The sequence below is a fragment of the Canis lupus genome, chromosome 17 (genome assembly GCF_048164855.1).
Source record: "Canis lupus baileyi chromosome 17, mCanLup2.hap1, whole genome shotgun sequence".
Classification (NCBI taxonomy): domain Eukaryota; kingdom Metazoa; phylum Chordata; class Mammalia; order Carnivora; family Canidae; genus Canis; species Canis lupus.
The window spans coordinates 43113356-43257534 of record NC_132854.1 but is presented as its reverse complement, the minus strand read 5'-3'; the positions used below and the strand labels follow the sequence as shown (position 1 = coordinate 43257534).

At 34.6% G+C, this 144179-nt stretch overlaps 1 long non-coding RNA gene across 1 annotated transcript; it reads left to right on the top strand.

The window, feature by feature from the left end:
• Positions 1–26977: 26977 nt before the first annotated feature.
• On the top strand, positions 26978–87843 carry LOC140608405 (uncharacterized). The gene is made up of 4 exons (XR_012010425.1): positions 26978–27141; positions 35278–35362; positions 37707–37791; positions 87428–87843. It is a non-coding gene; the product is annotated as an uncharacterized lncRNA (long non-coding RNA).
• The last annotated feature ends 56336 nt before the right edge of the window (positions 87844–144179 follow it).

Here is a 144179-nt window from a genome sequence, read left to right as displayed (position 1 = left end):
TACCTTGGGTACAAATTAAAGGATGGACAAAGATGGTTGATGGATGCATGGAAGGAAACCGTCTTAAGGATCCCACAGCCGGAAACTCTCTGCCGGGATGGACAGAGGCATTTCCCACCAAACATGCAGCACTGACCGTGACCAAGAAACTGCTGGAAGACATCTTACCGAGGTATGGCTTTCCTGTTAAGACTGGATCAGACAGGGCAGCCCCGGTGGTGCAGTGGTTTAGTGCCACCTGCGGACCAGGGCATTATCTTGGAGACCCTGGATCAAGTTCCACGTCGGGCTTTCTGCGTGGAGCCTGCTTCTCCCTCTGCCTGTGTCTCTGCCTCTCTCTGTGTGTCTCTATGAATAAATAAATAAAATCTTTAAAAAAAAAGAATAGACTGGGTCAGACAACGGCCCAGGATTCTTCTCTAAGGTAACACGGGGAGTGGCCCTAGTACTTGGGGCAGATTGGAAATTACATTGTGCATATAGGCCCCAGAGCTCAGGACAGGTAGAGAGGATGAACAGCACGTTAAAGGAGACCTTAACTGAATTAGCCCTGGAGACTGGCGGGGACTGGGTGACTCTCCCCCCCTTCGCCCTATATAGGGTGAGGAACTCCCCATATAAGATGGGACTGACTCCCTACGAGGCCACGTTCGGTCTTCCTCCGCCTGTTATCCCCATTTAGCAGCAGGTCTCCAAGGTGAACAGCCTCTGGCATGTTGGAGCGTGGAGAAGGGTTCCATGTGAACAGCATTTGAACATGGGTCAGTCAGTCCTGAGAGATGGGCGAGCGCCATTTGAAGGGACGGGCGATGGCCTCCATTGCCCTCAGTGGATCGAGAGGAAGTGGGGCTCAGATCCCCGAATCCGGAGTGGCGGAGATGGGCACCACAAGGCGGCCAGTGCAATAACGCAACCAATCCCAGAGAAGCTGGCGGGAGCCCCGGGGAGAAGGGCAGGGCGCCCTGGCTCACCCGGAGAGAGGGCCGGACCTTGGAAGTGTCCGGGGAGCTCTCGCTGGCCCTTGAGAATCCCGGGGAGAGGGTGTAAATCTTGCCCCCCGCCATACCCATATCCAAACCTGAGGTGCTTGCTGAGTTTGGTCACCAACTCCTTTTCTCCCTCCAAATGTTACAACGAACCCATGAGCAGGTGTGGCCTAGGCTGAGGGCCCTCTATGAGACTGGGCCACCCCCGGGTCCCCCTCGATACCGGCCGGGTGACTGGGTGTGCATGTGGAGATACAACACCAGACACTTCAACCCCGCTGGAAGGGACCCTACATTGTGATCCTGACCACTCCCACTGCTCTCAAGGTCGGCGGGATTACTCCCTGGGTCCACTACCCACGTCAGGCCAGCTGACCCACACGCTGTTCCCAAGGACTTTGTTCCAGAATGGAAAGGCCAACCGGACAAAGACAATCCCCTAAAGCTAAGACTGTGCCGTTCTCACTTACCCCACTAATGTTGCTTCCCCATTAGCCATTTAAAAATGTGCACCCAATTCAGCCTTGCTTTTAAAGTATTTTAAGAGTTAAAGAGATGGGAGCATCTTAACTGTAGAGAGGCTTTTGCAAGCAAGGGGGGGCGGGGTTATGTGTTGCCCCAAATGAGGAGTGTTGCTTCTTTACTGACCACTCAGGAGTAGTCTGGGAATCTATGGCAAAAGTCAGAAAATGTTTGGCTAGACGTAAACGGGAGCGAGAACAGCAACAAGGTTGGTTAGAATCATGATTTAATCATTCCCACTGGCTCACTCTGAGACCAACCTGGACCCATGGTTGGGTCCCTCCTTAGGTTCCTCTGAGAGGGGGGAAATGTGGAGGCAAAGAAAATCAAGGCCATTCCACCTCAAGTTTAGCGTTAGCACAAGTACAGCCATCCCAGGCCCCTGTGAATAAGAGCTGAAATTGACATTACTTCAGTTACAGGAAGAAAACAGTTTACAGCTTAATGTCCTAGAAAGCCCCATATTAGAATAAGAATAGAGCTCAATGCCCTTAAGCCCCAAATCAAAATGTAAACAGAACTTGAGAAATTCCTCCACCCCTTCTGAAAATCCCCTAGACTAGACTATAAAAAACCCAGCCTATACAAACCCAAATTTGTATTATTTACCTATTCCTTAACCCACTTCCGGGGTCCAAGTCCTTGCTCCGCTGTGTCGGGTCCCCTGGACCCAAGCTCGAGCTTGTAAATAAACCCTCGTGCGCTTGCATCAGTGCCGGCTCCTTGGTGGTTTCTCGGATTCGCAATCTTGGGCACAACAGGATCAGGCCCTGAGCAGAAGGCATATGCTCAACCACTGAGCCACCCAGGCGTCCCTCTATCTAATGCTTTTTTAAAAAGAAATTTACTTGTAGTTTAGAACTATGTTTAAAGTTTGTATTAGTTTATTTGATGGTAATTCTACAATATTAAAACTTCAAATCTGAGCATTTGGATACTGATTTTTTTTATCTGATTCTCCTGCTAATACTTATTTTTTCTTGTAAACTTTACTTTCTTTCATATCTTAATTACCACAAGGTCAAGCTTATAGGGGAAGTTTTGAGACAACAGATTGATAACTAACATGGAAGAAGAAGCAATGGAATTCATTTAATCTACCATAATCTGAGGTTTAATGAGCTTAAAATAAAGATACAAATGTGGGTTCCAGTCCCACCTGTACCCTTTCTACTGTTGTCTGCCGCACTCTTGAAGAAAACACTCATTCAAATACACACCTTCCATTTGACCAAGAACTTCTGTTTAGAAGTTTATTAAATAAATAGCTAAGTGTAACAAGAAGTAGAAGTAACTGAATGAATTCACCATTAAATGAAAAGGCTAGAAAGCAGGTCCATATGTGTATTGACTGAATTACAGTGCAAATCTGTTTTTTAGTACTCTATATTAATTCTGACACTATTGTACCAGCATTTGAACTGGTATACTTTATATTGAACTATTCTTGCAATATCCTATCAGAAAACATTCTCCTTCAGTTCAGGTAAGGAAAGACAGATAAGGCATATAACTTTTTATTTTTCTTTCTTGGTATTATCACTTTAATGTAGGGGAAAAATTATATTATTTACCTATTCCTTAAAATACTATTGCAATATCTTTTTCTACATTTAACATTTTTATTTTATTTTTATAAAAAGTCGTGTCTACTAAAAAAAAAAAAAAAAAACTCTAGATACACCAACTCTTATTTTTGATCTTTTGAAAGTCTGACATCATGTTTAAAAGGAATTATTTAGTAGGAGTATCAAACCTTTGCCTTGAAAGTTCAAGCTCACTTTGATATGTGTATGGATCTAAAATGTACATAAAAATCAAATACTGCAAATGATTCAGCTTGTAATGTTTAGATGAAGATGTGCATATATTTTAAACTAAACTGAAACATAAATAAAATATTCAATGACTCCATCAACTTAAACGTTATAGGGCATACATAAATAGTTGTTTGTAGAATAGGTAATAAAGTGAAAAGGTAGGTATGAGCATGACTATAAAATGAGCATGGTGTTATATCTTCATTGTATGTGTTGAGTTGAGTCATATGGGGAGATAGGATTAGGAAGTAACAAAAGTATCAATATGTATTAAAAATTCTTTTTTTGTACTTGACTTCCTATGATAGTACCAGGCACTAGAAACAACCTAAAAAAAATTACTTCAAAATCTTCAGAAACTTGAAAATTTTCTCCACTAAATCTGACCTTCATGATAATATAGATATCCATAAAGTAAAATATTTAAACACATCTACATAGAAAACTCTTCTTCTTTCCTATATTGATAATTTGGAAATGAAGCAAATTTTTACAAACAACATGGTATTTTGAAAATTGACTAAAATAATCAACATATATTTATATTTTCACAGGAACAAATGTAGACTAAGCCTATTTTTTTAAGATTTTATTTATTCATGAGACACAGAGAGAGTGAGTGAGAGAGAGAGAAAGAGAGAGAGGCAGAGACACAGGCAGAGGGAGAAGCAGGCTCCATGCAGGGAGCCCGACGTGGGACTCGATCCCGGGTTTCCAGGATCACGCCCTGGGCTGAAGGTGGCGCTAAACCGCCGAGCCACCCGGGCTGCCCTAAGCCTGTTTTTATCTTCTAAATTTATTCTGATGTGTAACTTTTATTCTTACCATACATGTAAGAAGAGGCTAGTCAAATTTCATTCTGTATTTTTTCATTTATGTTAATTTAGAATCATTAATCAGTTTAATTTTATACTCAAATATAAAATCATTATTACCTTCATTTATCACATTTATTATTGAAATTAATAGGTTCAAGAAATATTTTCAAATTCGAATTGAAAAAGAAACATATTTCCCCTAAATCTCAGTTTGCTGGAAAATGTATCCCTTTTATAAACATCATCATTAATAGCCTTTTTAAAAACTTATTGATCTACTTTTTTTTTTCTTTATGATTGCTAGTTTTTTCTGCGTAACTGTCATTAAAGAATGCTTCTAAAATGTAATCTTTTCTGTTTTGCAATGACTTGGTTAAATGTCTTCAAATTATAGAATTCCTTTAATATTACAAAAGTTGATGAAGGAGCCTCTGTTGACAAGATTTGACCCCTCAATATTAATAAATGAAAAAGTCGAAATTTATTCTCAACTTTAAACTCACACAAAAATGAACCCTAATAATAACTAAAAAGCAAGAAGATTACTTATTTAAAAAGTGTTTGGAAACATGACTTTGCATTTTTGTTATTTCCCCCAACATCTATAACGGTGCCTGGCATATAGTACTAACTTGATAAATATTTTACATAAATTTTATTTAACCATAACAGTATTAAAACAAGTTATCATTATTACTGATAGTCTCTGCCTATTAAATAATCTGGTAAACTATTTTAAAAAGTATAGTGCATTGTCTTGGAGTGACACAGAGGATGTAGAGGAAATATAACATTACATAAAGTCATATATTATAATCCAAAAATACTGGTTTAAAATCAAATACAATAAGAAATTTCTCTTTTGTGTTAAGTTCTCAGATTCCTATATATGTTTTTACTCCATTGGCTTTTATGTGTACAAAGAATGAAAGTTTAAAGAAGCACTAAAAATGCCTGATAACCTCAGGTGTTATGTAAATGTATGAGCCATTTTGCTAAGGTTTGTAAAAATAGCTACCATTTAATAAACATACTGAACCATAGCAATATAGTAAGCACTTACTAATATATTTTCCTATATAGTTCTCACGATAATATTTTAAGTAATATATTATTAATTCTATTTTATAGATCAGCAAATCCAGGGAGAGATTAACTAACTTTCCCAAGGTGTCATAGCTAGTAATATCAGGAATATCATAAATACAGTGTTTAGCTCTAAAATTCATGCTCTTAATCATTTTGGCAAATTGCCTGCTTTTATCACCCTTGACAGCAACTGGACACAGAAATATAACATAGCCCTCAGGCCAATGTTTTCTTCTTAACATCTTGGGGCTATTAATAAAATGCATATTTTCATAATGTGACTAAATAGATTTCTTTTAGTGGAAAAAATACTTTCTCTGTTTTCTCATATTTATGCTATTTAATTGGTTCCATTTTTCTTTTCAGTTTGAGATATTGGTACTTTCTTTTTCCCTTTTTTTCCCTTTTCCTTTTTAATAGAGACTCATCCAATTGTCTGTGATCATTTATTTCATTATTCAGTGCTTTGGAACTATTATGTAAAAATATATGAAAGCAGATTTATATTGCTCTAATTGAGAGTTTGCCACAGTTATTTTCCACAAGGCCTTTTTCAGTTTGCATTCATTAGAAGTGACCAGTGATTACTCTTTCCCACTTAAAAGAGAAACAAACAACAGCAAGAATAGCTTAATATTAACAATTTTTTTCTTAGCAAATATATTTCACATTGGTGAGAGCACACAGTTTCATTCTTTCTAAATTTGCTTAGTAGTACATAACAATCTAAAGAAATGTAAAGTAGACAAATAGATTACATTAAAAGAAACAAGATTTTAAAATATAATAACTTTAAAGGTTTGTAATTATATACTTTTTTTCATTAGAACTACAAACTTTGTAATGTAATTAAAATACTCTGATTTCTAATACATAAAATGTCTCAAGGAGAAAACTAGTACTGCTTAAAAGTTGAAAATAATCTAGTTTATGATTCAAATACTAGCCATTGTTATTTAAAAGAGTATATCATTAATGGTTTGTATGGTTTGTGCTTTTTTTTTTTGTTCTTTTGGATTTTCTATTCATACTAGAATCTAGGTGTGGTCTAGGACTAAACCCTTTATCAAGTACAGTTTTTATCTAATCAGTCTGTTTATCTCCATTTTGATTCTCTGTCAAAAAATAACCACCAAAGTTGAAATAGACTAGCCATTAAAAGAATTTTTCCAGGGATCCCTGGGTGGCACAGCGGTTTGGCGCCTGCCTTTGGCCCAGGGCCCGATCCTGAGGACCCAGGATCGAATCCCACGTCGGGCTCCTGGTGCATGGAGCCTGCTTCTCCCTCTGCCTGTGTCTCTGCCTCTCTCCCTCTCTCTGTGTGACTATCATAAATAAATAAAAAAAATTTAAAAAAAAAAAAAGAATTTTTCCATTTTTTGATGAGAAGCTATCAACTTTTTTTCTGTAAAAGGCTAGATAGGAAATAATCTAGGCTTTGTAGCCCATATAGGCTGGTGTGACTACTTCTGCCATTGTTATGTGAGAACAGCCATAGAAAATACATAAATGAATGAGCAAGGCCCTGTTCCCATAAAACTTTATTTTTGGACTATGAAATTTGAATTTCATAGAAATTCCATGTGTCAAGAAATATTATTCATATGATTTTTTTAAGAAATGAAAAAAAAATCTGTTCTTAGGACATACAGACTCAGGCACTGGTTTTAATTCGGCCAGGGGCCATAGTTTCCTGGCTCCCGAGGTAAATAGAAAAAAACAAATAAGGTTTTTATCCAAATAAGGAAAGCGTATTTCCTGAGAGGTCAGTACATTAGAACAATCATGATATCTTTGAACCAATGACACTTAAACTAAGGAATAAGTAAGTATTCAGGTCATTGGACACACTTTATCCCGATTTTGGATGTTAGTATACTAAGTAGAAAGCATTTTAAATTAAAAATCTCCATTTCACAATAGTACTAAACTTTTTTCTTAAAAGAAGCCAAACTATTCTCAGTAAATTCTCTGATGAAATAGCCTTCAACTTAATCTGACCCATTTTTTCCCTTTAAGAAAAAGCTTTCACCATTTATGGCTAATTGCCATTTGATGTTCGGATCTTTTATACTGTGTGTCTTAGAATCCGTTTCTATTTTAAATGTTAGAAGACATCAGAATATCTTATTATATAAGTCTCATGTAAGTCAGCTTTGAAGGATAATGGCAGTTTCATATTTGGCTCTTACTTTAATATTTCCTTTTAGTATATTATATTTGCTCTCTCAAAGTTAGGCTTAATTCTAACACCAGTGCCTTTTTGTTTAGTTTTGAATTTCAGCTAATAAAAGGGATATTTTACCTTTTAAAATTTCCCTTAATAGCTTAACTACCTTGAGAATCAGAAGAGAATATATTTGTTTAAGAAACAACACAAGACATATGGAATAGATGTCATTTTGACTTCATAAGTTGTCCATTTATTCATAAAGGATGCCACTATCGGCCTTATTAGCTCACTGCAAATTAGACAAATTGCAGGGTGTTCTAGTGCCCTTCCAGATATCCTACTTTGAATTACATTGCCTTGGGGAATTTCAAGTTCATAACAACTTAAACTTCATCTCCTCAGAACTAGTTATATCTAATTATAATAAAGTATGTTCAATTCCCTATCTGAAGTTGCCATCAATACTGTTAATACATCCGTTACTTCCTACTTCACTAAGTGGGGGGTTTCTAATATACAAAGGATGAATGAACTTAATGATTCCTTCCACGCAGTGCCTTAAATTTGCCTTTTCTTAAAAAAAGTGCTCTATAGAATCAGTCAGTAAAATTCCTTTTGCTTTAGTTTAGCAGAAAAGAAAAATTATATGTCAAAAAATTCTAAAATCTTTTAAAAACATGAATGCAAAAATAAGACTTTTTTTTCCTTTTTTTTGTGGTGGCTAGTATTCAAAAGTTTCAATAGTTTCTTATTTTATTCAAAAGAATTTTATATAATCTAGTAATAAGAAATACTCCACAGGCAGAAGGAGAAGCAGGCTCCCTGGAAGAAGCCTGATGCGGGACTTGATCCCAGACCTCAGGATCACATCCTGAGCCAAACGCTCAACCGCTGAGCCACACAGGCATCCCTACTCTGATTATAGAAAGGAAGAAAAATGCATGGAGTGAATGTCCTAAATGTTTAAAAGTCAATATTTATTTTTAAAAAAGTAAACCCTATTTTTACTACTGTATTTATTATTCTATCTTAAGACATTATAGTATCAGGTTTATCATACCTTTGAGCACTATTTTTATTATTCTCTGTATGTGCATTTAAGAAAAGTTTATTTTTTCAAAAATAAAACATGTTCAGAGAAATAATTCACAGACTAATGCAGTTTCAGTATCTAGTCTTACTTCTGAAGTTTCATCATTTAAATACATATCCATAGGAACATTAATGATAGGATCTTAGTGGATGTAAGGCAAACACAGGCTTTTCCAACAGAACAGAATGAAGGAGTTGGCTTTGTAATTTTTTTAAAGATTATTTATTTATCTATGTTAGAGAGTGTGTGCTCCTGAGCAGGGGGTGGAGCAGCCAGGGAGGAAGAGGGAGGGAGAAAGAATGTCAAGCAGACTCCATGCAAAGCTGGGAGCCTGACACATGGCTGAATGCATGGCTGGATCTCACAATCCTGATAGCATGACCTGAGCTGAAGCCAAGAGTCAGAGGCTTAACTAACTTAGCCACCCAGGTTTCCCAGGTTTGTAATTTCTTGCAGAGTACAAGATACAGTAAGCATAACAATTGTGGAGTGATATCAAAGAATGTCAAAAAGCCAGTTTATTTCAAATAATAATTATGTGTTTCCACTTGGCTGGAACAATCCACAATCTCTAACCACTCTGGAGTATTCCTTAGCTCATTCTTTAGTTTGGAGTGCCCCAAACTCAGGCTGAGGACCTCTTCAATTTATTTCCTCCTGATATTATCCAGTCTCTATGCCATCTGTATGCCGGATATTCCCATCATATTCCCAGACTCAAATGTTCTCCTTAACATAGCCTTGAAGTTATAAGAAAGTTACTTCTTGAAATCATCACTTGAATTAATAATAGAGTTCTCAAATTTAAATTGTGCAACATGAACTCCTGGTCCCCCCTTCCCTAAACACATTCCAGCCACTGTCTTTTCTATCTCAGATGATGACATCACCATCTTTTCAAATTCTCAGGCCAAAAATGTTGAAACCATCCTTTTTCTTTTTTTTTTTTAACACACTTCATATTCAGTTCATTAAGATATTCAGCTGGCATTAAATATTAAATATATTCAGAATTAGAGCACACCCTCACCCTCCATGTCTATCATCCGCATCCTGGTTTAAGAAACCATCATCTTTTGCCTGGTTTAGAGCAAAGCTTCTTAATTTATCTCTGCTAGCCCACTTGCCGTTTTACAATCTTTTATTGTTTTGTTTTCCGACATAGATAATAGGGGTATTCCTTTAAAATACAGATGATATTATTTTTCTTCTCAAAATAGTTCATTGGTTTCCAGTTTACCCAGTGTAAAGCCAAAATTCTAATAAAGTCCTATAAAAATCAACTTAATGTGACCCTCTGCTACATGTCTGATCTTTCTAATCATGCTTCCCACCTTTGCTTTGTTACATTATGGTCTTTTTTGTTCCTCAAATAGCCACATAGTCAATTCTTTTGGCCTTCACATTTTGTTTCCATGGTCTAGAATGGTCTTCTTCCATAAGCATGTAGCTACTTCCTTTAGCTCCATTATATCCTTGTTAAAATGTCACTGGCCTGCCCTATCTAACCTATTTAAAATTAATACCCACACTCTTGTTGCCCTGAACTTATCTTGCTTTTTTAAAATTTCATAACACACCTTCTAATAAAATATATACTGTGCTCACTTTATATGTATCATTTATTGTCTCAACTAACTAGAAAACAACTGCACCTTACACACTGTAGCCTGCAATAAATGAATGGAAGTTGTAGCAATTCTAATAGTAGGCACATCCGGAAAGTGAAGGGAGGAGCCACAAAATAACAGAGAGACTTCAAAAAACTGCATCCAACTTCAATGTACTGTAAACCATGCCCAACATGCAGTTGAAAATACAGAAGGATTGCTGACCAGTGTTTCAAGGATGTTGTCACAGAACCGTGAGGATTTAGTGAAAAATTATGTGAAACTCCATCAAATGATGACTACTGAAACTGCAGAGGTGACAGAAAAGGAATTATGATGTTCTTCAAAAATAATGCCAAAGAATACATACTTATTCTTAAAAAAAAAAAAAAAAAAAGGTGAGAGCCATGTGTGTGTTTAGAGATCTGATTATATTTAGTTTTATGTTTTATATATTTCTAGTGGCTGGACAAACATTAAACTGATGAGAGCTAAACTATAACTAAACTGTTGCAAAAATCCAGATAAGAGATGATGAGACTTGAGCTGAAGTTGTAGTATAAAGTTGAAATGAACTTTAAATAATTGCCTTGGCTAAAGTATTGCTAACTATTTGCATCAGATACACCCAGAATTCACAGTGGCTTAGGGTACATAGTGAAATGTAGTCCTTGGCTGAACAGCCACTTTTAAGTAAGAACTATTCCCTATTGACTTAAGAATCCTTGGTGGTTGGCTAACTATTTTGGCAGCAATGACAAATACAAGAAAAAAAAAATCTATGGTACATAAGATTAGCTAGACTTGGCAGTAAAAATGGGAGACATGGAGGAAAGTAGGGAGATGCCTAATATCTTTGGTGTGTGCTAACAACTAGTCACTGATGCCTTACATAAAATGCAAATCTACATAGATAATTTGTTTTAGAGGGACAAGATGATGCAGTTGAGGATTTGAAGAGCAAACAAAAGGAAACCTACAATGTAAATTGCACAGATAATTTCAAAGTAATGGGTATATTTTGAACTAGCAAAATGAAGAATCAGGAGCTCACAAAACACAGATAATAGATAAGATTGTTTAGAGGCATGAAGGGTGAAAAGAATTCAAGGCTAGCTCAAAATTATGGAATATAAATACTCAAATATAGACAAAGGGAAAAATAAAAAAATAAGTACTCATTGCTCATCTATTGAATAATTAAACACACTAATGAGAACAAAGAAACATTAATGCCTATTTTACATTCCATCTCATTTAACACGAGCCTCATATTCAACATATTTAACTGAGCCTAGTAGGTAGCATATGTTTATAAACTGACAAATGCAGAAAAAGGATGTGCCATGTTTTCAATTTATAGTAGTAACAGAAAGAGAATATTTTTTGCTTTTTTTCACATTTAAAATGTTCTCCTAAAAATAATGATGAAAGCTCCCACTTAAAAAACAAGATGTCATGGCTTGAGAAGTAGGATATTATTAAGATGAAGAGGATCAAGAACGCATAGGTGTTTCAGTCGGTTGAGTGAACCACTCAGGTCATGGAATTGAGGCCCATCCCAGCCCTGCACACTGAACCCCATGCACCCCACAAGCAGAGTCTGCCTGAGGTTCTTTCCCCATCCCTCTCCCTCCCCCCTTTCCCACTGCTCCTCCCCCTCTATATCTCCACTGCTTCTCCTTCCCTCACTGAGTGTGCTTGCTCTCTTTTAAATAAATAAATAAATAAATAAATAAATAAATAAATAAATAAATAAAATTTTTAAAGAAAAAAAAAAAAAAAGATTAGCAGGGTCAACATATCCGGTACAGCCAATATGTCTAGAATTATAAGACAGAAAAGAAAAATACCTCTTGGTTTTTGAGAAGCCAGGAAGAGTGCTTTTAGTGCCTATCTCAAATTATTTTTCTACTCCAATTATTAAAATTTTTAACATTAGATTCCTCCCTCAGATCAAATTGCTTTCTCAGATCTACAGAGAAAATTTAGTTGTATGGAGCTGAGGTTTGGAGGCTTTTGTTCTATCCATTAAAACATTATATTGATTATGACTTTTTATTATTTAACATGTAGAAAGCTATGTTAAACCAATTAGGATGGTGTTAAAATATAACAAACAGAAGATTAGGGCAATAAGTTTTAACTGTAGCTTGCTGTATAGTAGTGGTGGGACTCAAAAAAGACGTCTTACTGTCTCTAAGGTTAAGTTTTATATTCTTTTAGAACTCAGTTCAAATGTCATTTCAGGCTAGACGTCAACTTTTAACCCCATAGGCTGAGATTATTTCCTTATGCATTGCACTCTGCACAGCTTTCTATGCATTCTTCTATTATTATATTTAGCACACTACATTAAAATTCCAATTTTTGAGACTTTCACAAGATTCTAAAATCAAAGGACAGGCTTAGGATTTAGTCATATTTATACCTAGTCTGCAACAGTGTTTAGCATATAGGATACTCCCTTCAATGACTATGGAACTGAAATAAGCTGTAAATATGAGTCACTGATGTGTGTTTATGTCACAAAATTGTTATTTACTCCTTTACATCCTAACATCTTTCACAGAGGACTTAGAAGCCTCAGGGAAAAACAAAAGATTAGAAACATAGCAAAGCCAGAATAAATTCATGTTAGAACAGAAGGATAAGATTGGGAGGCTTTTAGCTTGGAAAGTTCCTGATAAAGGCTTTCATGATTAGGGTGTTGCAATGTATCCAGTTTCCCCAAAGTGAGAATATTTAAGACTGAGATATAATGTTTCTGAAGAGAGAAGCCACACAATAAAGTAATGGAAAATGCTATTGATTAGTTCCCAAACCTGCCCAGAGCAGCACTACTTAGCCAGAGGGCTGCCTTTCCTTCCTGACCCAAATACAACATCATTCTTCCCCAAAGGTTTTAGGGCAAACAACCAATGAGCATCAACAATTTAGCACAGGCAAGCATCAAACTGTAGCAGCTGCAAGGAAGAGAGAGCCATCAAAAATACGGCATGGCCCAGATTCCTTAGGGGGAGAATCTATCAATTACTTTAAAAAGACCAGAGAATTCTGTGTTGCTCTGAGTGTCAAGGAAGATGGGGGTGGCGATTTAGGAGAATCAGAGGATGGGCTGCTAGGGCAGCTTTGTCAAAACATATGAAATCTTTAAAAGTCACATGCAGAGAACTAACTGGTAGTTGTGAAAGGGAAGGTGGGTGGGGAAATGGATCAAATGGATAAAGGGAATCAAGAGGCACAGACTTCCACTTATAAAATGAATAAGTCACAGAGGTAAAAAACATCACATAGGAAACATAGTAATACTGTAATAACATTGTATGGTGACAGATGGTGACGTCATTTATCATGGTGAACATTGAATAATGTATGAAATTGTTGAATCAATTCACAACATACCTGAAACTAATATAACATTGTGTGTATGTTAATGATACTTCAATAAAAATAAATATATATTTTTTAATTTTTTTTAAATTTTTATTTATTTATGATAGTCACACAGAGAGAGAGAGAGACAGAGGCAGAGACACAGGCAGAGGGAGAAGCAGGCTCCATGCACTGGGAGCCCGATGTGGGACTCGATCCCGGGTCTCCAGGATCACGCCCTGGGCCAAAGGCAGGTGCCACACCGCTGTGCCACCCAGGGATCCCAAAAATAAATGTTTTTAAAATAAGATAAATCAAGTATATGTATGAACAATTGTAAACAATCATTGCTCAAGGTCCCAAACTGGTATCCAGGGTTTTTGGGAAATTACAATTTCATATTGAAGATATAACCTGTAAATTGTGCATTAATAGTATTATGATAGGAAAGAAGATCAAAAAGTTCTATATACAATTGTGGTATTTGCAGGGGGAATGGTTCCATATGATTTTTATAAAATATGTATTAGTAAAAGAAGTAAGACTTAGAAAGTTTTGTTGGGACACCACAATGAAGGATACAGAATATTAAGATGTACAGCTTGCTTTCTGCCCTATTGGCAAATAGGATTGTAAGACAAATAGTCACAAATGTGCAAAATGAATCAAGGAAGGAAAATTGGAGACATGTCAAAGGCAATGTAATTATAACATCATGCTTACAGTTCCAAACTGAAAGATTATGTGCATATGTATGTTTGTGTACCAGTTGTAAAGTAAATTTGAAATAATTATTAATAAAATATAAGTTAATAGCACTTTCAAATAATCTGCTTTCATTTTATAAAGCTGAATAAACTTGTTGTAATCTCTGGAACATTACAATTTCTAAAATTATGATGCAGCACAAACTGTTCTAAGAGGGAGCTGTATAGCCATTCAGGTTGACCTCAGGAAGCAAGAAAAACCTCAAATAAACAACTTAACCTTACACCGAAAGGAGTTAAAGAAAAGATGAAAAACAACAACAAAATACCGAAAACTAGTAGAAGAAAAAATAATAAATATTAGCACAGAAATAAACAAATTAGAAACTAAAAAACAATGAAATAGAACAATGAATTTAGGAGCTAGTTCTTTGAAAAGATCAAGCAAATTGATAAACATTTAGCCAGACTTGTAAGAAAAGAGAGAAGGGCTTGAAATTAAAGAGGGGAAAAAATAATAATAGAAATAAATAAAAATAAATAAAGAGAAAATAACAACACCACAGAAATACAAAGGACTGTAAGAGAATATTATGAAAAACTATATGCCAACCAATTGGACAACTTAGAAGAAATAGAAAAACTCCTAAAAACATATAACCTCCCCAAACTGAATAGCAACAAAGTAGAAAATTTAAACAGACTGATTGTCAGCGAGGAAATTGAATCAGTAATCAAAAAACTCCACAAAATAGAAGTCCAGGACCACAGGGCTTCCCAGGTGGAGTCTACCAAACATTTGTTTTTTGTTTTTGTTTTTGCTTTTTAAAGATTTTATTTATTTATTCATGAGAGACACAGAGAGAGAGAGAGAGGCAGAGACACAGGCAGAGGGAAAGCAGGCTCCATGCAGGGAGCCTAATGTGGGACTCGATCCTGGGTCTCCAAGATCAGGCCCTGGACTGAAAGCACACTAAACCACTGAGCCACCAGAGCTGCCCTCTACCAAACATTTGAAGAGTTAATACGTATTCTTCTGAAATTATTAAAAAAAAAATGGGACAGAAAGGAAACTTCAAATCCATTCTATGAGGCTAACTTACCTTGAAACCAATACCAGATAAAGGTACTACCAAAAAAGAGAACTGTAGGACAAAGTCTCTGATGAACATAGAGACTGCACCAAACCCACCCCCAATTCTGCACTCCCCCCAATAATCCCATTTAAAAATGGGACCTGAATAGACTTTTCTCCAAAGAAGACATGGATGGCCAACATAAAAATTGAGACATAAAGAGACATAAAAATTGCTCAGTATCACTCATTATCAGAAAAATGTAAATGGAAACCACAATGAGATATCACTTCACACCTGTCAGAATGGCTAAAATTGACATTAAAAAAAAAAACACACAAGAAACAAGTGTTGCCAAGGATGTAGATAAAAAGGAACCCTAATACACTATTGATGGGAATGCAAACTGGTGCAGCTTCTGTGGAAAACTGTATGGAGTTTCCTTAAAAATTAAAAATAGAAATACCCTAGGATCCAGTAATTCCACTGCTGGATATTCACTCAAAGGATACCAGAAAACTAGTTTAAAAAGATAGAAGCACCCCTGTGTCTATTGTAGCTTCAATTACAAAAATATGGAAGCAGCCCATGTGTCCATGGATAGATGAATGCTAAAGAAGAAGTAGTATATTTATACAATGGAATATTACTCAGTCATAAAAAAGAATGAAATCTTGCTATTTGTAATAACTTGGATGGATCTAGAGACTACAATACTAAGAGAAGTCAGTCAGAGAAAGATAAATACCATATGATTTCATATGTGGGATTTAGGAACAAAACAAATGAACAAAGAAAAAAAGAAACAAAAAAATCAAACTCCTAAATATAGAAAACAGTTACAGGAGGAGGGATGGGTGAAATCGATGAAGGGTTAACAGTACACTTCTCATGATAAGCACTGAGTAATGTATAGAGTTGTTGAATCACTGTATCATACACCTGAAAGTAATATAACTGTGTGCATTAATTATACTGGAATTAAAAAATAAATTAAAAACTCAATATGTTGTATAACCAAAATACATAACATTTTTGTCAATCATTTGTTAACAAAGCTAGAAGTAAAAGAATCTTCATAAGATGTAAGTTAAAATATTAAATATCAAAAAAGGAGCATATGTATATAGAGAGAGAGCAAGAGAGTATAAACACACATATATACAGTTATACTTAATGTATACATGCAAATAAAACATATATGGTTATATATAATGTATATACACCATATACTATATATAACATATACAGATACATATATATGTGCACACATATATATTTACTAATCATTAACAATGATGATACATGATGATATAGACCAGTGCATGAAACAGCAAACTTTTCCTTTAAAGAGAAGCATAATAAAATTTTACACTTTGTAATTCTCTGGTATTTGGTTGGGTTTGGTTTGGTTTGGCTAATCTTAAAAATCCTTTAAAAATGTAAAAGCTATTTTAGCTCACAGATTGTAGTTTGTCAACTCTGGTATAAACCTCTATTAATAAATATTTAGAAAATAGCCAAGTAAAAACATTATAATATGTTATGTATAAAATGACACTGTTTTTAAAAAGAGCCTATAGTGTTAATTTGTTTCCTGGAAGATTAAAACTAAGTGTTGTTAAAAGAGTAAGTGACTTTTTAATTGACATTTAACCTTTTTCTGTTTTTCCCAAATTTCTGTTTCCACAAACAGAAAAGGGGCGTTGCTGGGATTTCTGCGGTGCTGTCTGCAATTAATCCAAACCAAAACATGTGCAATGAATCCAGACCAAATTGAGTTCTTCATGGCTATATCTCCAGTATGCAACATAATATCTAGCCCATATTGGTTTAACTTAGGTATACATTAAATATCTCTTCTTAGGTCAATGTAGGGCAAATTATCATATTATACCTTCTAAAATTTTCTTGAAACACATCATTTTTTGTTTATCTAACAGGTAAACAAAATTACTTCTAAAAAATCCTTTTTACAGTGGAAAGTACAATTTTAAACTTATACACATATTTTTATATTAGATGAGTTTTGCCTAAGACTAATTTAGAGATAATTTTTCATAATACTATTTTATGTTTTGCAATAAGCATTATCTCTATGAAAATAACATTTTTATTTCTATTATTTTTAGTTTTAATTAAGTGTAAAGTAAAAATTTAATAATTCCTTTAAATTCATTAATCAGTTATGGTTGATAAATAGTTCTTGGACAATCATATAAATCACCAAGGCAATGTAAAAAGTTTTCATGCTAGTGTTCTTTAAACCACAGAATCTTATGTTTACATACTACACAAGCAACAAACAAACAGTAAAACTACCACCACAAAGAAACTTTGGACATATATTTTGATAATATATCAAAGAAAGAAGAAAGAAAGAGAGAGGGAGAGAAAGAAAGAAACAAACAAGCAAATGAAGATCTATGTAAAAATGACCAATTCATATAAAAAATTTGAACAAACAATGGAGTCCCAACATGAGTTTATTTCTATTAAATTAACACCAGTTCAAATCGTTCTGATTACTTTAAAATAGCTATTCAAAATGTGTATTTATGAATTATCTAGTGTTAAAAATTATGGATTTCGTTTTCTCTTTACATAAAAGCAATACCTAGTGAGACAGTATGATTGCATGCACATAACTTGTTTCCTGGTTTCAAAATATTTACATAATTTTAGCCCCAGTTGGAATTATAGTATTCCCTTTTAAATATATTTAAAATATTATGACTAAGAAATCTACTTATAAATATTTTTAATGTTATATAAAAGATATTTTTGATGATGTATTAATATATCTAAGTTTTAAAATAAGATGATAGAAACAGTTATGAAAATACATTCTCTTAAATATGTAAGTTAGGAATCTCAGGTTATTAGAGAAAAATGTGATTTGAAGAGATTTCTTCGAAGATATGTTAAACATACCAAACTTCTTTCTTTTGGCTATACATAATACAATGCCCATACATTTCTTTTCTAATATTCTCTTCCTTTGCAACATATTTAAATCTTCAGGGGCTCTTTAGTGAATAATCCACAACATTGACTAGGTATGAAGGAAACAGGATCTATAGATTATCATACTATTTTTAAGAGATATTTCATGGTTTAATTTCTTCAGTCCCAGGTGAAATAAGCACTCAGTGTATAGATTAATAAACCTTGATCTGTCAATGCAAGTATGATGGTCATTAAATGATTAAATTAAAATAATTGAGGCTACAACACTCCCTACTTTTAAAGCCATTTTTCAAAGAATGAGTGAGATAGGAGATACTCTCAAAATCAATCTTTGAAGATAAAAATATAATTATGGTGTTACTATTGCTCTATAGACTATTTTCAGAAGGCTTGAATCATTAAACATGTGGATTTGTGATGCTCAAAGTGTACACTGACGTCTGCACCAATAAATCAGTAATGACCACTGCTTTAGACAGATGGCATCTCTAATTACACATATAGATAATCAATAGAATAATTGAAAAAAATGAGTGCAAAAATCATTAAAATCTAGTGCGATTAGGAATTCAGAATTCTAATATAAAGTCACTTCTTAGGTTATAGTAAAAATGTAACCGTGTAAATTTGGATAGTAAGTTAGTTTCTGTATTTCAGAGATTGAAACAGTGTCACCTAATATTGAAAACCAGGAGTCTGGAAAGAGACATCCTTGAGTTTACAGCCTAGCTTCAATATTTACTATTGACTGTGTCAGTTACTCAATATAGCCAAGCCAAAATTTTAAAACCTATATAATGGAATAAAACTATTATCTACCTGATAGAGTAGTTTTGAGAGTCAAATGAGATACCGTGCCTAAAAAATAAAAGCAAAAACTTATCATACTTCCTGGAACATATTAAGTACTACAAAATGAGTTGCCTTTATTATATTCAGCAATTGAAGGTAATCAGTCTATCTACATCCCAAGATTTCTGGGGATGTAGATAGACATTCACACAACAAGAGAATGAAAATCACCTTTAGAAAGTTAAAATAGTTATCCCTAAATTTTAGAAAACTGACCTATTTTTCTTTCTCTTGCTTTTTGCAAGTAGAAGTACCTTGCCAGGTACTTTCTAATCCAAGTTTATCTCCTCCATGTTGATTTCCATTTTCCTGTTCTTGTTGATCCCCCCACCCCCACCTTACTTCAGATCTCAATTTCACTCTTAGGCTAGTTAAGCCCGGACATTCCTGCAAAGCAAAACTCCAGTAATCAGGCCGCTAGTAAAATTTCAAATACAACTTTTATTTCTTCATATATTTTCTTCCTTCCTCCTTTGTATATTTTACAAACTCCCAAAAACTTAACTGTCTTTGATGCTATTACAGCTCTAAGATCTAAGATCTTTAAGTATGGTACTTTATCATTTAAACTTGTAAACTCCGTCTCCTCCCATAGCTGGCATCTTCTGAATATCTACTCTTTCACATTTTCAGAAGACTATATACAGTATCACAGCTTTTATAGACAGGGTAAAAGGGCCATATTTATGTAATTCCTATGATTTCCCTAATATTCATAGTAACTTTAAAAATATTTGTTATGCTTCTCTCCAAAAGGTGTTTGTTAGTGTTGGTCCTTCCTTGTTCACAGAATCCAAAGCATAACAATCTCATCTGGTGAGAAAAAAACAAAAACAAAAAAACAAAAAAACAGAATCAATGTTCATGTAGTCCTGAATTACATCTTTGCCTCTTGCAGTCCAGTAGAAAGGAAACCACATCCTTCTAGAGATACCAAAAATGAAATTCACTGTAATATATGTATTAAATGTTGGCACTGATTGTTTTAATTACTTTATTTTTTTATTTTCATTTGTTTTTGGCACGAAAATTGCCTTTGCTCTACAAGCTCAGGTTGTAGGTTATTAATACAGGTTATTCATACTCCAGAGCCCTAAATCTGGACAACAAGGAGTCTCAAAGAAGAGTAACTTGATGACAGACATTAGAAAGTCTCTGAAAATATAGAAAGTCTAGAGTGCAGCTCAGGAAAATAGTTTCTGGATATCAGATATATGTCAATGCTTCCAGTTATTATCTGGATGTACAGAAAGAGTTTGAGTATTAGAACTTTTATACCAGGAAGAATCTGTGAAGATCTATCTGTGTAGCACTCAGTTTCTGAGAACTAGAGTTAACTGGATGGATAATAAAGAGAGGTAATGAGTACTACAGCCTAGTGCTCTCATAGGTGTTCAAAACCACTTGTTATTCACTAGCTGCCATAGCGATTCAGTTGGCAAAAGTACATATCTTAGGCAGAAAGAAAGTTCTGACTAGTATTAGTTAATGACTTTTTTTTTAATTTTTATTTATTTATGATAGTCACAGAGAGAGAAAGAGAGAGAGGCAGAGACATAGGCAGAGGGAGAAGCAGGCTCCATGCACCGGGAGCCCGATGTGGGATTCGATCCTGGGTCTCCAGGATCGCGCCCTGGGCCAAAGGCAGGCGCCAAACCGCTGCGCCACCCAGGGATCCCTTAAGTGTTATTCTGAGGAGCACACACTACTGACCACATACCTGAAATCACGAAAAACAAACAAACCAACAATAACCACAAAACAGATGTCTTTATGAACTTTATTGTTAATGTTGTTTTCTAGTACACTGTGCCATCCAGCACATATACCTTGGAATTAAAAGAATTGTGCCCAACTTCTGATTTAGCTCAATGCTGTCTGTTCTACCCTGTGCAAATTACTTATTCTCTAAATGTTTCCTCATCTATGATTCAGAATAAATAATACAATCTTATAGATTTTTTTGAGCACTAAATAGAATAATGGAGAGAATGTGCCTAGAATAATGCTTGGTACATAAAATATACTTGTGTTGGGGATGCAAAAGACCACCCTGAACATTAGGATTCACAGGACTCAGAATATAATTGTACTCATGGCTAAGATTTATTTAGAGATAACTAACCGCAAGTTTCCAAGAGTGCTTTCCTTGTAGAACCACAAAGGAAATGCTCACTTCCTCCAGCAACAAGTTATGACAATGTGTGAGAATTGTTGTCTACCCAGGAAGCTCATTAGAAATAGAACTAAGAATTTTACTGAAAGCTAGTCACGTAATTACCTTCTGCCTACAGAAATTCCAGAGTCCCAGAAGGAAAGCAGGTGTTCAATTGTTTGTACAAGCAACTTAGGACCATCAAGCTACTCTTCTCAGGGTCCCCGATGCCAGCCAAGTGCAATCCTGGCAGCCAGGCCTTTTCAAGATTAGCATTTTCAGGACTGCTATGTTAACTCTTTTCTGCAAAGTATTCAATAATATCATTACTGTCAAAAACATTATTACATCCTAAATAATAAAAGTAATATGTAAACAGATATTAGCTGAAAAATCTATCTTCCATTGCAACATTAGGAAATCTTGAAGACTATTATTAGCAAGAAATAACTTCTGGATATTTAGGACATTTATTCTCATTTAAAAATTTACAACATTGTGTTATCAATGATAGCCTACAAAACATGAAAATGTCCTTAAGCATTGGATTAAAGACTACTGCATGCTTTGCATTCTCTCATACAGGTAATAATGGCAACATTGGAGGGACATAAATCACCTGACAATTATTCTATAAATATAAAAGCATAACCAAACTATCATATGGTATAATGTTTTCATTTCTCCCTATTGACATACTGTGACTATACTAAGCTATGCTCATTCTATAAACAGATGTGAAATATTGTACTGAATGTTTAAGAGAATATTTGGTTTTCTTTAGGTATACATAGTATGTTATGACCTAACATTCACTTGCTATTTTATAAAAAATTTCCATGCATATACAAAACTCCATACTATACAAAAACACTGTACAATAAAATTTTCAGTTTAGACATGGTCATTGCATAATAATGGTTTTCATTCTTTATGAGAATATTCTTGACTCTTCCATATGCCCTAGTTACTCCAGTTCCCAAGCAAGACTTCAATGGAAGCATCATTAATTCTTTTATGATCTTCATATTATTAGATAGTATCTCTAGATAACCAGAAAAGTTCCCAAAGATGCTGTATTTAGAAACTGTAACTTTATCAACCTAGGAAGTAGTCTTAAAGATTAAAAAGTTCTATGCAGGCCACTAACATACAAATTTTTTCCTGCTCAACAATAATTTTCATAATGAAAATTTACCACTGTATTTAAAGATATTGTCAGTGTTATTTTCCTCTTTCTTCTTTCTTTCTTTCTTTCTTTCTTTCTTTCTTTCTTTCTTTCTTTCTTTCTTTCTTTTCTTCTCCTTCTTCTCCTTCTCCTTCTTCTCCTTCTTCTTCTAGCTGGAGTTGGTTTTTATTTGAGCCACATAAGCCAAAGCTTGCAGAAAGCAAAGCTCACTGATCCCTACATCTATAGGCCTCATTTTTAATCCTAATTTTGCAAGGCTTTTGGAAGTTTACTAAATCTTAAAGATTTATTTATTTTTTTTTAAACTTTCATTTAAATTCTAGTTAGTTAACATATAAGGTAGTATTAGTTTCAGGAGTAGAATTTAGTGATTCATCATTTACATATAACACCCAGTGCTCATCATAAGTGCCCTTCTTAATACCCATTATCCAGGGGCACCTAGGTGGCTCAGTCAGTTAAATTTCTGACTCTTGATTTTGGCTCAGATCCTGATCTCAGGATCCTCCACTCAGTGCAGAGTCTGCTTGTGACCCTCTTTCCTTCTCCCTCCATCCTTTCCCATTCTCTCTTTCTCTTTCTCTGAAATAAATAAATAAATCTTAAAGAAAAAATACCTCTCATCCATTTAGGCCATGACCCTGCCCACCTCCTCTATCAACCCTGTTTGTTCTTCATAGTTACAAATTTCTTATGGTTTGCTTCCCTCTTTTTTTATTCTTTTTCCTTCCCCAATGTTCATCTATTTTGCTACTTAAATTCCGCATATGAGTGAAATCATATGGTATTTTTCTTTCTCTGACAGATATATATATACACCATATATTTATATATGCCATATATATGCCACATCTTCTTTATCCGTTCATCAGTTGCTGGACATTTGAGCTCTTTCCATAGTTTAGCTATTGTCGGTAATGCTGCTATTAAACATTGGGGTGCATGTGCCCTTTCAAATCTGTATTTTTGTATCCTTTAGGTAAATATCTAGTAGTTCAATTGCTGGGTCATGGGGTAGTTCTATTTTTAATTTTTTGAGGAACCTCTGTACTGTTTTCCAGTGGCTGCACCAGTTCACATTCCCATCAACAGTGTAACATGGTTCCACTTTCTCCTCATCCTAGCCAACATCTGTTGTTTCCTGTGTTGTTAATTTCAGCCATTCTGACAAGTGTGAAGTGGTAAAGAAATTGAATCAGTAATCAAAAATTCCCCAACAAACAATAGTCCAGGGCCAGATGGCTTACCAGGTGAATTCTAGAAGACATTTAAAAAGAGTTAATATCTATTCTTCTCAAACTGTTATAAAAAATAGAAATGGAAGAAAACTTATGAAGTCATTCTACAAGGCCAGCATTACCTTGATTCCAAAACCAGACAAAGACTCCACTAAAAAGAAAATTACAGGTCAATATCCCTGGTGAACATGGATGCAAAAACTCTCAACAAGATACTAGCAAATAGAATCCAACGGTACATTAAAAGAATTATTCACCATAATCAAGTGGGATTTATTCCTTGGCTGTCAGGGTGGTTCAGTATTCACAAATAAATCATGATACACCATGATAATTAAAGAAAGGATAAGAACCATATGATCCTCTCAATAGATGCAGAAAACGCATCTAACAAAATACAGTATCCATTCTTGATAAAAATCCTCAATAAAGTAGGGATAGAGGAACATAACCTCAATATCATAAAGGCCATGTATGAAAGACCCACAGGTAATACCATCCTCAATGAGAAAAAGCTGAGTTTCTTCTCTATGGTCAGAAATAAGACAGGAATGTCAACTCTTATTATTATTACTATTTAACATAGCATTGAAGACCTAGCCTCAGCAATCAGACAGCAAAAAGAAATAAAAGGCATCCATATTGTCAGAGAAGAAGTCAAACTTTCACTATTTGCAGATGACATGACACTCAATGTAGAAAACCCCCAAAATTCCACCCAAAAAATGCCAGAACTGATACACAAATTCAACAAAATCACAGGATATAAAATCAGTGTACAGAAATCTGTTGCATTTCTATGTACCAATAATGAAGCAGCAGAAAGAGAAATCAAGGAATGAATCTCATTTTACAATTACATCAAAAACCGTAAGATACATAGGAGTAAACCTAACCAAAGAGGTAACAGTACAGTTTTCTTGAATACTTGCTGTATGTAAAATACCATGTTTAATATAATGTCTGAACTCAATTATGACACCATTGTTTGTAAGACACACTATATGTTACAAATATATATGTATGTGTATGTGTGTGTTCATGTGATCTTAATACTATAGGATTTTAATTTATTTTTTATTGTGGTAAGTACACTCACCATGAGAGTATATAGGCACAATGTTGTACAGCAGATCTCTAGAACTTATCTCATTAAGAAAGAAAACAGTAAAGGTAGCCTTTTACCAAGTTACCACCTATTACCGTCAAAAGCCTTCAATAGAAAGCAAAGCTCCAGGTTCATTCTGTTTCTGCTCGTTATCAGACAGATAACATCACCCTCCAAGACTCTGGGTTCCAAAAGAAAAAACTGGCCCAGGATGCTAACTTCTGCTTCAAGTGAATCTGGGCCGTGTAGGGCAACATGCACTTGTTTGCAGTCTATATTTCCCACCATCTGGACTCACTAGCATCCCGCGGTAAAGACAAGGCTAGGGTAGTAGGTAAAGCACAATGTTTTACAATTAAAGGGTGCTTCACTGGTCAGCGCAGGATATAAGTACAGGAGCCTGTGGCATTTCTTTTGGCTGTCTGTCATGGGTGAGTGGAATTGACCTCTGACCTCTGCGCACATTTTCCATGGCGGCCACTTCAGCCAGCGCAGCGGAAAAACCATTCAGAAACTAGTTGAAATTATCAATATTTATGCTTTTAACTTTAATTTCTGGATTCAAACCTGTATATAAATCTTTTGAAAAAAAAAAAAAAAAGAAAGAAAACAGAACTCCCAAATAAGCCAATACATAATGTCCTCTTTGCACACTGCATTTTTATTCTATATTTATGAAACAGCTATTCTCAGGTATATTTAGTCAGGTATGTTTATCTTATTTTACTGCTGTACAAACATAAAAGTAATATATAAGTAAAATTCTTTGGACAAAGCATACTTGATATTTCTCTAAAATCTGACTCAGCTGAATTATTCTTTGACTCAGATTCATTGAGGTCTATGGTTTCTATTTTTTTTTTTTAAAGATTTTATCTGTTTATTCATGAGAGACACAGAGAGAGGCAGAGACATAGGCAGAGAGAGAAGCAGGCTCCATGTAGGGAACTCAATGTGGGACTCAATTCTGGGACTCCAGGATCATGCCCTGGACCGAAGGCAGATGCTCAACCGCTGAGCCACCCAGGCATCCCCATGGTTTCTAAATGATACTTTCTTCCTTAGCTTATTGATGCAACACTTGAGAAAGTAGTAATCTACTGTTGATTCTGCATATATTTGGCAAATCTTTGACATTCATTATTTTAGTCTTAATAGTTTTTCAGAAGACGCCCATGGAAGCTTTTGGAAAAAATCTAGATTAATATATATATATGTTAATACAATATATATAATATATATATATCCCACATTTATGTAAGCTATATAAACACATATTTTTAAATTAGGTAGATAGATTGATTAATCACTTTTGGAAAGATCATTTGTAAACTAATCATATATATGCCCTCAAACGCATTAAGAAGTACCACAGAGGGTGGCTAGTTAGAGCTCCTAGACTTCTATGACCAAAGAACTTTAATCTATGCACCATCAGTTCACCCATCATCTGTCTACTTTTTTGGGTTTTTTGGTCATTTCACAATAAGATTGTAGGGCTATGATTTAATTCTGTGGTTTAAAATTAAATCTGGTGGCAATTTATTTTTGGAAATTATTATTAAGCATAGCCTCTCAGTAATGTGCTTTTTCTGTAATCCTTATAATCTCAATCTTTCAAGTACTTATAACATTAATACTACATGTTTGGCATGTTGAATGAATACTGAGTATTCATTAACATTTCCTAGTTGACTAAACTAATGCTATCACTTTTCTCTAATTAAATTACTTATCACTGTAAGTTAAGAATATTCTACTCAAATCAGCATGAAATATCTGGAAAACCTATTTTTGAGGCTTTAAATATAGCTCTGTGAAATGCATGAATATGTCACAACAACCTTTCTTCCTTTGAAATTTCAAGAATTTTTCAAGGCATTTCAAAACATCTCTGGCCTCCGTCACATTGCTTGGTTACGATATTATTCTCTGATACTGTTTTATGGGAAAATATGAAATTGCAGTCATTATTCCAAAGAAAAATATTTGCTTCACTAATATCTTATTTGTGCTTCACTACTGTTTTCATACCTATTTCTTTCTGAAGAAAATGGTTCAAGAATAATCATGGTGTATGCTTTTAAATGATACCTCACTCATGTGTCATAGCTAAAATACATGTAACTCAACTGCCATGACAACCATATGAATAGGTGTGACTAAGTACACCCAAGCACAGGCAATGAGAACTACATTCCTACTGCCACCTGGTCAATGGCTATTATAAGACGCCACTACATATGAGATAAATTCTAATTCCAGAATGTTAAATTATGAATACATATGTATATTAGCCAAACCCAAGGATAGAGACCAAGAAAGCAGCTGAGCCTCATGAGGAAGAAAAACCCAAAGTGGTATTTATATATATTCAGTTTCTAGTCTCTATCTCTTTGTGTCAGCTTCATTTTTCTCTTTCACCAGACCAAGAGCTGTTTCTCAGGGCTCATGTTCCTCTGTTGTTCCTGTGTTTTCATGTCCTGCCACAGTTGAGTCACCTAGATTGACTATAATTCTACTTTCTAGCTCTAATATCTCAGGACTAATGAGCTGGCTCTGTGGTGTCAACTCACCATTCCTAAGCCAGTCACTTGTGTGAAGAGGGTGGGGTCACTAGTAGCCAGATACACTGATGTGTAGTTTGGAAATGCCTTTTTTTCTGTTTGAATCTTCAGCTAGATACAGTGTCCTGGAAAATAAGTCTACATCCTGTTCACTCTGTTTATCATGTCCTTTCTATAGTTCAGGGTAAAAAATAGTCACTGAATTGGTAAATATATTAATTGATTCACTGAAAGACTGGTGATATAAAATTATTCAAGGAATCTTTTTCTTACTCTTTAAGTATGATTTTCTACTTTCAAGCAGTGAATTTTCTAAGGTATATTATGGTCATTTGTCAACTGGAAATACAACATTTTTAAATGAAAGTAGTTACTAGGTAGTACTAATCAAGTATTAACTTTAGAGTTATGTGTTTGATTGCCAAGGTCAAATAAATGTCTATCGACAATCAATCATTCCTCCATAAATGTGATGAGAATCAAGGAAAGATCTATTATTGATAAAATGTATATAAGAGAGTTGTAATTAATGTGTATGAGAGAGGACACAATTCTATATGTTGAGAGCAAAGATATTAGTGTGCTACTCTCAATTCTACAAATAATCCAGAAAAGAACCTAGCCAGAACCATCTCTTAGCTTTCACACAAATAAAGGCAAATACTTATGCTAAATGGAGTAATTAGAGCCATTGTGACAGGGGGGCTTCTCACCCCAGAAAACATCTGTTAGGAACAAAACTGCATTTTGCTGTCACACACCTGCAGTGCCCATCTATTTACAAATTCAGAAGCAGTCCAGAATAGTCTTTTGTTTGCTCATCAGTAGAATTCTTGAAACTATGCTGTTGAATTTGAAGAAAGATTCTGTCTCTGGAAAAACTAGTAGGATGGGTGAGGAGTCCATCCCTGGTAGCTCAGCTCTTTCCAGTCCAACCCCTGACAAACTGGTACAGCAAGCTGGGGGGTCCATCAAGATCAAGCACACACACACATACACAAAAAAGATCAAGCACACTGCTATTTTGGAGGAGAAAGCCTGTAGATCCCATATGGCACTTTGGTGCTGGCGGATTCGATGGGAGCACTACCAGGGATGCTGGTGGAAACTGCAAGAGTCTGAGGGTCCTTTGAGCACTCTCCCAGTTAGTGAGTCTTTGGAAGTGCTAGCAAGGGCACAATCATGGATTGTTTCTATAAGCTTTTCAGTTCTGAAGAGGGACCATTGATCCTTCTCTTTAGTCCCTGACTCACTGGCTGAGCTCATCTAATGATCCAACAATGAGGTACCCAGGAAGCTATGGGAACTTACACCATTTGTTTGATACAGCTCTGTCCCCTTCCTTCAATTGTATTATCTTACTTTATAGCTATTGACACCTTAGGCACTGTGGAGGAACACTTAATTGGCCTTCCATCCTTTATGATCCCTTTTCTGGAGACTCAAATAGATGGGAGGCCAGCATGGTTCTTCAGCAGCAAAGGTGGGAGATGATGTAAACTCATTATGAAATCTTTTAAAAATTCAGGATTTTGTGCTAATTCTTTCCGATGTGTCTTTCCAGTTAAATTATATAAACACATTTTTCTGTAAAATGCTTTTGTCCTTTTTGCATAGGACCATTTTAAATGAAAACCCTAGATGAGAGTAGGAAATGACTGAAAAAATATCAAATGTTGATTATTAAATGGAATACACTAATAGCATCTACCACCAGAAGTAAAACCAAAACCCTAGCACCTGGCCAGGTATGGGAGATGGGGGAAAGGGCATTAATATCTTTATTTATCAGAACTGTTCTCAAAAGCTTTACCTCCTCCTGAAGAAAAACTCCCCAGGCTGTTTTTCTAAGCTGTTGTGACTGATCTGAGAACAAATGAAATTCTGAGCCTACACTCACACATGGCAATGCAGTGACACAACAGAAAATGGCCTCACTTCCTGCATTCTCCAATAGAACATCTTCATATGTCATATACACTCATGAGGCTCACAACTTTTGCCACGGACAAACTCAGATCTTTGAACCCGAATGCCTCAAGCAGTCCCTCTAAGACCAATGACTGAACTAAATTATTTGGTCTGGGACCTTAGGGTGGAGAAGCCACCTTGATGGCAGGCTACACTGGGGGTCCAGTTAACCTGACTGCATAATTAATGTATGTCCTGCCTGGAGTGCCCTCACTCTATAAACTCTTCATTTCCAGGATACCACATGTACCCTCTGGGATTATATTTATTGTGTGTGTACCCCGATGAGCATGACATCACCTCAACTCTGGGAGGCATTCAAGTCAGCTTCAGGAACACCTGGGTGGCCCAGAGGTTGAGCATCTGCCTTCGGCTCAGGGCATGATCCCGGAGTCCAGGGATCGAATCCCACATCAGGCTTCCTGCCCGGAGCCTGCTTCTCCCTCTTCCTATGTCTCTGCCTCTCTCTCTCTCTCTCTCTCTCTCTCTCTCTATCTCTATCTCTCATGAATAAATAAATGAATTTTTTTTAAACAGTCAGCTTCAACTTAACCAGCCGGAGCTGTACTGTGCCTCAGTTGATGCCTCAAGCCAGGTAAAAAATAAATTTATCCAGAAGTGTAAGGAAAAACTTCCTGGCTTTCTAAAGTGGACCCTAATCCCTAATGGACTATGGGACATGTTTACCCAGCTGGATTAGAGTTGGTATTCATGACTGTGCTTACTCCACCAGCAAGCCTGATCATCCTTCTTGGAGTAATCTTGATTATGACCATGGTCTCTGTGGCCTAAGATTACTTACAAGGTTCTTAGTATGGCACTCAAAATCTGACTTATTTGAGACCACAAAGGGTAGCCTATGTTTCTCACTCAGGCATAGAAAATCCAAATGATGGAGTTGAGGAGTCCAGCGATTGGCAAAAAGATTATGACTGATCTTTGAGGCTCAACCAGAGGCAATGACAAAGTCTCTTCCTGTCAAACTTCATAACAGAAAGCTGCCTTTCCCACACCCGTTTGTGCATTTCAACCTTTGAAGGGAGTTGCATTGAAGGACTCAGGCTCCTATTGCTGGACATGCTATTACCTGTATCTGCATTCCAAGTCTTTGTCCCACTAATCACAGGCCTCTGTATTAGGCCTTGGGCTGAGGTCTTCATCAGGTGCATTTGCAGGGGTGTCTTTAAAGACATTTTGTCCACTTAGACTCAGACTTCAAACTTTTGTCCTCCTAGCCATTCTCCCTCTCCTTCCACATAGCCCCAGGGTCCATAGAATGCCAGAAACTTCTTGTTTGGGGGCTTGCTCAGCAGTGAGACAGTTCTCTCATCTGTGCTGATGTATCTGAATCTTGACTGGTGTCATTCACAGGATACATAACCCTCTTTGTGGCCTCTTGTTTGTACTACTGCTTCAAATGAATAAAGGCTTGACTGATACTTTCACTTTTGCTTGTTGTCTTAATCAACCACCCTGACATCTAGAGCGTTCCTTTCCCTCCAGCTCAGCTTTTAACAGTGAAAAGTGGTAGAAGAATCTCTTTATCATCTCTCCTTCTTGACTGTATATCCTAATGCAAGGATCAGTGTTTTAGGGCTTATATATCAAGAACACTTAATTTGATTGCTTTTGCTCAGTTAAGAAAAGAACTCAAGATTAGATAACAAAACAGTCTTTTACAAGAAAGAGGGAAAAAAGGAAGGAAGGAAAGAGGAAAGGAAGGAAAGGAGAGAAGGAAGGAAGGGAAGTTAGACTGTGGGCCTTATAATAAATAATATTTCTAAATAAATAATATTTTTAATTTTCATTTAGAAATATTGAAATGTTCTGTTGATATCAATAACAGAAAGAATACTATACATTTTGATCAGAATGGATAAATAAGGTTGTTCTACTATAGTAATCAATATAATACTCATTGAAAAGGTATAGTGTTCTAAAAAGGAAGCAAACATAAGGATTATAAATATTGTAGTTACCCCTTAACCAACTTACAACCGAGTTTGCTGATTATTTTAAAACATATTTACCCCAAAATATAAGGAGGGTAAGCTCCCATACAATGCTGTTCTGTCATCTATGCAGCATATTGCATTAAACCTAAATCAGGGGGGTGGGAGTGAATGGGTGACGGGCACTGGGGGTTATTCTGTATGTTAGTAAATTGAACACCAATAAAAAAAAAAATAAATGAGAAATTGCTCAAAAAAAAAAAAAAAACCTAAATCATACTCACAAAATATTCAATAGGCCTTTGGATGACTAGATAAATCTATAATGTTAATATGGTCTGGAAGAGGGGTTAAAATAAATAAAAGTTTCCAGAATAGATGTTACTTCAAACATCAAACTTCTCAGTAATCTGCAACTATAGTTATGGGTTTATGTCTACTTCACATGCATCTCATGTTGACTTTAATTCCGTATATCAACTAACTATTCTCTTCCAGACCATTTTTCAGTAGAGTGCAAGGTCCAATCTCTAACCAAGATTAACTTTCTGTTACACAAGTAACACTAGTTCCTAAGTGTGTGCCCACCTTAAGCATGGTGTCCATGATTCTGATATAGACAACATATAAAAGAAGAAAGAAAAAAAGTTTATTTTGTCACTTAACCTATTTGTTGCATCCTGAAGAATTTGAAGATGACTCCTCATAGCACGACATAACAGTAAAACAGATGATTTAGGAAAGAATAAGTACAATGACTCCACTAATTAGACTCTGGTGAACAATCAAACATCAAAGCAAATCATTAATGAACAGAAGCAAAGAAGAAAGAAGATACACAGACCTGACAGCTTTTGCAATAGAATATTCTGTCTGAAGTCCTTTCCCTAGCAACCAGACAGAGGGTGGCTAAAGAGATGAGACTTACTGTCTTGCAGACTTTAGATAACATGGTCATGGAAACTTTTGCAGTTGTTACTCTTGTCAGAAAGTCACTAGCATTGACTGGAGTTGGGAAGGGGAAGACAGATATGAGAGCTAGGCATCTTTTTGAAAATTAGTATATAGCATATTTCTATGTATATCTACTTTTGAAATATTTTTGATTAAATACCCTTACATTCATATTCCAGAAATGTTCAACATACATACTTCCAAAGACGTATTAATTGATATTTCTACTAAATCTTCTTTTTAAGGGCATCCAGAATCTTCACCATTAAAAACAATACAATATTGGTAAAGGTTAGGTATACAACCTAAATATATATTAAAACTGAGATCCTTAAATTAGATCATCTTCCTAGTATATTTTCCCCACTGAATCTCATTTAACTAGCTTTAATGTTTACTCTATAATCAGCCTTTAGCTTATAAATCTAGACTAAAATTAATGTTGTTCCAAATGGGAGCAAATCAATTTAATTCAATATCTGGGAGGATTCAAATGATGCATCTTTCTTTTGCTGCTTCATACAGTACAGATATTGATTTGTGCAGCCTAAACCATCATAAATAATTGATTTGAATCCATAGTTGCACACTTGGAATTTTATTTCTCTTTTAATGTTCTGTATCTTGAATGGGCCATGCTTAACTTTTTTACATAAAAGTTGTACATTTTTTTAAACCCTCACATTCTCTGAGTTGTCTTTCTTATTCCTTATACTAGAATATATGTTCTCATCTAGTTTCTTCCTCAGGTTTAGTACTGGGCTTGCAGTCATTCCTGAAAGTCTGAGCAGTTGCCATGATCTGTGATTTAAAATAATGAAGAAAATTTCTCCATCGAAATGATTACCATATAAATTCTCCCCAGATTTCTTGGACTTAGGACTGCATTTTGTATTTTTATGCTAATGTAATATTCTTCATTACAGAGGATTCTATCCTTTATGAGGTGTCCTGTGCCACATTTTTAAAAATTAATAAACAGGAAAAAAATGTACCTTACTGAGTGTTAACATATCACTTTAATAGAGTTAGAAATGTTTTTACATGGAATAACTATAAGACGCTTTTATATACATTCTTATCTTCCTGTATCCTTTCAGCAAGTAAGAATTCACTCTGTCCTAGTTACCATGTTAGAAACAGGAGGGAGATACAAACATGAACAAAACATAGTTCTTGTCCTTCAAATACTCAAAGTCTAGTGAGAGGAAATAGGAAAGCATGAACAAAAAGGGAAATTATAATACAATCTACTTTGTGCTGCAATAAAATATGAATAGTGGTTATAATTGTAAAACACATCTATTGAGGTTACAAAATTACTTGTATATATTTTTTGAAGAGCAATCACTGAAAGAAGATATTTCCTATAAGAAATAACTAAAACACTCTTGAATTCTAAATCATAACATCATTTCCTGAAATGGTTTTGATTGATTTAAAGTTTATTCACAACTGGCAATACTCATAACTAAAAAACATTATTAAACTGACTATGCAGTATGTTAAATCCTTCACATGAGCTTTTCCACTTCATCCCCATTATAACCTTGAGATAGTCATATTTAATTTGACATTGGTGATTAACACATAATATTCAAAGTGTTGCAAACCATAGATGTTTGAGAAAAGACCTTGAAAACACTTTATCACAAGAAATTTGCATCACAAATATGAACACTGATGACTTATGTGCTGTAATTAAAATTACAATGAATGCTTAGATAAAAAGTAAAATATATTACTTATAGCATAGGAGAGAATAACTGAATTTAACCTAAATTTGAGTAATCACATTAATAAAAATTATGTGTAAAAGAAGTAAGTATAAAGTGTCTATCTTCAGAAGGGAAAAATACCCCAATATTACTGAATGTTAACATAGTATATGGAGAGTTGTCTAAACAACTGTGGAGATACCTGGGTGGCTCAGCAGTTGAGTGTGTCTGCCTTTGGCTCAGGTCATCCTGGGGTCCTGGGATCGAGTCCCATATTGGGCTCCTACAGAGGGTCTGGTTTTCCCTCTGCCTATGTCTCTGCTTCTCTCTCTCTCTGTCTCTCATGAATAAATAAATAAAGTCTTTAAAAAAATAAACATCTGTAAAGAGTCTGAGATTTGGGCCTACTTGCAAGCTCACAGGTAAACAGGGTGCCACTGGAGCTGATCTGCTGAGTTCTCAAATATACATACCCCTTGCATTTGATAAGGGAGGCCTTGAAGGTCTTCTCCCACCTGATCCGTGGTTGTATTTGGAACTGACATACACCCAAATAGGAATATCAGTCTACAGAGTCAAAAATCTTCCATCGGCAGGTGTTTATTTTCAGCGAGAGCACAGCAGCAAGCTGATAGCTGCTTTTCCAAAGGTGTATCCAGTGATCTCTCAGGAAGGATACAAGGAGAAAAGTAGAAGGAGATTCTCTAGATGGAAGCTGCTTTCCTTTGCCAGAGACTCCAATCAAAACCACCAGTTACAGACGCTTGTATTATCTCTAATACCCAGTGTGCAATAAGGTGCTGGGACTCCAATTTAGTAGTAGGGGGCTGGAAGAGACAGTAGTTTTTCTTTAAGAAGGTATTAGGAATCTACCCACATAATTTTAAGACAGTTTACTTGCCAGTTGGACCCTAGAATTTTGTCAGGGTTTACCAGTCACGCTTTCTGAAGGAAAAGTGCTATCACCACAATCAGGCCATTGAAACAGATTTACTTGCCAGTCAAGAGAGCATCATTTATGTTGTGAAAGCTCTTGACATCAGAGGGCAGAGACACACACACTAAATTCTCATCCACTCGCTAGTGGCAAATATTAGGAGAAGGTGTCCCATTGGCATTTCCCTACCTATAGCTCTTTACAGTTTAGGATAATGTCCTCTGGCACTTATAGGACAGGATGTACAATCACAAAACACATCTATTCCTACTAAACATTCAGATATACAAGCAGTAAGAATTGAATTGGCCGAAGGGGTTCCTTCTATGAGGGAACATTAGTTCCTCCTCCATGTTTTATTATTTAATATGCCTTTTTTTTTTTTTTTTAATCCTAGAGACAAAGGCTTCTATTACTCATAGCACAACAGGCAAATGAACTTCACATTCTCATCCCTGGAGTCCCATAGCAGAGATACAGAGGTGAGTTCAAGTGGATGTTGGACAAATAACGGGTGTGTGTCCCAGCTGAAAAACCATAAGTTTAGAAAACTCAATCTTTTAGAGAGAGCTGCTAGAAAACTTATTTGGCCTTTATCTGGGAGAAGGATAGTATTTTTGATTCTGGTCAGGAAACAAATTTGCTCTCCACCATGGAGGGAAACACTTTTCTATCTTCCAAGACTGTTTGCTATCCTAACATCCATGAAAAAAATTATATCTAGAGCTGATACAAGACATGCAGAAATATGTTAGACCCATGGGGATCCATAATGGGAAACATATTGTAATTCTGGATTTCTCATGAACTCTAGCTTTGCTAATGCAAGAACCAAATCTCTTATGCCCATTGTTTTAATCACGGTTTTCAATTTCTTTGGAAACATAACAAGGACTTAATATTTGTCAGTAAATGAATGAAATGAAGGGTAATAGAATCGAATCTGTATTTATTGTAGAGGATGACATACCTTAGGAACTAGAATGGCAACAGTAGTCTGAGATTTATTAAAAGCTTCATAGTTAAAAGCTATCAGTATTAGGCATAATCTATTAAGTTTTATCTTTGATTGCCACATGGTTAAAATTGAGGCAAATGGAAAAAAAATGTCATATAAAGTGGAAAAAATCCGTGGCAAATGCTGAGGAAAATGCACTTCTCAGCCTGGATAGGAAAGCACAAAGAGGAAATAGTAATCCCTTTCTATATACTATAAACACAGTATTTATAAAATTATAAAATATATAAGTATCCAAATTAGAAGAAATAAAATTAAACCCAGAGGACTTATTGGTTAAAATGGAAGGCATTATTTATAATAACAATAGTGAGATACTGTGAAAATCTATGTCTGAAGACCAGGAAGATATATTCAACACTATTTATGTTACCTATGAAATTGTGACTAAACCCCTCAACTTGACCTTTAAAAATTCTTTCCAGACTTATTTCTCCATGTTTGGCTATATATTGTATATTCTAGTGACTATGACCAAGGCTTCCAAATGTGTTCCTAAGCTCTTGCTCTACCTTCCATCTACAATATACTGCCGTTCCAACTCTGTCTGTTAAAATCTTAACATTTCAAGGCAATTCCAAATGCTAGGTTCTTAATAAAACATATCTGGTCCCATAGTGTTCCTCTCTGGATTCCATGGAGTATATGTTTAGCTTTTCTTCCTTCTTTCTTTCCGTGGCCCCTTTCTCCCTCCCTCCCTTCCTCCTTTCTTCCTTCTCTCTTTCTATTTTTATTTTCTCTTTTGTCCTTTTTTAAACACAGAAGTAGTTCTTTCTTTTAGTTTTACACTAGCAACTGTTACATTACATCACTAGATTATTTATAAAAACAATGTTAAAAATCTATGTGAGTTTTAAAGGGCAAGGTCTAGCTTCTATGGTAGATGTAAATAGAAACAAGAATCAGGGGTGACTGGGTAGTTCAGTCAGTTAAGCGTCTGCGTTTGGCCTAAGTCATGATTCAAGGTCCTGGGATCGAGCCCCATTGCAGGGACCCTACTTCTCCCTGTCCCTCTGCCTGCCACTCTGCCTGCTTGTGCTCTCTCTGTCAAATAAATAAATCAAATCTTTTTTAAAAAATAGAAGCAAGAATCAAAAAGTATTTTCCTTCTTTTTATTTTAGAATTTTAATTCACCCTGTCTTCAGATGATTAAGATAGCATTTAGCACTAAACTTCAACATGTATAAATTTACTTTCAATATTAAAAATCAGTAAGTAGAGAATCAAGCCTTTGATATAATTTAGAGCTAATATTAATTTATAAAAAGAAGCAACTAATTAAATGATAATTATGAGTAGCACATCCTTTCAGACAGTTGGCAAATAATATAGCATCAATAGAAAGCATACAGAAAATTATTCTGTTAAATCTCATAAAAATACAAAACTAATTGTTGTTACATTGTATAATCATTCTTTTCAGCACATCTGAAGGATTGCTAAATGTTTTTCAACTTTGAGCTTAGTAAGTCCCATAAACGTGTGAAACTAAAAATGCATTTCTGAAGGCTATAAGAATATTACATTTCTTCATAGAACTAACCTAAGACAAGGACATTGCTTATATTCTGAGGAAAACTTGCAACAATATTTGCATAATTATCTAGAAGATACACATGTGAAAATTTCATTGGCAGATGAGAATTAAGGAGCCCTCAGTGTATACACAACTCTGAATACTTTATCCTTGTTGGAAATTTCATTTTTCCTCAGTCCCTTATGACATAATTTAGGTGATTTTCATTAGATTGGACCCTATGTTTATACAATAACAAATAAAATAAGACAGTTTTTCTTAAACTTCTAGGCAAACATGGAAAAGATGGCAGCCTTAATTCAAAGAAATATCCCTCTTTTCATTACCTATTTACAAGAGTTCGCCAGAGAAAAAGGTGAGATGTTTTATAGCTTTTCTTGTCAACAATGATTAATGCAACTGGAAGAAATAATTTATGGCTATAAGGAACATTTCTGACATATAGAAACAATGATTAAATTTTAGAGTAATGGAATAATCTATTACTTATTGAATATTATTGGAAAAATAAACACTGCTTTTTAAAAATGGGGTGAAAACTAAGGAAACACTAAGAATCTACTCCCTTATGAATGTGTGGAAGATTTCAATTGAAAAATTTGTACAGGGTACCTGGGTGGCTCAGTTGGTTAAGCGTCAACTCTTGATTTTGGCTCAGGTCATGATCTCAGGAATCCTGAGGATTCTGAGATGGAATCCTGTGTTGGGATTTGTGCTGGATGTGGAGCCTGCTCAAGAGTCTCACTCTCTTTCTCGCTCTGTTCTTTCCCCCTCAACATCCCCCCTCACAAGCACATGCTCTCTCTATATACAAAAAAATAAATTTAAATTAAAAAAATTAAAATAAAAAATTAAAAATCTATACAAACATCTGAATTCAAAGCATTATCACCACAATCCATTCACTATAATTTATGAGATACTTTAATTGATTTTAGAAAAATTATACATGTAATAATAAAGTGTGCAATACCTAAAGTAAAAAAAATAAATTGAAAATTATTCCAGATATGAACATTGGCATTAAGCCAATAGTATTCGAGATATAAATATATAGATAGATAGAAATTTTTAAAAATAGAAATACAAATATTGAAGAATATCTTATAATCCTCAGATTAGTTATTAGTTATTAGTTATTATTATCTTATTAATCCTAAGATAGTTTTATTATTAACATGGGATAAATTTCATCTGATAATGGCCATAAGGGACAGACTGTAGTCCAACAAAGGTGGATTTATTAAGTTGCCATAGCAAAGGGGGATATCTGAGAGGGACAACTGCATTTTTAACACCAAACAAAATAAGAGGCAGTATTGATATAGGATTGAGGAAAAGAATTTGTGTTTTTTAGGTCAAATTTAAATAAAACAGTGGTTTGACAGTGTCAGCAAAGACAGCTGTTTTTAAAATGTTTAATGTCAGTTCTTAGTGGCTGAACCAGGAACCAGAGTTTTGCTTTTCTTAGCAAGTAGAAAGTTAAGATAAAGTGGAATACTGGGTTTGGAAACCCCTTAGCTGAAGTCCCATTCCTGAATTGGAGAGGGAGGCTGCTTCTGCTTGTCAATTGACCAAGATCCTTTAAACCATAGCGTGATGTTCCATTCCATGCTTCTGATGGCCTACGCTTTCAGAGAATGTTCCCCTAGCATCATGTCTTTTTGTGAATTGACATAAGCAGAATTTGCAAGTTCACAATGGAATCAGGCAGTACACACATTTTGGCAAACATATTTGATTTATTCTTCCTCTAACAAAAGAGAAGGACTATCACATGGCAACATGGCTAAGAGTGATATTATTTAGCTACAATCTCTCTCTCAGAATAAGACAATCCTCACTCTATTGTCTTGTAGCATTGAATCTTACTGTGGAAAAATTAGGCCAGCCTGATATTTTTGACATTTTTCACTGATGCACTGGATATTTTTTTAACTTTAATTTTTGGTGTCTCTGTGGTGTTTCCTGTGGTGTTTCCTAAAAAAAAAATCATTTTTATATTCAGTTTTTTTAACTTTAATTTTTGGTGTCTCTGTAGTGTTTCCATAAACACAAATTTTAGTGTTTACTCCACTTAGCCATGTATTTCATAGTCCTGTACAAATAAAACTTCTGGCATCATATTGGGCTGGCAATTAAGCAGGGGATTAGAAATTTATACTTCGTCTGAACCTCAGCTCTACTTTATTTAACTGTCTCTCCAGAAGCCCACACCACTTGACTCCAAAGATGGATGAGGTAACAGTACTTGTATTTTTATATCCTATTTGTAATAGTTTACATTGGAGAAGGATCTTTCCCTGGAAATCTCCGTTTATCTTCCTCCTTTCCAGAGGATCGATCATGTGCTGTTTATTGTGTCTTTGTTTTCAGTTCTGCAAAACCCCAGCTTATTGTTGGGTATTGACTAGCTCTGTGAATATATAGCATTCAGCCTTTCTTCACTACTTACCTGCTATTACAGCAGCCAGATGATGAGTTCAGGGCCTGACTCATTCTCCTGAGATCTTGGTGGGGAAGTAGGCATGTTTATACTCACCGGCTTCCTCAACACTTTTATTTTTTCTATCTACCTGCTTATCTTCTCCTTTCAATTATCTTGAATTAGGGTATGTTAAAGCAGTTCCAGGATTTGGCCAATGTGTCTTCTTTTTCAAACTTTATTTCTGCAGGGTTGGTGTAGAGATCTAAGCCAGAGAACTCCACCAAACTCTCTTTCCTTGGCCTCTTATTGCAAGAGATTTTGGTAGCTTTGCTTTTTTGATGTAGACAATAACTTTCACTATCTTCTTGCTGTTTACAAAAAACATTTTTGGGTGCAGACGTGGGAAGATTTTCTTTGATAGAAAATGTGAAATTTGCAATCATTCTTGCATCCTTGCCCAGATCTTAATTTATGAAATTTAAAGTGTTAGAGGTTTAAGACCAGTTGACAAGTGGAGTATAAATTAAGGGAAATTTTAGTTTTCTTATCAAGGCTGCTAGTATGTTTTACATATTTAACTGCATCTTTTGTATTGTGTTCTTATTTTTCAAGGTTTTAATTAAAGCACATAGAATTTTAAATCTGGTAAATAAAATATATAATTGTAATCAGTTTCTCAACATTGTTTGATGTTAGTAGTCTTTGTAATGACTATCACTCTACTTTCACTGTTCCTTGAAAGCAATTATTTTTAAACTGTTTAAAATATTTTGAGTCATTTTGAAGAATTATGATTATAATGTCATTTAAATATTGTAGATAGCAGATGTGAAGTGAGAATCTGATGAAATATTAAAGTATCTAAATGTTCAAGCATAATTGTTGCCATTTTCCACATAATAGGAAATATATTCCACATTAATATTAACCACAATTATCAAGAGGTATTCACCTTTTCTAAATAGTGCCCACAGTATTGACTATGCAATTAGTACTCACACATGTCTCTCCTTCATTATATTCAATAGTATATTTCTGAAAGCTGGCAAAGCTTTTTATCATGCTATCATATCCCACCATTTTTTTTCTAAATGAATTTGCTTTATCCTTTACCAAAGTATTTCAAAACACTCTTTTTCTTACAAACACTCTTGATAATTCTTGAACCAAATCACATATGTAAAAAAGTTCATACTGTTTAGCAAAACTATGTGTTCTAATTTCATTTGTCCTTTTTTAAAAAAATATTCTTGAAATTTCATTGTTTCCTGCCTCTCTTGTAACTTATCTCCCTTTTACAAGCTCTCTCTCTCCCCCTCCCTTCCCCTTTCTCTCTCTCCCTATATGTATATACATATATATTTTCCTTATTTAAAAACATTTGTAGAAACAATCTCTATATTACATAATATTTTCTTTCAATTTTGTTTTTTTTACCTTAAATATGTATGAAAGGGAATAAATACTATTTTAGAACTTATGATTTGACCTACCTCTGAGATTAAAAATCCCTGACATGAATTGTCAGAAGCTACAAAAGATTTTAATCACTTTATTTTCATAAGTTTGTATAGTTTGTATAAATTTGATCTTTTTTCAAATATGCAATTATATGCCTCAAATATTTGTTTCAGACCACAGATAGCCTCTGCTTTCCCATCTCCATTCCCATTCCTAGACTGAAATTCCTTTCGTCCTTTTTTCCCTACATATAATCTTAACTGTGGGGACTCAAATATTCCAATCTTGGGTTTCCAATTTGTTTTTTCTTCTTTAATCTACAACTTCTCTCTGTTGGTATCTCCTCATTTCTAATTTCTAATTCTCTAATTCTCCTCATTTTTGTATCTCTTAATTCTTCTTCAGAGAGTTCACACCTCTCCTGGAAGCTCCTCTCCCATCAACTATTCTTGCTAAAAAGTTTGCAGTGAGTTCGGCTAGTTATTATTTATTTGATAATAATTTTCCCTATCAATATACATATACATACACTTGTTAATATTAAATAACTTGCAGACTAATAATATACCAAATTACACTTTTACAATTTTATGTAAAACCCGTATTAGATACTTGCTTTCGGTATTATCAGAAATTGATGTTTTTAATTTCATTACATCTATTTTTATTCTATGGAAATTTCTATATATGACTTATTTTTATTATTTAGCATTACTTCCTCCAGTTGAGTTAATAAGTTTAGGTTTAAGTGCAAGAATAACAAAAGCCAATGAAAAAGAAACTAGAAAGCTGAATATACTAGTGCTGGTCTTTTTATTTATTTTTTTAATTTTATTTACTTATTCATGAGAGACATGGAGAGAGAGGCAGAGACATAGGCAGAAGGAGAAGCAGGCTCCCTGTGGGGAGCCTGATGTGGGACTCAGCCTGAACCCTGGGATCATGACCTGAGCCAAAGGCAGATGCTCAACCCTGAGATACCCAGGTGCCCCTGCTCCTGTCCTTTTTATAGGATATTGTCTCAAATTATCATATTTGAACCTGCAGATGTTTACCAAGCAGACTTCTTTTAGAAATTGCAAATATTCAACATACATTTTTAATAATATTGAAAAATAGGAAGTGATAAAAATTCTATAGTCAATGTACTATAATGATAGAGCTATTTCTGTCACAAAGTAATGTACTTAGAAAAAGCTATTCCTTTATGTTTGCATGTATTATGGATAACATTTTTATGAGATTAAGAAGGTCAATGTCTTGTTTTCATAAATACTAGGACTTATGTGAGAACAGTGGTAGTGGGAGGTATAGCAAAATTTAAGTCAAACAGAAAAAGAAACCTCACGTAAACCATAAGTCTTATATTATCTAAGTATTATTGTCATAGGTAATTAGTAAACTATTATTTATATTCATTCCTAGATTAGTGAACCATACAACGAAATGAATTCAATTAGGGCACATTATAAAAACTTGAGTAATAAATAAAATATTTAGCTTTATCTTGGGTATGAAAAAGCCAATGACTCTATTTTTATTCTTAAATTTTCAAAACCTTAAGCTAAATAAATGATTATTTTTAGCATATAAAGTACATTAACAGTCTAAACAAAAAAAAAGTTAAATGCTAACTAGGAAAATTTAAAATATTAATGTATTTTTCCTTTTATATCCTTCAGTATAATTTTATTTCACACCCACTTTTTTTCAAAAATATGTGCTAATATAAAACTGCATGATTTTTTTTTCCTCTGAGTTAATAGACTATGGCTTTTTTTAAAGATTTTATTTATTTATTCACGAGAGACACAGAGAGAGAGAGAGAGGCAGAGACACAGGCAGAGGGAGAAGCAGGCTCCAAGCAGGGAGCCCAACATGGGACTCGATTCCGGGTCTCCAGGATCATGCCCTGGGTTGAAGGCGGCACTAAACTACTGAGCCACCCGGGCTGCCCGACTATGGCTTTTTTTTATTAAGTTTTTTATTTTAATTCCAATATAGCTAACATACAGTGTGATGTTAGTTTCAGGTGTACAATATAGTGATTCAACAATTCTATACATTACTCAGCACTCAACATTATCAAGTATACTCTTAATACCCTTCATCTATTTTACCCACCTACCACCTACCTCCCCTCTGGTAACCCTGTTTTTTTCTCTCAGAGAGTTTTATGTGATAGTCATAATAAAGAGCCAGCTTAGAACATGCAATGACATCGACCAATTTAAAGTGATGAATAAGCAAGATCAAAGAACCTAGGCCCTGAATGACGCCGTGGAACCAAGTTGACTGCACATAGTTTGAGACTATTTGCTAACAAATACAACAGTGTATTTGTTCACAATTAAGCAAAGATGCTTTGACATATTGTGGAAATGTTTGTAGATCAAATATTGTGACTAAAACTGTTCATTTTTTTCTTATAATTTACCATTTATATTCATCCCCCCCAAATGCTTTTCACCAGATTATTAACTATTATTAGCTAGCTTTTTTGAAAGCTGAAGATATGTACCTTTCTTTTAATCTACCAATATAAAGATTTGAGAAGTCATGTTTTAGCAAGAAATGAAGAGAATATATACACTCACTATATTTCCAGGGCTTTATGCTTCCACTATTGTGAGAGAGGGAGGAAGAGAAGGAGAATTTGAAAAAATTGGGAAAAGATAAAATCATGAGAAATAGTTTCTTAAAAATATGGAATGGGTTGGGGTGCCTCGGTGGCTCAGTCAGTTACGTGTTTACCTTCAGCTCCCGTCATGATCCCACTCTTCTGGGATCGAGCCCCCACATCAAGCTCCGCATTCCCCCCAATCCCGCTTCCTGCTGAGCAAGGAGTCTGCTTCTCCCTCTCCCTTTGCACCTCCCCCAAAAAACCTCCACTCCTGCTCTCTCTTGCTATTTCCCTCCTTCTCTCAAATGAATAAATAAAAAAAAATCATTAAAAAATGATATGGGCTAATCATTCATCAGTCCAAACTGAAGTAATATTGCTGATACTGATATTGTTAGCCTTCAGTTTATCTTAAAACTCAATAGCCATAATTTGAATGATTTTACATCATATTATTCATCAATACTATTCTATAGCAGACACTTATAACAGGGTTAAAATAAAAGAATTTGTGAGAATAATGTCAAAAAAATGTACCCTGGTGATTTAAAGAATGCTATATATATATAATATGTTTAATGATTAACTCAAACTTTAGATTAACTCAAACTTTAGCGTTCTAATTTGATACATAATTACTAAACAATACAAAGGTGACTTGCTTCTGCTATATAATGAATTTCATTGAAGGTGTGAGTATAGCTACAAAACAGGGTGAAAGCTATTTTCATTTAATATATTTATGTATGACATCACAAAAGACTTTCAATACATTTAATTGCCAATTTCAAATGAAAGATAATATCTTATATGGAAAATGAAATTAGTCCTCACATAAATCTGTTTTTATATTCTAGATGGACTGGTATCTTAGTCTGTACAGTTTGCTTTAACAAAATCCTATAGATTTAGCACCTTATAAAAAACCAGAAATGTATTTCTCACAGTTCTGGAAGCTGGGAAGTCCATGATCATGTGGCTAACATGATTGCGTTCTGGTGAGAGCCCTACTCCTGGCTCCTGGCTGGCAGATTTTTGCTGTGTCCTCACACAGCAGAAGAGACTGGGAAGTTCTGTGGAGTCTTTTTATAAGAGTGTTATTCTTATTCATGGGGCTCTACCTCATGATCTAAGCACCTCACCTCCTAAAATCATCTCATCAGGCATTCAGATTTCAACCTACGAATGGGGCGGGGTTGGGGGGGACACAAGCATTCAGACTATAACAACTGGAATTAAATAAACTATCTAGCAGTATTCAACCAAATAAGTTCAAACATGAGATATTAAATTTAATCAAATGTCCAAGCTCTGCAAATATAAGAAGCATCGTTATCTTACATGACCATTTTTAACATGGCATATTATTAAAAAGTAGAATTAAAATGTTGTTAAAAAGTGAATTTGTGGAGCACCAGGGTGACTCAGTCCGTTAGATGTCTGCCTTCAGCTCAGGCATGATCCCAGGGTCCTGGATGGAGCCCCATGTCAGGTTACCTGCTTGGTGGGGAGCCTACTTCTTCTTCTCCCTCTGCCCCTCTAACCTTGTTCATGCTCTCTCTTTCTCTCAAATAAATAAAAAAAATCTTAAAAAAACTGTGGTATATATTAATATATATTATATAATATTATATATTATATAATATTATATGGAAAATTATTTAATATTGTTATAATATATTATTATACTATATATGGAATATATATTTTATATATATTTTATATATATTATGAAATATTATTCAGCCATAAAAAAGGAATGAAATTTTGCCATTTGCAACAATGTAGATGGAGTGAGAGAGTATCATGCTAAGTGAAATAAGTCAATCAGAGAAAGACAACCATCATATGACTTCATTCATATGTGGAATTTATGAAACAAAACAGATGAACAAAGGAGGAAAAAAATGAGAGAGGCAAGCCATAAAGAGACTAAACTATAGAGAACAAACTGAGGTTTGCTGTAGGGGAGTTGGGTTTGGGAATGGATTCAATAGGTGATGGGTATTAAGGGCAATTGTTGTGATGAGCACTGGGTGCTGTATGAGACTAATGAATCACTAAATTCTATATTCGAAAAAAAAATTTTTAAGTGCAATTTAAAAAAAAAGAATAAAATGTGCATTTGTTAATTCATTAATTGACTTGTATCCTTTTTAAGCATCATAATAAAGAACTAAAACTGCTAACTATAATTTATTCCAATAATAGGCAATAATTTTAAATGTTTTTCTGGATCTAGAAATCATGATTAGTGTTATTAAAAAAAACTATGAGAAATCTCTTATCATACATTTTTAAGGGCTATTTGTAAGTACAATTGATTCTCTTTATTCACATTTGTAAATACAATTGATCTTTGTTATTTACAAATTCCACATTTGAGAATTCTACTCACTCAAGTTAGTTTGGCATGAGTCAATACTCAAAACAAAAAACAATCTTAGTTGCCAGATGCATATGTTCCCAGCTGAGGGAGAACATTGCCGCTCTGCCTTCTTGTCTCAAGCCTTCATAGTGTAAACAAGTGTCCTTTTTGCTGTCTCTCTAGTGCCATGTTTTCACATTTTTTTGAGGTTTTTGTGAGTGTTTTCACGGTTTAAAATAGCCCCAATCATCTTACTGATGTGCTGTGTAGTGTTCGTAGGCATGAGTAGGCTGTGGTGTACTTTTCGGACAAAATATTTTTGTCAATAAGCTTTGTTCAGGCACAAGTCATAGTACTGTTAGCCATGAGTTCAATATTAATGAATCAATTGTATATTAAATTAGATATCATTGAACAAAAACACACTAAAACACACAGTGAACAAAAATGTAGTGACTAAAGGTTTGCAGGAATCTAACTTCCCATTTCCTGTGGGGGCAATGGATCAGCATCATTAGTTAATTCAGTGTTCTTTTTTTTTTTTTTTTTTTAAGATTTTTTTTTAAATTTATTTATTTATGATAGTCACAGAGAGAGAGAGAGAAAGAGGCAGAGACACAGGCAGAGGGAGAAGCAGGCTCCATGCACCGGGAGCCCGATGTGGGATTGGATCCCGGGTCTCCAGGATCGTGCCCTGGGCCAAAGGCAGGCGCCAAACCGCTGCGCCACCCAGGGATCCCAGTTAATTCAGTGTTCATAGCAACTTTATGGAACATAAGTACTGCGAGGAATGAAAATCAATTGTATATTTGTAATAATTTCATGGAAATGAAAGCAAATGGGATTCACTGTGTAATTTTTAATAAGATTAGAATATGTGATAGATGCAACATTACTTGTGCTGGGCCCTCCTCCCCTTTCTTTCTCCTTTGTTTCTCTTAACTATGGATATTGATGGTTTCTTTTCCCCCTCTACTTCTTTGTCTTCCTTACCAAGTTCTTAAATACACAATACTCACAAACACCCTACTTTTAATACCCTTTCTTAAGGATTAGACCTCTAATTAGTTTGCTCATAGAAGTATTAAACCATCATCTATTTATCATTTTTCTACCTTAAGTTGTGTCTTAGTTGATTATACCCTGAAAGAAAATGGATTCGTACATTTATTCATTACTTACTTACCTGCCAACTACTTTTGAATTAAAGTGACTATTCAAATACCTTGTCCATTTTAACAGGGTCGTGTGCTTTCTTATTATTTAACTGTAAACGTTATTTTTATATTATTACCTAGATATCAATCTCTTATTAGACATATATTTCTCTAACATTTTATCCTGGTCTGTGCATTTTATTTTCACTTTCTTAGTGTCTTTTGAATAGCTGAAGTTTTATACTTTGATGAAGTCTCATTTATCAATTTTCAAATCTTACACTTTTTATTCTCTAAGCAATCTAGGCTAGCCCATCACAATGCTATTCCTCTACATTTTCTTCTACAATCATTAGAAGTATAGATTTTACATTTAAGTCTGTGATTCATTTGAGTTAATTTTTAAATGTATTGTGAGAAATGGGTGGAGGCCTATTAATTTTTGGAAATGAATGTCTAATCATTCCATTGTCATTTGGTTAAAATTCCATCATTTTTCCATTGAATTGGCTTTTGTCAATATTCAAATGTTCTTATACATGGGTCTCTTTTCAGAGTTCCATTAAGCCATGGACCTCTCCTTTTGCTCATATGATACTGTTGAACAATGTTTACAGCAAGTATTAAAATCCCAATGCCATCCTAAACTTTTTGTTTTTAATTTTAATTTTACTTTAACTATTCTATCAGCTCATTTTTCAAATGACTGCACTTTCATATGTCTTGTGTCATATATTTTAATTTCTCTGCCAGTCCTGCATAGTTAGGCTTTGTGTAGTTTTCTCATATAGTGAGATAATTTTAATAATATTAATAACAAAATAATAATGATAATATTTTCAAAAATCAGTTCTAATTTAAAACAAAGGTTAAACATTATATGCAAGATTCATTCTAGAGTGTATGTTTGTGCATGTATATATATGTATTATATATATAGTATGTGCATATAGTGTATATATTATATATATTGTGTATATATATAGTTTATATATATAAAGAGAGATTGATTTTTTTTAAGATCTTATTTATTTATTCATGAGAGACACAGAAAGAGAGAGAGAAAGGGGCAGAGACACAGGCAGAGAGAGAAGAAGTCTCCATGCAGGGAGCCCGATGTGGAACTCGATCCCAGGTCTTCAGGATCACACCCTTGGCTGAAGGCAGGTGCTAAAGCGCTCAGCCACTCAGGCATCCCTAAAGAGAGATTGATTTACCCAGAGATAACTATATAAAGACAATAATGATAATATATTAAATTTCCTTCAAAGTTCCTCAATCTAATGATTTCTATGGAGTATGTCTGCATGTTCTCTGAATGAGGTTGTTGACAATGTCGTTACTATAGACAGAACTCTACAATGGATGCTCTAGAACATATTGAGAACACAAAGTTTATTACATACAAAATTTCATATCAATACTTCCCTTTTTAAACAATTGTATTACCGTGATCATTATTTCTAACTTACCATATTTCATCAAAAAAGTCATTTTTTATCTCATAATCTACATATTTATTTTATGTCTGTGATTATATCTAACTAGATGTATATGTTTGCATATGTGTATAAAATAAAGAGTTGCCTTAAATACCATGAATATCTATATCTTCAGTCTTTCTTACCTTTACAAACATGGTTTAAAAATGTAATTATGCCCAAAATTCATACTGCTATAGCTTCAGTAGGAACTAAGGGCATGAGATAAAAAATAGATTTAGGAATTGGAAGAAAAGAAAATTCATAGTTTTAGCTTAGATCAGAAGAGAGAATCAGTAGGAGTTATATGTGAGATGGGTCACTTGAGATTTGAGTACACTATTATTAGCAAAACTTCTGAAAGGTACCCTCGTTGAAAAAAATGAATTATGAACTATCAGCCTTTGTCACAAACTACATTTGATACCCACTGAATCTTGGGATAGAGATTTTGCTTTGTAGAGTAAAGGATATCTTTCCATAAAAGGATAATTTTACTGTTAAAGAAAAAACAAGATTCAACTGAGTAAATATTAAAGATCTTATTGGTGCAATTCAATGTTTCATGAATTGGGCAGCTTCTCATTTAGCAAATAAAGAGGAGCTGCGAGGAGCTGTACAAAATGGAAGACTTTTATATGCAGAAACGGGTGAGAAAAGGAAGTTACTCACATGGAGTAGATTGTTTCACAAAAGGTCACCTTCTGTTAGGGGAAGGCAGAGGGTCTATAAGGCAAATTACCTCCCTTGTGCTGACCATGTAATTGCAGATTGATTGGTTATAATACATTGCTACGGGAAGCTGAAACTGCAGTTAAGTTAGTATCAAGTCTTTGTTTAATGACATGAGCTTGGCACAATCACTCCATTTGGGGACCATTGTCTGCTATTAACAACAATTTGCTCAGCCTCAACTTGAACGAGAAAAGAAGGCCAAAAAAAAGATGAAGAAAAGAAAAGAAGAGAATACCTGAAAACAGATCAAATTAAGTACTTGACTTAGAAACCCTGGGTGGCGCAGCGGTTTAGCGCCTGCCTTTGGCCCGGGGCGCGATCCTGGAGACCCGGGATCGAATCCCACATCGGGCTCCCGGTGCATGGAGCCTGCTTCTCCCTCTGCCTGTGAATCTGCCTCTCTCTCTCTCTGTGACTATCATAAATAAATAAAAAAAAATTAAAAAAAAAAAAAAAAAACCTATAAAAAAAAAAAAAAAAAAAAAAAGAAACCATGTGCCTATGGTGTGATAGATAATGGCTATTCTGCATAAACTATGACTCATAAACCTGTCCTTAAATTAAAAACACATTGATTTTTATAATATTTCTCTTCATAATTAACACAATTATCATTTCTAAAGATTAATGTTTATTTTTCATGTCTCCAAAATAGAATTTATATTATTTTCTACATTGATGACTTCTTTTTTGTCAAATTTATTCTCAAAGTTATAAATCCCAAGTGCATGATTATTGCTATGGCTACTTTCTAGCTTAATCAAAAGCTCCCATTGAGTGGTTTGAGCTTCTCATGTTTCACCAGCATTAAATATTGGTAGCAAAAAGCTTCTAGGTCTAGATGCCATATGTGTGAAGTTAGAAGAATGCAATCAGATAATATTAATATATATTGTGGTTATTAATTATAGCATACTTAACAGTTGATTTTCTTCTGTATTTTAGATATGTACAGGTATTAGAAGAGTATGGGGTTAAGATCAAAATCTAGTTCAACTATTTATGAGTTATGTGTTCCTGAGCAAGGCCCTCTAAGTTTATACCTTGACTTTCCCTTCTGTAAACAGAAATAATATTATGATCCATAGCAGAGATCTGTTGCAGGGACTAACTTCATTTCTTCTTGAATGCCTCTTATCCAGTGAGCACTTGATAAAGAAAACCTGCTATCGTTATTATTATTAATTATTTAATTCTCATATAAATACAATTTTTTTTTAAATTTTTTATTTATTCATGATAGTCACACAGAGAGAGAGAGAGAGAGAGGCAGAGACACAGGCAGAGGGAGAAGCAGGCTCCATGCACTGGGAACCCGACGCGGGACTCGATCCCGGGTCTCCAGTATCGCACCCTGGGCCAAAGGCAGGCGGTAAACCGCTGCGCCACCCAGGGTTCCCATATAAATACAATTATGGAGTTAGTTGTATTTATGCCACTTTACAGAAGCTTATTAGTTTGGAGTGGTTAAGTAACTTGTTCAATAGTACAAAGGGTTTTGTTGTTATTGTTGTTGTTGTTGTTGTTTTCTTTTGAACTCTCCATTCCCAGCATGGTGCCCAACTCGGGACTTGAATTCAGGACTGTGAGATCAAGACCCAAGCTGAGATCAAGAGTTGGCTGCCTAACTGACTGAGCCATTCAGGAACCCTCAACACTACAAAGCTTTTAAGAGTTTGAGTTTGGAACGCCTGTGTGGTTCAGCGGTTGAGCGTCTACCTTTGGCTCAGGGCCTGATCCTCAAGTCCCAGGATGGAGTCCCACATCGGGCTCCCTGCATAAAGCCTGCTTCTCTCTCTCTCTCTCTCTCTCTTTCTGTATCTCTCATAAATAAATAAAATATTTGTAAAAAAAAGTTAGAGTGAATTTAACTGGGTTTGGAATTAACTGAATTTCCTGTTTGGGAAAGCCATGGCCTTATTTTTTTAATAATTTTTTTAAAAATGTGATTGTAATGAAACTCAAATGCTACTCAATCCTTGGCTATCATTTGTATCTTTTAGGAGGTGCTATCAGACTTTACTATGTACTTAAATTGTTTTGGGCATTCCTTAATACATATATATTTCATTTATATATCATACATATATTATAAACCATTGCATATATGTAAATAAATGCATATATGCTGAATATATTTGAATAAATATTATTTAAGTATATACTATGCATAAGTGCTATACACTGAATATATATTTGTATGTATGTTATTCTACATGAAAGCTCCTAAATTAAGAGTCATCTTTCCTAGTTGGATATACTATAGGAAGTTAGCAAATGGGCCATGTTACCCATCATTTGTAAGACAAGAAATTATTTCAGACTTAGAAATCCCATCTGGCACAGAACAACTTGTTCAAACAATGACCAAATACTTCCTTTATTTCAGTCCATACATCCCGGTCAACCATGAACCATCAATAACTCCTTTTGAGTACCACACTCCAACAACTTTTACATCAAGCCAACAACTACATGACCTAACCCATATTTTCCTAGCTTGTTGATGAGTATGCCATGTGGGACAGAGTTAAAAGGCTTCCTGAGGTCAAGCTCCATTTCACTTATTGTAGATTGAAGGAATCAAGTCCATTATTCTGTCATAGTAGGAAATATGTTTGGTTTGACAATGATTTGTAACTCAAGTCATGCTATTTATAACCCAGCACTTTGTGATCCTCAAAGGGTTTGCAAATTGCCCTTTGGATGATAACATACAGTACATTTCCCCATTTAAGTTAAAGTAGCTAGAGAATCCAGTACTATTTTTCTCCTTTTGAAAGGTAGTTTCTCTTTGCTTTTAAAGATTGTGAAAATGGTAATCAGACTGTGAACTTACATGGTACTCTAACTATAAAAGCATTTTGTATAATAAAGAATTTTAGCACATATAAACTTGCTATATATATGTACATATATATTAATTTAATTAAACAGATTGTGAATATAATTTGTCACCTTCTGAGATGATTCCACTAAGTATTTAAATCAGGCATTTTTGTAAACTCTCAGCTGATTGTTTTGTAATAGCTAGCAGAACACAAGATCCTAATTTTCAAATCTGTCCTTGCAAGTTTGAAGGTTACCTACCAACTGATTAGAACTGTCAGACCTCATGACATTTATTATATAGTGTTCCTGTTAAGGTTGCTTATGAAACTATTAGCCTTTTCCTTCGACATTTGCTGTTCTGCATGAATGAGTGTATTTATATTCCTGTAAACCTTTGTATTGCTTTAAAGGTAGTTGTAAGCAGAGCTCAGGTTAAATGAGTTGCTAACAAGTCATCTTCATTGAATTGCTTTTGTTTACAACTAAAATCCATTGTCTTCCCTAATGTTTTTTTTTTCTTATATTAACTTAAAATAACTAATACAGGCAATTGAAATTTTATCTGTGAGGATTCGAATAATAATAATTTAAATGGCCATTAGAGAACATAAGTACAATGTATATATTTTTTTATTTGCTTTAAAATTATAAAAGTTTAAAAAAAATTATAAAAGTTTTACTCTTTCTCAGATGGCTGAGTGGATAAACCAAAATATTTGTAAAGCATGTGTAATTTATGCCCCAAATAAGAACTGACATCTTTTTCTTTTATATTTCAATAACAATATATACCTATATATCACATATCAAATGTCTGCTTTATGGGCAAGTAGGTACACATTTACTTAACTTGATTGACTGTGAAGGTAGGGTAATAGTGATATATTTACCTTCTCAGTTCCGAACACTGTGTTTTTACTTATTCATCCTTAAATTTAACTAAAGTTAATTAAAAGGGAAATGATATATTTTTTATTATTTGCAAACCTGAAATAATTCACTAATATTTTCTTTTTGAGTGACTTTAAAAATAGAGGTTAGTTCATAATTGGAAATTATTTTAAGAACTGCAATAGATTATAAGCCTGATATATATTTATGCTTCTATGAATGAAAAATCTGATTTCAAAAATTAAAGGAAACTGTTTTCTGAGGCTAAAGATTTAATTTAGGAATCTGCTTTAGTGAAATATTTAGTAAAACAACAATATGTGCCTAATGTCATCCAGAAGAGATTTGAAAATTAGAACAATATTTCCATGTATATACAGACCGATTCCCTAAATCTCATTTAATACTCTCTGAGGACTAAATACAACATAAATTTTAAAAAATAAAAGTGGACCACAGATTTTCATAGTAATTAAAATAAAAGTAAAAAGAAAAAGTGTTGAAACAGAGGGCAGGAGCTTTGGGGTATTATTATTAATTTAAATCAAATATATTCAAGTACATTCTACTTTAAGCTTTTCTCAGCCTAGAGGAGAGAGACTTCCCAAAGGGTCATTTCCCCTATCTGCTAAACCTACATAATTAGAAACAACAGCCAAGATACGGAAAGGTACATTTCATTCAATGATTGGACCAACAAATGAGTTCAAGCAAATAATGAAAATGAAAAAGAGAAATTTAACTAGGTAAGACCAGGAACAGAAGAAAAACAGTTTGGAAGTTGAGCTCAGAGCAATTATTTTGGGTTTGAATAATCCATTTTGAATCAATTTTGAATCCTTGGATTGGATCCAAAGGTCATAGTTTTAGAATAATCAAAATAAATCTTTCTTGTTTGATGTGGAAACAGAGAAATAGAGAACACTAGAGAAGGTGTGAATTTCATATGATAATTATATTAAAATGAAAAGCAAAAATTGTCAGTGAACCAAGCAGACAAAGGACTATGCCAGAAAAAGTAGGAATTCTGTAACTATCTTTGGCTCTTTATTTGGAATTCTATTACATAGTTTGTTCATGGTCTTTCAGATTGTATGTATTGTTTATTTTTGTAGACTCTACACTGTTGGATAAATTTGCTCTTTTCTAAGATTTACTGAACCAACTCACCACTTTATCCTCCAAGCTGTAGTTTTACATGATGACAGTACAAGTGAACAATTGTTAAATTAAGAATCCTGCATGATGCAGAGGGAGTTTTATTGATTTGTACAAACTCTGTCCTGGCTGCCCCATTTAGATGTCTTGTATCACTTCTGAAAACAATGTTTTAAGATTTCTTTATTGTTGAGTAAAACTACTATGGGATAGATTGCTATTTATAAGGAACAAAGCATTTCTTATTTCATTCTTTGTATTGACTCATATTAGTGACATCCATAAACAGAAGCCTATTACTTACAATTAAAATTCCCATACAATGTGGTGTAAGTATTAAGGGAAAAGGGATTATTGCCTATATTGCCCAAAGCTCATTAGCTACCTGATGTTCAGAGGTATACAATTCTCAAAGGGTAGATGAACGAATCTCAAAGCTTGAGATAATTTCAGGATGGCAGATTCTAGAAGCTGAATATGCTTTTTTTTAAGATAAAAGATTAGATAAAAGTAATGCATATGAATGTTAAATTTTATTTTGAAGATTCATATCTATATCATTACCTATTGAAATCTGAATAACTAACTTGTAGATTTAGTGGTGTCGACAAAGAAAGGCCAGCTGGCCATTTACTAGGAAGACCATGTAGTATGGCTTTACCTAAATATCTCATAAAGGTCTCTTGTCTTGTTTTCAGGTTTATAAGTCCAGAAAAAAATATATATACATGTACATACAACACACACACACATGCACTTTTTTCCAAGTTGATCAGATTCAGATTGGTTAACTCACAATATCCAAATATCTAAGAGATGCAAAGACTTTTGCTGAGACACTCAGACACTGAGATGTTCTGATAATAGTAATTCATAACAAAATGCAGAATGCTCCATGAACCAGAATTCTGGGGGAAGAATACATTGACTTCATAGCTACTTGGCTTCTAAAATAATTTTTTTATATATCAGAATAAATGTGCTGGCTTGTGGTATAGAGCCAGGACTTTTTAATAAGTCTGCCTTGGTTTAGGATCTTGGTTTTGACACATGCTAGTGATATGACTTTGGACAAGTTGCTTAACATCTCTTTAACTCAATTTTGTTTTCTGTAAAGTGGGACTACTTATACTCATCCTCAGCATGATTGTTATATGTTTAAATGCCAGCCTTTGGTAACTCACATATGAGTGTCTAATGTGATATAAGCATATAACCATGTCCTGGGTAAAGAGAGATGAATGAAAGAGGCAAGGTGCTTCTCCTCAGGAGCAAATAGAATGGAAGGGGAAGAAACAATGAACTGGTAGTCATGGTAATAAATGTATAATTATAAATTATAGAACAGGAGCACCTGGGTGGCACAGTTAGTTGAGCATCTAACTCTGGGTTTCGGCTCATGTCATGATCTTGGGGTCCTGAAATGGAGCCCCATGTCAGGCTCTGAACTCAGCAGGGAGTCTGCTTGAGATTTTCTCTCCCTCTCCCTTTGCTCCTCCCCCTGGCTCTTACTCTATCTCTCTTTCTCTCTCAAAAAAAATAAATCTTTAAAAATGAATAACTAAATTATAATATATTCTATAATGAAACAAATGGGGCCCAATGAATAGCAGGAATGCAAACGGTCTTCATTGAATCATGTGGTTAAAGATTGCCTCTATGAAGCAATGATATTCAAGCCATAAGAGAAGAGACAGGACAGAGCCAGCTTCCCAGAAGTGGTAAGAAAAGTGGGATCTGCATATAATTCAGTATATGTCAAGCACTGGGGCAGTCAAGGACTTTGAATTTTTGAGAATCTAAAAGAAGTTTGCCTAGTCTGGGTTGAGGGAGGGCAGAAAGAAAGAAATGAGAGAAGGGGAGAGAGTAAATTTTAAGTAGGGATGTCTCTTGATCTGACTTAGTGTAGCCATGTAGAAATGGATAAGAGAGAGGCAAGAATGGAAGTGACACATCAATTAGACTAAATGCAAAGGACATGCAAAACCTCCCCCATACCTATCAGTAAATGATAGCTATTATTGTTGCTAAAACAGTATTTTATATATAATTAGGAATTCAGCCTCACTGTGACTTAGCTAATAAGATTAAAGGTCTTTGACAAAAAGGTCAAATTATATGTCATTTTGTCTCCTGCTTCTAGAATGCTCAACAGTTCTGGAAAATTTCATATAACTCTGATATTGGCCATATTAAATTTTACTAAACCACATTCAGATTTTTTCTCAGCCCTGCTTCCTCATTCATTTATTCACCCCTACAAGAGTCCTTTATCATTCTTCATAGCCACACACGGAAGCCACATAGCTTGTCTTACTGAGTTACCACTTTCTGCAGAGGACCCTATCCCTCTCCTTCATTGAAAAAAACCTGTGATTTTTAAAATTAAAATAGACTCAGAACAGTACTATGTTTTAAAGTAAAATTTTCATCCTTTGTTATTTTTGGAGAAATCTTTTTCCTCCTCCTTCATAAGGCTAAAACTCATCTAATACTTCTGGGAACTATTATCTCCACTTATCTGCAATATTTACTATTAGGTTGAATCTGATAAGAGTACTGTTTTTGTATGACAAGAATCAAGTATCATCCATTTCCTGTGATCCAGCTTAATATATTTAGCTGTAGTCTTTTGTCTCCCTCTCTCTACCCCAACTCTTATGGGGTATCATAGTTTAAATAAACACCATGCTTTCTGTATAAATAATCTTTCCATACTAAAATAAGACAACATACTATTTTTGGCATATTTTCTGTACAAGATAATGCCTTTTCTATTTTCTTTTCTTTTCTTTTTTTAAAGATTTTATTTATTTATTCATGAGCGACACAGAGACAGAGGCAGAGACATAAGCGGAGGGAGAAGCAGCCTCCCCATGGGGAGCCCAATGTGGGACTCAATCCCAGAACCCTAGGATCATGCCTTGAGGAGAAGGTAGATGCTCAATTACTGAGCTATCCGGGCATTCCTTTCCTATATTCTTCCATCATCCTGAGGTTCTAGAAAATGTAATCTATATTCTGCCTCTAATTCCTCTATTTGGTACAATCTGATTCTTTTTCACCATCTGCTCTCATGAAGGTCATTAGTAATAAGCCTTATTGCAAAACACAAATGTGTCCTATTACTTCCACTTTCTTCTGTTTTATTATAATATTTTGTCTGTGCCAAAATGTCTTGCATTTAAAAGATAAGAGCCAGTGGTGGGTAGAGGAATATTCCAAAGAAGATTATCTGGGTTCAAATTCTGGCTTCACAAATTACTTGTTATACTATTAGCAGTTATTACAAGAATGCGAATTGTAGATTACTCAAGTTCTAGAATTTTAAATGCATATATGAGATAATATTTGTACCTATTCATTAACTTCTGGGGATTAATTTAATTAATTTAATAAAGTTAATAGCCTAGAAGAGTGTGTGCTGCATTGTAATTCCTCAATGTGTGTGAACTATTGCTTTTATTGATGAAACTGTTATTGACAGTTTTTCCTTTAAAAAAAAAAAAGGATTTTATTCATTTATTCATGAGAGACACAGAGAGGCAGAAACATAGGCAGATGGAGAAGCAGGGGCCCCACAGGGAGCCTGGTGTGGGACTCGATCCCAGGACCCCAGGATCATGACCTGAGTCAAAGGCAGACACTCAATCTCTGAGTCCCCAGTTTTTCCTTTTTTGGCACTGCTCCATGACAGAGTTCCTTCCTTCAGGTTGGTAAATCTTCCTGGTGATCTTAGTATCTCTGCCACTTGTGAGTGATTTGCCAGCATTGAAAATGTTTCCAGGCTTTTCAAGTATAATAAAACTTTGTGAAAACAGAGGCTTCATCTGTATGTTTGCTATTGGATGCGCTATATACAACACAGTGCCTGGCAAATGGTGGGTACATAGTCAATACTATTACATGAATGAAAGAATGAACTCAGTTCAGAATGCTTAGCTCAGAAAACTCTGATGCAATTGATATAGGGGCTGAGGGGGCTAGGCAGGGAAAGATAAGGAAAAGGCCTAGAGTCAGGCTCCCAGGAATCTTTGGGCTCCCATATATCCCAAGGACACCGAAAGGCCCAGAGACAGGCTCCTACCCAACCCAAGGAAACAGAGATGAGGCAGAAATAAATAAATAAATAAATAAATAAATAAATAAATAAATAAGCAAGCAAGCAAGCAAGCAAACAAACCTGGCTCCCCAGCTCCAAAAAGTTAGGGAATATCTGTTTTTGATGGTTACTAAGTAATCACAGAAACTCACCAGACCACAAGAAATATGTCATTAAGGTGTTATCAATAGTCCCTGCTCAAACCAAGACTGCACAAGAAGTCAAGGCGTGGGCTCCCTGGCTAGGTGCTCAATAAAAGACTGACACTGAAAGCCCTCAGTGGCAACCTTGTCGGGACCCCTCTCACTTCGGAGAGCTTTCTCTGTATCTCTGCTTAATAAACTTCTATTGCTTTGCTCACTCTCTGTTGTCCAAGAGATCCATTCTTCCACTCCGTAAGACAAGAACCAAGTTTTCCCATATCACAAACTCAAATATTCTTTTTTAAAAAAATATTTTATTTATTTATTCATGAGAGAAACACAGAGAGAGAGAGAGAGAGAGGCAGAGACACAGGCAGAGGGAGACGCAGGCTCCATGCAGGGAGCCCAACGTGGGACTCGATCTCTGGACTCCAGGATCACGCCCTGGGCTGAAGGCGGTGCTAAACCGCTGAGCCACCCGGGCTGCCCAAACTCAAATAGTCTTAGAAATGATTAATCATCATTAATTTATGTAAAAAAGGTACATGAGCCATAGATGCTAAAATAATTGCTTTATCTCATTTCCTTCCTTGGTGATAGAAAGCCCCATTTCTATGGCATAAATTACCACATAGTTTTATTTTCTCTTATTATTTCTGAACATTTAGTATCACAAAAACTGTTTAAATATACTTTTCAAGGACGCTTGGGTGGCTCAGTGCTTGAGCTTCTGCCTTTGGCTCAGGTCATGATCCTGGGGTTCTGGGATAGAGTCCCTGGATCGAGTTTCCTGTAGGGGACCTGCTTCTCCCTCTGTCTATGTCTCTGCCTCTCTCTGTCTCTGTCTCTGTCTCTCATGAATAAATAAATAAATAGAATCTTTAAAGTAAATAAATATACTTCTCAGTTAATTTGGTACATATGCCATGCTAATTTTTATGATACATGGGAGTTCACAAACGCATAAATATAGTTTCCTATTCTCAGAATATTCTAGCTTTTGCTAGTTATTATGAAAGGTACTTTTGTGAAATTAAAAAACAGTGACAACAAAAATAGCAAACAAAATAATGTTACCACTTGCCATTAACTGTGTAACAGGTAAGGTGGAAACTAACATCTGGTTTATTCACAGACTACTACCCTCCCTCTGACTTTTACCAACATGTCCCTTAGTGAATTTTTAGATCAAGATGACGAAGTAGAGACAGTGAAAGTGGTTAAGTCAAAACTGATGTACTGAAGAAAGAAAGTCGAGGTACTATGTAAGTAAAGTAAATAGATGATCCTGTATCTGAGAAGGAACAAGTTGGGGGTCGAGGAAAGAAAGGAGGCTGGTTGGGGTAGAAATGGGAAAAAATGCAATCTGAATTTTGGAGAGTTTGGAGGAGTATTGAAATAGAGAGCAGAGAGATTTAAGGCTGACTCTACCTTCCACATGTATGAGATATATACACACAGGAGGGACAGAGAAGAAAGAGACATTGATAACAACTGCTTAAAAAATATTGTATTTGTGTTATAAATGGAATCCTCCCTCTGCATTTCTGAGAGCCTTTGATAAAGTTAAATCCTTTTGCAATTACTTTATGTTATTGAACTGGGGTGTTTTTTAATGTGATTCTATGCCAAAGTCAGCTTCAAAGCAAAGGCAGATCTTCCTCATGTAGATTATATCCTTATTTATGATGTTGAAATAAATTTCTAGGTCCAAATGGAGCCTCTCCTGCACAGGGTGCCATGTCAGCAAACTGACTTTCGTGTTCTTATAAATGCTGAGCTTGACCAGAAATGCAGTATATCCAGTCAGCCAATCCCAAATGCCAAACCAACTCAGGGACTCTAGACTTATTTTCCTGTCCCTTGATTGTTCTCTATAAGGTCAGATTACCAAACCTCAACCAATCACACCCTGTCTCTGCATTGCTGCTTCCAACACTATATAAACTTGCCCAAAATCCTTCCAAAAGGAGTGCTTCACTGCTTCTGAGGCACTGTACTCTCACAATCCATATATTGCTTTCCCTTGAATAAAGACATTAAACTCAATACTAAATTGTTTTACTTTTTGATTTCACAATGATAACAATAGTCTCAGAAAAAATAATGACAGTCTTAAGATTTAAAAGGAATAGAATATACACAGACAGATGTGATAAATAAAAGTAACGATTAAAAGAGAAACTTTGTGTAAGTATGGTTAATTTCTCACAATTAATGATAGATATTTTTCTTCTCTCACACATAAATGAAGTGGAATACATCCAAGTGAGGTGATTGCCTTAGCAATCATTATATGGAAAGCTCCAGGTAAAGATTATGAAACTTAGAAAAAAATTTGAACTAAATTTTAAAATAAACAAATGAGTAACTAAGCAAATGTATGTTATTAACATAACAAAAGGGGTTGTATTTCAGCAGATGATTTTTAAATTAAAAGATTTTTAGATTCATTATAATGTTTTCCATTTCCACTCCATTAGGAATGAATTTGAATTAAGAATAGAAATGTTTTTCTTAATTTTACTATTACTCATTGCATGCATTAGAATAGTAAAAATTTATAAATCTCTATGAATAACTCAGTATCAAGAATATGATACCTATTTTTCTCTCAGATCATTTTTTCCTAGTTACCAAAACCATTAATTTCCACCTCAGAATGGTTAATTAGGTGATGACTTTCTCTCATTTTTGATTCTTTAGTGGGATCACACACTGTCATCTTCCTTCTCATTATGAAACTGCAATGGCAGTCTTGAATTTTCCACTAATAATTGCTAGTATCTGGATAGATATCATTTTAAGTTTGCATGGAAACCAGCTTCTCTAGGCTGCATCACAAAGAGTGACTCAATTCCTTACCCTCGGATTGACAGTGGGGCTTGTGTCTTTCACAGTTTTAGTAGGAGGAGAGGCAGAAGGGGGAAAAAGATCATTAGAAGTTGTTCATAGGCATTCTCTGTACCTGAACTTGGTAGTGAACAAGAAGACAAAGCTTATCTTCTGGGATATTATTTTTAATGGTCCCATAATGTCACTGGAAAAATTGGCAAAGCATCAGAGTGGGAGAAAGTGTACCTTCGGAAACAGCAGAGTCTGACTTTGCCAGAATCATTCAGTTACATCTGGCACTTTGAAACTATTTTTCTTTCTTGTTTTTGCTTTTATAAATTGTTAGTATATGTGAGCAGATAGGAAAACATGGGCTCTACATACAAACAGAAACATTCAAAAAATTTTTTTAATTTAAAAAAATAGAAATTTTCACTGAAAGCCAACAATCAAGCAATAGATTAATATTACTTTCTTTCACAATCCCCTTCCATTGTGGACTTTTTCCCTAAACCAAAGTGAAATTGGGATAAATCGACCTTCATTCTTTTTTTTTTTAAGATTTTATTTATTTATTTTATATATAGAGAGAGCACAAGCAGGGAGAGGGGAAGAAGGAGAGAGAGAGAGGCAGAAGCAGACTGACTCCCTCCTGAGCATAGAGCCTGACATGGGGCTCAATCCCAGAACCCTGAGATCATGACCTGAGCTAAAGTCAGATGCTTAACTGACTGAGCCATCCAGATGCCCTAATTCTTTTTTTTTTTTTTTAAGATTTATTATTTATCTTAGAGGGAGAGAGTGTGCTAGCAGGAGTAGGGAGACAAGCAGACTCCCTGCTAAGTGGGGAGGCCAGACAAGGGACTCAATTCCAGGACCCTGAGATCATGACCTGAGCCGAAACCAAGAGTCAGTCACTCATCCGACTGAGCCATCCAGATGCCCCTAAACTGACCTTAATTCTTCACTCTCTATTATGTTGCCTACTTCCTATCCCAAATCAAGATTTTATCTGCTACAAGGCACAGCTCAATTCTATTGCCTTTTCTATGAAATCATCAGCAGATAAAATCTCATGGTTTTTAACTTTATAATTTATAAACTATAATGGTTATATAGAACGCTAAAGAAAAAAAAACAGTGATAAAGAATAATGTAAAATAATAACATATATAATACTCAGAACAATTTCAATTAAATAATATAGTATTAATGGGGGGTCTGCACCATTAAGTAAAACAGGTGTTTGATTTTTTAAAAATTAAAGTATATGGTATGGTGTTATAGATCATGGAAAAAGGGTCCTAATGAACTTTCATAGAAGAAAAATTGGGTCCCTTTCAGAATTCTTTGATAAACCTATCGTATATCAGCTTTTCCTCATCTTTTCTAATTTTTATTTTTTCCTCTCTCTTTTTTACATTATATCAATCTGTCAGTCAACAAATATTTCTTGTGTCTGCTCTTTGCCACTCATTGTGTGAGGACAGGGTGAGGGAAGTAAATGAGATAGAAAAGAGAAAATGCGTACATACCAAAATGAATGACATTATGAAAAATCATGAAAGCTCTGAGATACTGGCTTACACACAAACTAATAAGTTACCCTGCTACTATTTCCTGAATCCTCACAGGAGGCGTGAGGCTCCTGGGTTAGAGGAAGAACTATTCATAGGAAAGCAGGCAGCATGAGCTTTCTGTTTACAACACTTACTCCCACCCTTCAAGTCTAACCTAACGGGGTCAATATGAATGTGGGACCCCATGGATACAATGTGCACAGTAAGTTTGTACCACAGCTGAGGAACCTTGAGTCAAAAAACCCTGGATATTTTTATTTCCTGACCTTTATTCAGATCATAAATGTATTAAAAAAAGTTTTGAGATATAATTTATATACCGAACAATTCACCTATTAAAAGGGAAATTTAGGGTTTTTTTTTGTTTGTTTGTTTTGGGTTTGGGTTTTTTATGGTATATTCAATTTTATGAAATCAATGCCACAATCAATTTTAGAATACTTTCATCACCCCCAAAATTAATTCATACCCATCATTAAGTGTTCTCCATTTCCCAACCCCTTCCCACCAACCTAGGTAACCACTAATCTATTTTCTATCTCTATAGATTTTCCTATTCCTGACATTCCATGAGTGAAATTATACTATATGTAGCTTTTGTGCCTCTTCTTTCTCTTAACAGAAAGTTTTTAATATATATCCATGCCGAAGAGGCTTCAGTCTTATATTAGAGGTAGCTAGTAAACCTGCCCCCTCTTAGCTGTAAGATGAAAAGAGATATTTATCTTAATTATATTGGTAAGGAAACCTATCTGTCCTCTGGTCTAGTGAGAGACACAATTTATCTTTGAAGGCTGTTTGATATGCAAACATCCTTGAAAAGATAGTCCAGGACAAAAACAGATACAAAATGTAAAAAAAACTCCATGGAGAATTGTTCCCCAACAATCACAACTAGACGAAATGCTGAAAAAGGAAAGGCAATGCTGCTATGGGAACACATAAGAAGGATGTAAAACCAATCTGAGGGTTCCCCAGAGGCTTCCTCAAGAAGTTGCTGTTTAAGCTGGAAACTGAGAAAAGATGATTAAGTGAAGAAAAGCAGGAGAAAAATAGCGTTAGGCAGCAGCCTGGGACATTCTTATTTACCTATACCCAGGTTACAAACACATTTGTAAAAATAACAGCTTTATTTATATAAAGATCACGTACAAAGGTGAAGAGACAAAAGATAAAAGGCACATGGGTCAGGTATGGATGGAAAGTAAAGCAAGAATGGAAGAATGTCATGAGACGAGACCATCATTGTAAGTAGGTGTCAGGTCATGTAGGACCTTGTGGGTCTGGTTGGACTTGCCAATTCATTCCACAGTAATGAGACACACTTGAAAGAATTTAAGCTATGAAATTATCCGTTTTCTTTTCTGAGGAAATATTAAGAAAGATAGGTAGTGTACAAACTCTCGAGGAAAGAAATCTTGATTTTTTTTTTTTTTATAGAGATGAGAAATGAATTCAGTTTGTGTGGAAGTTTTGTTTAGTTTCTTGAATTGTGTTATTGTGAAAATGACAACTGATCCTGGACTGAAATTTTGGTTATAGTGTTTTTAAATGTCACCTGTAAATCGTAATATAATTATTGAAATATATCATGTAGGAAAAGACTACAGAGTGAAAGTAGAAGGCTAGGACTACAGTCTGAGAAATGAAAAAAAAAAAAAAGAGGTAAATAAATATGTGGCAGAAGAGGAAAAGCCTTAGGAGTCTAAGAAAGTACATTGAGGAGGAAAAAAAAAAAGGAAAACCAGGGGACTGTGTTATAATGGAAGGTAATTCAAAAAAGCGGTTCTGGGATCCCTGGGTGGCGCAGCGGATTAGCATCTGCCTTTGGCCCAGAGCGCGATCCTGGAGACCTGGGATCGAATCCCATATCGGGCTCCTGGTGCATGGAGCCTGCTTCTCCCTCTGCCTATGTCTCCGCCTCTCTCTCTCTCTGTGTGACTATCATAAATAAATAAAAATTAAAAAAAAAAGCGGTTCCAATTTTCATCTTCAAGTTTCAATTAATAAATCAAATCTTTTCTTACGTTTTCTTATGCCATCTTTTTTGTCTTCTGATCCACCCAATCCTTCATTTATGAGAAATTAACTTTATTCTCCATTTTCCAAACATATCAGTTCAATATCCTTTGCCACGTTTCTCTCCAGTATCATATTTTTACAGTCACATTTCACATAGTCACAATTTCAACTTTTTAAACAGCTGAACCTTTCTTGTCAAAATATGCCCATGTTCCTGAGTGTCTGCCAGAAATGCTAAGAACCCCTATCAGGTTTAGGATGCAATCATGTCCTGGAAGATTCATGAGACCAAGAGGCAGAGGGGCACATTGTTAAACTCCAAGTCTGCCACTTAACCTATTACATGGCCTCAGGCATAAACTATGCACCTTGATTTCCTTATATGAAAAATAGGATAATTATACCTTTACCCAGACTGTTAATAAGTCTTCGAGGGGCAATATTTAACAGGCAATGGCACATATTTTAGAAGAGCAAATCAAAGAGAGTGGAGTTTGGCATTTATTGGATGCCTTTTAAATGCCAGGTAACCTGGAAAATACTTTATGGAAAATTGGTTCGGAGTCTAAATGAATTACGTCACTTGTGTGGATTTTCACTTCATACATTTTGAAATCAAGGATTATATATATTAAATGTATAGTACATACAACTTGAATATATCTATATTTTATATATCTATACCTACATCTATCTGTATCTATCTAATATGGTCATGTAATAGATAAACAATCATATATAAAATATGCTTTTTGTGCCCTACTCTGCAAATACACAAATAGCACTTTCAGGTATGTTGATTCAAAGCTATTCTGTATTATTTCTGCCGTAGTTCATTGAAAACCATTAAAGAGAAAGGATGGTTGGAGAATAGAAACAACCATGCTTAACAGTATGTTTTCAATTTTGCTCAGAACAAAAAATAGCCTCAATATATTTGCAGGTTGTAATTATGACTGGATAGACCTAATAGTTTACTTTGTCCATAAAGCCTTCAAAATGAGTAGTTCTAGTACTTTTTGAGTCAATTTGTCCCACTCCACTGGAGAACAGAAATACCAAAACACTAAATAAACTAAGAGAACAGGACATACGCCAAATTAGATAGCACCTAAGTGCTTTCTTCTGTGTGGAAGAAATCACAGTGAAAATCACAACTGCTTGTCTGTCCAGAAATGTTTCCATTGCCATCTACAAATAGACCTCTGCAAACTTTCCCAAGGGGAAAATAAGTCACTCTGTTTGATCGGCTAAATCTTCCTCAATGCTTAAAATAAAGTAGCCAGGCTATGTACCAATCTGTTTGGCTTATTTCCATCCATACCCAGTCCAGAAAGCAATGCACCCATTTGTTTCAATATGCCAGCAATTACCAACCAGAGAATGTCTGTAATGAGACCATTAGTAACAAAAAAGGCCATGGCCTGTTTTCTCTTCCTCTGCTGCGTCTAATGCAAGAGAACATTTCAAATATCAGGTCCAAGAACTGTTCGAAGCCAACAAACATTCAAAGACGTGCAGCAGGTGGGAGTACCACCTGTTCATGTCTTATTCCAGAAAAAAACAATTGCCTCTCAGAATCCCCAGCTGTGGTGAATTCAAGAGTGACTTTGAATGCAAGCGAACACCGAAAACAGCTTTCTTTGAAAGACTGAGCCTGTTAGGGAAAGTGATAATTCATGTATTATAGGTAAAATGAAGGGTTAAAAACCACAACTCAGAGCAGTAGGCAAAGGCTAAAGCCACTACAGGTGTGAATCTTAATGGATGTTAATTAGGTAGAGGATCAACACAAAAAAAAAAGAAAAGGAAAAGCAGCAGGTGTGAGGTGTGTTTTTGCTGATATAGGGAGCAGTGTAAATATCCAACTCTGTATCAGAAAAACAAGTTCATTTTTATTTTCTGTATAGTATAGACTTTGTTTCAATTAGTGACAGATGATTACTTCCTTTTATGATTCAACAAGAGTAGAAAATTCTTTCTCTGCTAAATATTACCAACTAGAAAATACCAAGTGGCACATCTGTGTGTACTTCATTTTGATTCACTTTGAGGAGAGGGCAGTTTTGCCCGGATAGTTTAAAGAAAAGAGAAGGAAATTGTAACCTGAAGCATTAATAAGGGTTTAAGAGATAGTCTTGTAATTTTTTCTGGATGATGAATTAAACTTCTTTATTGAGCTATCCTAACCTATAGGATTCTTTGCATCTCTAACCAACTCAAAGTTGACGCAAGATAGTGTCTCCTAAGAAATATCTACGGCAGCTGTCTTCACAGTTTCCTATTTAATATAAATTGCAGACTCTTTTAGAATATTTTTAAAATCACTTTCTTAGCTAGAAAAGAACTCTTAATGTTAACACAAATTTCATCATCAAATCTTCTTGTCCATTCCTAAGTATTTACTTGGTTATGTGTAGACATATTTGTTTCTGATGGTGTGAGATTGTTGTTGTGTTTACTCTGTCATTATAGTAATCAATTCAAACTCTAGTATTAAAGACTCAGAATGAGTTAACTCTGATTACTGAAAAAAATATTGAAAAAGCATTGATCTATATAAGGTCATTACATCTACACAACAAACCAAAAATGCATATATGGACTTGATATTAGAAACATGTTTTTAGATTATTATGTTTCCTTCTTTCATTTTATCCAGTGTCAACATTTACAAAGCAGATCTATATTCAAATAAGGGATGCTGATGAATTAGGATGTACAGTCACATATGTGTCATCTACTTTAGCTCAAACCAACTCTGTAAATTGGGTATTACTATCACCGTTGTCCAGACAACAAAATAACATGAGATATGAGATATTCAAAATATATTTGCACAACAAATAGCTGGGTGGATTAATGAATGATTTATTCCAAATCCCCTTAATGCTTATATCAAGACATGCAGTCAGATTTGTCACTTTTATCAATGTTCTTTCCACAAGTTAATCACATTTTTTATTGCAGCTATACAAGAGGAGTCATTTGCCAATATGGAAGACAAATGTCAAAAAATTTTTCAAGGAGTTGCTTCACACTCTACTCTCCAAAATGGATAAATAATTGTAACCTTTTTCACTTCCATGTTTAATTGGGCTAAAAGGCTGGTAAATATGATACTTGGTTAGGATTATATGAAACAATGTAACTAGACAAAGACTTTTAGTAAGTGGAGACAGGAGCAGATGTGGAGTGTCTACAAGTTAAAAAAAAATGCCTCCACTTTTGCAAAGTAGTTCAGTTATAACATCTACTTGACCTGTTAATATTGGATGCAGCTAAATATTATTCCAAAAATAATGGCATTTTGAAACAATTTCATATACAATTAATAATTTAAAACATTTAAATTTATGCCCAGAAGATCTCCAAAACTCCTTTTGTAGTCTTTTATGATGATGTGTCTCTTTTACCTAGAAGAAGCTTACTGAGTATCATCTGTTTTCAAACATGGATTTTATGTCTCTGTATTTTCACATTTGTATGCCATAATGAAAACATTCTACCAATGACAAACTGTTCTTTTTAATTAACAGCCTACTAAAGTTCAGAATTTGTAATCTTAGAAGAGTGTGATTAACCTTTAAGAATTCTGTGCTCATTGTGTAGGCCAGTTTTGATGTAATATTGAAGAACTCACTATAGTTATGTTCATTTCACTGGCTTTACTATTGGCCTATAAATTAATAGATGAAAAATAAAATTTTATGGTGAAATAACATGAACATAATTAAACCACCTAACCTTTTCTATTTTGGGAATGACATTTTGATAAATTGAAACTCTAATTACTTTAACTTTTAGCAGGAAATGATATTGGACAGAAACCTTTATTCCTTTTTCATGGAAAAATGTATTCAAACTTTTTAAATTTAACTTTAAAATGATTTGAAAGGGAAGATTGTTCAATCTGAGAAGACTAAATTTTATGATAAAAGGTAACAGCACAAGTTTAGTCATTTGATTCATTAAGAAACAGTAAGGGTTCCTTATAATGGCTATAAACACATTAGTGTCATTTGGGAATTTCATTTCAGATTGTTAAAAATTTTTGACTTATGTAGCAATTTATTAGACAAGATACAATCAATGAAACTACCCTATTACTTATAATTGCATGCCATTTTTCATAGTTCACTTGTGTCTTAATGAAAATATTAAATAGTGTTAATACCTTCAATATTTTGAATAAAAATAATTTTAACATAATCACATTAATAACAAATACTTTTAAAATCCTTATTGAAAGTAATGGATATATCCCAATAATAAAATATAGTGAATCACTTGGTTTTGTTACTTTGTGTTGGCCTCAGTATTTTCCTTAAAATTGTAAAGCTAAAATCAATTATCTAAAGATATCTTCATTTTGTTCCAAAATGAACAATAAATGAATAAATTATAATGAATTGAACTCCAAAAATTATTATTTGTTTTACTACTTTCATAATCTCCACAAGATCTCTCAGATTTAAGTATTACTATAAATCACATTATACAGATAAATGAACTCAGATAGCTTAGGATGTTCTTATTTTAACCCAGGTTTTTCTGTACTACATCTCCTTTAATGCTACTTTGCTTTATCATTTAATGTTCCTGGACTTTGAGAATGATATTCAAGCCCTAATTTAAATTCTGAATTGCCAACAAGAGTTGTGAGACTGTGTTCTGCTCTTTCAACCCTGGACATTTATTTCTCTTGAAATGAATATTCAATAGGACATTCTCTTTCCAAAAAGGACTATTTTATTAATATTGAAATGCCTTCATTTTTTCTTTTATCCTTCATTGGCCTGACACTAGAATAGTACTTATCTATTCTATGCTTTCAATCTTTTCCTCACATTCACACATCCATCACAGAGAAGGGTCTCAAAAGGAATTGTCCACGCTTCTGTAACATAAGCATGATAAGTTAGGGAAAGGCTGGAAAATGAGATATGCATAGTTCTTTCTGCATAGATTTCTAGGAAACTGATATTTATATCACCAATTCCCCAGCATTGGAACTATGTACTCTCTGATCAACATCCTTACTAAAAATGACTTTAAAGATTCTTGTTATTAATTGTATGTGCTTTTCTGGTTTCAATACACTAGTGTAGACAATATTAAAAATAAAAGATAATAAATTATACACTGATACTAAATGGAAAAGCTTTTTTATATATAACAAATTATAAGGTAAAATCCAAATGTTTAGAATGTGCTAATATAATCATACTACAAAATAGTAAACATGATATTAATTACAGTCGAGTATTATTTTAGAATTCTTTTTTGTTCTCATTAAATCTTCATTAGCTTGACATTCAAAATTAGTTCCATTGATTAGAAATTGTACACTGCTTGGGCTTAATAAAAATTTTAGTCATCATATGAAACTACCTTTAATTAGACTCACACTGTTTTTACTCTTGTATTAGAAATAAAAGTACAAAAGTGACCTAAAATGGATGTGTGAAAGGTTTTGTTACTGTTGCTACCTCTTTGTTTTAACTTAGCTTTTGAGGGATTTTTTAAATACTAGTGAATAGTGCAATCAGGGGTTGCAATCGAGTGAATCAGGTTTCAATCCGTGAACACTACAGAATGTGTTACCTCCTCCTCTTAAGAAGAATAGGCTCAAAGCTAGACAGGAGACAAGCAATAAACACTGAGTAGGCATGTAATGCCTTTATTACTATACTATGGTTATTTACAAAGTAAAATTAAAATATTAGCATGCATATGCATATTCATTTAACAGCCCTGTAAAGGGTGCTACTTCTTTGATTTATTATAAAGTCTAACTGAATGAGGAATCAGCATGTTAGACGTAAGTGCTATTTAGATTCTTGATTCAATGTTTTCTAAGAAATGATGAGGGGTTTTTTTTTTTTGCCTTAATATGGGAATTCTGGAATATAATTAAAATATTAATTATAAATGACAGAATTCATCTTGTGAAATTAACTGTTCATCACTTTTTAGTTAACATAGATAAATATATATTTGACAGAAATCTCCCAGACTTTACCAGCTTGTTTGATCACGTTTCTTTCATTTCTTGCCTCTGACAGACTATCTTCTTATAATATACTTGCATTACTTTTGGGGGCCTATCTTTTGATTTTCTAAACAATATGGTAAGCTTCTGCAGAGGTAAATCCAAGCCTTTCCTTCTGAGGAGGTAAAGAAATGCCTGTAACTTTACAATGACATTTTTTTCCAGGCTCTCTTTATGATTATTATTTTTAAAAAACGCTAACACCTTATAACATGTAGAGTCATTTTCTTGTATAAATATGCAATCCTCAAGTACTAAAATGGCAATTTTTTTTAAGATTTTATATATTTATTCATGAGAGACAGAGAGAGAGAGAGACAGAGACACAGGCAGAGGGAGAAGCAGGCTCCATGCAGGGATCCCTACGTGGGACTCGATCCCGGGTCTCCAGGATCACCCCCTGGGCTGAAGGCAGCGCTAAACCGCTGAGCCACCCGGCCTGCCCTAAAATGACAATCTTTTATCTGTTTTAAAATTTTACTTTTTCTTAGTAAGTTATGGATAAAACCCTAAGCCAGAACTGGTTGTTCAAGTTTCTAGGTGTCCTATCTTATCTGGTACTGTCTGGTTCCTCTTTAAATTCTTTGTAAGCTGCCTCAAATTCTTTTAAACAGCCCTTACCAATCTAACAATTTCTTTGAATTAAAGATTAGGTTTTCACTGATCAATATTATGCCTCACCTATGCCACATTCTCACTTTTTGCCACTTCAATATATCTTTATATTCTTTTAACTTTATTATTTTTTTAAAGATTTTATTTATTTATTCATGAGACAGAGAGAGAGAGACAGAGAGAGAGAGAGAGAGGCAGAGACACAGGCAGAGGGAGAAGCAGGTTCCATGCAGGGAGCCCAATGTGGGACTCCATCCCAGGTCTCCAGGATCACGCCCTGGGCAGAAGGCTGCGCTAAACCACTGAGGCACCCGGGCTGCCCTAACGTTAGGATATATAGTTTATTTTAAAACATTTTAAAGTTCTCATATTATTAGTTTTCTCAATATCGATGTACTCTCGCCATAGCTTTGTTCTCATCATATTATACCCTCATATATAAAACTAATGCCATTCGAGATGAAATAAAATGTAAACTTCTACTTCTTATTCCCTATTAATTAGAATTCTTTCATTTCTGACTTATTTGCCCCATGGCAAAAGACTCCAATTTCTTCATCCTGGTGATATTTTATTAGCAAGCATCCCTGATGGTATAATACGAAGAGCACTAGGTTATGTAGCAAAATTAACAAAGAAGAAGAGCAATAATAATACCTAATCTATAAACTCTGTAGCTTAATGTAAGAAGACGGCTGCCTATCTCTTTAATGCCTTGTTCCTGTCTTGACAATGGAAATCATAATAGTTCCTTGGGGACTGTTAGAATTCTAGCAATGATTCAATGACGGTAGTTATTTTGTCATTAAAAATCCATAGACACTGGGACACCTGGGTGGCTGCATGGTTGAACATCTGCCTTTGGCTCAGGTCATGATCCAGGGGTCCTGGGATAGAGTCCCTCATCGGGGTCCCCATGGGGAGCCTGCTTCTTCTTCTTCTGCCTCTGTCTCTGCCTCTCTGTGTCTCTCATGAATAAATAAATAAAATCTTTTTAAAAAAATCCATAGATACTTCTTAAAGATTTTACTTATTTATTCATGAGAGATACACAGAGAGAGGTAGAGACACAGGATCCCCAAAATCCATAGATACTTCATAAATGTCAGTTTTTTTCCCTTTCCCATTGGCAACACTTACGCAATATTGAGTTTCTGATACCTGCTATATGTCCAGCCAAAATTACCTTGAATACTAAAGAACCTAAACAAGACAGTCTCTGGGTTAAGATTGCCATACTGAAGGTTGTTATTCACTGGAGGAAATTATCAGAAGTAGTTCAAAGGGGTGGCACAAAAGAGGTGATAAAGCAAAATGATGGAGTGATATTTCTTTTCATCTCAACATCTAGGTACAGAGAAATCAGCAGAAGAGTGAAAGGGATGAGGAGGATAATATTCTATCATGCTCTCTGTTCCTCCTTTTTGATCCTATTCTTTTCAGTCATGAAGACCACTAATACATGTGATGTAGCATTTGGAGCAAGCATTGTTATAAACTATTAAAGACAGTAATTGCAGCCTAGAACATAGGCAAAAAGCGTGTTAGGTACTTCATGAATAGTATTTTTTGTTTGTTTATTTATTTGTTTTTGTTTTTGATTTTTAGAGAGAGTGAGAGAGCACAAGCAGGAGGTGCAGCAGAGGGAGAGGGAGCTGGACTCGGGCTCAATCCCAGGAGCCTCGCTGGCATTATGACCCGAGCCTAAAGGCAGATGCTTAACTGACTGAGCCACCCAAGCACCCCATAAATAGTTGTTAAGAATAAGAAAACGTAGGTTCCATTCTCTACCCTAATACTTCCTAAATGTGTGGTCTTGAGCATTTCATCTCTCCTCTGTGTTTGGTTGGTCATAAAACACCCACTTAAAATAAAGGCATTTCCATTACAGGTAACCCCTAAATTCTAATTCTATATTTTATTAGTTTTGAACCATTTTTATGCCCAGCATAATGTCAGAGACAAATTAAGCCAATACATAAAATGCAGGTTTAAACCACCAATTCATCAACAATCTTTTTTAATTTAGAATTTAAACTATATGCTTCATAATAAAAACACATGATTTAGTAAGTCTTTTTTTTTTAAGATTTTATTTATTCATGACAAAGAGAGAGAGAGAGAGAGGCAGAGACACAGGCAGAGAGCAGGCTCCATGCAGGGAGCCTGATGCAGGACTCAATATTGGATCTCCAGGATCAGGCCCTGGGCTGAAGGTGGTGCTAAACTGCTGAGCCACCAGGGCTGCCCTAGTAAGTCTTTTGATTATAATTATTTCACTTGACTTATACAAAAGATTTTTTTTGTTTATTTTGAAATAGTAGAGAAAAGGGATGAGGAAACAAGGAAGTCATGGAGTTTATCTGTGGAGAAAAGAGTTCAGTAGCTGCTGGGTATACAATGATTAGCTTTCCAAACATTGAAATGCTAACTTTTCATAAAACTAGCCATACAGTTTTTGTTCCTGAACATGAACAATATAAACATCCAGAAGTAGAAAATGACAGCTTGAGTGAGCAGATAACAGTTGGATAAAGTTGAAACTAACAATGATACATATGTTTTCATTGAGCCCTGTAATTTCCTGCTTTATCTGTTTTTTAATCTTATTGTTCTTGAGTACTTTCCTGTTTTCTGTGTCCTTTTATTTAAAAGATTTATTTATTTATTTTAGAGAGTGAGCGGAGGGGCAGAAGGAGAGGGAGAGAGAGAGAATATCAAGCCGACTTGGGCTTGGAGCCCAGATGCAGGGCTTGGTCTCACAATCTATAGATCAGGACCATAGCTGAAATCAAGAGTTGGATGCTTAACTAACTGAGCCATCCAGGTGCCCCTTTTCTGTTTCCTTTTATCATCAATTTTCTTTTTTTTTTACCTTATAATTTGGCAATATTTTTTATTATTTCAATCTCCTCAGTTAACTCAAATAAAATAATTTTTAATATACTTTTTAATTTGAAAGGTCCTTTTCGAAATTAAGAGCCATTTTAGGGCTTCTTTGGGACAGAGTGATTTCAAATTAGTGGCTTTAATGGGATTAAAACATAAAGGAGAATACGCAAAATATGAAAATAGGCACATATCAAAAACCCTATTTTCAAATTGCAGTATCAGAAGAAAATATCTTAGTAAATGTATTTGAAAACTCACCTAAGAGTTATTTTAAGTATTTTTCAAATGTATTAGATACTTTATTTACTTGCTTAAATGCTATATTTATAGCATCATAAAGAAACAACTGCAACATATGCAAAAATGTCTTCATAGTATAGACTTTATTTTTTTTTTTAATTTTTATTTATTTGTGATAGTCACAGAGAGAGAGAGAATGAGGCAGAGACACAGGCAGAGGGAGAAGCAGGATCCATGCACCAGGAGCCCGATGTGGTATTCGATCCCCGGTCTCCAGGATCACGCCCTGGGCCAAAGGCAGGCACCAAACCGCTGCACCACCCAGGGATCCCTAGTATAGACTTTAAATGTATCCTTTTATTCCTTAATGTTCTCCAGAAAACCTAATTTAAGTAATGTAATGGCTGATTTCATGCACTTTTTCTGACACGGCTGAAAGATCCAGATAGAAACAGACCAAAGATCAACTAAAAGTAAATTTGCATCTCTCTACCACTTTAACCTAAAATTTCAAGATTTGACAAATGCTTTTATTTAATTATATAAAAATAGATATGTGACCTCTCTGTGTCCATTTGAAGAGAAAACATTTCTTATCCCTTTAACAATGTTTGGACTAAAGTTTTAGAAAACATGCTTTCTATATAAATATAAATATTTTATTCTTATATCTGTAACTGATTTTCTGCTTCTGTATCAAGTATTATCATTTCTCTTTCATTGGTAACAAGACTATTTTTTGAGGTTAATAGCATAAGACAGTGCATAAACTCAAGTGCAAAGGAGAAAACATCTTTTTGTTATATTATTATTTTCCATAAAATTTAATTTCATAGTTGAAAATAAATGTGATGAATTGATGCCATCTCTTCTATGTGTTTAGAAAATAGCTTTAAAATCATGTAATTATAATATAGGCATATTACAGTTTTGCATTTATATAATAAAATCTTATATATTGGACTAAGTAAATAGGGCTATTCTAATGAACAATTGCCTAAATTAGTGGATATCATTAGGATAATGATATTTATTTTTCATGTGTTTAGTACACATAAGTATTGTAAGCTAGAGATTCAATTCATGTTGATAATTAAATTAGTCATTAGGCAGTGATTTTACATTATACTGTTTTAAATATTTATGTTGCCTTATAGCATTAAAAATGGTAAAACATCTTCAGAATACATTCAGGTAAGTTTTAATTTGGTAACTGTACTCATCCTCTGATGGGAGTGGTCTAGACTCTAAAAGATCATGATGGGATTAGTTTTCCATGCAAATATATTAACTCATCCCATAATATATGGGTCTTTCTTAAAATTTTTGAGCAGGGAGATGGTCATGATTAATTAAACTTTGTACTAGATAGAGCCCGAAGGTAGCAAGGATGATAATGAAGTAATGTACTGAAGAGAAGGAGGTAGTAGTAAGACACTGCCATAGTCATGTCAAGAGCTGAATCAGGAGAGAACTAAGAAGGTTATATAGAAAATAACCAAAAAAGTAAAAAGGGGTCCAAGTTATTTAAAAAGATTATTCATACAGTTTGAATCTCACTCACAAGATCAACCCAGGAGAAATTAAAGAGATGGAAACATGGTTTTCAGGGACTGACAACAATAACAATAAGTAACAACAAGACAAAACCAACCGACTTTTGAGAAAACCACTGGAAGTTTAAAAGCTGTCTTTAAAAAGTTTGTATTGGGATCCCTGTGTGGCTCAGCGGTTTGGTGCCTGCCTTCAGCCCAGGGCCTGATCCTGGAGACCTGGGATGGAGTCCCATGTCAGGCTCCCTACATGGAGCCTGCTTCTCCCTCTGCCTGTGTCTCTGCTTCTCTCTCTCTCTCTCTCTCTCATGAATAAATAAATCTTTAAAAAATAAAAAATTAAAAAATAAAAAGTTTGTATTGAGGGTCTATAGGGAAAGTAGGAGATATGATTAGTAATAGAGTTGATAGCATAGATAGTAGTGAGACTTGTTGAAGAAATATTTTTGAAATCTAGGCTTTGCCTGAGTTTACCCTCCTCTCCTTCATAATCTAGAAATTGTGTCCAGGCATTAAATCACCACAGCGAAGGCTCTTTTCATTTGTTTCTCATCTCTGAGGGATCATTGTCTTTTCCTGCCTGATGTTCAGTGCCTTAAAAACTATTTTTTCATCTCTTGTCTGACATTTTAGTTGTTTGGAGAAAGTGGCTATATCCGACCCCTGTAACTATCTTGCATGGAAAAGTAGTCACATTCAAATCTGATATTTTATTTTCTAGGGAAGTGGTAGGTACACTTTTTCTATAAAGGGACAGACAGTAAATATTTTACTCTTTATGGGCTACACAGTTCCTTTCACAACTTCTCAGCTCTGCCACAGTAGTACAAAAACAGTCAAATACAATAGGTAAATGACAGGCATGGTAGGAAATGGTTTATAGGGACTAGAATAGCTAGCTGAACCCTGTTTCATGACAACCACTAAAAGTTTGTAAACAATGCATAACTTACAAGCTAACAGAAGTAAAATAATGAGAGTGTAAATATAAAAATGCAATTCCCAAAGTAGCCAAACTTTTTTTTTAAAGGGAAAATAAGAATATAAACAAAAGGACAATTAGAAAACACATAAAAAGATAGTTTAAGTCAAACATTTCTGAAATGACATTAAGCATATATGGACTAAATGATCTATTTAAAAGACAATTGCTACCATTTGGATTTAGAAAGCTAATTTCTCATTGTATGTGATGCATAAAAGATATACAGAAAAGTTACCTTTGAATAATGGCAAAAAGAAAGGCTTTGCAAAAGTGACAAAAGGGAAGGTACTGTAACTATGTCATCAGACAACCTAGCCTAAAGTGGATAATTAGGGTAACTTCATATTGATAAAAAGTTTACAATTTCTAGGGAAATACTCACACTTTAAATTTTTAGACACCTAGTAATATGATCCCAAAATGTATGAAGCATATTTCAAAAAAGCTATGAGGAGAAATAAGCAGATTCACAAAGTGGGAGATTTTAACACTACTCTAACAAGCAAAGAAAAAACAGCTTAGCAAGCAATCTGAATAATGAAGATAAATAAATGACTCGTGTAAGAAACCATTTTGAGGAGTATTAAAAACCCATGACATCTGCATGAAAGAAGAGAGAAAAGAAAAACTATTATGTAATTCTATTCATAAAAATTCCATTTGTAAAAAAAATAGGCAAAATTAAATCAGATATTTTAAAAAGCACAGGAGATTAAGGAAAAAGTCTAGATATTTGTTAATTTGAGCTTGGTACAGGAGCACTATGGGTTTCTCAAGTCTCAACAGAAGTCCTCTTGGCTTTCTGAAGAAGCATCCTGTATTGACAGTCACACCCACGTTCGGTGCAGAGGAAAGAAATGCAGAGAAACATTTGGAGCCTTGAGATCATGTTAATCACAAAAGAATATTTGGGATCATAGGTTACCCTATACCAGAACCTGTACTAGCAATCTTCCAATTGGCAGAGGTGCTCAAGTGGTAATTTGTAAATTTTATATTACCTGAGAGGTAGGGCCCTCTAAAGATGAGGACAAGGGGCAATATCTACCCTTGCCCAGAGCGAAGGACAGTATTGTCCTAAGAAGATGGAAGCAAAAGCAGATATGGAAAGGAAGTTAATTAATGAGGCTCATGAGTCTTCTGGAGTTAATTGTAGAGAAAATTGTTGGATATCTTAGCTTGGAGAAAATACAGATCTATAAATAATTCTGCAGGGTTACTGAAGCTTCAGCATGCAGAAAGTGTGATAAAGACAATGTAAGATGAATAGACAGTAGAGCTGAAAACAGCTGTATGGGACGCGAGCATGAGAGGCAGAAAAAAAACCCTTAACTATGATTGAAATACATGCACAAGAGATGTAAGAAGGGAATAAAGAATGCCTGAAAAACTAAAATAAATATATAATAAGACCTTATGTTCTGAAACTCACAATGACCAACACTCTCAAATGCTATAGAGAAAACAAGATGTGGATTAACAATTGTTCACCAGATATAGTACATAGTCACTAGTGAACTGAATGAGGTAATTTACATTGAAACACTGAACTTACATCACAGGTTTTGGTGTTTTAATGAGTAAATAAGATATGAGGAGCAGAGGTATGAGGTATGAAAAAGTGTAAATACAAGAGATACACGTATGGGTGTGTTCATGTATATTAGTGTGCATGTATGTGTGTTTGTGTATATCTTTCAGATGTAATAATAAGAATAAGGACATTTTTATTTAAGATTAATGATAACTGGATGAAAACTCTCAGGGAAATGTAAATCTCTGGAGGGCAAAGTTTCTGTCTGCTTGATCAAAAGAAACTGATGAAATAATTCTGACATGTGCCATTTAGTCAACCCTTTATTTAGATAGATTAAAAGTCTTAGATTATACAATTATATACAATTCATTAAATTCAAGACACTGCTGATTATTTGATGAACCATCATTTTATACATCACCAGAGAAACAATACTGTCAAATTATTTCACAGCGCTTTTGTTATACTTATAATTTTCATTAGAATTTACTGAAGAACTGAATCATTTAGAATAGATTTTTATCATATATCACTTGTGACTCTATGAAGACAAAAATATATGCAAATTAAACTATTTGGAGTATACCTAAAATATCCTTTTCATGTAGTAACCATATCTTCCAAAACACTTTTCAGTTCAGAGTTTTTAAAATCTGTGTTTTATCATATGGCATCATTTGCTGTGCCTTCTGGGGTATAGCCAGAGCACAAGCTCTCCATTATTCTGTACCAGACCTGTCTATAAGCCATTTATACAAATTGTAATGTACACTGCAGGACCCTACAACTTCCTTGGTGATAGTAATTGTCAGCTACGTCTTGAATCCAGAGCAATAGAAAAAAAAGGTGATTCTTAGAATTGATAAAGTACACTAGGAAAAACAAAGCTGGGACCTAAAGCAAGTTGTCCTTATTTGCCATGCAGTACTTTTCTCAAATAGTCCACACCTAATATTTTTGGAATCATGCTTGCTTTTTACATTTGGGAAATAGATATTTTTTTAAAAGGAAAAAATTATTGCATTCATAAATGAAATACTATACAACCATTAAAGGTATGTGGTAAAAGAATACATTAAAATTTGGGGGATCCCTGAGTGACTCAATGGTTTAGCACCTGTCTTCGGCCCAAGGCATGATTCGGGAGTCCCAGGATCGAGTCCCACATTAGGCTCCCTGCATGGAGCCCGCTTCTCCCTCTGCCTGTGTCTCTGCTTCTCTCTCTCTCTCTCTCTCTCTTTCTCTCTGTGTCTCTCATAAATAAATAAATAAAATCTTAAAAAAAAAGAATACATTAAGATTTGGAAATGTATCTATGATATTTGAAAAATGTATGAGTATATACATATATGTATGCAAGTGCATATATGTTTTTATATATATATATACACATACTTAAATCTATACCTACATATAATATCATATTCATATATAAAATAACCATAAAGATATATACTAAAATATTAGCAACATTATCTCTAACATACAAACATGACTTTTTGTATTTTCTTGATATATTTATATTTCCAGTTTTTTTACTGTTCATCTGTACTATTCATACCACATTAAAATAAACAGAATAGATTCTACTGTTCTCACTACAGGATTTCCATAATTTTTGGAATACTTTACAATAATTTTAAACTTCAGATTAACCATGAATTAAATACTGTAGGGTCATATACTATAAACATAGAAGTTTGTACTGTCTATACTAGAAATTTTTGGCAAATTTCCATATTCTTTTCTGTAATTTTATAATAGTCAAATGACTGATCGTAAAATAATTATTGGATTATCTTCTTTGATACAAGTATAGAGTCAAAATCTTTCAGAAAAAGTTATACAACACATAGTTCACTTGGTTGTAACCTTTTGATTGCTAATTTAAGTAGCAATTTAATCTAATTTTACATGTATAATTATGCATTAAATAATTCAAAGTACAAAGTAGTAGTTACATGTTGCAAATAACTGCAGGAACATATTAACCATTGTTACGCATTTTCACTTCATGCTATAATATTAAGGATGGGTGTATATATTTTTTTCAGTCTTTATTAATATACACTTGGCATAAAAATATACATTTGGCATATACTGAACATAGAATTTTAATTTGTATGAGTTTTTGCACATATATTTTTAAGTTACCTGTTTTTTGCAAACTTAAAAGAAAACTACATAAATTATTTACCTTTGTCTTTTCTGTCAATTCCTTTTCCCTCCTTTTTATGGCAACAGATCTAACTAGTCAAATCTATTTAAAATTTACTTACTTGTTTTAAGCTTTCTATTCTCTAAAGACAGAATTTCTAAAAATCATCAAATTCAGTGGCAAACTAGCTGTAGATAACTTTTTCACTAGAGTATTTCAAAATCTTAAAAATTAAATAATCTTTCTTAGAACATTAAAAGAATATATGAACATACCCTCTCTGTTAGATCAAAACCATTTTTTTTTTTTACCGAAAGTGATTTATAAATGTGCAATGTACATGCAGTTACAGAAGAGGAAGATGCTCAACTTTGTGTATAGATCTTGATTATTTTTCCTCTTTTTTTTTTTTTTTTTGAAAGAGGGAAGGGTGGGAGGGTCAAGGAGAAGAGGAGAAAGAATCCCAAGCAGACTCCATGACCAGTGGGGCTTCCTCCCATGACCCTGATATCATGACCTGAGCCAAACTCAAGAGTTGGACACTTGACCAACGAAACCAACCAGGCATCCTTCCATCTTGATTTTTTTTTTTTTTAATTTAAAGTGTCTTAACAAGAGAGGTATCACTTCTCAGCAAGTATTACTTTTTACTCTTCTAATTAGTCTGGCAATCTGGTGAGTGGATAAATGTTTTCCTATAGATAATTTTAAAAATATCACCTTAGAATCTCAAAAATATCTGTTTAAATGATTTGTTATAATACTAGTTGTTAATCATATTTTACCACTGTGTGGAGTGGGTGGAGGAAGCTACAGGCCTATGCATTGCCAAAAATAATATCAAGATATCTATCTCTTTTTAAGACTATCAATCCTTAATTCTATTATCTGGGATACTTGCATGATTTTGAGCATCCCAAAAATTGTAAAGGAATCTTAAACATTTGTGAATTTCCCATAGCACCTAATAATTCTGAGAGCAGATAACAAGTATTTGATATCTGTCCATCTGTAACTACTACTATATTTTATTATTAAAAATGATTTTAAATGGAACTCAGGCTCACATTATGAGTAGGAAAAGGTCCGTCCATACTGCACCTGTTCTTTTTGTCTGTTTCTTTCTTTCTTTAAAGATAATTTATTGTTAAATGAGAGGAAGTCACAAAGCAAAATGGAATGGGGACAGGTGTCAAAGATAAATTTTAAAAATGTTTTTGTCAAATACTATTCTGGATTTCCTAAGGTTAGAAACAAGAAAAGAATCAAGTGAAAAGGTAATCGATCTCTTTAAAAGGTCTGAATTTGAAAAGAAAACAACTTTTCTCTGAAAATACAAATCATCCTTCTTACATGAAACTTAGACTGAGAAAAAAAAAGACTTTAGTAAACTGTATCTCTCAGATATGCTTAGGAATGTTTGGTTTTAATGAGTTTTAAAAATCATGGGTGCCACTTTGTAAATGGACATAAGTCCACCAATGATCAATGTCACTTGATCCACCCTGAAGTGTCCCATTATGTCTTCTTATGCTTCTTTCCTGTAACTTGCAGCAAAGCAGGTTTGAGGAAAAAGAAAGGATTAGAAGGAACTACAGTTAGTTCCCTAGTGAATAACTTAAGATAAAACCTGCTTTTCCATTCACATCACACATTCACAATTGCTCACTTCTACTTACTTTACTGGTATATTTCAGATTCTATCCACACCTAGAATGCTTTGTCTGAACTTAATCCAACCCCCAAAACAAAACAAAATCTCACGTGGATATCCCAAAACATGGCTGTGCACCAAGGCCATGTTCTCCCATATATCTCTCCTGTCATGCTGCCCACAATATTGTTCTGAGCTCATTGAAGTATCCCCATTGGGCCAGAATAAAGCCTTGGGAACTCTCTTAACATAATTTAAAAATTACATTTACCACTTGTCTTGAATGAGATGATTATGAAATCAGAGAGAAAAAAAACATTTTTATCAAGAAATGCTACATAATTGACTCTTCCAGAGGCAGATAGTGTTTGTCACTCTGAGTGAGGAAGGTAATCACGGAGTCCCAGAGTGCCCTCTTTACCAGTCCCCACTACAGCAAACTCAGGACCATGGACCCAACTGCAGGATCCACCCAGAGATGCATCCAGTATGACAGATGCATATGCATATGCATATGCATCCAGTATGACAGATGCATATGACACTGTTTAAGCTGAAGAGGAAAACTGTGTGGAGGTTCCTCAAAGAGTTAAAAACAGACCTGCCTTACAACCCAACAATTGCACTGCTGGGGATTTACCCCAAAGATACAGATGCAGTGAAACACCAGGACACCTGCACCCAATGTTCATAGCAGCAATGTCCACAATAGCCAAACTGTGGAAGGAGCCTCAGTGTCCATTGAAAGATGAGTGGATAAAGAAGATGTGGTCTATGTATACAATGGAATATTACTCAGCCATTAGAAATGACAAATACCCACCCTTTGCTTTGACATGGATGGAACTGGAGGGTATTATGCTGAGTGAAATAACTCAATCGGAGAAGGACAAACATCATATGGTCTCATTCATTTGGGGAATATAAAAAATAGTGAAAGGGAATAAAGGGGAAAGGAGAAAAATGAGTGGGAAATATCAGAGAGGGAGACAGAACATGAGAGACTCCTAACTCTGGGAAACGAACAAGGGATGGTGGAAGGGGAGGTGGGCAGGGGGTGGGGGTGACTGGGTGACGGGCACTGAGGGGGGCACTTGATGGGATGAGCACTGGGTGTTACTCTATATATTGGCAAATTGAACACCAATAAAAATAAATTTATTAAAAAAAAAAAAAAGCTGAAGAGGACACCAGACAGTTTGGCTCTAGAGGTTTCCAGTGACTCTAAATGAGAGGGATGATAATCACACCTGCTCTCCTCGGACCGGAACAGAAATCCCCACTGTGGCTCCAGGGTACCCACAGAGCTATCGATTCTACTTTCAGGACACATGGAAACCATCAAAAGAAACCCTAAAATACAGCGGGAATTCGGGCTTATAAAACTCTACAGCCCTTGAGCACATGATATAATTTGGACATATTCAAAGAAAATATTCGCAATTGTTCTTTCCAATATTGGAAGAGAAAAAGCCACCTGCCCCTTTCTTCACTCAAAAACCTCAGGGATTGGCAGAAGGAGGAAGTATGGGCTGGTGGGGAGGCAGGGTGAGCAGGGGGTGGAAGCCAGATACAGTCTGGCCCACCACACCCCCTGGCCCAGCGGCCCTTTCTGTTGCTGTTTTTTTTTTTTTTTTTAAGAATTTATTTTTTCTTTATTCATGAGAGACACACAGAGAGGCACAGGCAGAGGGAGACTCAGGCTCCATGCAGGGAGCCCTATGAGGGACTTAATCCTGGACCCTGGGATCATGTCCTGAGCCAAAAGCAGCCTCTCAGCCGCTGAGCCCCCCAGGCACCCCCCTTTCTGCTACTGAGGCCAACTCAACTGAACTCACAAAGTGTTGTGCATTTGCACCTCACGCCCTGATTGTCTCTGCCATTACAGTAAGCACTTACAAGAAATGAGTGCCATCACCACAGCGCCCAGGTTTGGGAGTTTGACTCATGACACCAATCCCTGAGCCTTTCTTTCACCTGGAGGGAGGGCTCCTTTGGGCTTAGACTAAAGTCAGGGGCAGGATTCCTCTGCGGTGTTGGCACCATCGAAGTTGATCCAGGGTCCCTGGAGAGGAGACTCATCCAGATGAAACAGATCACCAGAAACATTTCCATCTGCCTCTCCCAGTGGCCATGCAGTCCTGGGTGTGACCGGCCCTTCCCACTGGGAGTGAGGCCCTCTTGGGGAGTCCCCCAAAAGTGGTTTCCCTAAGCATTCTCTCAAAATGCTGTTTCTCTCTGCTACGTTTTGCCTTATGAGAAAAATAGGCAAGTATTTGGAAACCCCAAAATACATATCAGGAGAGTTACACAAGCCTGTGGAGACATTACCAGATGCCAAGGGTTCAAAGTGCTTTGCCATAGCCTATGCTTGGAGCCAACCAGGTGAAGGAACCAGAACTGAAGCCATTGCTGTCAAACTGGCCCCTGGTGGACCTGACTCCTCTGAAGAGAGGTGAGAACAGGGTGAACCTTTTCATTCTTTCTTTTTTAAACAGGCATCTTTATTTTATACTGTGGTTTGGGGTTTTTTTTGATATGAAAAGGGTTTGGAGAATCCCAGGAGTTTTGGTGACACAGGAAAGTACAAATGGAAATGGGAATAAACTAGGGAATGGGACTCAGCCTTCCACAGATGGGACCCATCTGGATGTCAGCTCATGGAACTAGCACCACTGTCAGTGAAGACATCCTGGGCTGAAAGTTCTTAAAACTCACTTTTTCCATCCCGGAGACTTTCTCCACACTCTTCCTCGGGCTAACAGGCTGACTGAGAATGGAAGAAGAGCTCTCTCTTTCCTCCCTATTTCAAACTGGGCCCATTTTTCTTTTGCTCCAGTTGGCTTTCTATTTGCTCATCGAATTGAGATTTTGGGGGAAGCTGCACAGCATAAAACTGGAAATATTTTGAAAATAATTTGAACACTTTAGAAAAACAAATCGTCTCAATGACTGTAGGATACCATGACATTTTCTCCTTCTCCAGGCCAGGCTTAGAGGTATGGGCTAGGTCAGACTCCTTTGGGGCACGAGGGCCGTGGAGGGCAGTGGAAGAGCTGGTCCAACCCCACACAGGCTCATGTCAGCACTCATCTGGGAGGCCATCGCTGCCTGGGAGCTCTGTGGCTTCGAGCCCCACGCTGGACAGAAACCTCCTCAGCGTCTTGCAGCAGTTGTAATCCAGGGTGGTCGTGTAGACGGTCTTGGGGTACTTGGGGTAGATGATGGTGGTGCTGGGGAAGCGGGTGGGCTTGTGGTGGGGCTTGAGGTGTACCTCTGCCTTGTAGTTGCACCAGGTGCAGTTGGGGGGCAGGTGACCATAGCTACAGGGGGCCACTGCCAGGCCCAGGGGCAGGTGGACATCATCAATGAAGTGCCTCTCCGAGTCATACTTGACCGATGAAGTGTACCTTACTTCGTTGGCGGTAAGGGATGAAATTCCACTCCTTTGCCAAAGGACAGAGGGCACAGCCTTGGTGAGCAGGCAAAGGCCAGTGGGCTGAGGAGAGGTGCTGGATTCGGGGCGCGGGGCTGCCGCCTGCCGTCGGGGTCTCGCGGGCCCCACACTGCACCTATTCTATCAAAATTAATTTATTGAAAGAAAACTACTTTCTCCTAGAAGATAGAGGAAGCTTAATATTTGCTTTCACAATGGCAGACTGGGCTATTGGGTCCAATCCTGTCACAAAGGACAAATAAAAAATCCAGATGGAATAATTTTTTTAGAATATTAAAATATGAGGAATAAAAGAATTTCCACAATCACTAACAGTATTCAACATTGCACTTGAGTCCTGGTCAGCAGAGTAAGGCCAAAAAAATATTTGAAAGATTTAAGTAAAACTGATGGAAAAAATGATAAACAGATGATAAGAGTATATATGGAAAAAAGTTAAAGGAATTTACAGAAATTTTTTAGGAACTATAAGGCATTTAGGGGTAAGGTGGGTAGATCAGTGTTCTAAATTGAAAAGTGCAAAATTATGAAGGTTTATAAGGACATAGCCACGATCTTGCATTGGGAGCAAAAAGATTTATTTAACAAGACACAAAAATCACAAACAAAAACAATTGTAAACCAACTGCATTAAAAGTAATGACTTCTCTGTCTCAAAAGGCACCACAAAATATGACATGATACAGATGGAGAGAGGATACTGCATAACATAAATTATTAAGTAATACAATCAAGAATACATAAAAAATTGTATTAATTAACATAAAAATACAAAGGAAAAATACTGAGGGAAAATAAACCAGAGGACTTAAATAATATTTTCCTAAAGAAATTATCCAATTGGCCAATAAACGTGTGAAAATTTAGCTAATAAACCTGTGAAAGTATCCAACTGGCTAATAAACCTGTGAAAATTTAGAAAATATTTATAATGATGTTTTTCCATCAAGTTCTATTAAATAGCTACCAAGGATCTCAATATATCACATTTTTTTTGTCATGAAAGATTTTCATTATTGTTCACTTTAGAGTCTTATGAACAAAGGAGCAAGATGTGGAAGAAGAAAACAAAGTGATGGAGACAGAGGAGGAGGACAGTGGCGATGATAAGAACTAAGAAAAAAGAGGATAATTGCATGCCGGCTAATTACTACAAGGCTACCAGAAGAGCCACATGACACATATGCTTATTTCTCACAGGACAGACCTGAATCACATGACAATAGCAAGTAACATGGGAAGATAACATATATATTCTTTATCCTAAGTTATATCTATCTAAAAAATTAAATTTCTTTTACTATGGATAAAGGGAAAAACAGATAGGGAAGGAAAGCAAGTAGTTAATGCTATAAATTATGTAATTTCCTAAAAGGTTACATGTATTTGAATTTTGAAACATTGCTTCTACCTCTATTAAAAATATATGCATCTTGGTTGGTTAATTTATATCTTAGATCAATTTGTGATCTGCTCACATGTATAACATGTAGTTTTTTTAACCAAAGAGAATAAAATACATATTCTGAATTTGTATCTTTATAGTGTAGCCATTTATGATGTGGTTTTACTCCCTTATTTATAAAAAGAAGTTATCCTGTTTTGTAAACTTCATAAATGAGTAAAAATGCCAAGTATTTTATTAAATTCATGTTTTTCCATATCAGTATTTGATTTACTGAATCTATATGTTCTTTATAAAATTAAAAATAGATATCCTGGTGTTTTTGAAATATTTCCTTAATAATGTATAGACAGACATTCCCTTATTTCTGTTAGGACCTATGTTATTTCTTGATAATATCACAAAAGCAAGGCAAATGCAAACAAATAAATCCCCTAGTGCTGTGAATATCTAAACCAACTTTTATCTTCAAAGATGTTCCCTGAAATTACTCTTTTCATGAATTTTTCAAAATAGGTTCATAATAACATAAAGTGAGGGAATCATCATGGGGTTTGAATAAATCATTGTATTATATAACTAAGTCCAGGTATGATATAACTAGTCCAGGGAGGAAGGCATTAGTTCACTCCATGAATTCAAATTCACAAAACCAAGTATCAGGAGAAAAAAGCAAAGCATTATATATAGTCTTCAGTATGATATTGAAGGATACCTTCAGTATGACTTGAAAAATTTTATTATGTCTTTACAGATTGATTTATATATGTCTTCTTGAATTAGTGATTTTAAGAATTTATTCTTTTTTTTCTGATAGTTATGATGTCAGATGCTTTGCTGCTTATCCATTCATTCTTTGCTTTTTAAAAAGATTTTATTTATTCATTTGAGACATAAAGATATGGAGAAAGAGAGAGCACAAGCATGGGGAGAGGCTGAGGGAATGGGAGAAGCAGACTCCCCACTGAGCAGGAAGCCCGACATGGGGCTTTATCCAAGGACCTGGAGATCATGACCTGAGCTGAAGGCAGATGCTCAATCGACTGAGCCACCCAGGTGACCCCTATCCATTCATTCTTGACATCAGTTGTCACTTAACATCTCCCATTTATTTAATCAATCCTTAGAACTCCATGAAAGAATACTTCAAAGTAAAACTGATCAATTTTTAAGAATCAAACAAACAGTGCACTATTGAACTCAGATATTTTAAACATACACATTCACAATATAGGTATCAGCCATCAAATGTATATAAACTTTCTGGAGCTCTTTACTATATTAAAGGATGCTTGAGTGTTGTCTAGATTCTGAAGAAAATTGTGGGCAAAGGTTCTTAGAAGAATTTGGAACAAATGCCAGAGTATAGGAAGGGATGTTTTATGAATACTGCAAGCAGGTTAGGATAACCTTCTATCCAGTGTTTGGATCTGACTTTTCTAAAGCTGACACTGGAGAGCATTCAGATTTTGAATAGTTTTGAAAATAAGATTAAAGAGATTACATTCTTCACATGAAAGCAAAAGGTATGATAGTGAGAATAGGAAGGATGGAGAATCTAGAAGGTACTATGATGTTCTAATGAATCATTTGTCAAATATATCCCAGGAATTTTGCAAAGGGGTAGAGGGATGAGAACATATTTTAGATTGTAAAGGGATAAACTCTGTACATGCAAAATACTGGATAGATGGGATAAAAGAAAGAAATACAACATGACAGTCACAGTTTGGGTTTGGGTACACATAGGACATATAAGTAGATGAGGATAATGGAGTCACGTGGGAGTGATGGAAAGAGATGGAAGTGGGGAGAGATGGGAACAACAAGTTGGGGAAAATCCCCACTAAAGATACTTAAATTTTTTACTGTTACAGGAGATTGATTGTTTTTCCACTTTACTGAATCATCTCTATAAGACAGGAATTGGCAAACTGTGGCCAGTGGACCAAATCCAGACTGATACCAGTTTTTATTAATAAAGTTTTATTGGAACACAGCCAGTCTCATTCATTTACATGTTGTCTGTCACTATCTCTACACTACAACATTAGAGAGACCATTTGGCCTGCAAAGTCAAAAATATTTACCATCTGGCCTTTTACAGAGAAAAAGTTTGCTAATTGCTGATCTGGGAAATGAATCCAATTGTGAAAAACTAAGTTTGAGTGCCTGGACCATTATGGTCGTACTGTCCAAAATAAATCTGATATATAGATCTGAAATTCAGTAGAGAGCTATCCAATATCATTTGAGGAATTATCAGTTTTCTGATTCTGTAGTAACTATAATATAGACATTCCTATTTATTATAATTATGTATATGATATATACAAATATTATCCTAACATGATACTTTATAAATACATTAAAATTCTGTAAATTTATAACATATATGATGAATAAATAAAAATATGCTTCAAGTCAAAATCGCATGCTTTGGTTATTTTAATTTTTTTTCCTTTGCCTTATTGATCCATATGGGATAACTTTTTTCAATCAGTTATCCTATCACATTTGTAGTGCCTCTATAATTTTGTCAAGTTCAGTTTTCAAAGTACAAAGTCTTGGCTAAATTTATTTGGCTCTGGTTATGTTATCTTTCTGTAATTATGAAAACAGTTCTGTGCAAATTCTGGAACTTGGATTTGCATTCTTCTCCAATTCTGTAAAATATCTGCTGCAACTACTTACTCCGAATTGCCTTCTCTGTTGTGTGATAATGGTGATGATGGGCAAGATAATCTAGACTAGCACAGGCTTTATGGCAGTAATAGAGTAACTTTTCTTTTAAGTTTTTATTTTATTTCTAGTTAGTTAATATACAATGTTAGTTCCAGGTATAAGTAGCAGAGTAACTTCTAATCTAAGAAATATCATAAAATATCTTCTAATCACAAGTCTTTTAGTTTATTATTACTTCATCTATGACATAAAATATTTCCCTTAGCAGTATTTGGAATTTTGGGATTTTTCCCTCATGTCCACTTTGTTAATTTCTACACAGTAAAATAAAGCAAAACAAAACAATGGTTTATGCTTGTCCTATTATTTTTAATAAGATGTGATTGTGGTTGTTTTTTTTTTTTTTTTTAATATGGTGTTTGGTTTTCCTTTTTAGGTTGGATGTATGTTAAAAATTTGCCATGATAGGAAAATACATTTTTCTCATTAACTTTCTCTTCATTTAACGACTTAGTACCACTATATCCCAAATAAACTAATTTTAAAACGACTTTTTGTTATAAAGTAATTAAAGTACTTCTAGTCATATAAGTATATTGGCTAGCTGGACAAATATTTTGATATCAGCAGGAATGTGAGACATATATTTTGTTTACCTCTCCTGAAATAAGCAATATTATACTAACTAAAAGGTAAGGAAATTACTTTTAATCCACTCCATTGGGATCCCTGGGTGGCGCAGAGGTTTGGCGCCTGCCTTTGGCCCAGGGCGCGATCCTGGAGACCCGGGATCGAATCCCACGTCAGGCTCCCGGTGCATGGAGCCTGCTTCTCCCTCTGCCTGTGTCTCTGCCTCTCTCTCTCTCTCTCTCTCTCTCTGTGTGACTATCATAAATAAATAAAAATTAAAAAAAAATCCACTCCATTTTATAAGGTTATAATGCTATTTAGTTGAAATTATACATTGTTATTGTTTTTGTCATGAATTATACTTGGATATATCCAAATTTGTGCAGACAAAAGGGGTTTTACAGATTTAGTGAGAATAAATGTAGATCCTGTTACTAACTTCAGATATTATTATTATTATTTTTAAAGATTTTATTTATTTGTGAGAGACACAGGGAGAGAGAGAGAGAGGCAGAGACACAGACAGAGGAAGAAGCAGGCTCCATGCAAAGAGCCTGATGTGGGACTCGATTCCAGGTCTGTAGGATCAGGCCCTGGGCCGAAGGCGGCGCTAAACCACTGAGCCACCCGGGCTGCCCTAACTTCAGATAATATTGATTAGGTTTCACTTATTGATATAATTTTCTAGTATGGACTGACAAACCCAAAAGAGGATAAATATATATAATTTTGCCTTATAATATCAAGCTACAGAACCAAAGATCTAATACAAACATACATAACTAAAAACATTAATTTTATAAAAGTGGATGAATTTTTAGCAAGATATGAGTATCAACAAAACATACACTTAGTTTTTTAAACTGCATTGTGAGTGAAAACTAACCATTCTACTTTGCATCAAATAATGTAACAACTTTATATATCTTCATAAATATTTTTCAATATGTGTAACATTTTCGGTAATCTTACTAAAGGGGATTTTGTTAAAAATAATGTTTATTTAAATCATAGAAGCACTATATTTTAAGTGATAAAATGTAATGTAAAGGGGAATTTCCATAATTTGAAAAATAAAGTAAAAATCTATAATTGAACACTCAACTATTAAGCCTTCTATAAGCTAGCCATGATCCTGACTTCATTTTTCAGTGTTCACATTGCTTTACAATTTCCATAGCCAACCCATGTGTTAGCAGCTTCTAGATTGATCTATTCAGAACACAGTCTCAAAACAGTTTCTAAGTTTTAAAGTAAGGTTTTAAATATATATAAAGCTGAAAAATGAATAGGTTTCATTAGCCTTGATGTAATTAATACTGCTAGTTTTGTATCACACAAGAAAATGTGGAGTAGCATTATTTTGTTAGAGTAGGCAGTTTTTCTACTGGTGTTACCTCTTAGAATCCTAAAGAGAATCCCTCAGGAGAAACTTGGTAATAGATAACCAATTACATCCTCTTTGAGATATAAGCAGCATTATCAGAAATACAATAATTGAAAAACACAAATATTAAATTATACTTGTTTATTCTCAATATTGTATATATGGATAGTTATAACATTATTTATATAACTTTATATACTAAAAATGTTTTATAATACAAAAACAAAAGGGTACACTTTATATACACAGCATAATCCTTCAATGTGATAATAAAACAAAAGAAGAAATAATTATCTAGAAAATTATATAGGCTAAAGGTAAAGATAGTCTTAAAATTAGCAGACATTATAAAATATTTTTATTGGAAAGAAATTTAGTTATTTAACATACATAAATAGTGTTTTAAATAGATGCCATATTTTTTCTAATTGTTTAGGATTTAGCAGTGAACAAACTAGACAAAAATCCTGTTCTCATGAAGTTTCTGTTATAGTGTAGGAGGACAGACAAAATAAGAAACAACATTTTTTAATACGCTTCATGTATTTGGTGGCTAGGGAAATGGAAAAAAGTTAAAATTGGGAAGGGAAGCCTGGAAGGTAATTTTAAAAATTAGAGTCAAGGAAGGCCTCACAGAAAAGGAAATATTTAAATAAAGACATAAGGTGAAGGAACAAACAATGCTGTTATTTGTGTATCTATTGAAATAGGGATCCAGTTAGAAGAAATAGAAAACAGAAAGTTTCAAAGGAAGGTGATCTTAAAGACTTGCAGGGAGGTCAATGAGGCTGGAGCTGTGTGAGCAAGGATGATTGCCGGGAGTTCTTTCATACACATGACAAAGGAGAGTCTGCTAGAGTCTCCTTTAGCTCATAGCTCATTAGAACACATTATTTGTTTAATTTTTTTAATTTTTTTTTTATTTATTTATGATAGTCACAGAGAGAGAGAGAGAGAGAAGAGGCAGAGACACAGGCAGAGGGAGAAGCAGGCTCCATGCACCAGGAGCCCGACATGGGATTCGATCCCGGGTCTCCAGGATCGCGCCCTGGGCCAAAGGCAGGCGCCAAACCGCTGCGCCACCCAGGGATCCCCACATTATTTGTTTAAACTGAGTGAAATGAAAAGCTATTACATGGTTAATAGCAAAAAATATCAATGATTTACCATATTTGAATAATATTATCTTGACTCATTAAATGAGTATAGACTCTAGAGTAGAATACTATGGATAAAAGAGTAGAGTGGTTTGGCCACATTATAAGTAGGAAAGAGTAAGTGGTAGTTGGATTCTAGGTATGTATTGGAAGTAAAGACAACTGGGTTTGTAGTTGTTTTGGATCACAGGAATTAAAATAAACGAGTCAGGAAATATATCATTATTATTGCTCTATTGCACTATTATTGCCCTAAGCCATGGAAAAAATGGATTTTCATAACCAAAATGGAAAGGAATGCTAAAGGGAAAGTTTTGGGACAAAATATTATAGTTTGTTCTTGGACATATTAAGTTTGTTATATAGGACTTCTACTTCTGGCCATGATGGCATAACACAAAGTGGTTTTATGACTTTGAAGTAAGCAAAAAAATAAAAAAGAAAAAGAAAATGAAACGAAATATATAAAATGAAGGTTATCAAGACGTTGACTGAAAAGATGTTCAGTATCACTTACCATCAGTGAAATACAAATCAAAACCACAATGAGATACCACTTCATACCTGTTAGAATGGCTACAATTAGCAACACAAGAAATAATAGATGTTGGCGAGGATGTGGAGAAAGGGGAACCCTCTTACACTGTTGGTGGGAATGCACACTGGGCACAGCTACTCTGGAAAACAGTATTGAGGTTTCTCAAAAAGTTAAAGATAGAGCCACCTTATGATCTAGCAATTGCAATACTAGGTACTTATCCAAAGTATATAAAAATACTGATTCAAAGGGGCTATGCACCACAATGCTCACAGCAGCATTATCAACAATAGCCAAACTATGGAAAGAGCCCAAATGTCCATTGTCTGATGAATGGATAAAGATATGGTATATATACACAATGGACTTATTCAGCCATCAAAAAGAATGAAATTTTGCCATTCCTAGCAACGTGGATAGAGCTAGAGGGCATTATGCTAAGTAAAGTCAGTCAGAGAAAGACAATTACCATATGGTTTCACTCCCATATGTAATTTAAGAAACAATAGAGATGATCATATGGAGGGGGAGAGGGAAATAAGCCATAAGAGACTCTTAAAGATAGAGAACAAACTGAAGGTTGATGGAGGGTGGGGGATGGGCTAGATGGGGGATAGGTATTGAGGAGGGTATTTGTGTTGAGCACTGGGTGTTATATATAAGTGATAAGTCCCTGAATTCTATTCCTGAAACCAATATTGCATTGTATGTTAACTACAGTTTAAAGGAAAAAAAAAAAGATGCTATCAGGCAACAAGTGACAGCATTCCCAGAAAACTAGGAAATAAATAGACTTCTCTCTTTGTCCCAGCATAACTCCTTGAGAGTTTCCAGAACACGGTACAGAGAGAAGGAATCCAGGCAAAGCTTCACATATTCACTAATTTGAGTAAAGGGAACTGATAGACCGGCAAAATAAAAGTAGCTAGAGTAGACAGGACAAAGTTCCACAGAAGAGAGAACTGCACAAAGACAGCACTCTAAAGATGACCTAAATGTATCCTTATATTCATCAAAATACTGCTTAATTCATGTATGGGCAAAAAGTAATCAAGGCCAGGAAAAAACCAACTGAAAGGATTAGAGATAATACAAACTAGTGCACACTCATTGCCAGGCAAATATACTTTTTCCACCAACTATAGTATAAACCTCATGGTATACTGTTTAAAATACTCAGAATGGTTCTGCTTTAGTAGCAGGAATTAGTTACAATAGACACTGCTCAGATTTCATCTGACAGGTCTTAAAGTAATGCATAAAGAGAAACTATTTTCTTTTTTTTAATATTTTATTTATTCATAAGAGATACAGGAGAGGCAGAGACATAGGAAGAGGGCGAAGCAGGCTCCCTGTGGGGAGCCTGATGCAGAACTCCATCAGGACCCTGGGATCATGACCTGAGCCAAAGGCAGATGCTCAACCACTGAGCCACCCAGGTATCCCAAGAAACCATTTTCAAGTTAATTATAGTCTATCCATAGAAAAGCTTATAATAAAAAATAAATAAAAAATAAATAAAAAAAGAAAAGCTTATAATATTTATAGTAATACCAATATCTAGCACCTGAGATAAAATTAATAACATTTGTATTTTTAAAAATTTATAAGGCATGCAAAGAATCAAGAAAATAAATCCATTTGACAAACGTTGGCATTCATTCCTAATTAAAACAACATCAAATGTAGCAATCAAATGTAGAAAATCTCTCATTTGATAAGGAATAGCTATGAAAATCCTACAACTAATATTCTGTTTAATGATAAAAGACTAAATACTATACCAGAAAGATCAGGGACAAAATAATAATTTCTACTCTCATAATTTTTATCCAATACAGTTTTGGAAGTTCTAGTCATTATAACAAGGCAAGAAAAATAAATAAAATGAATATAGTTTATAAAGAAAGAAGTAGAACTTTATAATCTATAAAATTAAAATTAAAAATTTTATTTTGGGATAACATGACCATCCATTAGAAAATTTAATAGAGGGGATCCCTGGGTGGCTCAGCAGTTTAGTGCCTGCCTTTGGCCCAGGGCGCGATCCTGGAGACCCGGGATTGAATCCCACATCAGGCTCCCGGTGTATGGAGCCTGCTTCTCCCTCTGCCTATGCCTCTGCCTCTCTCTCTCTCTCTCTCTGATGACTATCATAAAAAAAAAAAAGAAAGAAAATTTAATAGAATCTGAAAATCTAACCAAATAACAAAATCGACAAATTAGTAGTACAAAATTGAAAAGAAAAAAAAATCAATATGCAAAAGTCAATTGTAGTTCTAGTGAATAACTAAATAATTTAATGAACAAAAATTTTAAATAAAACAATAGTTTTAAATATTAATGTTAAACATTAGTATTTTAAATGTGTATTTTTTGTAATAAATCTGACAAAAGATATGTAGGATTTGTTTGCTAAAAGCCTCAAAATCGAATTAATAGAAATTAAAGAAAACATAAAAAAATGGAGAGATGTACCATGTTCCTGGATGATAATACTCAATTTTAGGATATCAATTCTGTCTAAATTGATTTACAATTTCAATGTAATCCCAATCAAAATCCCAGCAAGCTTTTTTTTTATTGAGAGTGTGATTTTAAAATTAATATGGAAATACAAAAGATTCATATAGCCAAAATAAGTTTAAAAAGAAACAAAGTGACTAGGGTGCTTGGATGGGGCACCTGCATCCCAATGTTTATAACAACAATGTCCATAATAGCCAAACTATGGAAAAGAGCCCAGATGTCTATCAACAGATGAATGGCTAAAGAAGATGTAATACACACACACACACACACATACACACACACACACACACACAATAGAATACTACTCAGCCATCAAGAAAATGACATCTTGCCATTTGCAATGATGTGGATGGAATAAGAGGATACAATGCTAAGCAGAATAAGTAAATCAGAGAAAGACAATTATCATATGATCTCACTCATGTGAAATTTAAGAAACAAAATTGAAGATTATAGGGAAGGAGAGGAAAGAAATAAAACAAGACAAATCAAAGAGAGAGACAAACCATAAGAGACTCTCAATCATAGGAAACAAACTGGTTGCTGGAGGGTAGGGGGCTGTGGGGATGGGTAACTGGGTGATGGACATTAAGGAGAGCACGTGATGGGGATCCCTGGGTGGTGCAGCGGTTTAGCGCCTGCCTTTGGCCCAGGGCACGATCCTGGAGACCTGGGATCGAATCCCACATCAGGCTCCCGGTGCATGGAGCCTGCTTCTCCCTCTGCCTGTGTCTCTGCCTCTCTCTCTCTGTGTGTGACTATCATAAATAAAAAAAAAAAAAAAGAGAGCACATGATGTAATAAACACTGGATGTTATATAAGACTGAGGAATCAGTGACCTCTACCTCTGAGACCAATAATACATGTTAATTCATTGAATTTAAATAAGATTATAAAAGGAAAAGATGGTAAGTTGGGCTAAAAATGTCTACATTTCTTTTTTTAAGATTTATTCATTTATTTGAGACAGAGAGAGAGAGCACGCACACATGAGTTGGGGTAGGGGCAGAGGGAGAGGGAGAGAGAGAATCTCTAGCAGACTACCCACTGAGCATGGACACCTATGTGGGCCTTGATCTCATGACCTGAGATCACAACCTGAGCTGAAATCAAAATCCAGTCGCTTAACTGACTGAACCAGGTGCCCTCAAAATGTCTGCATTTCAAAACACAGGATTAAAAGCAGGAAAAGACAAGCCACATGCTGGGAGAAAATATTTTCAAAGCACATTATCAGAAGAACTTTAATTCAGAATCTATAAAATCACTTTCATAATGCAATAATAAGGCCACAGACATTTCAATAGAAAAATGGGCAGAAGGTTTGAACAGATACTTCAGAAAATTTAAAGCATGGCAAATAACCACATGAGTACATTCTCAACATTATTAGACATTAGCAAAATACAAATTAGATGCATAATTTAATGCATTAACCACTACTACTTGAATGGCTATAATTTAGAAACACTGATGATTCTAGTTATTGGTAAAAATATCTGTATACATTACTGATAGGAGTGTAAGTATTTATACAATTTTGGGAACAGATTGCTAGTTTTTAGAGTCAAGCATATATCAATCAGATGATTCAGCCATCCTACCTCTTGGTATTTGCCCAAAAGAAAGGTAAGTCTCTCCCCATAAAAATAGTTGTACTCAGGGTACTTGGGTGCTCAGGTGGTTAAGCAATGGATTATTTTAAAGCAATTTTTATATGTTTTTTTTTTTAGATTTTATTTATTTATTCATGAGAGACACAGAGAGAGAGGCAGAGACATAGGCAGAGGGAGAACCAGGCTCCATGTAGGAAGCCCGATGTGGACTTGATCCCAGGACCGTGGGACTTGATCCCCATGCCCTGGGCCAAAGGCAGATGCTCAACCACTGAGCCATTCAGGTGTCTCCAACAATGGATTCCAGCAACGGATTTCAACTCAGTTCATGATCTCAGAATGGTGAGACTGAGGACCATGTTGGGCTCTGCACTCAACAGGGAGTCTGCTGGAAATTCTCTCTCTCTCTCTCTCTCTCTTCCCCTCTGTCTCTGTCCCTGCCTCCCTCAAATAAATAAGTAAATATTTTTTAAAAAGTTGTACTCAAATGTCCATGGGAACATAATCTGTAATAACCCAAAACCTGGGGGGAGGGTGACAAAAATGCATAAACAAGTAAATGGATAAATTGTGATATTTCCATATAATGGAACACTACCAACTAACAAAAATCAATGAACTATTGATGCGTGCAACAACACACATGAATTTTAGAATAATTATGCTGAGTGAAGGAAGCCAGTCAAAGTAGAATATATACTGTGTAATTATAATTATAGCAAATGATAGAAAATATAAATTAATTTAGAGTAGCAGAAAGCAGATAAATTGTGATCTGGAGACCAGGGCTGGGGAATAAAGCATGAGAATGAGAAAGAATGGAATGCAAGTATTATGAAGGGTTGTGATATAAAAGGGTAATAGATATATTCATTATCTTGATTTTGGAAATGGTTTATGGATATATACATATGACAAAACTTACCAAGATAAACACATTAACTAGTGAATTTTAATTATAAGTAAAATTTACTTCAATCAACATGATAATTTCTTGCTGTATCTATTGGGCTTCCAAATTGCAATGTCAGAAATGTACCTTGTAGTTCAAAGGGGTATAAAATGCAGAAAATATAAATGTTGAAGACATCAAGCATAGATGACATTTAAAATGATTTTTTAAATGTATAAGATATGAGAATAGAAAGAAAGAGAAATGATCCAAAGATCAAGTCCTGGAGCCCTCTAATATTTTCATATTAGACTATGAAGAACTAACAAAAGTCACTGAAAGGGAATACCCAAGGAGGAAGAAGTAATTTCAAGAGAGTGCGGTGTCCTCAAAGCCAATTAACACAGCTATTTGAAGAGTATAAGAATGATCAACTGTGTCAATTGCAGCTGACAATAATTCATGATAATGAAGACATAGGGGTTTGGGACACATCATGTGGCTATCAGGTGAGAAGTGGTGAGGAGCTTTTCTAGGTAACATTCAAGAGAGAAATTGGAGCTCTAAAGAGAGAAATAGTGGATCAGAAGCAAGAGAGAGGCAGGTTAAAGGGAGTGTGACTTTTTATCATTTTATTCTTTTAAGTTTGAGGAAATCAAAAATTTATTGTAGCTAATGAGAATGATATATAGTAGAGAGGGGGAAAAACATGTTGATCCCTGAGAGAGAAGACAAATTGGTGAAATGATGTTCCTAAGGGAAGGAATTTATTCACAAGGAAAGAGACATAGATATTAATTAGGAACATAGATATAGTTCATCCACAGTGGCAGGTAGAAACGCAGAATCTATCATCCAAATGTGGGTGGGTGGATAAACGTCTTGGCAGGAGCCTGTGGGAGTTCTTTTATGATCTATGTTCTCAGGGAAACAATAGGAAAAAGCTCAACAGGTAAAAGAGAATAAGGAAGAGTAGTTTCCGATTTGATAAAAGAGCATATAAGAAATGGTAGGAAAAAAATGGAAAGCTACTGGACTATGAAATGCAAAGCAAACTAAAGACCCATTTGTGTTTAGAAGCATAGATTTAAAGTGACATTTGTTTTGAATTTTTTTTAAAAATGTCTTTCCATTCAAAAAATGTTAAAATGTTTTACTGAGTTTAGTTTCCAATGTTAATAAATAATAAAAACAAATGCTATTAAAGGTTTGCATTCTGTGAAATAAAATCAATGCAACCTACGATTTATATGTACTTTGCCTACCTTTAATTTGATTTATATTGCTAACATATTTTATTGGGAAATACGCTTGTTTTGAGATTTTTTATTTTAGGAATGTTCTCGTCTTTCATGTTGACAGAAAAAGACAGCCAAATGGCATGCTGTTCTTAAAACAGTATTTAACTAAAACCATCTACTAAGCTAGATACAATTCTTCAAATAATTGATAAAACACTAGAAACTGCTAATACCTAACGTAAAAGGTTTAAGTTAAATTTACCTCTGTTATTATTCATAGAAAGAGGAGACAATCAATGCAAATGTGAGAGCAAAAATGCTGGTGCAGTATTTTTTTAGAATTATATCAGTTTCCATCTATAGACTGACTAGACTGTTAATTGTGGGTTATAATGAATAATACTAGGATTAATTATGTGATAAATTTTAGCAACAGAATTAATAGAATTGAATGACACAATTGATTTGAACAGCTAATTATACCTTAATCTTAATAATTCTGAATCTAGGTTATCATGGTTTAAATACCTAATAAGATAGGTGTGACTAATTAAAATGGAAAGCTAAACTAATTTCTTTTTGTTTTATATGATCCTTTACTACTTTTACTGATGAAGTAATAGTTAGAAATGTGAATCAGCTACATTTTCAAGGTAGCCAGGGTTCAAATAATAAAATTCCATTTATAAAACAGCCATATAAAAATAATTCAATGTGCTTTTTCATATTTATGTTGGAAGTATTAAAAGTTTATAAAACCAGTAAAAGGAAACTTTTGTGTATATGTCACATTTTTCTCATATATGTAGCATATTGTAAAGACAGATGGAAAATTAAAATATATACTTAAAATATGAAGGATCAAAGTGAAAGAAATGTGTTAGGCATTCCCATTTTAAAAGGAGCAAAAAGGAACTGCAATATGTATAAATATCTTATGAAATTATTTTTTAATGTTTTATATGCATACAGGTTGACTATTAGAATAATTTTTAAAGTTCAGATAATGCATCCTATGACTCTTGTAAAACACTGTCTCTAGTTTATATACTTTCTCCTTTAACCTAATGAAATCAAATAAATTTATATATATATACAATTTGTATCATATAATTTTACTTCACACTCTATAGATTTATGGAAATATCATTAAACAGAATATATTCTACATATTTTTCTTAAATTTGAGTAATCAGTAGTTTCATTTTAACTGATAATTAATACGTTAACCTAAAGGAGTACTTACTGTGCGGAAGGCTAGTGTGAGAGAAGAACTGAGATCACCTTTGTGCCTAACAGTTGTTTTCTCATCTTTGACTAGGATATTAATCAATAATTATTTAAATATATATTAGGAATATAACCAACCAAAAGACACAACTCTTTAGAAATGATAGGTATTCTCAGTTGGTTGACTATGGACTTTTATTAAATAGTAGAGGATTTAAACAGTGGATTTTCCTCTGAAACCAAATTGTACAATCTTTTCATGTAATCCTAGAATTTGATCTAGCAAATTTTGTTTGAATACAAAGGAGGTGTGGTATCTATTTGTAAAATGGGTCCTCTAATAATGTACCATGTTCATATTATTTTCTTTATTAGAGAGCACAGATGCCATTGATTGATTACTGAATGTTATTGTTTGCTGGTGCTAGGTTGTATAAAATGAGATTTTTATTCTATTTAGGCCACATTCTAGTTAGGATTTTGCTTGTAGTTTTGATTTGAGGATTTTTTTCTGCACAAAATTGAAAACCAAAAGCCAAACAAACCAAAATTAAACAAACAAAAAAAATAAAAAAAGTTAAAAAATAAAACCACACAGAAACCAAAATAAATATATCATTATATCATAACTCCGGTTTGACTTTATCTCTAATCCCACTAAAAGATTCTTATTGTTGCTTCACGTTCTTCAAAGAAATGCACATACAAGAGTTAAAAAATCAAGCACATATTAATTTTGTATCATTCTCCCAAACCTCCGATTGCTTGCCTAATCCCCAAATCACCCTTATTCCATCACTTTTATGTACACAGTCTAATACAATTAGTACACAAAAAGTTAAATTCAATCTCATTATAAGCATAGTAGTGAGTAAAAACATATCCATTCTCTAAGAATTTGTTTATTTTACAACTAGCAACGAAATCTCTATGGCCTCTCTGTGGTACTACTCCTTCTTATAGTTTGAAAAGTCACTTCCCCAAAGAAGCATTTAATATTAGCTAGGGAATTTTTTTAATTACTTGCTGAAATTAAATGCTTTTGTTGGCATGGATTTGATTTACCATCCTTTTGTCCTATGAGATAAAAATAAAAGGGACAAAAATGATTGTGGTTTAACCAATTCATGGCATATGTGAATTTCTATTGTTTCTGTTATTCCTGATTTTATTTCCTTAAAGAAATAAACCAGTGAAACCTTATCTTGAGGGATTTTCAAGTTTAGAGTATGAGTCTTTGGTAGTAGGGAATAGCAAAAACCATAATTTGAGTATAAGATACAGAAATGGGGCTTTCATGTAAATGAACCAATATTCTTGGGAACATGAATATTCAGTGTTATTTGTAATAATTAATTAGCTCTTATTACCTGAGATATTAGGCATTTTTTTAAAAAGATTTTTATTTATTTGTGAGAGACCGAGAGAGAGAGAGAGAGAGAGAGACAGGCTCCGTGCAGGGAGCCTGATGTGGGACTTGATCCTGGAACTCCAGGATCACGCCCTGAGCCAAAGGCAGGTGCTTAACTGCTGAGCGACCCAGGCATCCCTATTTTTTTCTTTTCAAAAATTTTCTTCTATGCAAGATGGACTTCAAAGTTCACAGTTACCCAGAAGGAAAAATAAAAGTAAAAACACGTATTAATTGTTTTTTTGTTTTAAATATTTACCATCTATCAAACCGAGTTTCTCCATTTACCAGTGTTTCACTTTCTTTCCATCCCTTTTATTTGATACCTTTTTTTAAAAAAGATTTTATTTATTTATGAGAGACACAGAGATAAAGGCAGAGACACAGGCAGCAGGCCCCCTGCAGGGAGCCCTATGTGGGACTCAATCCCGGGACTTCAGGATCACACCCTGAGTCAAAGGCAGATGCTCAACCACTGAGCCATCAGGGATGCTATATTTGATACTTTTAATGATGAGACCATGTGTCCTTCTTGTCTGTAAAATTTGATGATTAATTTTTTAAAATTTTGTTCACATTCTCCATTCTCCATAAACAATTACCTGGATTTTTCTGTCTAAAATATTTATTCTATTTTTGTGTTCACGTACTTTAATTGTACGGTCAATCTTGCTCAGTGGTATTTACATGTTTTTGACTTATTTTACATTTTTATTTTCTCCCTCAAGGTAGTTTGCAAACTTCAAAAGAAACTAATTCATATCCCTTATAGACAGTCTCACACTACATTCAGAATAGTAAAAACATTAAGACTCAATTGATTAATTTTTCATTAGTGAATATAAAACAATATCAATAATATGATAGGAGTTCTTTATATTTAAGAAATGATTCAATGTTTCATAAAAATTAGAATGAGTATCCCATTCAGAGTCTCAACTACTGACAACATGAAAATACAAGAGATAGATCACTTGAATTCTAAACTTCTTGAATTGAACATACATATCATTGCTAAAGACTAAGATAAGAAATCACTATATTTGTGCTCTCTGTCCGTCGTGTGTTGTAAATCTCACCATCATATATTGATCCTGTCACAACAAAGTATGCTGGACACACAAAAGTTAATGATTGTCATATTTGAAGTACCCTCAAAGAGAATGATGTTTGCCTTCATAGCCTCAGTGAAAAAAACAAAACAAAACAAAAAAACACAGACCATGGCCACATGCCTGATGTGCTTAACATTACACAACAGAATGGCCATGACCATAAGCCTGATATCATGAGAATTATATCAAAGCCTATATTTCCTGGGAAGGTTTGAAATATAATGGTAGAGAATTTATGCAGTTTTTGTTTTGCTTTTTAATTTCATGATTTCCTATATACACTTAGAGGAATGTCATTGGTAAGACTGGAAGAAGACCTACTCATCTGTATGTATCTTTCTGTTAACAATATTGAAAAATCACAATTTGGTTGGCATGGTGCTGAGGGCAATAGGGTCTAGCTGGTCTCGAAGTTTCTAACTTGCCTTCTTAAGTATGTCTTTCTGTGCCAATTCCTTAATGGTCTCCAGTTTTTAAAGATCCAACCATTAGTTACAATGAAGTTATATCCTAATTTAAAGAATTCTACCCTTAACCTCATACTACACCTAATCATTCTCAATAGAACTGAAAGTTTAACCATTTTGATCCTCATCTGGACCTTCACATTTCTGACCTTCCATCATTTAATTGCACCTGCCGTTCTTCCACATTTTTTTTCTTCCACATTTTTTGAGGGAAATTCATTGTACTCTTTCCCAGATTGCTATTTCACACACTCTCCTCTCTTTTTAAACCACCAAATCTCTCTCCAGCCCCCTCACTCCCAATGGACAGAGTAACAACTTCAGAAGAGAATTAGTTTGTCCTTTCCCCACCAAATCTACCAACATGCCTAACTTTTCTTCCACATTCTGGCTTTCCTCCTGTTTCAATGAAGGAGTTGCTCTGGTTTTAAAGGCCATATGAATTCCTAGGTATGTTTTTTTCTACTCAAGGACTCTGCTTATGTGGTTACCCCCTTTCTTCTCCCTTATCATTTTTTCCTTCTGCACTGGAGCATCATTCCCATCAGTACATAACCATGTTGAATAGTTCACATATTAAAAACAACAAAATATGATCTCTCCTCCAATTGCCTCATTAGTTGTTTACAGCAATACTACTTCTTAGAATTGTTTATACTTCCTACTTTTACAATCTCACCTGCTACTCTCTTATAAATCAGCAAGAACTAGGATAAACTTCTACCTTAAAACGTCCAAAAAAAAAAAACCCTCTTTTTGAAAAGTAAATAAACTTTCAATTTGCCAAAATCAATGGCAAAATTTTATTTGTGACCTTAGCTAGCTTCTCTGTACTTGACCTACTCAAATTCCCTTATACTTGAAAAAAACTCTCACTCTGGCTTGATGTACCCCATGTGTATGCTTGGCTTCCCTTCTACTTCAAGATCAGCCCCTGTTAGTGTTCTTTGGTGATTCATTCTCCTCTTTCTGAAATAACTTCCTATCCTCCATATTTCCTTTCTTAATAGTAACACTAATTTGTTTTTTTTTTTTTTACAGATTATTTATATACTGATGTTGGCTTTATACCTCTAGGTTTTACCACTTTATATATATATATATTTTTTTAAGATTGATTGATTGATTGACTGATTGATTGATTTGGAGAAAATACAGAGGGGAGAGAGTCTTAAGCAGATTCCATGTTGAGCCCAGAGCCTGATACGGGGCTTGATCCCATGACCTTGAGATCACAACCTGAGCCAAAACCAAGTGTCTGACACCCAACCAATGGTGCCACCCAGATGCCCCAAGGTTTTACCTCTTTCTTAAAATCATGTTAGATTTGTAATGTTTACTGTGTACTTAACATCATACCTGATAGAGGTTAACATCAATTTCATGTTGAAAACAGAATCTTGATTTCCCTTCTCTTCATCTAAAATGTTCTACAGGTTTTCAGTGATCCCAATAAAGGATATTTCCATATGCTAATAATTCAGATGAAAAAACTAGGCATAACCTTGGAGTTTTTAAAAATTTCCTTCTTACTGTATAATTAATAGATCAATGTCAATTGACTAATAGATCAACTGATTAATAATAATTCAAAATCTATACTGCATTTAAGCCTTATTTACATTTCCTATCATTACCAGTCTAAACAAAATTAGCAGTATTCTCACTTGGGTAACTATAACAGCTGCCTAACAGGGTTGAATTCATTCACCTCTGCTCTCTTGAAGTAATATGTAGTGATGTTTAAAATATTACAATGGTATCTCATATTCAAAATTAATCAAATAGTACTCTTTCTATAATAAAACTCCAAGTTTGTAACTTGGGTGATAAGACTGTATCTGGTCTTGCCCTGTTCACCTATCAAACTCATAGTATTTGCTGTTTTAACCCTCTACATCAGCCAATTTCTTTCACCATTTTTTCCTTCAGGTTGTATAAAGGTATTCCAGTTCAGGGGCTGATTATCTGCTTAGAATATTCTCAAAATTGATGTTGATATGGTCTTGCTTCACTATTCATGTATCTGCTCAAATATATTCTTCTTGGAGAAACCATCATTATTTCTTTAACTAAATATACCCTGCCTATCACTATTTTCTGTCATTCTCAATTCCCTTTCCTTTGAATGCAATGCTACCTGCTTTGACATATACCCTCCCTACCATTATTAGAGGTTAATCACAATATATATGTATTTCTCATCATATGAAATCCAGTAAATTCCAAAACAAAGAAGCAGGAGGGTCTTTTCTACATATTGTAATTCTGGGGTTCAGCTGATAGAGCCTTAGCTCTCTTCAACATATGGCTTCAAAGACTACTAGGCTCAGATACTTAGCTATCTTTGTGGAAAGGAAATCATGAAGGATAGCGGTAACTTTTGGCTCTGACTTAGAAGTGGCTTAATGCAACTAGATGTTCATTTTACCCTGACTTAGTTACATATCCTCATCTGCATGCAAGAAGTTGAGAGGGTGTGTGTATCATAAATTATGGCTAGGAAGTTGCTTAAATTATTTTTCTATGACTCTATATTTATAAAAGGATCCAAATCCTTGGAATGCTGATAGGCACCACAGATTTCTTCATTTCACCTATTACTACTTAAAAGTGTATTATTGTATGAGTGTTTATTACACCTACCATAACACAAATTTCATGTTGAAAGATAATTCTGTCTATCTTATCTATTTTGTATACATCTTGAACTCACTCCATATTATATGTCCAATAAGCTTTTGGTTGAATGATTGATAAATGTTTTTTTATCCTAAATTACATTTGAATTATCCGCTCTTTAAAGATTGTCTGCTTTGACAAAAATGGACTTGGTTAAATAATTTTCTACAATTCCTTTTTAAAACCACTGGGTGTCAACTGCTTAAATCTTTTGTGGTCAACTTAGCAAAGAACATTTTCCTTGAGAATTGTCAAGTCCTCCTGCTTTTAAAATTTTATTTGCATAGAATGATATAAAATATTTTTATGATTGTAGTGGATGTTATGTTATGCTTTTCAGGCACTTTCAGGAGTGGGATGCTAATTCTGCTAAGTATTAAAAATATTGGTCAAATGAGACACAACTGAATACTTCATCATTTTCCCTCTGTAGAAGAGAGCTTCAAATCCAAGTTTAGCCTCTTCCTGGTGGCAGCCTGCATGTACATTAGTTGATATGAATGTACAAGGTCCTTTATTGTTATATTCTCTCAAATGGGAACATTATGAAAGGCCACCCAAGCTTTAAACTTCGCTGAAGGATTCACTGAACCTCTGTTGCAGCTTCATTGCAGTTCAATTTCTATGTTAAATACTACTTCCTTTATTTCTTTTAAGTATTGTTCTGGAGATTATTCATTTTTACATAGCCTGTACTCAGATCTAGAATCTCAGAGACAGTTTTCCAGCCAATCCAAACTACAATTAATACTAGAAGTTGTTTTAGGAGGCAGCCTATAAAGTGGGAATTTTAGTTGCATTACTCACCAGTCAGCTGGCAAGGAGGACCACATAATGGCTACAAATGCTATATTGATAGCTCTTGGCATAGGACTGCAAAGCAATTGATAATATGTGTCATAGATGGTAAGGTAAGAAGAAAACCCAATAAAGAGAAATACACTAGCCATTGAAATATTTTAGGCATTTCAATATAGTAATTAAAGGACCATGGTATTAGATATCTGTTGCTATATTCTCAAAGCACTAGGGAAGGACAATGAAAAGCTGAGCACCATTCCAAAACAAGTGGAAGTGTAAAAGTGAACATGTGAGGGTAGCAGAGAGTCTTCTAGATAGTATTAAAAGGAACAGAAATTTCCTGAAGCTGGAGGGCAGGAAAGCTAAGGACCAGCACCAGGACTTAATTGTAAGATTAACAGATCACCAGAAGAGGTTGAATTCACAACCCTGATAGGTCTTCTAACCAAAGTTAGGCCTTCATTGAAAAAAAAGCAGGATCTTAAAATCTGAGATAAGGAAATCTGGGTTGATGTTTTGACCATTTTGAACTCTGAAATTTTTGTAACCCTCTGAGCCAAAAGAAGGAGCCCAAAACAGATGAGTAAAATATATAAAATAGAAGTATCCCAAAACCAATTAACAAAAGATGGTACTACCTCTTTGTTCATTGATGATGAAAAATGCTTCCCCTTCAGGAAAAACTGCTAACCCCCTCAAGATCTATCCTCAACTCCCCTCCTGGTCATAAGATTAATAACAGGGTAAAGATATAACACAATCTAGCTTGGGAAGTGCTAGTTCTTGTAAAGTAAGTAACGGAACTATACATTCAAGGAGATGCAGCCCTGAAATAACATGTACCATCAGGAGCTTTGACTTGGAGATAACTGATTCAAGTGAAATGGAATATGAAGATGAATAAGAGAAAGATGACTTATTGGAAAACATGTTTCTTTGAGTTAAATAAAACCATTTGTGAAGCAACACTAGCACACTCCTGACTCTTATAGCTTGGCAAAAATCGTTGCCGTTTAAAGAATTAGAAATTCTTCAACTACCATTACAAATGGTAGAGAAAAGAATTAAAAAAAAAGAGAGAGAGATCCATTAACATGGATTTCACATAAAGTCACATTCAATCAAGAGCCCCACTTTACAGCAAAGGGGTATAGCAGTGGGTGTGTCACAAAATCCATGAATTTCATAATGTAACACATTGCATGATTTAAGACAATCTATATTTTTTAGAGTAGTTAACACTTCCAATATACGATATTTTTAAAATTTTCCTAAGAAATAACAATATATATGTAATTTGTATTAACCTCTCTATGTTTCTTCTCCCTCTTTCTAGCCTCTAATTTTACCCAGTAGCATTAACTATATTTGTTTAATCATTAAATTTTTTGCATATGATTTCTTTTAAAAGACTTTATTTATTTATTCGAGAGAGAGAGAGAGATTGAGAGAGAGATAGGCAGAGACACAGGCAGAGGGAGAAGCAGGCTCCACGCAGGGAGCCTGACATGGGACGCAATCCCAGGTCTCCAGGATCCCACCCTGGGCCGAAGGTGGCGCTAAACTGCTGAGCCACCAGGGCTGCCCTGCATATGATTTTTATTTATTTATTTTCTTTTTTTAAATAAATTAATTTTTTATTGGTGTTCAATTTACCAACATACAGAATAACACCCAGTGCTCATCCCGTCAAGTGCCCCCCTCAGTGCCCGTCACCCATTCACCCCCACCCCCCACCCTCCTCCCCTTCTACCACCCCTAGTTCGTTTCCCCGAGTTAGGAGTCTTTTTCTTCTCCCTTCCCTTATATTCCCTTTCACTGTTATTTATATTCCCCAAATGAATGAGAACATACTTTTACATGCAATCATTAATCATAAAACAACAGTGAGCTTATCTCCCTTTCACTTCTCCTCTTACCATCCTTACATTTTTTTATTTAGTGTATTAAGCTGTCTAGTGACTGTCAACCAGCTCTGGCTTAGCAACCCAGGGTACTTTTCCTCATCCTGTAGGCTACAACCACACCTTCCCTAGAAAGATATAAATCCCAGCTTGGGGAAGGAGACATCTTCTTTAGGAAGTCTTACTAAACTTTAAGATTTTCCTTAGAGTTTTATTTTATCTTTAAAGTTATAGCTTTGTTATAACTAGTAATTCTTTATATTAAATTTTTTGTGTTTAGATTACTATGTCTCCTGGATGAATCTTGATTGATAAGGGTTGTTATCAGATATTCTTCTGTCTTAATTTTAAATATATTTAGACAAACACTATACTGAATACTCTTACCCTCAATCTGGAGAAAATTTGTTTGATTCAATTTTTTGGCAACTTCAAAAGCCAAGTCACTCTTCACATTAACTGACTTGACCTTTGTAACAACTTCCCATGAAGTTGTTCCCATGAAACTTTTCATGATTTTTTATTTCAGATATTTTCAGCAGCAGTTAAATAAATATGGTGTTTGCAGGGTTTGTGTGTGTGTGTGTGTTTGCAGGTTTTGCCTGTCATGTAGTTTTGTTACAAATGTGTTTGTTGTTTTCCTCATGTGTTTCCTTTATTCTCTTTGTTGCTTAATATGGCCTACAGGATGCCAAAATTCACCTGGTTGGACAAGAATGGCCAGAGGAAAAGTGAGAGTCTAAGGTTTGTTGCTAGATTTTGCCTGAAATGTTGATAAGAATGGAAGCAGTATGGAAATGGCTCTCTCATTATACAAATTTGGCATGAACAATTCAATTTTAGAATAGGAACCAATTAGTTAAATATAAATTCAAGCTGTGATTCCTGAGGAGCTTAATTTTAGGGCAAAGCCCTGAAGCTGAGACAAGCAATAGAAACAGTAGAAAGATGCTGTCTGGAGATAGGGTTCCCTGGAAACCTGAAGTGCAAAAGTTGCATATTATTCAAGAATATTTTAGTGGGCATGGAACAACTTATTTAGGCTGTACCGACCAAAAACCTCCTGGTAAAAAGCAATTTTTAAAATTCTTTATAAAGCAATTCTATTCTTTTGAGTGGCTAATTCCCTGTTGGTTGTAAACTAGTTGTTAGTGTAAGGAACAAAAACACCTAAAATTGTTATAGAGCATTTAGATTTACATAAGTTACTAAATAGATTTATTTTTTCTTGCAACTGGCAAAAATCCCACATTTAACTATAAGTAATATGACTGATGCTTCGCTTTCTAATCTTCTGGAGAGAGAATCTTACACTCCTCCCAATATGCTCTTACTAAAAATAATTTGATTTCTTTGAGTAGGTGTTTTGTGTTTAAAATTTCTAACATAACTTTTTGTCTTCTATGGATATATAAAATATATAAATAATGACATTAGTTATGAAGGATATTTAGGTTCTATAAAAGTTATATAATTGGGTTTTATTGGGGACAATGAACATATTACACATTGAAAATATGAGTGATACAAAACATTATACTAAAAGTGGGAGGCCATCATTTACTCCGCAAACTGGTAGCAAACTACCTCTGTAACTATGATGTATGAATTAGATCAGGGTTCTGGTTTAAATAATAGATAATTAAAACTTAGAGAAAAAATGAATTGTAAAGGAAAACATGAAAACTATCAAGCAAATTAGATTGTTAAAGAGAAATTCCAAATTTGTACCCTTACCAGAGAAAGCAATTCAAAAGTTGGGGAAGAAAAGGGTTGAATTGCAAGACAGGTTTTCCTTTTTGGATTTATTGAATTTAAAGCTCATTCACATGGTAATATTCTCTTGGAGTCTTTTAAGAGTTTGCAGCTGAATAAAGCTATCCCTGAGTTTGACAAAATCTGAAGCAAATGACAGAAGCATTGTTTGAAAAACCTTATAAATATAAAGCAGAGCCTAAGGCTATAATAAAGACCAGGACAGGCATTAAATGTGAGGATTGAGGAAATTTAAAATAAATAATAAAAATAAACTGGAAAAATGAAAAACACTTTGGATGAAAGAAAATGTCATAGGAGCCTCTTCCTGACTAAATTTAAGTGCTTAGATGCTTAGCACTAGAAGCATGTTCCCATCTTTCATGGCACCATTATTGCATTATATCTATGGGTTTACAACCAAAAAGAATATTGATAAGACTGGATAACACCAAATAATTATGTTTTTTGAAGCATAAAATGACAAAGAATGCAACATATCTAGTAAAAAAACATTATGTAAACTGAAACACAAGAAATATATATATAAATAGGAAGTTCAGAACTCTAGTACAATATAGCTAAATAGCACTCAAACTACTTTGTCTCTACTTACTAAATTGTAAAGTGACTGAGTTGAATTAAAATCTCACACTCATTCCAGCTTAGTGTCCTTTGCTTCTAGTTCAAAAATTAATGATTTTCTTCCTAGGATTTCATATTCAATAGCAGGTGTCAGAAGATATCACAAGAAAAGAGACTGTATAAGAGCACAGATGATCTTTCATCAGTCTACTTACTTAATTATATTCCTAATGCACTTTTTAAAATTCATTCTTTAAATGGCAATCTTGAGAGATTTGTTACTTTGTTTCAGTTATTCAGAATAAAGCCTTGGGGGAAGAAACAAATATTGCTATAAATTCAATTTAGTTCAATAAACATTTAAGACATTGTGCTGATTCTCAAGGCTACAAATATGAACTAGATATGATTTGGTACCTAAAGCAGGTTATAATCTTCTAGTGTTTGAAATATATATATTGGTTTAAAAATCTGCTGCAATATATTAGGTATGTACTAGCCTGGCTTTGTCCAAAATAGGTTTAAACTGTAAAAAAAAAAAATACGACATGTATAGGAAAACTCAGGATGAGATAATATAAACCTAAAGGACCAGGGATGCAGAAAAAAATAGTAAAATACAGATTACCTGCAGAAAATACGAAATGAATAATATGCGGACAAGGCAGTACAGTAAATTCCATTTGGAATAGCACATTTAAAACGTGAGATAAAATAAAAAGGACATTCTTAAAATACATGGATGACTTGATAGAAAATTAAAGGAATTCCCCAAAGGCTGAAAACTTCAAGAAAAATGCTAATCTGGAAGAACTAGCAAGCAGTAGAACTAGAATACCCTCTGAGAGTACCTGCCACTCCCTTAAGATCTGAAATCTAGACTTTAATGAGTTATTTGTACAACACACAAAATACAAGAGAAGCATTTTATTAAGATCAGACTCCAGATTTAAGTCCAGATCCTTGAAGGAGGATCCCCTGATTGAACCAGAGTAAATTCTTGTCACATTGAAAGACTAATGCTTCATCTATTGATAGTCCTCTCCAGAGGACTCCCAAATAAAATCAAGCACTCACATGGGTGAATTGAAACTATGTATAGTCCCAAATCCCAACCCTACAATTTAGTTAAGGAAGGGCTCAGGTGGAAGTTCACTTAAGTAAAAGGAAAAAAAATAAGGAGATATATATGTGTATATGTGTATATGTGTACATATATATGTGTGTGTATATATATATATGTATTCATACATACATAATATTTGGAATGATGCATTTTAAAATTAGGTCAAAAAGAATCCCCACAGAAAAGCTGCCAAGAATATTTATATTACCTCAAAATATCTGTGAAAAGATATGGAATATGAAAAAAATTTATTGGTAGACTAGATAAAATTATAACTCTTATATAGGTATAGAAAGTTCTAAATTTAAATTATTTTAAAATGTTATACAGGCAAATATGAATTGAAAGAAATATGTGCTGTGGACTGAATTGTGCACCCCCCACATCATTTCATATGTTGAAGCCGTAACATTCCATGTGACTGTAATGAAGATAGAGTTTCTAAGAATGTAATTAAAGTTAAATGAAATCATAAGGGTAGTGCCCTGATATGATGGGAAAAAAAAAAAAAAAAACAATTGGAGCCGCTCTTATAAAAAGAGGAAGAAACGGCAGAACTCACCCATGTGAGGGCACAACAAGAAAGTTGCCTTCTAACAGCCAGGAAGAAAGCTTTCACCACAGTCTGACCCTGCAGGCACCCTGATCTCAGATTTCCAACTGTGAGAAAGTAAATTTTACTTTTTTTTTAAGTCACCCAGTCAATGGCATTTTATTATGCTAATCCTAGCTAAGTAATACAAATTGCATATCAATTTGCATCCAAACAGAAAAAAGAAATTACACAGGAATTCGAAAAAGAGGAGTTTAGTATCAAGAATTATTAAGTATAACAGAGTATTGGAGTAATGAGGGATCAGAAAACAACTAAGGAGAACTCTAAAAAAATATAGGAATATTGGATATAAGGAATATCCACTACCCATAGGACTGATATCTAGCACTGAAGGAAGAGCTCTCTGTAACCCAAGACTGAGAACCCAATTGTTGTGGCTGGCATTCCATGGCTCTTTGAAAGGCAGAGAAATAGGGGATCCCTGGGTGGCTCAGCGGTTTAGCGCCTGCCTTCGCCCCAGGGCATGATCCTGGAGTCCCGGGATTGAGTCCCAGGATCGAGTTGGGGTTTGCAGGAAATCTGCCCTCTAGACTTCTTAGGAAAGACCAGAGGATCTTTGTTATCTAACAGCCCAAGGTAGATGCTGGGGAGAAAGCGTTGGCCACTGTGTACTGAGGAACACTGTGCCCTGAGGAAACCACGCATGCTACAGGGGCCAGGGACTGGGGACAAGCCACACATGCTATAGGAACTTGTCAAGTGAGTAAACCCTCTACTCCTTGTGTTTCTCCAGGACCACCCCTCTTCCCACCCCTGACCAAGCTTAATGTAGCCAAAGAAAAAGTAAATGTTTAAGGGAGGGACATCTATTCATTTTCACCAAACAGGCAAGAGGATGAATTTGGGCAGAGAAATACTTGGTTTAATAGTTATAATAATGCATCAATGCTCAAATGTTTATCAGAGAGAGTGATACATATTGACAGAAATTTCAATCCACTTGAACAATGTTAACAATTCCTAGCAAATTAGCTTTGAATGTATCAAATAAAATAGCCTGAAACTATTTGAAGAAACAGTAAGAAAACCCCAAAGAGAAATGAATAGTTCCATGATTATTATGAAATATTTTTAATATACTTCTTTCTTTCATAAAGACTAAGGTGAAATAAGAGTGGTTTGGTTATAAAGGATTTGGACAATGTGTTGAACAAACTTGATTTAAGGGACATATATAAAACACTGCTTTCTACACTTGTGGTATATAATATTTCTATCATTCACAAGTAGTACATATACAAAATAATTGACCCCGTAGTAAGTAATAGAACAAGTCTCACAAAATTTAAAAATGTATGTTACAAATCTCATCCAACAAAAGAAAGTCATTTTAGAAGGCAGTCACAAAGCAATAACAATAATAATAGTTACAGAAATCCCATCTGTTTGAAAACTAGAATGCATACTTCTAAATAACTTATAGGCCAGAAGATAAAATTTGTAAAAAAAAAATTTAGATTTGCATTCTAAAATCTTAAAAATTTCTAATAATTCTAATACTTCTCATAAAAATTCTAATAAAAAACTAGAATAAATTTGAATTGAATAATAATTAAAACAAATGATATCAAATTGTGTGTGACACTGCTAAAGCCTTTTAAAGTACATATAGGGAACATGCCAGGCACCCAAGTTTGTTCCTTGAAACCAGAAAAGGGACTTTTCTCTGCCAGTCTGATAGAATATTAGGAGGAAAAGGTAAGAAACCTACAGAATCATACCAAAAATGGATGACAACAACAGCAGCAGGGCATCTGATTCACTGCCATGCATCTGCAACAGTCAATGCATGGCAGTGCATTGGTGCTGTGGCCATGTGATGGGACCAGTGTCACTGCTGATGCTACAAGCCACCGGTGCTCAGAGACAGTCATCTATATTCTCTGGAACACTAGCATAATCTCATTTGGGGCTTGATCCGACTGTGATCTCTAAGGCCTGTTCTCCAGACTTCCAAGAGATTCAGTAAACACTAGATTTCCCTTCCATAAAGTCTGTTTGTTTTCTAATCGCCCACAGTCAGCTTTTGTTGCCTGAAACTGAGAATCTTTACTCCTAAAATAGCCTTAAGCTCTATCATTGTCTCTTCAAAAAAGGTTTTCCATTAACCCTCATATAAATGAAACCTCTTGCAAGTCTTTTTTTTGTCTTTTTTTTTAAATAAGTTTATTTTTTTATTGGTGTTCAATTTGTCAACATGCAGAATAACACCCAGTGCTCATCCCGTCAAGTGCCCACCTCAGTGCCCGCCACACAGTCACCCCTACCCCCCCAACCCCTCCCCTTCCACCACCCCTACTTTGTTTCCCAGAGTTAGGAGTCTTTCATGTTCTGTCTCCCTTTCTGATATTTCCCACTTATTTTTTCTCCTTTCCCCTTTATTCCCTTTCACTATTTTTTATATTCCCCAAATGAATGAGACCATATAATGTTTGTCCTTCTCCGATGGACTTATTTCACTCAGCATAATACCCTCCAGTTCCATCCACGTCGAATAAAATGGTGGGTATTTGTCGTTTCTAATGGCTGAGTAATATTCCATTGTATACATAAACCACATCTTCTTTATCCATTCATCTTATTTTCCTTAGAACAGTGATTAGATTTATACTTATTAGCAACACCAATGGTTGACATTTATTTAATCAATGAAGCCATTGTTTGATATGAATAGAAGAAATCTATCAGGTTTACAATTTTAAAACTTTATGTTTATTAAGGATCAATTTATAGAAATAATTGTTTATCAGAAAAAAACATGAAAGCTGAAATTAAGCAGTTGTTAGCTTGAATTTAAACTATGCCCCTTAATAAATGACCGATCTTCAGAAATCTACTTATCTACTATTTTTAACCTGTTTTCTTATTTAGAAAATGGAGATAATTACCTCTGAGATATTTTTCTTGCAAGAATACTCAGTGCTCTGCCTTCGATCTAATTAGTTATCAACAACAGTTGTTTCTTCCCCCATAACATCTTTCATGATGTTCATTGATTATCTCAACAAACTTTAGTACATTAATAATGTGAGTACAACTATATATATATTTTTTGCTAACATTTTCTTTTTTATGTGCTTTAGCCTGATAGATTTTATTGATCATGTAACTTTTAAGGAAAGATCAAAGTTTTCTTCCTGAGTCAACTAAAAGGTCTCTTGAAAGATCAGGCTTATATTTATATCTGGAAGTATACTAGTAGAACACTATTTTTAATGTTATCTGAACCAGAAGTTTGACCATTTGTCTTTAAATTTCTTTTAATAACTCAATTCATTGGGTTCTTGTAATTTAAGTATGCTTTGCCAATCTGACCTAACAGATTTTTTCTATTAATACCAAAAGTGATTTATATATGATTTTTAATTCTGTGTTTTTTTCTTCCTTAGGGGATTTTTTTCATTGTACTTTGCTCATTAATCATTCAAGTCTTTGTTAGTATGAATTTTAATAATTTTTATTAACTTTCAAGGTCTAAGAACAAATTGAGTAATTTCATTGGTAGAAAACATATGTTATTAAATCTCTCTTCCTTAGTGTAAGATAGGAGCTAAGAATCCTTGGCCCAAATGTCTTTCGGAGGCCCCAGGGAATAGAATCATACAACCTATTCCATCTTTGTAATATCTGTAATTCCTTCTGATAAGCCATGCCAAAGAAACTACAAGGTGCACTATCTCAGGAACATACTATTTCTAAGGCTAAGATGAGCTCTCTTAGTATACGCTAAATCCACATTATATGAAGTAGTATGGTGAATCCTCTCCTTTACTAGCTCTTTTCACAATCTTATCTTTTTAAAATTACTCCCAGTGGGGCCCACAGATGAGTGGATAAAGTATGATATGCATATGATTTCATTCATATGTGGAATCTAAAAAAACAAAACAAATGAAAAACAAACAAAAAGCAGAATCAGACCCTTAAATACAGAAAACAAACTGGTGAGGAAAGGTAGGTGGGAGGATGAGCAAAATGGGTATAGGAGAGTGGTTGGTTAGAATGAATAAGTCATGAATAAAAGGCACAGTATAGGGAATATAGTCAAAAGTATTGTAATAGTGTTGTATGCTAACAGGTGGTAGTTACACTTGTGGTGAGCATAGCATAATGTATAGAGATGTTGAATCAATATGTTGTTTACTTGAAACTAATGTAACATGTACGTCAACTACACCCAAATAAAAAAAAAGTATGTATACATATATTCAACGGACTATTATTCAGCCTTTCAAAAGATGGAAATCCTGCCATTTGTGACAACCTGGATGAATCTTGAGTACATTGTGCTAAGTGAAATAAACCAGACAAAGATGACAAACACTGCATGATCTCACTTATATGGGAAATCTAAAAAACACTAAGTTAAATTCACAGTAACAGAAAGTTGAACTGTTGTCCCCAGAGGCTGCAGGTAGGGGAAAAGAAGTGATAGTGATGCTCAGTATCATTAGTCACTACAGAAAAGCAGAGAATTCACCACACTACTCAGATAATCAGGTAGCTCCTGTTAAATATTTTATGATACTATGTCATATGCAATAAAATTCTTTTTACTAACATTAATAATATGGAAATAAAGCAGAATTTTCCATTTACTTCTAAAAATAATTACTACCATCTCTTAAAGATTTTGTTATAAAGACATATTCTTTTACTATATAAAGCATCTCAGGGCACCTTTATTATTATGGTAAAACCAGATATATTTACTCTATTGGACTTTTTCTCAATGATCTTTATATAGTAAAAGGAACGTACCACAGAAGTGCCTGTTTTATTTGTTGTTATTGTTTACCATACCACAAATCCTATGTTTTATTCTATAATACATGGCATGACTAGAAAAAATGAATTATTTCCAGAGAGACTGGAAATCTCCGAAAATTTGCACCTTGAGTACAGTAGGTCAATGGGACATCCCTGAAAATCATGTTTGCTTCCCTGAAAAGAAAATGTAGTACAAAAAGAAAAAAAATCCCTGTAGAGGAAAGAAAGGCCATGATTTGGGATACATAAAGTAGTGGGTGACACCACAGGCAGAATTTTATCAACCCTGAGAAGTAGTTTTATGTTTGAACTCAGTAAGTCCTGAAGAAGGAGTTATGCCTCTAATCCAAGCCTAGACATCAGTGCCACCTGAACAAACAAGATGCTTAGGGATTTGCTTTTTGCCAAGATAGTTCTGCTTCAGCATTCCCAAATCGACCAGAGCAGCAGGCAAAAAGTTTACCAAATCCACAGGGACAACTTAATAGCTTAGAGAGAATCTTCTTTTTCAGTAGTCAAATATTCTACTACTGTACACTTAATTTTCTACCATTCTGAATATTGCATGACTTGCAAGTGATGTTATACTGTAAAGGATCACAGGCTTGCCAATTCTCAAATATATATAATGTTATGTTTGAGAAGTAATCAGGAATGGAAAGAATGAAATTGAAGGGCCCTGGAGTTTTTCCACTGTGTGTAACCCTGGGAGAACAGATTACCTCAGTTTTTCTACTCACATGACACACTAAGACAAACTCTTCCAACTTGCCAGCAATTTTCTTTCAAAGATAATGCATCAAGATAGGCCCAAGGTAGATTTTTATCTCCTCTCATTCATTGCCACAACAATGATTTCTTAGAACCTTAGGATTCCCATAATGGAGTGGAATTGAAAGTCTTAGACAAGGCAGACTGGACTTCAATAGACTCTTCCCAATAGTTTCAAAACTACAGCATTTAAATTCATGGGATGAGCTAGGGGACATTAATTGTCCTAAGTATCATTGATTGACACTTTAGTTACAAATACAATAGATGATAAGCCAAATTTGTCTAGATTCTTAATATAGCATTTTAAAAATCACTGTACATCATTATCATTGTTCTGTGATTTATAACATATTGTAACCAAATTATTCAAAATATATAGGTCAATGGGACCTATATATTATATATATAATATATATAAACAATTTGACTTGAGTTTGGTCCCTATGACTTTCATCATTAAGTTTGCAACTCAGCACAATGATTATTTATTTTTCTGTGTTTGTCAATACAGCAAGCTAGACCTCATTTAGCCAAGATTTCCTCAGGGATCTCTTCTCTCCTTCTTCTACCCTATATAGAATTTTTGCTTAGTTCTTCAAAATTAAAGCATTGTATTAAAATGAACTGAATATATTTCAATTTACCCTTTAAGGTGGTGTGTGTTTTCATCATAGTAGCTAACTATTTGCTGAAATGGCTTTTATTTCCACCTGAATAACACAGAGAACCATGAATTAACTGAATTGTGACTATCTGTGCCCAAGACTGGAATCAGAACAATGATTTCTTGTCAGTGGCCTATCTAAAAGAATTTCTTTTTCTAACTCTGAAATAGTCTCAGACTTCTTCAAACCTTATTCAGGTTTTTTGTTGTGTTTTTTTTTTTTTCCTTTAGTATCAGGAACCATATTTTTAATGCACTTACAATGGGTCTCTAAGGTTCAAATAGCTTTTATGTCTTCTAAAAATCCTTGGCAAAAACAAATTTCAAGCCTTTTAGTTCATAGATCTTTTAATCTTTTGGACCTTTTATCTTATAGGTCTTTAGATTTCCTACTATTCCTTATCTCTTGAGTTGTTTCTGTTAAGAAAATTTTCATGTTCTTCCTACCCTTTCAATAATTACAATACATACTATGTGCTCATATAATGGTGTATACTGCAAAACCTTTATTGCATATTGACTTACACAAACAACCTTGTAATACTATAATGAGGAAACATACCTAGAGAAATGACTTGCTCAATGTCACATAGTTAATAATAGAGCCTAGACTAAAATCTTGGCCCTTTGTTCCTAAACCTTGTTCTGTCTCCAAGGGTAAATCTTTATGCTTTAATCCAAAGCTACTTCAAAAAAGAAATCTTTGCATGGTTTTGGTTTTAATAGCCTAATAAAATGAGTTGGGGAAAAGTTTCTCCTCTAATTTATGAAAAAATTGGATAAAATTGCATTTATCCCTTTATTGGGTATTTGTTAGAACTTGCCTTAAAACTCTTCTAAGTTGATTGTTTCTCTGAGGAAAGTTTCAACTATTGAGTCCATTCATTTAATTATTATGGATTCATTCAGTTTTTCTCTTCTTGAGTTAGTTGTGTCAATATATATTTTTACAACACTATTTTTTCCACTTGGTTTCTAGATGTTTTGGCACAAATTTTTACATATTTTTCTTCTCCCTTCTAATATTTGCTGAATTTTTAATTATGTCTGTTTTATTAAAATAATTATTTTCCTTTTTAATGTCAGTAGAGAAGTTTATTTTATTAAATGTAAATGTGGATGGCATGGTCAGATTTGGGAAGAAGTCGTTTATATTTGAACTCATAAATAGACCCCGTCAATGTTATCATGGATCTTCTCTTAATGAGTTCATTGAATAGACTCTGGAGAGGCTAAATAAATCCAAAGACTGGATAATTTTATTTATTTTCAGTATTGTAAATATTGTGCACAGAATGGGCCTTGAGAGTTATAGTCATACAGAATAAAACTTTTCTAACAACCTGGGCTATCTCGAAGGTTCTATTGATATGCCTCTTCTGTAAAGTTTCTTGTCATGAGTCGCTGCTCATACAGATCCAGGGCTGGCTGACCTCTGATGACCAAAGATAAATATTTACTTTTCAGAAGTCTCAACAATTAATTTGCCAAGTTTGGGGGGGGGGGTTAAATATTTTTATATATATATATATGCCAAAATTTAAGATATAATAGTCAGATTTACACAAATAACTGCTCCACAATTTTCTACAAGGAAATATATACTCTGACTTTTGGAAGATGAAGCAATCCTGGGCATTTCCTAATTCACAGCTTGTTGTTTATGAATATCCAGTCTATGACAGTCAGTTGCTCACCTGGTAGTCTATAATTAGGCTTTAAATATTATTAAAAAGTCCTATAGCAGTCTAATAGCTTTTCTTTAAGGGAAAATGATTATTTTCATGATTATTTCCCCTAAGCCTAAGAAGTTATAGCTTTATTTAACAGTTCAAAATCATCCACTGTGATTTTCTCATAGAAATTTGCCACAGGATCAAGAGAGCTCCCAAATAAGATAATTCTTTGATAATAATTTACACGTTTTTTCATAAACACCAAGTGCCAAAGCTACTTGTATTGCAGCCTGAATGTGCTAAATAAACTACTTTTGCTTCCTGTCCTATTCGAAGTTGGTAGCCATTTGAGTGAACTGGTCTAGGACACATAAATAAAGCATATATTAATTCCAGATCAAAAGAGACCCAATTTCTAAATGCCGAACTTGCAAGCTGTAGGAATTTGTCCTTCAAATTTTAAAAGAATGTTTTATCACACCCAGAAATTTAAGTGAGGTGGCTCCAGTTTATGCATTGGACTTATATCTTACTGTTTGAAATGCATGTATCTCATCAGAGCTACCTTCTTTTCCTCATCATCTATTTTATAAGTATTTTGCATCGACTAAGAAGAACAGATAATGGCCCTCACATAGAAAGAAATCAGTTTCTGTGGAATATGTTTTTTTGGGGGGGGAGCAAAACAATTAATATAATTCTTAGGTAAGGTGCGAAAATTGTCATGATATCTCACCTTATAAAAGTAAAATCACATCACTCCATCTTTACTGAGGAAAGATTATTTTGCCACTCCAATGGCTTTATTATTGTTTCTATCTGTATCTTCTCCAGGAAAGGAATAGAAAATTAGAAAAGTAAGTGAGGAAGTTACTTTCAGAGAAGCAGGCCAGTCAATAAAGTGTGATATTCTTAAAGTTGATTGAAATAAGAGTTTCAAAAAGAACAGAATTGTCAATTTGAGTAAATGCTATTTATAGCTTAAGCAATAGAACACTGATAATTGACTGTTGGGTTTAGAAATATTGAAATTTTTGGTAACCCTTTAAGAGCAGTTAGATGATGTACCCCAACATAATAAAGACCACCTATGACAAATGCATCATAATCAATGATGAAAAGTTGAAAGCTTTCTACTCAGCTCCATAGTTCGTTTTTCCTCATGTAAGTAATATCTTGGTTCAGATATAACAGATGAAGTCTTTAAATAATGCACATAATACATGATGTACACAAAAAACTAGTCATAAAAATAGACATATTATACTCTGATAATTACTTAGCTGACATTAATATATTCTATAAGTCTGTGCTCCATAAATCCATACATTTTAACTTTGTATTAAAAAATACCATCCTGAAGTTTGATGAATATGTTTACAAGGAGTTTTGATCAGGTCATTCTTTCTCTCTCTCTCTCTTTTTTTTTTTTCTATCTTCCCTGCCATCACCGAGTTAGGAAGTGAGCATTGTAATATCTATCAAATACTACTAAAAAAGAATGTGAGAAAAGCACAGATTCTATTTATCTGACTTCTATATCAAATATCTGTGATTGTATCCTTTTGCAGTATAAAGGAGGAGTCTTATCACAATTTTAAAATACTTATTAAAAGCTGCTAAGAAATGGTTTTAAGTTGATTGTTCCACAAATAAACAGAGAGAAAATAAATGCTAGCCATTTTATGTCAACAAAAGCCCATTTCTGTTTTCTGGTAGGTCATTATAATTACAGATAAATTAAACCTCAAATATTTGTTAAGATGAGCGAAGAGTCTGAGGTTGTTTCCTACTTACAAGCTCACAAGTTAGTCTGCCTCAGTTTCCCCAATGCTGGCAGAAGACATGAGATATCTGGGTCAGAGACATGATACAACCTGTCATGACTGTAATAGTGACCAGGATATCAGCATTTGATGTGCTTTCTCAACAAAGTGACACAAAGTGGTCTAGGTGATATCTGCACATACAATGGCATGTGTTACAGTAGAAGAATACCAAGTTTAGGGAAAACAGATCTTTTATATTTGGAAGTAAGCTTACCTGCCCCTTATCCCAGAAGGAGATGCAATCTCTTTGTTTCAAATATTCTCTCTACTGACATCCTTGCAATGACAGTCCAGAAGAAAGAAAGTTTGTGTCTCTGCTTGTAAGACAGGCAAAAAGCTGAAAGACTGATGGGTGAATTGTCTCCCAAGAATATTAATGGTGTTCTTTGACTTATATATGTTGTTACCCTTGAAAACACAACACTATAAGCAAATTTGAAAGACATACACATGCCTAAATGTCACCATAAAACATGTAAAGGGCTTAAGCTGTAATGTCTGCTAACATAAATTATTTTATTGCCTTGTTTGTAGTTCTTTCTTTTCCTGGTAACACATATGGTAGGATATATTTTTCTTCAACTTTTATACACCTTTTTTCTTTCCCTTTCTTCTTTTCACCATGCTGGGGATAAATGTTTATGAAGGTAGAGAAAAATGACGGAGTTATGTTAGTATAGCCGTTCACCACAATTTTGCTGTAAGGACTTGAAGCTGTTGATGAGGAGGAAAGGTTTGTTTTAGACTAAGATCCTATTTTCATAAAAGCATTTTAGTATTATCCTATAAGAAGCATAAATATAACCAAGAAAATAGTGTGTTTGACTTGGAGATTCTGTTGGTAAAAATCAGATTTTAAGATTTTTGTTTGGAAAGTCATATTAGTAAGATAAAGTTTTCCATGTCTTGAAAAACTCTACCTTTGAACAGCCTAAAGGAACTAAAATCTTCTCCAGATTAGCATAACATCTGAGGCAAAATAACAGAGCCAGGACTCTGATTGGTTGGGTTGGCAAAGGCATTAAAAATATGCACATATGAAAATGGAAGGAAATGTATAGCAAAACCCACTGAGAGGAAGGATTTCTAAATATGTATCCTTGGTTGACCCTGGGGATAGGCCTATACTTCTCATTTGAAAAGTTCTATAAAGTTATAGTATTCCCTAGACAAGTGGAATATTTAAGAAAATTTAAGAGAAAGAATTTTTAGTAATGTGCAACAATCATGTGTATGTGTATAGTTAAGAGGACATGATCTACTGTGGTTTGGGCTTTGACTAAACCCTAATCAAAATGAACAGCTAAATGAAACCAAGCAACTCTTCCCCTCTGCTTCTAAATTATTAATATAATCATGCCAAGGTTTTCATTAGGAATAGCAGTAATGCTAGGGATGCCTCTCACCCAGAGAATAATGTGATATAGAGAGATGTGCTTCAGCATATCATTTGAAAGTAGATGTTATACCTAGAAAGCCTTGATTTATTTTATTGGTTTTAGTGTATTTAGATGAGTTCCAAAATGAATTTCCTAAAGGAGATATTAAAGAAGGGAATCAATGAAATGTGAACAAAAGTATGTGTTTTATTTAAAGAAAGCTGATTTTTTTTTTCATGCATAGGAAAGAATATTACTGAATCATATGGCCCAGGGGAAAGGATGATAGTCTGATTCTGGATACAATACTGTTCACAATGTAATGAAAGTAAGTTGAAAAGACTAGTGATGTACACTATGCTGGAAGATGCCAGGTCTCTTAAACTCAAGGTTGTAGATGATGTAGAGAGCTTGTAGATGGAGTCACTTAGCAAATCTGACCCAAGCTGGACATATAAGGAAATGTCACACACATAAGATGTCTCAAAAACAAAGGCAAGTGGATTATGAAATGTGTATCAGGTTCCAAATCTGGTAAAAGTCATTTTAAGAACTAAGAAGATACAGTCAGATAAAATGTATCAGTGGAAGTATGTCAGCAGAACAATACAGAGATCTGAAAATGAATAACTGAGAAATAGTCACACAATAAAACCAGAGAAATTGGCTGGAAGCTTGGACAGTTGAGAATTCTACAACATAAACAACATAAAAATGAGAGTTTATTACACCGAGAAAAAAGGATACAAATATCAGGAGGTATTAGGCTGGGAGATATCAATATCTATAATCTCCCTAATTTCTTATAGGAAACCTACTCCAATTAGAGGAAGAGTATTCCTCCAACCTATTTCTAATGGTAATATAAATTACCATTTACATTATTAGTTTGTAAGATCTGCCTTTGGTATATAATAAAACATTTGGACTTAGGATACAATTTCTTACTAGCCCCTAGTGTCATCATCATGCTATAGTTTTCACAGATTATATAAAATCAAAGTATGATATATTCACAGTTGCAGTGAATCTATGCAATTTTGTGTAGTCTTTTGATTTTCTGTAATTGATTATCTACAAGGTCTAGAAAGGAGCATCCATTTTGTTAAATGATGATTAATATCATTGTAATGGTAAACATTATTATCAATGATATAATAATTCTAAAGCAATGAAGAAAACAAAATCAAGGGAAAAATTGGCAGAGAGAGAGAGAGAGAGAGAGAGAGAGAATTAAACCAAGAAACAGACTCTTAACTATAGAGAACAAACTGATGGTCACCAGAGAGAGGTGGATGGGGGAATGGGTGAAATACATGATGGCGATTAAGGAGTACGCTTGTTGTAATGAGTGCCAGGTGACATATGGAAGTGTTGAATCATTATATTAATACCTGAAACTAATATTATGCTATATGTCAACTAGAATTAAAAATTTAAAAAGATGGGAAAAATGACAAAGAATTCTGTTTGAATCAACATTTTACAAATCAAATCTGGGAGTTAGTAAAAAAAATCATTACCATACCTCTGAGTTCCCATCACTAAAGCACCATGATGGTAGTCACGGTCATGGTCATCACCACGACCACATTACCATCTACATTAGCATCATTATCATCACCACAAAATATCTCTCTTCATATCAAAAGTTGTTATTCTAATGATAGTACAAGGAAGGCTTTTATTTTTGGAGCTGACTAAATTATAGGGAAAGCTCAAAACCTGCAAAATAAAAATCATATTCCTACTATTGACATTAAACACATGGGTATTATAGAACAAATGTCACCCAATAAGGTAACATTCTTTAATATTCAAATATAGTAATCATAATACTAGTAGTAATTATACTCAGTCTCTAACACTGAGAGAATCAGTACTTATACAGAAAAGAAGGGACGGGGGGAAAGCAGGAAGAGGAGGGGATTAGAGGAAGAGAAAGCTGCTGACAGTTTTTGAGCATTCATTATATGCCAAGAGTAGTATAAGGCATTTGTGTATATGATAACCAACTAGATCCAGATGAAAACTACTATCTGGGATATATGCTTTCATCATTATTATTTTAATAATATTTTATTTTCATCAATATTATTTTAACAATTTAAAAAAGAACTTAAAAATTTTTGCCAAATATGTGTAGTTAATAAGTCATAAAGCAGGAATTCAAAAATCATGAATGCCTAAAATCATATACCAATTTCAAAATACATTTTGATATGGAATAAATATAACAACATTGGCCACATTGTTCAGGACAGCAAAAGATTATTTTAAAAATATTATTCTTATAAAATAGTTCTGTAGTTGAAACTTATTACTTACCATCTTTCCTCAAGGATTAATTGATCTCTAGGCTCTTTTACTATTTTCCAAAAACTATATTTGTGTAGCAGTAATAGCTAATAGCTACCGTTTACCAAGTAACATCATGTGACATGAAGTGCTTTAACTGTGGTACCTAATTAATATATTACATCATTTAATTGACTTTTGAAACAAATATATGGATTATGCCCTATTACCTCAGTTTATATGCAGTAGAATATTGAGCCAACATCTGGTCTGGCAGGGTGTCTTACTGGAGACTCAATCTGCACTCTATTTTGTTTTGGCTTTGCTGCTACAGGAACTTATTTTATTCATGTTTAGCACTGATAGCTAATTAATATAATATACTGTACTTTCTAAATCATATGTATTTTATCAATAATACTCCTATTAAAATGAAGGTATTAAAGTGAAAAATATTTTTCCCTCTTTCTGGAAGGTAGACAGAATTTTGTGTTCCTAAAGTTTTTATTCCTTGAGGTCCTGAGAAATATCAACAGGTGCTTTGTAGATTCTAAAGTGAAGTACTTCTTGATGGACCAAAAAATGTTTGTGTTAGAGATAGAATACCTATATATTCTCTGGACAAAGGCAAGGAGTAAATGGGACACAGTTACTCCTTAAGATGAAGGACATTGAAAAGGAATGGCTGAGTACTGGCTGATACTAATATGAACTGGTTGCACTGAACAAGGACCCTGGGGCCTGACCCAAAGAGGAAAGCAGAGTTAACCTTACTGTAGACAGAATGGAGTCTTCATTCAGAAGTTCTGATAAAAAAGTTTTCTCCTACTGAGAGAAGAGTGGGCAGGCGAAACTTCACAGTAACAGGGAATAGCATCAGGCAGACAGGAGGTGAAACTGCAGAGGTTTCTACGGAAAGCACAAACCACAAATGTGCTATATATAGTTTGGGGCACCAGACATCTCTGTGACTTGAGAGATGGAGGTCTAATGAGAGTCATCTGTTCTGAACCAACAATAAACTACTATGGAAATCCATGCCCTTTTGGTAGGTGGGTACTTTTTTTAGGACTCCTGGGCCCAATTCCAATATGAAGTATGGGATCCCCCACATACAACTTGAAGCAATTCTCAGACACCCTGATGGAGTCAACTCAATTCTGATACTATCTACCAGACAATAGTGTCACATCCCATGATTTAGGAGTTCAGTCTTGCAAGTCTGCTCCCTACCCCCCACTCCAGACCAAACCCAAGCCATAGGCTGTTACCTGTGCTTCTGACCAAGCAGTTAGTTTGGAGAGTAGATAGATTTGCTGGAGTAGCTCATAGAACTCAGGAAAACACATTTACCAGTTTATTAAAGGACATGAACCAACAGCCAGGTGAGGAGATAGAGAGGGCAGGTCCTGAGCAATGAAGCATCTGTCTTCCTGGATCTTGGGACCTACCTCTGTGGTACCTGGTGCATTCTGGAAGCTTCTTGAAAAGGGACCAAAAAAACTGTCCTTTTCAGTTTTTTTTGGAGGCTTCATTAGGTAGTCACAATTTACTAAGCCATTGGCCACTGCCTGATTCAACCTCTAGTCTCTCACTCCTTCCCATAGGTGGGGAGATGCAGCTGAAAGTTCCAGCCTCTAATCACCTGTTTGGTCCTCCTAGCAAACAGCCCCACCCTTGGGTGGGGCCCAAAATCACTTTCACTAATAAAAAGACACTCATTTTTTATCCTTTCTGGCTCTGAAATGTTTTTAGGAACTGTGTGTGAAAACACAAATATATCTGAGAAATGCATCTTTGGTCATCTGAATGACCAAATATTTATTTCTTATAAATCATTGTATTGAAACACTAGGATAGGTTTCACATTTAATTACAATATTGATACCTTTCATTATATTTCACCATAATTGTTGCGGACTGGTTAGGGCTATTGAACACTGTCCAGCAAATTTATGTTTAAAATATTGAAGGAATTTAGAAAAGCTCACACAGCTAGCAATTTAAATAGAGTTTTGTCTGAATCAAATCCTTTGCCTAGTATTTTTCAATAAGAAGGACTTTCCCTCCTTTCCTTTTTTTTTTTTTTAAGACTTTATTTTAGAGAGAGAGCGCATGTGAGCAGGGGGAGGGGCAGAAGTGAGGGAGAGAGACATTATCTCAAGCAGACTCCCTGTTGAGCTCAGAGCCCAACATGGGGCTTGATCCTGGGACCCTGAGACCTCGACCTGAAACCAAGAGTTGGATGCTCAACTCACTGAACCACCTAGGTGCTCCTCCCCCTTTTTCATTTTTTCCCCCTTTCCTTTTTTATATATTTTTTTACATTTTGTTTTGAAAGTTGATGGAATGCTCTCAAAATAGGCACTGTAGCTCCTTTTTCTCAAAACAAAATGAATTATGTAGTCATTATATTGATATTAGAGTTTCATTATATCTTGAGCCAATCCAAGCCCTGCCAATTAATAATTACTCAATTATGGACAAGTTATTAGATTTAATCTTCCTGTTTCCTTTTATGGAGAATGGGGGGAAATAACCTTACAACATTATTGTGAAGATTAAATTAATAGCTAGTGTATAGTGTTAGTTATCATTGCTTATAGTAAACAAACTTACATAGAGTAGAATACATTCACATGGTAGCTAATGTGAATAGAAAGGTATGAGAAATTACAAGGGGAAAAAAAAAACAAATTTTACAGCTTCCCTTAAGGAGATGTAGTTAAGGCAGTGGTTTTACATTGGTGGCTTCTATGCCAGAATCAGCTGTTAAAAATAAAATAAATCTGAATATGTCTACCTAGGTGTAATTTATTAGGATCCTCAGCCCAACCCACCACCATTTACCTGGCCTAATTCACATTTTTGGGTTACTTATCTTGCCACTGTCTTAGTTGAGTCTGTAAACCCAGATTTAAAGATGTGCTCATTCACATGTGTTTTCTTGGGTTAATGCCGAACATCTGATTGTTGCTGTTTGTTTGGCTTCCTTATGCTTTACACCTGCACAACTATAGAAGCACCATTATAAATTCCACATTGTTTTATTTTCATTGTCACATTTTAATTTAGATGTCAGGAATCAGAACCCATGTTTGTTCTAAATTCTGTAGACTGTGTACCCACTATTACTATGTAGTTCAACAATCTTGCTGGCTCCAGTGTCAGAGAAGTGGCTGAGTTATTGGCAAGGATTAAGAGAAATAGCCTTTAACATTTTGTATACATTTTTAAGATCAGAGAGGATTTAGAGGGCTGGCGTGTGATTTTTTTGGACTGGAATTTAGCCAAGAAACTATTATGTTTATAGTTATATTGAGAAATATCTCAGAACAGCTTTAAGTGCTAAAAATAGAGAGAAGAACTCATTTAATAGCACTGTCAGTAGCCTGGTTCCTACCTACATGAAGTTGGGACTTTGGAAAAGTATTTATGAGTGAACTCTCCTGAATCACTGATCCCACTTACTGCAATAACTGATGTTCCCTTGGAGGTTTCCCATCTACTCAGTTCACTCAGCCAGGTTTATGAGATGTGACAGGGTTGTAGTGCAAGGAGGTGGCTGCTATTTATATAGCAGAGAGTAAAATTTGACAGTAAACTTAGGGAAAGTTTTGCAAAGATTGTATCCTTACTCTAATTTCCTCTGGTTTATTTCCTGTGATGTGGACTCAGCTCCACTCACTCTGGCAAACTTTATTTCTGCTATTTGAAAATATAAAAGTTGCTTGGAATAGTGTGTGTTTAAAGAACAAGAAATGGCTTTTTTGTTACTATGTTGTTTTTAACAGCTTTATCAGGGTAGAATTGTGTATATTCAATATGGTCAATTTGATGAAATTGGGCATATGCAAACACTTGTGATACCACCACTCCAGACAAGGTAATAGAACATACAATGGAGAAAGGATAGTCCTTACAGCAAATAGTGCAGGTAAATAGAATATCCATATGCAAAAAGTAAAACTGTATCCTTACCTTACAAAATACACAAAAATCAACTCAAAATGGATTAAACACATTTCTTTGTAAGACCTGAAACTGCATGAGTTCTAGAAAAAACATAAGAGAAAAGTGTCTTGGCATTGGCCTTGGCAATGATTTCTTGGATATGACACCAAAAGCACAGTCAAACATATCAAAAAGAAGTGAGATTATCTCGAACTAAGAAACTTCTGCACAGAAAAAAGAAACAACAGAATGAAAAGACAACCTGGGATGAGGTGAGGAAGAATATTTTCAAACCATACATCTTATAAGTGGTTAATTTCCAAAATATACAAGGAACTCATAACACAATAGCAAAAATAAATAAAATGAAATTAAATAACCTGATTAAAAATGGGCAAAGGACTTGAATAGACATTTCTCTATAGAAGCCATACAAATGGACAACAGGTATATGAAAAGATGCTCTACACCATTAATTATCAGATAACTGCAAATCAAAACTATAATGACCTCACCCCCACATTGAATGTAGCATGGTACAGCCATTATTTAAAACATTATGTGGATTCCTTAAAAAAAAATTACAACCATATCTACCATATTCAGCACTCACACTTCTGGGTATCTATCCAAAAGAATTGAAATCAGGATCTTTTGTGTGTGTGTGTGTGTGTGTGTAAATTTATTGGTGTTCAACTTGCCAACATATAGAATAATACCCAGTGCTCATTCCATGAAATTGCGATTTTGAAGAGGTATCTGCATTCTCATTTTCATTGCAGCATTATTCACAATAGCCAAGATATGGAAATAATGTAAGGGTCCATCCAGATAAAGGATATATGGTATGTATATAGAATGGCATTTGTTCAAAATTAAAAAAGGACGGAAATCTTGCCACTTGCAAGAACATGCATGAATCCGAAAGGCATTATGCTAAATGAAATAAGCCAGTCCCAGAAAGACAATGATTCCTCTACTATGTGGCATCTAAAACAACCAACTTCATAGAAGCAAAGAGTAAGATAACTGTTGCCCAGAGCTGAGACATGAGGGAAATGGGGAGCTGTTATTTAATGGATATAACATCTCAGTTATGATAACTGAATAAGTTCTAGAGACCTGACAACGTAGTGCCTATTACTATTGTGTACTTCAAAATTTAAGAGGGGAAGTCTCATGTTAAGTGTTGTTAACATAAAAAAAATGGCTTCTTTTGATAAAATATACCCTAAATAGTGTCCCATAGGTAATTTTTATATCACCCTACATAAGCTAAAACATATAAACAATGGTTATCAAACCAGATGTGTTCTAACAGCTTAACTTTCTATTTCTTGCCCAGTATTCTATTTATTGATATAGTTAACTTCTTTCGAATGTAGTTGCATGTTTTATCTTAATCATCTCACAGAAAGAGCAAAGAACCAAGGCATTTTTTAATGACAAATATTTGTTAGTCTTTTACTCTGAACATTATACTATTAGTAAACTCAAATTTGAAAACCAAATATTGATATCAATATTGATACCTGCTTAACTTTCTGGTGATCTTTAATGAAAAATGTAACTTCTGCCTCACTGTTTTATCTTGATAGTCACAATGTTCTAGCAAACAAAAAGAAAGTTTCTCATTATTATCATAATGCTTTTCTATTCCATGTCAGTCTTTCACTGTTAATAGATATTGGGAGATTTGCTTTAACAAGCTGTACAAATTTTTGTTTGATTGTTGAGGCCGATGCACAAACCCATGAGGGAGAGACTCATTGAGGTGTGACAAGCTGCAACTATCACTGCTAAAAGATAATTCCAAACCTATCTGTTTAATCTCACTCAGACCACTTAATAACAAATGACTGGTTTAAGATAAAATATCAAATACACTTTAAATTTTATATAAGGCAGGGGCATTATTGGAAAGGCCTAGAGATTTAGGAAATGTTAAATATCTGAGAGAACTAGGGAATGATAAGATATGAAACCCTGAGTTGGCACTACTTTTTTTCCCACCCAGCACATTAAAGTATGGGTGCAATGCCTTTCATTTCTATGTTTTTGATGAGAAGGCAGTCGTTTGAAATGTATTCGCCTGTATGAAATGCACTTTTATCTTCAGTTTAAAGTTGTATCTATTTGCTATGTTCCTAGGTTATTTTGTTCATCCTGCTCAGTGTTCACTGAGATTCTTGAACCTATAAATTTATATCTTTTACCAAATATGGAAAATCTTCAGTTATTATTTATTTCTTAAAATATTTTTCTTTCTGCCACATTCTCTCTCTTGCTTTCTGCAACTCCATTCTGCATGCATGTGAGTACTTGGTATTATTCCATCTGTCCATGAGATTCCACTCATATTTTAAATCTTTTTTCTATTTGATCTTTTTTTTTTCTTTTTGGTTTTCTCACTATATTTGCTTTTTCTTATCCCCTTTATTTTCTATTCTTCATTGAAACTCCTACATTTTTACTTATGGCAAGTATATGCTATATTCTTGAGCATTGTGACAATAACTTAAAAATGTTTGCTGATTTCAAAATCTGGGTTATCTCAAGGTCAGTTTCCATTAAGTTGCCATTTCTCCTTCTTATGAATAACGTTTCTTTTTTTATGTAGAACAACTTCGGTTTGTATCCTGAAATTATAAACTACACATAGAAAAGAATCTTAACTGCATTGTTTCTCTAAAGAAACATTAATGTTTGTTCTTGTTTTATCCAGCAGTTTATTTGCCCCAACTCAAATCTGTATCTGCTGCTGTGCAAAGCAGCTGAATTTTCAGTTCAGTCTTATAGACTTAGTTGGAGATGTTTGCCATCTCTCTTGAATATTCATATTATACAGACTAGGAAGAGATTATATACAGAATTTGATGCCTAGGCTCTCTCGTCTCCTTTCCAAGATTCCTCTATATACTTAATGTGTTGTAAATATTCTGAAATACATCTGCTGGTTCATCAAGTTAGTAATATGAACATATCTGTATCAGTTTTACAGCTCTACATGGTGTGGGACTAGGGACCCTCTTCATTCTAAAAGTCATAAAAATAGTAAACTAACCCATAACTGTTATTTTCTTCTAAGCGTTGAACCCTGACAAAATTTCTTTGATTTTAGTCACTCTCCAGAGGCTCTAAGTAAGTTGTTTTATGTTTATATATTTGTGGGAGAGTTATTTTTAATGAAACCATTTAATTTACTTTCAAAAGAACCTCTTATCAAATGCCCACTCCCCTGAAAGTCCCTACAGAATACCTGTTGATTAAACACACTGAAGTTCATTAGACTTCACATTAAGGGAGAATGCCACACTGATAGAACCTTGGTATTGGCAAGAAATCTGGAGAGAACATTTATACAATCTTAAGACCTAGACAGGGTGACTTTAAAATAATCTTTCAAAGTGGAAAACTGGCTGAGAATGTGTACGATCTACAACATCAAGGTTTTTCATGGGCAGAGTGAAACAAGGATTTCTAAATGAGGATTGAGTAAGGTGTTAGTTTTTATTCACCGCTATTTTAATTTGTTCAAAGGTTTATCTTTCACGTGGCAAATATTTCCTGAAGCAAGTTGCTTTGTCATTTTTATGTGGTTCCAGTATTTTTAGCTCAGAAATAGAAAAGTATAATTGTTTCAGTTCCCAACACTTAAACTTTCACAACATATTGAAAGTTGCAAGTGGAATATTTGAGAAAGGATTACAGATTAATAAAAATATTTGTTCATTAATATTTTGACTATTAAACTATAATTTGTAACCTCACCTAAAATAGATATCTGTAAAACAACTTAAATATTTGTTTTTAAAAATATGAAAAAATAGTTAAAAACATTATTTTGAGGGACACCTGGGTGGCTCAGTAGTTGAGCATATGCCTTCAGCTCAGGGCCTGATCCCAGGGTCCTGAGATGGAGTCTGCATTGGGCTGGGGGTGTGTGTGTGGGGGTGGGGGGAGCCTGCTTTTCCTGGAGAAGCTGGGATCGAGTCCCACGTCGGGCTCCCTGCATGGAGCCTGCTTCTCTCTCAGCCTCTCTCTGTCTCTCTGTCTCTTGTGAATAAATAAATAAAATCTTAAAAAAAAAATGCCAGTTAAAATATTTCCCACTTTTCTTCTCCCTAAGAAAAAGTAATAAATATTGTGATGTAAATTGATTTTTTTTAAAAGATCTTATTTATTTATGAGAAACACAGAGAGAAAGAGAGGCAGAGACACAGGCAGAAGGAGAAGCAGGCTTTATGGAGGGAGTCCCATGTGGGACTTGAACCCGGACCTTCAGGACCACACCCTGGGTCGCAGGCAGGCGCTAAACTGCTGAGCCACCCCGGGATCCCAGGGTGTAAATGGATTAATTCACATTATAGTACGTTTTTCAGTTTGATTCAAGTTCAATTTAAAATTGAATTTGATTGTTTTGATAAAGTTAATTCAAATATCGGGACCCACCAAACGGAGGCCTGCCCAGGACCCGGCTTTCTAAACCAGGCAGGTTGCAATTAGGGCAAGCACCTGTCCAGGACGCCTGCTTCCCACGCTCCGACGCAGCCTTAGCCCCGTCCCCCCACGCGAGAAATCAGGAGCGGCTCGCCCTATAAGGAAATTCCCCGCCTCCCAGCCCATCATGCCTTGCTGCTGACTTCCGGTTCTCCAGCGGTATAAAGCGGCGGCTCCGGGCCAAATTTCAGGAGAAGCGTTGGTGCGAGCCTCTTGACTCTTCTGACCTGGATCGTTTTCCCTGGAATAAATGGTGTCAGACTCGTTACTAAATAGTCTGACAACAAGAGGGGACGAGCCCATGGCTGCCGAAGGTTCCAGGTCAGCCCCCAGAGCCCGGTGAAGCCACTCTACCTTCCGCTCGCTCTTCGCGGTAAGTTTTCCTCAGACTGAGCTCCCCTCATTTCCGGTTCTGAGCGCTCTGCGCTTTTTGTCTTAAGCCTTCTGAGTGGAAAACTGGGATAGGAGAGACTCTAGATTTTTCACAGTGAGAACTAGTGGGGCGCACACAGCCTCCAGAAAAACATACCATCAGTTGATTTAGGATTATTTTCATAGGGAAAAATAATGGGTGTACCTCCTAAAAACAGCATGAAAACGCCGTTGAGGCGTCACAAAAGCCCTGAGGTAAGTCCACAGCTTAGTAAGGACGCAGTTTTCTTCCCCTTTATGATGGTGAATTCGGTTGACCATATTGAAGTCCATCAGAAAAGTCATAATTAAGAAAATGCGGTTTTACGTATGTCTAATAGCACTCTACAATGTACATTTTAAAGCCAGCATTAATATAACAAGTACTATAAATTCACGTTATCTTCAGTCTCAGGTACTCTTCAAAGCAAGGTAAGAGAAGAGTATGCTATCTTGTCATGACATTTCTTTTCAAAATACGTGGTTTAAAGAGGAACGAAAAGAGAAGGTGAGATAAGAAATTTTGAGTTTAACCCCCTAATCTATCTCAGGACTTCGATGAAAGGGCAAAAGTAGCAACAACCAAACAGGCAATACAAAAACTACCACCACCGACAAAATGCCACTTTTTGGAGATTTTGGATTGAACTATGAGAAAAACGTAGATTGGTAGTCTTAAAAAAAAAAAAAAAAAAAAAGATTGGTAGTCGGTAGTCTTTATGCTAAATGAGAACTGAAAGTAGCCCATTTGCAAAGCCAAAGTAAAGGAAAACTTTTTTTCATTTTGTTTATGAGAATGCCGGATAATACCCTGCATATGTTAAGATACAGTTTGAGTTTACTCACCTATCCTCTCTGATGTAGAAATACTTTATCCTTTAACATCTGAACTCTATACAGTCCCTGAAATCTTTTCCTTTGTACTCAGATCACCACTAATTTCTTGTTATGTTCCATATTCTAATTAAAATTGCCAGTTAAGGGCAGCCTGGGTGTCTCTGTGGCTTAGCGCCGCCTTCAGCCCAGGGCGTGATCCTGGAGACCCAGGATCGAGTCCCACGTCGGGCTCCCTGCATAGAGCCTGCTTCTCCCTCTGCCTCTCTGTCTCTCTCTCTCTCTGTGTCTCTTGTGAATAAATAAATAAAATCTTTAAAAAAAACAAACAAAAATTGGCAGTTAAAATATTTCCCATTTTTCTTCTCCCTAAGCAAGCCCCCAGCCAAAATTATTGTGATAGTATAATGATTTTGCCAATTCAGGTTCTTTTTGTGTGGAAATATCTTGGAAAAACTGTAGCATATTTCAGGTGCAAAGTGAGCCAGATTCTCTTAGATCTATATATAGATCCCAAGCGAAACTAAAGATATCAAATATGCTTTTGTTTTTCAAATACTGGGTAACCTGATATCCTCTTTTTTTCTGTTTTTTTTTTTTTTTTTATATCTTATATTCCTGAAGTGAATTATAAACTGTGCTGTATTTTCCTTAGTTGTTAAAAATATGTAAATATAAGCTCTTCAGTTATCTTGTGAATATTTGGGGCTGGATTGCTGGCTCTGATTTACAGATGATGTTGCTGAGAACTGAATTTCATTTTCATATTTCCAGGAGTTATTTTTGTTTTCATTGTTTAACTGAGAAATAGTTAATCTTTATAGTGTTTAGGGCATATGCATATTTGACTATTAACTTGAAATCTTAAAATATTTTGCTTTTACAAATAAGATAAAAAGATAATGCCCTCAGATCAGATGTTCAACTATGAAAAATACATTGATTCACTATGTAGGTAGAAAACAACACAATTTACTAGTTTGTAAAAATATGATAAACTTTCACTCTCCTAAAGAACTGTTGGGTGGTTTAATGGAATTGACCATTGTTTTTCATCAACCAGTATTTTTATCATCTAAAATATAATTGGACATGTTATTTTGAAGAAATTTGACATAAAGTTTCAGTGTTATCAGTGGACACTTGCATTGTGGCAAGGGAGGTCTCAGTTCTTGGATTCCACCCCATGAAAGTATTACATTGGCATCCGTGTGCGAATAAAGACAGCCAGAGGGAAATAGCAAGCAAAAGCAGTTTATTAAGGACTGTACACTCTCAAGATGGGAGAACGGGCTGGCCCAGAGGTGGCAACTGTGCCAGGGTTAGAGGTGTCTCTTTTGTTAATGCTTACATAGGTTATGGGTTGTACCTATGGTGGTCTCCAACCAATGTTTCCAACTGTCTAAGGGTCTCCTACTACTGGCTGGAGGGAGAGTTTTTGGTCTTACAATGTTCTTGCCAGAATGTCATAGCCATTTTCCCCCACGGTTTAGGGGACGGGGGTTGACATTGCTGTAAATATATTATAATGAAGCTATAGGTTATTATAGGACAAAAGCTTGAAAGAAGAGCACAGGCACTGCACCTGCACTGCTTGTCTGATAGCCCCAGAACGTGGTAAACCACTGTTTGTCACCTTGCCTCCAGCTCATATGTAGCCAATTGCCTACTCTATCATCTACTCATCTACCCTCTTTGTAACTAGATGTCTTCATTACTTTGAACATGAAAATATATTTCTTTAGTGTTACAATACATAGCTGAATCATTCCAACTTCCCTGCTATCACTTTACTTCATATCTCAGAATGTGAGATGCCAAGGCATATTTTGGTTGCAGGAGAAAGATTTTACCATAAAATATGTTCCCAGCACTATGTTAGATACAAGATTTCTTCACCAATAAGGTTTTGTTGTGGAGGCAAACTATTAAATGTCTTCATCTAATCTGTTTTCAGTTTTTCTTGAAACTTTTCCTTGACATATGTTCTTTAATAGGATTTTGTTGTGTGAAATGCCCTTGTACAAAACCAAGCAGTCTTTAAATGACCACAACAGACTATAAAATCTGTTTCCCACTTCAAGAGGCAAGATTCAGAAAAAAAGCAGTATTTCAGTGAAAACAGTTACTACTTTTCCTTTTTTGACTAGTAAGTCAGATGATATCCCAGTCTCCTTTTTTTATGGCTGAAACCCTCAATATCATAATAATTCAGTCTTGTTTTCTTTGCTACCACCTGCAACATAATTAAATGTATCCAGAGCCATTCCATTTGGATGTATATTTCTACTAGCCCTAAAAACATGTTACTTTTGGGAGAAATTTAATTAAAAAGCAAAGTCTTCTGTGTTCTCAGAAAACCCTTCCACAAAGGTGGAATATAAATAAAACTTTTATTATCGAATAGACATTAGACCAGAATGCTATGCACATCTCAAGCAATCCACTAAAAAAGAGATTGCAAAGACCGAAGGAAATCTTACCTTTTATGTACCCAGGCATATACACCCGATTACTTACATGTTCTTGAGATGATCAGTAACTAGTTCTCTAGTAACAGGACTTGACAGCACCATTTGTCACATGTACTGCATCATAGGTTCTTTTGGTAATTGCAGTGGCCATTTGTGCTTAATTGGCTTTATCCAAAGGAAAAATAAACTTACAGAAGATTTAACAATTTGGTGGGATGTACCCGTGGAAGTTAGGCTCCTACCATTCCACAAACTGGGAGATGAGAGAGCTATCTTATTGATTACATCTCAAAGAGATAGTTGGGACTCCTGAGTGGCTCAGTGGTTGAGTGCCTGCCTTTGGCTCAGGGCGTGACCTGGGTTTCCTGGGTTCCAGTTCCACATTGGGCTCCTCCATGGAGCCTGGTTCTCCCTCTGCTTCTCTCTCTCTCTCTACCCCCCTCCTCTCTCTCATGAAAAAATAAATAAAATCTTAGAGAGAGAGATAGCAGGTCCTTGAGAACAACATTCCTGGGGCAAGCGTGCAGGAGCCTTGTTTACCTTTTGAGAAAATTTACATACATTTATAGAGACAGAAAGTACTTGTAAGTTTTCTTAAGTAAATGATCTAGGAAAAGGATAGTGGGGAGAGGTCTTTTTCTTTACTTTCAACAGATAGATTTCAGACTCTTAACTTTTAATCAGTATTTGCCCTTACACTACTGTATTATTTATCCAGAGGAAAAAGAATCAATAAAGTACTGATTCTTGCAGTTATGTGGCCTGAGAAATTTCACGATTAGCAGTCAGCAAGCTCGAGCCCTGGGAAAGCTGATGGTGTAGTTCCAATCAGATTCCAAAGGCCTGAGAACCAGGAGGAGCTGATGATTTAGTTCTAGTCTGAAAGCTGGCAGGCTCCAGAGTCAGGTGGATCTGATGATTTAGCTAGAACAAAAGCAGGATAGATGTATGACCATGTTCTAGCCCAAGACTATTATCCAGGAGGAGTTCCTTCCGAATGAAGGGTCATTCTTTCTGCTGTTCAGGCTTTCTACTTGTTGGATGAGGGAGAGCACTCTGCTTTACTCAATCTGTTGATTTAAATGTTAATCACATCCCAAATACTCTCAGGAAACACAGAATAATATTTGATCAAACATCCAGACACCTGCTGGCCCAGCCAAATTGACATTAAATTAACCATCACACTGATCAAATTGAGTATCAAAGTACCTAACTTCTTTCTCCGTACATTAAGAAAAGATTATTTTTCACTCAGTGACCTTCAATTTCATGTTTGCATAGCACGTTAGATAGCATTTGAAAAGAATGGATAATATTTTGAAAAATACTATAAGAAGCTTGTTACCTAGAGGTAATATAGTAAGATCTCTACTGATCTCCAAAATAAACTTTTTCTCTGGTAGTTGCGATGTGAATATTACCCTATCTTTCCCGATCTTACACCGATTTTTACCAGAGATGTTCTATAACTACTAACTTTTTTTTCTTGTAAGATTCCAAATACTTAATTTTGACTTAGGTATCAATATAACTTTACTCTCTTTTGGTGTATGTCTTGTTTACCAACATTTCAAGCTTCTTTCTGTACAACTCCAGGAATGTATCATTGATAATTCAATGTTAGTCAAAAATCTAATGTATCATTGATACATAATGTATCGATAATTCAATGTTAGTCAAAAATCTAATTTCATCCTAATTTTGTTGATGTATTTCTTTCAGTTTCATCCCACATGATCCAGTTAACTTGCACCTTTCATTGTCCACATGAACTTCTCTTTCTTATCTGTTTCTTCATTATTACCACAATTGGAAATAGTCTCATCTCTATAATTTTGTTTTTAGTATTCTTTATCCTTCAGTGCTCATGTCTGCAGTTGTAATCTCCTTAAATGTTGACACAGGCATCCTCCTGGAAGTGCATCTTTAGTCTTTTGCATATCATAAGTGATTCTCTTACTGTATTTTTCATATTCAAGTCATTCTATCATGCTTGTGTTCATATTTTTATTCTCCAAAATAATTGTTAATTCATAGAGAGTAGGCAATGTTTTTTTTTTTTTTTCTGTTCCTCAACTTCTCTAGCAGTATGTCTTATTTAAATGTTAAATAAATAAGTTGATGTGTACTGATAGCTACACTTAGGTCTCTTTAACATCTTTCAGCCTGTGTATATATCTTGCATGTAGGTATTCCTCTGAGCAAATTTATACTATAAAGAAAAATTTTATTGCAGTTAAATTCAGAGACAGTAACATCAACAGGCCCTTTAAAAACCATTTTTGTGGAAGAAAAAGTGAGTAAACATTTTATTGTCTTTACTAAGCTTAAGTATGTTTAAAAAGCAAGTGATTTTCTTAAGAGCTTAAAAATGCATTTTCATGGTAAAATGTTATATATATATATATATATATATATATATATATATATATTTTTTTTTTTTTTTTTTTACTTGAGCTGATCATTATGTGCCATGAGACTGGAAAATAATTTGTTGAAATAGATTTCAAAGTTAAAATCATACTGTTATTGTCACAGTAAAGTATAATAGCCAGCTAAGGGAATTTGGGGAAATCAACTTTAAAGAATTATCCAAAAAAAAAAAAAAAGTTTCAACTGATTTTTCACCTGTAACCTTTTTTTCTGTCATAATTTTCAAAGAAACCTCTGGTTAAATGTGTAAATTTGAGAAAGAAAATAGGATTATAATTTATTGTTTTCATTTTATTTTGAAGTTGCTGTTTTGAATTCAGTTTAACAAAAATATTATGTTATAATCATTTAAATAATAATATTAAAATCCTATAGTAAAATTTTTTCCCATGAGTTATCGAAGAACAGTAGAACAAAATGTAAATGCCATTACAGGCTACTGGTCATCACCTTGCTGTTATTGAATTACTCCGTGAAATATACCCTCCAGTCAATTGTACAGTGCCGTTTTAGCAGTTTTAAATGGTTCAGCTGATGGGTTTCTTGTTTTTCTCCTGGGAAACTATTATGTAATGTAACTGTAAATTGTTCTGTTGCCAAGAAGATTTTTTTGTGTTGTTGCTTCCATTTTCTTGTTTTAAAATTACAATTCAATTTTCAAATTGTGTAGTTTTGTTAAAAACAAAATGTATATATTGATGTGTTAATGCTATGTTAAATTTATGTATGTTATTTTATACATCACCTGTTTTAGAAATTAATAGAACTAAGTCATTGATCAAACATATTCTAGGTCAGAAAGTATTTTAAGCACTTTGCATATGTTAGCTCATTAAATTTCAAAACCTTTTGAGGTAAATACTGTTTGTTCCATTTTACAGATGAAAAAAGTCATATAAAGATTGAGCATTTCTCGCTCAAGGTAGCCTCACTAGGAAATACTGGAGGAAGAGGTAAAGAATCCAGGTATTATGGTTGTAAAAATCTGCTTTCTCACTGAGTGTGCTTCACTGCTACTTGGCATTTAATTTTTAGCATGGTTAATATTTAACAATGATCAAAATGCAAGTTATTATTTGGAAAATATTTTTTGTTCCTTCCCACTTCAATTCATACTTACTTTTTAGTCCAAACTGTACATTTCAAAAATACATTTCTTGAATATTTAAATGCAGTATCAAAAACAACATGACTTATACATAAGTGCCTCATCTCCTAGTGCATTATACCCGTGCATTATTAGTGTCAGTTTTGTAATTGTATTTAGAATATTGAGTTTATAACATTTTCCATATTACATTTCTGTCTACCATTGTTAGAGAAGTTACTCCACACAATTAAAGGTTGCCTTACTTCCAAGCTCTGTTGGAATTTTGTAAAGAATGTTTATTCATCAGCTTTTAGGAAATTGTCCATTTGGTTTTATTTTATTTTTTAAAAGATTTTTTATTTATTCATGAGAGACCCAAAGGGAGAGAGGGGCAGAGACCTAGGCAGAAGAAGAAGCAGGCTTCAGGCAGGGAGCCAGATGTAGGACTGATTCTGGGACTCCAGGATCATGCCCTGGCCCGAAGGCAGATGCTTAACTGCTGAGCCACCCATGTGTCCTGGAAACTGTCCATTTTAAGTTAGCATCCCTCATTCTCTTATTTTCCTTCATTAGCATTCCTGCATAACCTTGTTAATAAAATGGTTGCTATTATACCAGAGATTATTTTCAAAGGGTAAAATAGTATTGGCCCTATACTCAGAAAATATGAGAAAAACCCACCTAAAATGTCAAATTTCAAATGTCCTAAAATACGTAGCTTTTTTTTTCCCTAGATGAGTGGAGTAAAATAATGGGATCTAAATAGAATGGAAGGAAATATCCTGCCACAAGGATATTATGGAGTGTAGTTGAGACTTAAAAATAATTTTGTATAATTAGTTTATAAAATATTGAGCTATTTATTCATTTTTGTAAAGCAAGAAATCTAATATAAAATATTTGGAAACATGCTTTT